Genomic DNA, 144,179 nt, shown 5'->3' with positions numbered 1-144,179 from the left:
GACCGGATTAAACTAGAGAAAGCTACCAGACAGGGTTGTTGTCTTTCGCCGACGCTCTTCGATGTATTCATCGAACCACTGGCTCAACTAATTAGACAGACCAAAGACATCAAAGGGGTGGAGATAAGGGGAACAGAACATAAATTGGGACTGTTCGCAGACGACATGATAGTATATATGAGGCAACCAGACATAAGCTTTCTGACACTGATGGATTTACTGACAGAATATGGATATTACTCAGGGTATAGACTCAACGTGACGAAGACACAGACTTTAGCACTGAACTACACTCCAACGATAGAGATCAAAGAAAAATACAAAATTAAATGGGACATGGACAGGATCAAGTACTTAGGGGTGAACATTACAAGAGGGGTGGAGGGGCTATACGAGGCAAACTATACAAATCATTAAGATGAACATATTACCAAGGTTATTATACCTATTTCAGTCTTTACCTATATTAATATCACAAAAACAATTCAGGCAATGGGATAGACAGATATCAAGATTAATTTGGGGGGGGGAAAGACCAAGGATCAGATATGCGACTCTACAACTACCAAAGGAGAAAGGAGGAATGTCAGTACCCAGTTTAGAAGACTATTACTATGCAGCACAGTTTAGGACAGTAGCATGCTGGTGCAATGTGAATTATGAAGCCAAATGGAAAGATATAGAAACCAAGAGAGAGGGATTCGAAGTGCAGGCACTAATAGGAGATAGGGAGCTGTTCAGAAGACAGGAAAACTGGACCCAATTACCAAATTCACTATAAGCATATGGAACACAATAGTAAAGAAATACAAGCTAGAAAAAGAATCCAAGATACTGAGATGGATAACACGACAACAAATTCAAACCAGGGATAGATGACCATGGGTTCAAAAGATGGGAACGGGGGGGGGTAACAGCAATATGTACAATGATAGAAGGAGGGGAGATGCAGACTCTACAAAAATTTAAAGAAAGATTCGGACTAGAGAATAGAGACCACTTTAGATATTTACAGATTAGAGATTACTATAACAAAGAAATAAAACAAGACAGAGACAAAGAACAGAATGGGGTAATTAGGATAATGGTAAAATCATATGAAGGAAGGAAGGGGAGGGTTATATCAGCACTATATCAGGCAATAATGGACAGTAAGGGAATTACAACCTTGTATGTAAAATAAAAGTGGGAGAAAGAGTTAGAAATAGAGATAGCAGAGGAATGGTATAACACATGTAAGATACAACAATCAACCACAGGATCAAGGATATGGAGGGAGTTTGGGTGGAAAAACATAATTAGATTATTTATAACACTAGAAATACAGGGCAATTACACACCAGCACAGAAACCATGTTGGAGAAAGTGTGGACAAGAAGTAGCGAACCACACACACATATTCTGGGGATGTCAGAAAATAAGAAACTATTGGGAAGAGATAGGAGAGATAATAAATTAAATGGTAGGTTATGAAATACCCCAGACAGGTCTAGTACTATACCTAGGGAACTTGTCACAGAAAGACATTCAGGGAGAAGACAAATATTTGATTAAGATACTATTAGTAGCAGCCAAGAAAGCACTGACTAAGCTGTGGTACAGGGTAGAAGCACCGACGAAGGAACAATGGACAGAGATAATAGAGGGGATACAGGAAATGGAGAGAATCATGCATATGCTGAGGCTGCAAGAGGAGAAATTTGAGTCAAAATGGGAAAAGTGGGAGGAATATAGGAAGAAGAGGAACAACATCACAGGATAAAAAAAGAAAATAAATTGAAATGTAAATAAAAAATGTAAAGATAGAAATGACCAATGAACCCATGTCACACCCTGTCTTTTATTTCAGTTTTCTTTTTGATATTATAATTTTTTCTCTATTGTTTCTGTCTGTTTAATAGTATTGTGAATTGAAAATAAAAAATTAAGTAAACAAATAAAAAATAAAAAAGGCCTAACCAGGGGTTGCAAATTACGCTTGGCTAGAAATCCTACATGCAATGCATCTGTATCTTGTTATTGTAACCTGCTACAATGTTTTCTTTTGCATTGTCCCCGACAAATAAAATATCCTCAGTGCAGTATATTTCACAAAAAATGGGTTACACACCAACATTGATTAGTGAATAAACCAGTGAACCAAACCTTTCAAGCAGTCATGAACATGTATTATTTGTGTACATATCTCAGTTATTTATTTTGCACATTGTCACGTATATATTTTTTATCTACATAATATACTTGCGCTGTAATTAACCCCTTTGTACAGATGCTGAATTTGGGTTATTTCCGCCCGTTTTTGTATTGTTCCATTTATGCTTTATAACTCAGGGAGTGAACATCCCAGAACCATGGGTGATTGCTTAAATTAAAGAGGACTCTTGTACAATTAAAATTGTAGACTTGAATCATCAAGTCAAATGATTCCATGAAAACACACTTTTCTTGAGAAAGAAAAGAGTTGCAAATCTTGTGGATTTATCAAAATCCTATTTGCAAAACGGGTCAATCTTTAAATGTTTTGGTTCACACACTCCTTGTCCACATGCGTACCAAATCGGAGGTTGATTTGTAAAGCTATACTGATGTGTTATACAGCAGTTACTAAATGGTGTACCTTGGTGTCCTTGTGACATATTTATCCAAAATTGCTCAATTTGGCTAAAAGGTACAGCGATATATATTACAGTGACAATCTTTTTTTGTTTGTTCCAACAGATAACCTTGGGGCCAATTATAAACATGTTCAACCCATTACACCAGGGAAATTCAATGGGGATGAATATATAGTGTCCAGAACCACATCCAAACCTCAATACTATTTTGTCCATTGAGTTGGTAATAGATAATTACAATGACATTACACTTGTGTGGCTGGGAGGTAGACAGACTGGTGAAGACTGGCAGTTGGTGGCAGTGAAAGGGGAAAAAACGGTACCAACTTGTGTTAAATGTTGACAAAACTAAATATATACTATTTCTATTCACAAGAGCTAAGAAAATCTATTATAGCAAACTTCAGATTATTACTTTATTCAGTACAGCTATTGAAAGAGACCCACATTATAAATATGTAGGCATCTGGATTGATAATCATGTTGATAATCTGGTTAAAAGGCTGTGGATAGAACTTTCTTTATAGAAATAGAAGCTGCTTTCTCATGTTTAGTAGAAAATGTATTCTCCGTCTTGGGAGTATGACGTAATATATAGACATACTGCTGTTACCACCATTAAACTCTTAGATGTTATAGATCACTCTGCTCTTAATATTATAGAAATAAAGGTGAGATGAAATGAAAACTGAAATAAACAGATATAGGCTAACCAGTATAGGCTAATGTTACAGCTTATGAAAAATTGAACTTCAAGGGCTAATGTTACAGCTTTGTAATGAAAGGGTATGTGCCCTTACCACCTCCTACGACATGAATGAGGGGTTGGACTTTAGGAGGCAAAAAAAAACACAACTGGAAAAACGGGTAGAAACTAATTGTACACACGAGTACAGATATCTTGCAAAATGCAAATGTTCCTCTACGTTTGGGCCTTTCATCCACAGTTAAACAGCATTTTCGAAAATGCATTTTATAGTGAAGTTTTTTTTAAATATCCGTTTCAGTGGATCCGTGTAGCCAAGTTAAACGTATCGTCTAGAACAGGGGTCGGCAACCCACGGTCTGGAGCCGCATGCGGCTCTTCAGCTACTCTGCAGTGGCTTCCTGTAGGTTAGAAAAATAATGATATGGAAATAAATAACGGCTATTTTTTTGTTTATTTAAGTGTTTAATATTTCATCAACTAAAATATAGGTCACACTTTGTCATCTGCAGGTGGCTAATCTCGTTTTGAAGCTCCCAAAGTTAACCATGGATACGTTTAAAAAATTATTTAAGTAGAGGGTTTAATTCAGCATGGAAAGATTAATTTGCTTCCACTACTAATGTGGGCTTGATATGTGCCGAGAAATAAGCGAACAACAAAAAAACGTCACACGCCACAAAAATCAAAAGGATGTATTTAACAAACTAAAAAAAATTCTAAACACAGTTTTACATAATAAACTAAATTGAAAAATCTACTTATGTGAACGAAAATGTCCAGTAGGCCTAACAAAATGCTAAAACAACCAACTTAACGAGTGTCGACACAACACTATTATTATTATTATTATTTTGCAACAAGATAGCCTACATAGAACATAAATAGCCCGTCAGATGATTTTTATCCAGGGATGGGGAATTCCACAAGCGCCTCTCTCTCCTTACATGCAAGCAGCGTCTGATGGTTGAATCGGTCTGATGGCGCACTGCAGTAGATGGAGAAACTATATGAAATATAGAAATACTATAGATGCGTTTGTTAGAGAAAACGAATTTCAATAACATATGCTATTCAATGTGCACTGCCAGTCAGCCGTAATGCAACGGCGATATACACTTAAAATGTTGACAGAGAGAAGATAATCTGCCGATTCAGATACAATTGAACACAAACGGTTCCAAAGAAATGTTATGTTTGTCTGCATATTTTCACACCACCAACAAAGTACTGGGTCCATTGTGTCTTATTCAGATTTTCTGTCACTACATTAGAAAGCCACTTAACAGAATACAATACGATGTGGTTCTTGTATATAGTATAGTGTAGAGATATAAGTATAATGACAGCGTTAAAACTGTATATTGTATAGTAGTGTACATAGGAGATAGGACCCAGTGCCTTCTCAGGAATTTAGCATGTCTATTATATCATGCCCATCTTCATAGGCGGCGGGTATATAAGGCAAGGGTAGGCTAGGCCTACCCAAATCGTTATGCTGGGAATCTTGAAATGTATATATAATATATGTGTGCAGGCTGCTGGCTATTGTGTGTCTTGTGCTGCAGCTAGTGATGGGTCGGTCATGAGCGACTCGTTCATAAGAGCCGAGTCATTGCCGTGAGCGTGAGTCGAATCGCTCACGTCTGGCAATGAGTCGGTTCACGCCCCCCCCCCCCCCCCCCCCGGCATGCACAACAGACACACACAATGAACTCAACGGATATCGTCGATCGGGGGCTCAACTAGAGTCTGACACGTTTCTATGATAAACTGAATGAATAGACAGACATTGACACAGACAACTGAATGAATAGCATACTACTTATTTGGTTGTATAGGAGTCGAGTGGCGCTAATGAGTGTCTTTTGTCAAACAACAGTAGTCTATGAATAGGCGTGTCCCGACACCGACGCCTGCTGCGCCTGCTGTGTGCTGTGAGTCACAGTCGTCAGTCAGTCACACTTATTTAACATGATCAAATAATTATTATAATATTTTTTACTTCACTTTGAAATATTATAGTGAAATATTTTGCAATGTTGTCGCATTTATCTTGTTGAAATCCTCCAACAGGCTCTTTTTTGTAAGTTGACTGGTTTGCACACCAATAATACAGTGCAATAATAGAATAGTAGAATAGATAGTAAAATTATGCAATAGAATGGCCAGAGTAAAATAGTGCTACAGTACAATCAACAGTCAGCGGGGTGTATTAGAAGGCTATGGTGAAGAGGTACGTTTTTAGCTTATTTCTGAAAATATTAAGATATCTAGCTTCCCTAATGTCCATAGGTAGTGTGTTCCATAACTTTGGTGCATAGTTAGCAAAGGCTGCATCCCTGATTTGCATCTAACATTGTAGATGATCGCAATGTTTATCCTTTGTATATAAGGAGGAGGACCTTGAAATCAATTCTAAATGTTACCAATGATTACTGATGTAAACAGGGGGATCCTGATGTAAACAAGACGAAAGTCTTTCTCTGGTCTGCATCCCCTTAACAATTGTATGTATAATTGTATGTAATTGTATAACATCGGCCAAATTTATTTCGCGCTCGCGCTCACGCTTCTTGTTTTGGCTTACGGAACTTCCTCCGGAAGTGTCAATGATCCGTGAGCCGTGAGTCGCTTACGTGAATCGGTTCATTGCGGTGAGCGTGTATCGAATCGCTCACTCACTGAAATGATCCGTTTGGCACATCACTAGCTGCAGCCCGCTGGCCAAGGTGTCAACAACGAAGGTGTCAATCGGCTAGGTGGCAGCGTTTAACATTCCAAGTACAGGCAGTAACCAATCACGGATAGGCTCAGGTTAAATAATGTAGCCAATCACATCATCATCCTGATCCCGCAGGCCGAGTTTCCGCCCGCTTTGTAGCGAACACCAGCGCGCTATTTTGAGTCAAATTTCTAAAAGCTAAATGGATATACAGTATTTTTCCAAGGCATATAAACAAAGTAATTTAGAAGCTGCACCGGGCTGCCCCTGGGCATATCTACGGATCACCGGAGGCTATATTTTTCGTTATTGAACAATCTTATCACACTTTTTACTGTCCGTTCTATCTTATAATTTTTTGCCTATTTTAAACTGAATCAAACCGCACTTTTTTACTCTAGCTAATCTATTCTATTTTATTATTTGTATTGCTGAAGAACTGTGATTTGCCTAACCTTGCTACCTCTCTCTCTTTGTATTTACATTTTTTATTTTTATGCTCGCTTATGCCTGTATTTTTTACTGTTGTTGTATGTCCGTTCTATTTTATAATTTTTAGACTATTTTTAAACTTAATCATTTTAAACTATTTTATTATTTGTATTACTGAATGAAACTGTAAACAGAGAGCCTATTAGGATGATAGATTCTAATGTGAAACACTGATTTACCATACCTTGCTATGCTCGCTCATGCCTGTATTTTTTACTGTTGTGAAGCACTTTGAACTGCAACCTCTGTATGAAAAGTGCTATACAAATAAAGTTTATTATTATTATTATTATTATTATTATTATTATTATTATTATTATTATTATTATTATTATATGTTGCTTTATCTTGGCATATAAGGGCTTGCCCCTGTTCCACTCGACGGGGTCGGTACCGACCCCTTTTGACCTTATTAAATTATAGTCATATTTTTATGAAGATGCAAAATAATTTGTGATTTTAAAATCAACCGTTTTCAAGTATTATTATCACTACTATGTCACAAATACATGTAGAATGTAAAACGTTAGGTTGGCAATAGTTTAGCAATAGGTTAAAAGTGTACTTATATCATTTTAAATTTTCTATTTGCGATCGCCAATTTGACCCGGAACCGGAAATGGAAATGTTGAACCATGGGAATTGAAGCTTTTTTGCGGCCATTTTGTAGAGGATATCGCTAGCTATCTGCCAGCGTTGGAATTTCTCCGATCTACACTTCCTGGCAAGTTCTATGGGGGTTCAAATTCAGTGTTCTGAATGAATTATGTCAATAATTGTTATGATTCGCGATAATAAGCTACAAAAGATAACGTTTTTGACAAACATTGAAACGCAGTCAGTTTCCCCACACTATTGTTACCATGTAGGAAGAATTAGATCTGAAATTTGTTTCAAAATGGTTACACTGTGGGTGAAATAAAATAGTACAGTCGATTACAGTAAATATCAGTATTTATTATGCATGCCTGGTGATACTATATCCAAATTGAACTCGGCCATTTGAAAGATACTATATGTATATATATATATAAATGTGCGAATTGGCTATAATAAGGTAATGTATAAGCATATATTCTATATTCTATAATAATATTTCAAATTGCATTGGTCCGGATGGGAGAATTCAGTACTGTATATACAGAACCTTCAGTTTGATCATCTTGCCTTTATTAATTTCCTTAGATCTTTTGTACACATGATCTCAAGAGGGTACTGAATGAGCTCAGTGGCAGTTTTTTAAGTTTGGTCATTATTATCATGGTTTTATTCACTGTCAAAGATGAAAAGAAAAATCATAATTCATATTTTCCTTTGTTTCATCACAATTTAAGCAAGCCTAGTAATACACAATATATCGGACACTGAGAATACATTCATTGAGGTCCATAGATGTTCCTAGATACCAAGAATATGCAAATATCCCTTGTAGAAGTGGAGCAATATTCCATTTACCTAGGTATACATTTTATGCAGATTTTCACCTGGGGTGGAACAGGTTAAGAGGACATGATGAGAGTCGGAGTGACATATAATATATAGCCTACGGCGGGCGTAATGAATGAACGTAGTAGGCTTATTATTCCATAAGCCTATAGGCTACTGTTCATTCGTAGGCGCACACAAGACTTGTTATGGAATATTAATGCAGTCTATTTCCACCGATTAGCTTTAGTTCTTATTTATTTATCCACTGTCATTTCAGTGTTGGTGTATAGGATATATAGTGTATTTCAATATAAGTTTAATTGATTAATGATATATTCGAAGGAATGCAGGTTTATAGCTATATCAACCCCCTCCAATGTACAGTAAATGACCAAGTATGGTTTTGTCAATATTCCAATGTACAGTTTTGCTTGTACAGTGTAAGTCTATCCCCCACCCATCCCTACCCAACCTCCTCCAACAGTTTCTACGTCAAATGTACTCTCTTTTCTGGACTCTTTTTGTATCACAAACAGTACTGTATTTGCAAATCTGGTATGTCATAAATGTATAGATGTAGCAGTACTGTCTATCTGTGTCATGTGTGTCATATGTTATGATGAATTGAAAATGGGGGACCCTGATGTAAACAAGACGAAATTCTTTCTCTGGTCTGCATCCCCTTATGTAATTGAGCTGTACTGTACCCATTCTGCAATCTGTTAATAAAGTTTTCAATCAATCAATCAAACAAAGGTCTGTCCCATTGTATACCAATCAATGGGATACATTGCATGTTGACCTGCATTCTTTCAAATGTTACGGAGTTCATCAAATTGTGGACACTTTTTAGAGCTACTGTACGTACATTGTTTTCAAAGCATGATGAGATCGAAATGAGGAAAAACGTTCCCTTCATTGCTGTCAGCACCGCTACTTGTGATTCAAGTTGTGAACGGTCTCTCAGCAATGAGGCACATCACATCCGAAACTGGCTAAGAACAACAATGCGCCAGTCTGCTTCACATTGAAAGTGATCAGACAAAGTTAAAGCAGAAAAGATCATTGATGCCAAGACGAAACGTCGCATTTTGCTGCATTAACACATTGAGTGCCAGCAGGGGGCGCACGATTTATCGCTTGAATGCCAGCCTTTTGGGGCAGATTTTCCGATATTTCATGATTTTCTATATTCTATATTATGGCTGTGTGTCTAATACGCCTGTCGCTTATCAATGACTTGCTTGCAGTCAACATGTACGAAACGGATTGTTTTTTTCATCGGTACATTTCCGTATTATACCGTTTTGAAAAACAGACGTTTTTGGAAATGTCTAGGTGTTAATGAAGCCAGCATAGCAATCTGGTTAGATGTGGTGGAGAAGATAAAGGGTAGCATATGAACTTGTAATCCCTGGTGTTAAACGGATTAATGGATGTATAGTCCAAGAGGGGGTTCTGAGGGGGGAGTGGGGGGGAAGGGAAGGGAAGGGGAAGGAAAGAGTGAGGAAGAGCAAGCAAGAGCATATGTATTGTATTTATTATGTGTATGTCTTTTAATCTACATTTATTTTGATTTAAGTACTGGACTGTCATTTTTGTTATTATTATGTCGGTCATTGTCCTGTGATTTATCATAGATCTCTACTATTAATGTATTGTGTGTCTAGTTTTATGTTAAAAAAAGGGAAAAAAAAAAAATGTTAAAAAAAAAAAAAAAAAATCCAGTGTCCTCAAATGACAACTGTTAAAATTATGGGAGATTATGTACAAAATAAATCAGCATTGTTTTTCTGTTAACACATTGGATGCTGATGGCCTTCAGCGCCAGGGCGTTATTCAATGGATAGTTTTAGAATGCCAAACTTGCGAGTCCTAAAACTATATTTTATATTATAGCTATGGATCTAATAACGCCATCGACTGTCAGTGAGTTGCTTCTGGTCAACATGCAAAAAAAACGCACCCCCCCCCCCCCCCCGCCGCCACCAACGGTACACAGCACAGACAGAGTCCACAGACACACAGCTTCGATCGCGGGAGAAATAAATATCAGATCAACGCAATATTGGATATATAGAGTCCTTACCTGGTCTCTGATGTAATGCAAAGAAAATAATCCAATTATTTGATCGCCATGCGTCTACAACATAACTGCGTTTCCGCGTTTCTGATTGGCCAGGTCATTTCTGGTCATGCGACATGTACGCCCAAATGTGGGACCGCAAGTTTCTACACTGGTTAAGCTTAGACGCTCGTTCGAAGTTGGTTAAGGTTAGAGTTTGTCTTGCATGGCGATAGAACGCCTGCCCTGATTCTGACGGTTAAGCTTAGGCACTCTTTCGAAGTTGGTTAAGGTTAGTTTGTCTTAGAGCATGGCGATAGAACAACAGGTAGTTTGCAGGCTGTTAGACCCGGAAATAGGCGCAGAACTTGCTGTCCCACGATTGGCGCACATGTCACATGACCTGGCCAATCCGAGCGCAAAACTCGAACGGGGAAACGCAGTTCCGTCGTAGAAGGCATACACGAGAACGGGCGGGCGGGGTTAGTGTTCCATGCCATCGTTGTAAGCGCCTGCCTCGCCTGAGTATTTAAACCCCGCTCCCACGGCTCAGAAAACACACCAGACCGTTTCAAATAGAGTGCAATAGCTCCGCAAGGCAGTAGAGGGCGGTGTTGACCATCTGCCAGCTCAGACACACCAGGGTGCGTGTATCACTTCCGCAACGGATTTAGTCGGATTTCGGTTTCCGGGTTCGCCTGATTGGCCGCGACGGCCACGTGACACGTGTGGCACGCCCCCGCGGCAGTCAGACCAATATTGTCGCGCCATCTTCTGAGTGCAGACGCGCTGCTGTTTAATCACTTTTCCCACTTCAATGACAGAGCTGCTGTTTAATGCTCACTTTTCCCACTTCAATGACAGAGCTGCTGTTTAATAATATTGTCGCGTTGTGGAAAGCAGGATGAGAGCGTAGATTTCAGTGTGTATCATTTAATCATTTATCATTTAACATTTGACAGGCATACATTGTTGTCATACAGAAGTACAGAATACTTTTATCCAAAATGCTTCTTACTGTTACTGTTAGAGACTGTGCTAGACAAGATAAGTATGAAATAAAATAGTATAGCATGTAAAATAGAAGTAAAAATAGAGGTCACGCTGTTCAGTATAGACATATGTACACTGTTCGATGCAGAATAGAAGTAACTGAGTTACCATACAATATACAATATACTATGCAATGTACTAATATACAATACGCTATAGTGCAAAGCAGCAATGGGATGAGGTACAATTTACAGTAAGGTGTACGAGTTGCAGTGCAAATGCTTCTTACTGTTGCGCTCCAGAGACTTGTTACTGTACCATACAATATACAATATACTATGCAATGTACTAATATAGTGCAAAGCAGAAATGTAAGGTGTACGAGTTGCAGTGCAAATGCCGCAAATGCTTCTTACTGGCGCGCTCCAGAGACTGTTAAGCATTTTGGATAAAAGTATTCTGTACTTCTGTATGACAACAATGTATGCCTTTCAAATGTTAAATGATTAAATGATACACTGAAATCTACGCTCTCTCATCCTGCTTTCCACAACGCGACAATATTATTAAACAGCAGCTCTGTCATTGAAGTGGGAAAAGTGAGCATTAAACAGCAGCTCTGTCATTGAAGTGGGAAAAGTGAGCATTAAACAGCAGCTCTGTCATTGAAGTGGGAAAAGTGATTAAACAGCAGCGCGTCTGCACTCAGAAGATGGCGCGACAATATTGCTCTGACTGATTCGCAGCGGCAATGCTGCCGCGGGGGTGTGCCACGCGTGTCACGTGGCCGTCGCGGCCAATCGGCTGCGCCTCGGGCCTAACGACCACCCCTAGGCATGGTTTATTGGTCACAAATCACGACTACAAGTGGTGTAAAGCTTTTATACAACTGCCAGATTCATCCAACCTTATTTCTATACAATAAACACACATTAATCGAAGATTTATTGAAAAAACCATCCGCCAGAAAAAGTAGTTCCCACAACTACAAAAAAGACAAGTTGCCTCCATGTGGAAGCAGCTTGAAGTGCATCCAACCAAACTAACACATCCAACTGTGTATTATTGGAATGATTGAGAGAAGTTGCCTCATGTGGAAGCAGCTTGAAGTGCATCCAACCAACTAACACATCCAACTGTGTATTATTGGAATGATTGATTGAAAATTTTATTACCAGATGCAGAATGGGTACAATACAGTACAGCTCAATACACACAATTGTTAAGGGAATGCAGACCTACTTTCCATAGAACTTCATTCTTAGATGCTTCTATATAAAGTAGGTAAAACAAATTAAAACGTTTTCTTTGCCCTATAGGAAAAAAACGTTTTCTTCGCCCTATTTTTTTATTTATTTCTTTTAGCCTAAACTTAACCAGTTGGAAACCAGGGGTACAGTAATAAAATTAGCAATCAACCAATCAATCAATTCAATAGACCATGCTCACTTAAAACAGCGCTGCTTCTCTCTCAGTCTGACTCCCCCGCTGTTGCAGACAGGAGTGTTGTGTGTGTGTGTGTGTGTGCGTGTGTGTGTGTCACAGTGTGTGTGTGTGTGTGCGTGCGTGCGTGCCGTGCGTGCGTGTGTGTGTGTGTTTGTGGGTACGCCAGCGTCGGACAGTGTGAGAGAGAACGCTGCAGTCAGTAGAAAGTAGGAAGGAAGAAATTTAAATCAATCAATTAATCAATCAATCAATCAGCGATTTTTCTTTTGTTCTAGATTGACTCAAGACCCATCAATTACATCATCCAACATTGTTTAAAGGACTAACACATTCCCCTTGACAGAATCGCTTCATATTTAGTCGTTATGGTGCTTTCAACATAACCATTTGTTGTCCGCGATCTTGTTTTCTCCCGGAGTGAGCCGGGGAGTGATATGTGATTCGGTTGTGGGCGGGTCCTGAGCCCAGGACCGTGGATTGTTGCCAATAAAGACGTGTAAATGGCCAATCAGAATCGAGAAATTTGCATGCCGTTGTATAAAAGGTAAATAAAACTGAAGCCCCATATATTTAATGCCAGAGGATACCTTCCTAAATCACTAGTAGGTAAAGGTGTAGATTTACAAACATTTGGGATTTTGAGACATCGGCAGCAACACTGAAGTGTCAAACTATTTGAACATTTTACATTTAGAAGTATCTGGCTGAGAATTGTAGTTCATAAAATAGCCCCAGCCGCTCTATTCCAGTCAATCATTATAGCAGCAACTCCACAAGCAACTCAAAATATTTAAATTCCAAATATCTATTTAGAAAACCCTCTCAGGGTATCTTGCCTCTAGGATACCCATACATGTAAGATCTGTAAGGGATACAACAGACAAAGGAATGTCCCATTTCCAACAGCCCTATTTAAGTGTTATAGATATTTTATAGCCATCAACAGTCGGCCTCCACGGATCCTGATTTGACATGTAAAATCGAACACTACAGTAGTTGACTGTGCATGAGTTTGAACTTGTAAATAACCAAAGATGGCTGGAACAGATTCTGGATCAGTTGATACAAATGACTAATGCTGTAAGATTCACACTTAACCATCACACGGTGGAGGAAATGCACCGATTACATAAAGGAAAATGACCTAATAAATAAAACACAAATAGTTGTTCTGCACATTATTCATAAACTCTACTGCAAAACAAGGCAAATGGACAGTGTGTGTCCAGGTCACTTCATGAGATGTCAAAACTATTCTCAAGATCAACAGCAAAATACCACCACCGAGCAATTTGACTGCAGCCTATTCTTCTACTCTATGCAATTCCAAGTTTAACTGGTTATTAACTTATATTAAATTATAAGTTTAACTTTAACTGGTTAATATATTAAGACAAATCAATTACAAGTTTAACTGGTTAACATGTTAAAAGACAAATAAATTCAAACAATGAATTTCAGTGAGCTTTATTCTCAACAAATCATTCACTTCCGATGACATTTTCATGAGTCTATTGTAAGAAGTAGCTCCACCGAAAAATTCCCAATTAAATCGTCAGATTTCAAGGAAAGAAATTATGCAAGGCTATGTTTCACTTAAATTTGGTTTCATTTTTTGTGTGTGGACAAGATCTATCCAACAGAAACATTAATTCAAATTAAGAAAAGAAAATCCAAATTTAAGGGCAGTTTCTTTAACATGTTTCAATACCCAGAGCCTTACTTTTTGGATATCAACATCATGTTTTCCCCATACAAATGCCTTAAGGCCCTATCCCGTTGTATTGGACTGATGCATCAGTTTAAAGGAGCCCTAAGATTCCTTTAAAATCCTCCTTGACAGTCAATGTTGGGACGAGCCAAAAAGTACACAATGTGTTTTGAATGTCAAGGATTCAAATATGCATCAGGGCAGCGAATGCTTTGCCCACCCTGCAAGTGAAAAAAAAAGATCTTAAAAGACTGAGACAATTTACTTGCAAATAAATTAATTCATTGCATTCCAATTAAAGTAGCCCAATCTTGGGCGAGATGCTCTCGTCTCAGTCTTCAAGATAACCCCAAACACCCAGCCACTGGAATTGTATCTTAATCCCCTCAAAAACTAGAACAAAAGCAGCATCCTGAGGGATAGCAGATTTCAGCGCTGAAAACATTGGCTGTGGCTCTTTCTGCCAGTGGCTGAAAAAAAAATAAAAAAACAGACAGCTGCCAAGTGCCTGCAATTATAGACCCCTGTTCACTCATATAATGTAACATTTCTTATTTTGAATGTACCCACCCCCCCCCCCCCCCCCCCAAAATAATAAAGACCAAATGAGAAATGTGATTTGGGGGACTACAATAAACCTGAGAGAACAGGGGTCAGTCCTAACCAATGAGAAATTTTTATGAGGAATGTCTCAAACTAGTCAACCCTTACAAATGAAAAAGAGTGGCATTGAGAGATCGAATTTTTTTGTTAAATGTGCAATATTTCTCACCGATTAGAACAAAGTAAAAAATGAGCATCTCACCATGTTGAAATAAAGGGGATCCTAATTTGCAATAGGCTCCAGCTGACCACCTAAATGGTCAAGAGGATCTCAAAAGCTAAAAACGGACAACATTTTGTTTGCATGATACCACAAACAATTACAAACCAATTCCCCAAAACACCCATCCAACGCAGGGCTACAGAGTAAGCCGTACACTCAGGAGGTCCGAGTTGTACACAGGTAAACTCGTTTTTACAAGCCGTCCTGCAAAATGGCAATTGCCCCGTCACAAAACGCTGCCCTCTTTTCTTGATTGTCCAAATCATATCCATCGCTTCCCAACAGTCGCAATTGCAGGATCAAGAAAAGGGGGCAGGGTTTGAGATGGGGCAATTATATATTTATCATCCTTCATACCCGTTTCCCATCCCTCCCAACATTCCACACCGCTATATACTTTACTGCCATTTGGGCTGATGTAAGTGTAGCAAAAGCAGTGCAGTTGTTATTGCCTGAACCCATATCTCTGTACTTAACGTAAGTGCAGCCCACCCTGCTAAGGTTTTTATTTTGTGCAGCAGCATCTTTTGTAAACTGGCTTATTTGTTTTTTTTTAGTAAAGACAGCTAGTTTGCAATGCACAGAGGCTGAATTCCTGCTACATTTGGGGTCAGATTGTTTCATTTTGATACATTAGGGCCCACATTTTTGAAAGCAAGTAAACAAGCTTTCTCCCAAACATTTGCGAAATAATGTACCTGTGCCAAAAAAAAAAAAAAAAAAAAACGCACACAGATCAACGTAACAGCTATACCTCCCCAGAAATTTACAGAAATTCACTGCGCCAATTAAAGTAACGGCTATACCTCCCCAGAAATTAACAGAAATTCACTCTGCCAATTCAGCTGCACTGCAGCAAGTACTACGTCGTCATCATCATCAGCATACAATATTATTTTCTTTCAACACTTAAACTCACTTTGACTGAAGATCCTGGCAAGTGCCTCGTGAATCAGTACAACAAGCCAAGGCTGGTGACAACAGAAAGAAGTGATCATTGTTCAAATACAGTCTCAACAGAATCTGTCTAGCATGAAAACGTGTCAACACTGGTAACACAAGGACAAGGGAAATAATTTAAACAATCTCAAAATAAGTGCCGGCTTGTATAATTGCACCATTATCAAATTTGGAGGGGCTAAAATATATCCATGAATGAATTCTGCCTCCAAAAACATTTTTCATGCACATGGAAAATTCAAAAAGGTTGTGTAGATTGCGATTAATTCTGAATTATTTTCTAAAACTATAAATAAATTGACGGTCAATGTTGCAGATCACAGATAAACTGGCAGTCGAGGAACAGGTCTCGCCAGTGCCGACCAGATCCAAATGAAAAAGATTCTCGCTTCGTCAACCAGCCTTTTAAACTCGTTTAAAACAATCTTTAAAATGAAGTAAGATATATACAAGGTGTACAGTGGGCCCCCACATTTGCCACACATCTCGCGGATTAAAGTATGGCCAACCATAAGGAAGGTGAAACAACACAGGACAAAAATAGCTTCTTTTTTTTCTCATACTCCACCCAAGCAGGAATCCTCATGACTCTTTGTTGTAGAAAGGCTGCAAAGTTCTTAAATTCTTAGTGTTCTGATACTGAAGACTGAGGAGGAAAGAGTTTGGGTCTTTTAGAAGCCCTTGCTTCTTCACAAGTAAATGGACAGTCTCTTGGCTGTCTTTTTGGGGAGGGGGAGGGGGGGGGGGTAGATCCAGCATCTCCAACGATGAAAAATAAATCCAAGTTTGTCTTCCATGTGCAGTCAAGACTTCTGTGCAGCTAAGCCAGCAAAAGACAATTCAGCCCAGCGGTCTCCCAATTATACTTTTCAAAACAATAAAAGGATGACCCCAAACCTAAACACAGTTATGGATTCACCAAGCGGTTCGGACTTTTGAACTAGTGAAACGGGATTAAATTAGATGGGAGCGTGGTTTTCTGGTACGAAGTGAGCTAGATGGAATACGAGAAAGGGTTATTACTTTTAGAACAAGTTAAGCTGCTTGTTAAGGCACTTGATACAAATCGCTAAAAACGTCCCAAAATAACAAAAGTGGAGAATGAAGGCTATGAAACTGGGGAGGGGAGGGGGGGGGGGGGGTCTTGTTGGTGCTGGCATTTGCAGAAGTCGGTGGATATGAATCGTCATGACGTCCACTTGTACATGTTCTACTTGGTCCCTTTTCTTTCCTCCTCGCCCAGTGCTTTATGTCATCTTCGGGACGCGGCGGCTGCAGCAAAAGAGCCCTGTTAAAGGGACACGAGTTCTTCCAAAATGGATCAGTCAAATACATGTATCCTTGTGGTGGCACCCAATAAAGGAAGACAGAGACGGAAGCAGTTAAAAAGAAGAAAAAAAAAAGAAAAAAAATCCAAGACACGATAGAAGGGGCGGGAGGGGATAGGGTTGTGAAAAAGGATGGGGGGGGTGGATTGATCTAGAGAAAAAAGAGAATAGAGTAAGGCAACAGTTATTGACTATATTCATACTAGGGCTGGGGGGGGGGGGGGGGATCTGAACAGAGTGAAAATGTTCTTACTAAATATATAATATTTCTATTGCAGATGGTAACACATTCAGTTCGGGACATAATTAATAGCCAGTTTTGCAATATATTGTTTATCACAGATATCATGTATTGTGATATTGTTATCGAGGGACAAATATCATGTGACAAGTTACTCCCACCCCTAATTCACAAAGCTTTAACAGGTCCTTCCGTGTGACTATGTGTGACACACAATTTTAAGACAACTGTAAATGATTCTACATGTAATTTCTCTCCCCAAAACTAAATGGTGATGCTTTAAGTATTGACTGTGTACATGCCAAGAGACCATCTCAATACTCACCAGCTCACAGCTTGATGTCTTCCCCGCTCTCGCTGTGGTACTCTGCCACATATAAGCTCTTGTCGATGCTGCCGGGGATAGGCTTGATCTCGGTTCCAAGCTGCTCCTCGATGCCCTTCAGGTTGAAGCGGTCATCGTAGGTGATCAGGTTGATGGCCAGACCCAAATGTCCAAAGCGTCCTGGTATGCAAAATAAATAAACAGACAAAATAAATAAACTAACAAGAGAAAACTACATAAAAACGTTAAATGACATTGTTGTACCAACGAATCTCAACAAGCCGTAGTATTGCAACATTTGAAGGATTGATGGCTACGACAGGAACTTACCGGATCGACCGATGCGATGGAGGTATGTTTCCCCAAGCTTGGGAAAGTCAAAGTTGATCACAACATTCACAGCTTGAATGTCAATACCTCTTGTGAAGAGGTCTGTGGAAAAAAGGAGCACATCACAAGAACAAAAGTCACTGAAGCTGGTGTCTATTCAGATTCTAGACCCAAGTGTTTGTGGCATGCAGAGAGGCCTATGAGAAATGTCTTTCTCTAAAGATGTGGCAACTGTAGGTCTGAACAGCACTAACTCCACTGTTTGACATGTGCATTCCATGCCATTTTTGCCTAGAAAGAGTTAATATATCAGACCATTTTTCAATAGCTTTCCCTTAGATATTTAGTAGTCATTTCAATGCCGATTAATCACTTCTATAGGCTTCCAGTATATCCGAAAATTTACTTAATCTTACGTGATGCCCAAATATCACCACATCTGATAAATGGCATGCTAACCTGCACATCTACACGGTTGACCTTTTAAGTTGCTTCATCATTCAATTAAACATTCTCTCGAGATACTTTGTCCTCGTCTTCTTGTGGCACAATGGAACAACTTTAAAAAAGGTCAACAGTGACACTGCACACAGTGCACGGTGAGCAAAGTACATTTTCTGATGCACTATACAGATGCAACATATGAAAGTGATGAATCTGCACAAAATGGATACCAAATATATACAAAGTAAAAGCATATTGTCCGATATAGGAACTTTTATCAAGGCGAGGTTGACTTAGGCCCCCACATCTTAAACAGTAGAGTTGTCCTTTGAAATGTTGATCGCAATAACATACAAATGATCACCTTCAGCTGGTTTTGTTCGATTGTTTTATATCAATTTATTTTCAATTACATGTCCTGACATTTTGTACCCAGAATTTATAGCATTCACATTTTTTCCAGACTACAATTCATAGTATTATATGACATCTTGGTCGCAAAACAGGTAATTGAAATCAAATAGCAGGGGATCATCATTAAATAACAATCTAGGCAAATGAGCTGCGGCATTGCACGATTGCAAGACAAATCATGTCATTATTAGAATAGTAAATAGGGATGCACCGATCCGATATTGATATCGGATACCGCCCCCGATATCATTAAAATAGCTGGATCGGGTATCGGTAAAAAAAAGAAATAACAATTCAGTACATTTATATCTGTGTTAATTTGTTACATTTAGTTTCACTAAGTTAGGAAAGTAATGTTTTAAGTCAAGCCTGATGTTGCCTTGCACAAACAAATGATCCCAGTCTCTTCCACACAGTGAGGCATACAGTTTATTAATTGAACAATGGGTATTTACATTTAGTCATTTAGCTGACTCTTTTATCCAAAGCAACTTATAAGTTCTCGGATCGGTACTCGGTATCGGCCGATACCCAAAGCCAGGTATCGGGACTGAAAGTTGGATCGGTGCATCCCTCCCTAGTAAAATGTCAATGACCGACCGAGTCCCCATTGTTGAAACACGTACGTGAGACTGTCATGGCTGGGTCCGGCTAAAGCCTGCCTAGTCTTGTTTTCATAAGAAAACACTTGGTCAGATAAAAGCATTCTATTTAGTTGTGGATTTTATTGATGACTACAATTCAATTCAAATGATAAGGGATGTTACCATCCTATTCACCTTGCATTTCGGGGCATGTGCGCATGACCGTCTCCAAAAAGCTTTCGATATGTACATTTTCAATGAAAAATACAGGGCCCCTTGTCTTTTCTTTACAAATCTATTTTCCGTTTTGTGCATATCGATGCCAACAGATGAGGTTTTAGCATCAATCAAGAAATATTTGGCCCTTCTATACTGGTGCCCAGCTCAACTACTTACCAGTGCAGACGAGATTCCGGCATAAGCCATTTCTGAAGTCATGGAACACACGGTTGCGGTGCTCCTGCAGAGAGAATTAACTTTAGACTCCACATTCACCAAAAATAATAAATCAGGCTTCTCCTTAGCATAAGGGTGGCAAAGAACATTTAGCATTTAAACCTGACCTGTCTCATCTTGGCATGAATGTAGAAACATGAGTAGCCCAGCTGGGAGATCTTCTTGGCCAGTAGCTCCACTCTCTGAGAGGAGTTGCAGAAGATTATGGACTGATTGATCTGGAGCTGTGGAAACAGCAGGAGATTATGGGAAATGTTTAATTTCCAGCTGTTTTTTTAATAAAAATAATAAAACAGTGCCTTGTACCTTACAGTACCTTGGCAAAAAATTGGTAAATTGAAAGTGTGTTCAATTTAGTACTTTGTCAGAATTATTTCAATTTTAGATGTTTTTCATTTCACAAATTTAATTTAACCTTTAATTTAAATTTAAATGGCGCCCAGAAAAGTGAAGATTTTTCAACTTGAACTTGAGGACTGCATAATTTTTTTGCAAACCAAAATACTATACTTTATACTTATAGCACATGCATGACCCTGGTCTCTTTTGAAAGATAACATTCTGAAGTGTCTGAAGAATCCGAGCCGATCAGAAATGAGTGATTAGGAGCGATTCTGGTAAACAAAAAGGAAATAAAAGCTCTGCCGGTTTCAGTTATTATTGACTCCAATGCATTCCGCGTTTTTTTCTCTTCCTGTTTTCGCTTGTGACTTTTCACCTAGATCCCTGATTCACTCATCCCCACGTGGGGTATCATTGGAAAGCCACACTCATTGGTTACAAGTTCAACCCTGTCCAATAATTCGCCAAATCCAAGATCGCCAAATGATTGACGGAGCTAGAGCCTCGGGAGTCACGGGTGGTATTAATTTCTTTTTTAAAGATCTACCGTGTACTTTGGCGCACGCCTCACATATCGGCATGTAACTCGAGAACCGCTGAACGGATTTTGTCGCCTGAAAGGGCAATCGAGAGGCAACAGATGGCTTTAATTAGATATATATATATTGTATAAAAAAAATATGCACACCCGAGCCACTAGAGGTCTCCAAAGTGGCGTGTCTCGCCGGTGGGCAAATCGTTCTCAAAACGTCCCAGGGCCAGGGCGGTGCCAGTTAAGAGGTTTTTAACATCTTTAAACATCTGTAAAGGAGGTTGTTCCTGCTGAGTGTTGTTCTGTATGGCAGGGTAGCCTACATGCAACTTTTGATGGCGTTCCTGAATATTTTGACATCTATTTACATCTTTTAACACTTTGAGTGCCACGGACGAGAATTCTCATTATTTCATGCCGACCGTTGAGTGCCACGGACGGGAAATCTCGTTTTTAAAATAGTTTTTTTAGCGATTTCCATTCCTATTTCATCAATCTAGCCTCCCGTTACCACTGGAACTCTGAGCTCCATTGGGAAAATACTGCCCCCTATCGTCTCTCCCTGTGGTACTGCACCCCATTGGATTAGACTGAATGAAAAGCATGGGGGGGGGGGAATCCTGCTTCCTCATTTTACCTCTCAGACAAGTCACCTGAGACGATCGGATTCATTCTGGACCATCAGAACAGTGTGGAATCTGTGTTTCGACCACCCAGCGTTGGATCAATAAACACGATCGATATTTGGAATGGCGATCAGGAATTGGAAGAATCTTTTTGGAGAACAACTGATCTGAGGTAAGGAATCTATTTGACCAGTCTTAGGATAATCAGAGCTTTTTTCACAGAGATATCAACGTGGGCCATATGTGTGTGTGTGTGTGTGTGTGTGTGTGTGTGTGTGTGCGATCAGGAAATAAGAGATTCGATTTTTCAGCCCGGTTCTATAGCGTGCATAAGTACACATATACTATCGATAATCTAGCGTTTATTTGAAAACGATTCATAAATAGGCCGAAAAATGACAACGTGTTTTGTGTATTACAGTAAAGGGCGTTTATCACAGAATCTTCTGAAATCTTCTGGAAGTTTCAAGAAACGAGCATTTTTCAAAATGGTATAAAACGGAAATGAACCGATTAAAAAACAATCCGTTTCGACAATGTTGACTGCAAACAAGTCATTGATAAGCGACGGCAAGATTAGACACATAGCCATAAATTTAAGATGTAGTTTATGCGTTCGCAAATATGAGAGCGCCATCATTGAAGTGGGTGGTGGCACGCAACGAGGTTGAGACGTGGCATCCAAAGTGTTACAGTCACGGTTTTGATTGCTCTTTATACATAGCCGTGTTATGGTTTGTTGCCGCTTCAGTTCTTGTGGTGTTCTACTGCCAACAACAAACCAAGTTCACCCCAGGGAATAATAAAACTATATATATACACACACAATCTCACCCTACATCAAATTCAAAGCCAGGCAACCCCCACAACAAAACCCATCTCTCAATACATCAGTTCTAGAGGACCTATTTTGGGTGAACCAACTAGTGAATTTCATCAAAAGATGCAAATGATGGCATCCCGGACATCTCGTTATATATGCACCACATTTCCTCTCCTCATCGTTGGCCATTACGTTAGTGGAGTTAACGGCCTGTGGCAGAATTGGGTCCAAGTTCTTTACAACAGATCTGCTGCCAAAAGGCATGTTGAAACGATGCAGAAACAATTAAAAACAGACAAGAAACACTTACCCTGGAGAACAAAGTGTTAAGGCAATGCACCTTTTGCCTTTCAGTCACATAGGCGTAATACTGAGTCACCCCCTTCAGGGTAAGCTCCTCCATCAGGTTGATCTCATAGGGCTTATGCAAGTGAGAATTCTGCAAAGTAGATGGTGGCAAGTGTCACATCTTTCATTAATTTTACATCTTTCAGTCAGGATGCGATGACAAATGGAAACATTTTCACTTGGTCCAGGGATCAGTTTATCGCTACCCTTTAGATCAAACCATGCAACTGAAAACTAACAACGTACCATGAACTTCTGCACACTGATTGGGAAGGTTGCAGAGTAAAGCAAGATCTGCCTCTGTTTAGACATGAAGGCCAGTATCTCCTCCATCATTGCCATAAAGTCCTGAGACAGGAGCTTGTCAGCCTGTTGAGCACAAGGAGATGAGGTCAGGAAAATTACAAACTTAGCCTATTGTAGTCGTCCGAATGCAAAACTAGTCCATGTCTAAATGAACCAAACATTTAGCTATGACTGATATACCTCACCTCATCCAAAACGATCATCTGCACTTGATTCACCTTGGCCACCCCCTTCTTGATGAGGTCCAAAATTCTCCCAGGAGTGGCGATTACCACGTGCACTATAAAATGATAGATAAAGCTCAGCATCATCACCCATTAAAAGTATACTTAACCTATTAAGCCCTAGCCCTATTTTCTGAAAATCCACCTAAAAATACATACCTAAGTAAATGGAAGATTGCTCCACTTCTACAAGGTCCATTTGCAAATGAGATTATAAATTATGATTTTTCTTTGCATCTTTGACGGTGAATAACACCATGCTAAAGATTACCAGACATGAAAAACTGCCACTGAGCTCGTTCAGCACATTCTTGAGATCACGTGTACAAAAGATCTAGGCAAATTAATAAAGGGAGGGAAGATGATTAAACAGAAGGTTTTATAGATACAGTACTGAATACTGCCATCCAGACACATGCTATTTGAAATATGATTATAGAATATAGAATATCAGGCCTATAAATGACCTTATTATAGTCAACTTGCACATCTATGGATCGGGCCAAATCTTCTCTTTCCAATGACAAGAGTTCAATTTGGATTTAGTATCACCAGGCGTGCAGCAAGAACCGTGAATGAGATCTACTGTAAGTAGTTATTTCGTTATAATGGAAACTTAACTGCCATTTTGAATCGGTTTGCAACATGGATTTTTGCAAAAACGTTCACAGAAGGTAGACAAACTTAACTGCGCTCCAATCTATGCCAATAACGTTCAGTTTTGTGGTAGATAATCCTGAAATTTTTGAAGTAATTGCTTGCAGGAAGCTGACATGAGGTTTACTTTATTTGTTCAAGGGGGACAGCGTACATTAATAAAACATTTTAAAAACGTAAATGCACCCAATTTTAGCCAAAAGGCTAATTTCCATTGGCAGTCCCGCATGATTTTTCTCCATAGTCTATGTTTGCGAAGACGCTCCGATTGGCTAGCCGTGTACAGCGAAGACCCTCTCCGATTGGTTTAGCGCTAGCTAGCTAACGTTAATCAATAAAGATCCTCACTGCGATTGCCGATGGTTGTGATAACTAACGTTACGTGCTACAGTAGCTCCTATCAGTACTGTAGTCATGCCATTGATGCAAACATTCGTTGGACGAGCTATGCTAGCTCTCATGACTACAGTTCCTTATACGAGCATTAGAAAATGTCCACAATGCTATTCGCAAGAATAGAAAATAAATTGAAAAGCCTAATAATAAGCTATACATAGCCTAAACTGCCGTGCTGAAAGCTAGTAAACACACATCCCCTGTTGCCTAGCCACAACAGAAATGTATTGATGCACACATGCATCTCATTTCTATGCATCTCAAACTAATTAGGCCCTCTGCTATGACAAATGTATAATACAACCATACTTCTTTTTAACTACAGAAGTCTGCTGCATTTGGCTCACAGAGTGACTCCCCCCACTCAGAAGCAACCTAACCTCCGCTTTTTTTAGCAACATATTAAGTACACAAATTAGTCCAAAGATGATAAAAGGATCAACAGGGCAGTCGCAGAGTTCATCTGTATGGACCAAGTTCCAATATATATACAGTTGAGAAAGCTGGGTTCAGAAACCTTGTACAGCAACTGTTTTGAGTGCAAAAAAAGTTCTCCAGCATTTTGAATGCCATTGCTTTTAATTTAATTTATTTATTCTTGTCATTGTTCATTGTCGTGTTTTAAAATAAAGAACAATAATGACATCCGAGAGTGTTTCCCTGATTTTGAGGAAAGGTATAGAAAAGTATCAAAATTCATATTGGTATAGTATCGAAACAAAAATGTTGGTATCGTGACAACCCTACAATTGAGACAATTCAGAATCGTCCACGTCAGCATCGTGATGCATCCAAGAATCACATTTTCAACCAACCCTACTTGTCGTGCAATAAATGCAAATAATAATAATAAATGTGGTTGTTAAAGCTCAATTACAATGTCCATTTGGAGTAATCATGCCTATTCCTAGTCCTTGCATATCCACAAGGTCAAAACATTTATAAATAATCTAATTAAATAGAAAGTCAAGGTAGTTGCAGAGACTAGGGCTACACAGGTAGAGCTGCCGCGGTTACCGCGGTATCGCTGTTACATCACGCCCACCGCAGAGTTAAGCTGAATACCGCATCACAGCTGTTTTTTTTATTTTATTTAAAAACCTAAACCTAAAAGTGCACTTTCTTCAACCTCAAACCTAAATTCCTTAGCAGCCCGTGTTACCAAGTAAACAAATCACGGAACGATAGCCACGTTAGTAGCCAGCATCAGCCAGGTCCCGACGTTAGCTCTCAGAACGTTAGCCACGTTAGTTAGCCAGCATCAGCCAGGTCCCGACATTATCTCTCAGAACGTTAGCCACGTTAGTTAGCCAACATCAGCCAGGTCCCGACGTTAGCTCTCAGAACGTTAGCCACGTTAGTTAGCCAGCATCAGCCTGGTCCCGACGTTAGCTCTCAGAACGTTAGCCACGTTAGTTAGCCAGCATCAGCCAGGTGCCGACGTTAGCTCTCAGAACGTTAGCCATGTTAGTTAGCCCAGCACCAGCCAGGTCCCGACGTTAGCTCTCAGAACGATAGCCACGTTAGTTAGCCCAGCACCAGCCAGGTCCCGACGTTAGCCACCCCACGCTCAGGTTTTATGGTTCTCATTAAGTCGGGCTCGCCCGGTCTTCCCCGGCCCACCCATCCTTTCGGGGGGGATCCAGACACCGGTCGGGACAGAGCCCTGGGAACTACAGGTATTCACTCTTGGTCGACGGGAAGGGGAGAGAGGCGTGCGCCTCAGCTCCTCAACAGACCTGTCCACCGTCTACCTCGAGTGAGCCTCACGTTGTACATTTTTTTATTTTTTTTTGCAGTTACCGCAGCGGTTTGAATAGCTTCGCAAATTTGTGCGGTAAGGAAAAAATCAATACCTCGGCAGCCCTACACAGAGGTCAGGTGAGCCGTTTGCCCACTGTACAGCTAAATCTGGTTTTGGCTCTCTGCACTGCTGAACTCTCAACATTTCCAGCAACCTAGCTCAATTCTTTGGCAATGTTGTAATATTTAAATAGTTTCTCAAGGAACAGGATGTTTTTCCTCTATTTTTGGATGGAACCATTTCAGCAGAAAGAATTTCTGTTGTGATTCATTAACACTTCACAGCGTCATTAGAGGGTGAGGGAAAAAACTGCTCGTCTGTCACTCCAGATCTGTCACCTCACACATGCGTGTCGGCCGTGCATCTGTAGCTTCGAACATTGAACATTAATGATTTCCTTTCGGCTTTGTAGCCCATAACTTGAACGACCGGTAAGGTTTAAAAATCTGTCTATGAAGGGCGGCTACGTGGCATAGTGGGCAAGGCGCTCGCCATGAAATCTGGAGACGCTGGGCTTGCCTGTTCGAGCCCAGCGCTCCACATTTGCTTTCAGTTTAGCTGGTCGTCCGTACAAATACACATTGGCCGTATTAGGGGGTGGGAAACTGATGGGTGGGGATCGGGCGTTGTGGACAGCGACTCCTACAGGTCGGTTGGTGCGCCTGCGCAGTAGAATCAGGAAGTGTCGGGGGCAGCGTGAGCCTCCCACGCGTTACTCCTCGCCACTGAGAGATCGAGCTGCGCAGGTGAAAAGATGCGACTGCTGTTACCTCAAGTACCGGAGGGGACTTGTGCTATGTATGACTTAGTCCACATTGCAGCCGGCTTGTGGGAGGCAAGAAACAGCGTTCGTGACAGGGAGGGTTGAATTGGATGATACGAAATTGGGATGGGAGAAAATATAGAAAATGGAGAAAAAGTGGCAAAAAAAAAAAAAAAAAATCTGTCTATGAAATTGTAGATTTATTTCAGCAATTATAGCATGTATAATTTGACTTTTTATCTCATCTGCTTCACCTTTAGCAGGGTGGATATGGACAATGCAGATTGTATATATTTATAAAAAAAAAAGAAAAAAACCTTGTTGTAATCAATGGCATTACCTGTTTCGTCGAGCCTCATGATGTCATCACGCAGGTTGGTTCCACCTGTGGTTGCCATGACCTTCACCCCGCCCATGTGTTTGCTGACCTGGATACATATTTGGCTCACTTGCAGAGCCAGTTCTCTGGTGGGTACTATGCCCAATGCTGGTAGAATAAATACAGGCATAGAGTCAGAACAATTTGAAAAAGGGAAGGAATTCACACAGAACTTTCTCTGATGGTTAGGGCTGACCTTCAAAGCTTTTTTTGGCAATCGAAGCCGAGCTTCGATTTTAATTCGAAGCTTCGAGAAAAAAAAGAAAAAAGAAAATATTTTTTATCTTATGTTGTGGGACTTGTACAGCACTTTCATAAACGTTGTTGTTTTTAAATGTGCTCTATAAATAAAGTGGGTTGGATTAATTAATTAAGTAGCCCCTTTCGTGACTGAGCCAACAAGGTTTCACTCGGCTGTGTGATTTAATTCAAGGTGGATCGCTGTTGTCGTTTGAACAACTTCAGATTTCATGGGAACTACCAATCCCCCAAATCAAGAATGTTTAAGATGAATGAAGTAAGATTTTGATTATTTGAAATATGGCCTGTGTAGACTAAACTATGCACAGAATTATGTCAGTCTACAAGGTCCGGATTCTACATGGTCCGGCAATGTAGACCTTGTAGACTCCACTACAGACCAATTATCAGTGAATGTTCATGCATTTTTAAGAAGGGCAACTTCCACAAAAAAACAAAGAACTCACCAAAACATCCCAGTAGCACCTTATCTAAATTTTATTTCCTATTTTGTTTATTCATCCCAGTATCTTTCTTTCTTATGTGTGGAATTCTACAAGGCATGTAGGTGTATATGTATTTGAGGATGATATCCTTCAAACAGGCAATAGTGATGATATAATTTGGGCAGTGCTGAGCTGGGTTACTTTCCTCCAGTGTATTTGTCCCCCGGCCCCACCCAATGGCCCCATGCGCGCGCACACACACACACACACACACACATTTACATTTAGTAATTTAGCTGACGCTTTTATCCAAAGCGACTTACAAGTTCTGTACGACAAGACAGCAAGAAGGGTACAACTCTATCAGCTGAGTAACAATGTTTATCAAAGTGTTGCGTGTTACAGTGTAGGTTAGTTTCTTAGGAAAAGTGCATGACAGTAAGGTTAGTCACGGTTAGATTTTTTTTTTTTTTTTTTTTAATCATTTCAGATAATGGTTGAAGAAGTGAGTCTTTAGTCGACGGCGAAAGATTGGACGGGATTCGGCTGTCCTAACTGGGATGGGTAGTTCTCACACACACACACAAATCGAAGTAAAAAAAAAAAATTGAAAAAAGATTTATCTTTTTTTTCTTTTTTCTTTTTTAAAACTTCGATTTTTTTTTAATGTTCAAAGCTTGTGCCATCGAACGAAGCTTCGAAGTATTTAAGACAGCCCTACTGATGGTATGTTATTTTTTATTTTCTGGCCTTCTGCTATAAATGCTTTTTGTTTTTGTTTTTGTTAGTCTTGCTGCTTTGTGTTACCTGTATTGATTTATTCTAATTGTTGTTTGCAGCTTAACCCTTTCTCTGCCACGCTTATAACCATCAATGTTTGATCACTGCCAGCTCTATTTGTCTATGCTATGGAGATGTTCACCTACTTTGCAGGGCTATAACTTTTTTAATTGTATTGCTAAATTGACATTACTATGGCCCATTCAACAACGATTAGCTATTGTTCAGGGTGTAGGAACGTTTTACTTTTTCATTCACACATTCATATAGAAATACTGTCTAGAGTATAAATATGTTTTTATCGTTTTCTGCAGTAATTCCTAGAACGTGAGATAGCCATTTATGCATATATTACATAATCAAATGCAGTTTGCTAGCGATTGACGTCAGATAAAAAATGTCAACTGTACATGATCCTAAACGTCATGCCTAATCATCTGCTGGTGACCGGAGGGGGGGGGGGGGGGTCGTTTATAATGCAATGACCGACGTTAAATGAATCATGTAGTATGGGCGATGTATTGATCATAGCAATTTGTATGGATAATAATAATCAAACACGCTGAAACTCACCGCAGCTTCCTCTTACCGTTGGGTGATCAGAGTGGAGCAAAAAGTTCGCTATTATGGGATGTTGATCTAGATGAACCATTTCCGGGTTGTATAATAATATATACGTCCAAATAACGTTGTTTATTGAGTTACGGCAACCGATCGATTATCCAGTGTGTCAAGATGGAGTCCCGCGAGCGATAGCAAGTGGCGGACGGAATAGGGGTGACACCAAGCACTTCCGGCCCCACTTACCCACTTCCGGTTTGGCGATCGGCCACCAGGTGGCGATATTGAACCGTTGGAGAGTTGAGTGGAGATCCCCAGCACCAGTCAAGCATCCGTCGGTGAAATATGATTACCATGACAGATTTTTGAAATATTGATCTCAAAGACGCTGTAAAACGTCATTGGCAGATTACGCATGGCGAGGAATAACGTCTTAACACGTCATTGGCGATTAAAGGGTTAATCACCTGTAGAGCACTTTGGTAAACATTTGTAGTTTTTAAATGTGCTTTATAGAAAAAATTTCGATTGATTTAATGGGATTTAGTGGAAATAGATGGAATACAAAATACAAAATTTTAAATACAAATCACAAGAGGTCTAATTTTCTGGTTTATAAACGGTTCGCACTACGGTGAAACAAAGCTACAATAAAGCGATTAACATCCTACCTACTCTGTGGCATGTATTAGAAATACTGAGCAGACCCAGTTCACCTCGATTTTGGATCAAGATGGCAAAAGGTCTAAGTGACTTTGAAAGAGGGTTCATTACTGGGGCATGGATGGCAGGAGCTTCAGACACCAAGAAGATTTCTATTCTGATGGGATTAGTCTCTTCCAAAATCACAAAGCCCCCATCCATAGAACACTAACCCATCCACAGGACACAAGGGACCAATGAATGGTTTGATGAGTATGAAATTTATACGAATCATATGCGATTGGCCTTCCCAGTCAGCCGGTTCTCAACCCAATTGTAATGTACACCTATGGGAGGTTTTGGACCAACGTGTTAGGACCACCATCGTCAAAAGATCAAATGAGGGGATATCTTTTGGAAGAATGGTGTTCCATCCCTCCGGTAGAGGAAAGGGAAACTTGGAGAATCTATGCCAGGGTGCATTGCAGTTGTTCTGGTGACTCAGGGTGGCCACTATGACACCATGTTGGGTTTTCCTTGAAGTTTGTCACTTGTCTATGTATTTAACAACCGTAGATCCTAAGAATACGTGAACAATGTTGTATGGCACATTTTTTGCTTCAACTCAATTCTAAATTACCACTGGTAAACGGTCACACCAAAACATCTTTCATCTCACCTTGGATGTAGTCTTTCTTCAGGTCAATGCGTTCAAGTAAGGGAATGAGGTAGGCTCCACTCTTTCCTGTGCCGTTCTTGGCTCGTGCCAAGATATCCCTTCCTGACAGTGCAATGGGAATGCTCTCCTCCTGTGAAGGAAATTCAAAGTGAAGGTTTGTGTTCGAGGCATGAAAACATGACACGACTAGGGATGCACAAATAGTGCAATACCAATGCACCAATACCAATACTGGACTGACACCAGACTAAAACTAAACCCAATACCAATACTGGACAGACACCAGGCTAAAACTAAAACCCAATACTGGACTGATACTAGGGCCGTCAACGAATTCTATATTCAAATGAATAATCTAAAAAAAAATAAAAAATTAAAACAGCCCCGGTGGTCTCCCTCTCGACTTCTCACATGAGTCTGAACACACTGCATGACGGACAGGAGAGACGTGACAGCTATATCATGGGATATCACTGCGCCCTTTACGTGCACCTTACGTTCACACTAATACAACAAATTGTCTATTGGCTCGGCAGCCTGGCATTAGTGTGACATCATGTCCGGAATCAACCAGAAAATAGCTCACGGCTAATAGTTGTTGTCGTCGTCGCCGCAAATGGATAATCACAAGATGCATTCAGTGCTGGATCTAACTAAATGGATTTATGGAAAGTTCAAGACAGGACCACAAAGCTTCTGGAAGGGTAAATAATGGACACGCGACGGCGCTTCCCATTCGTACGGCGATGGTCTACCGGCAGCTGAACCAGTTAGCGTCAAGTCAGCTAAGTTACATGTATCTTTGTATGTAATACTCACATCACTGGGTTACTGCAGATGGCAAAGGAATGACTAATCAATAGGTAGTAGCAAAAATAAATCGTGAACAAGATCAAGACAGGGGCGATCTCCAGTAATGAAAAGTCCAAATTAGACTGTTATGGTCCTTTAATGGTTTTCATTCCTATTTTAATAAAAATATAGGAATTTCGGCTTAACACTTTGAGTGCCACTGCCAGCAGGGGGCGCACAATTTAGCGCTTGAGTGCCAGCGCTGTAGTCAATGGGAGGGCGAGCACATTTGCGAACGCATAAACTATATCTTAAATTATGGCTATGTGTCTAATCAATGACTTGTCGCTTATCAATGACTTGTTTGCAGTCAACATTGTCGAAACGGATTTTTTTTTTTTTTTTTTATCTGTACATTTCCGTTTTATACCATTTTGAAAAACACTTGTTTTTTTAAACTTCCAGGGGGAAAAAATATTCTGCAGGAATCGCTCTTTAGTGGGATACACATAACGGGTTGTCATTTTTCATTTTCAAATAAACGCTAGATTATCGATAGTATATGTATACTTATGCACGCTGAAAAATCGATTATCTTATTTCCTGATCAGCACACACACATATAGATAGGTGAAAAAAACTCTGATTACCCCAAGACTGGTAAAATGTATTACTTACCTCAGATCAGATGTTCTCCAAAAAGATTATTCCAATTCCTGATCGCCATTCCAAATATCGATCACGTTTATTTATCCAACGCTGGGTACTGAAAACACATATTCCATGTTGTTCTGAGGGTGGGATCGTTTATTTTTGGGAAATATATGGAAATCGCTAATAAAAAAATAACTATTAAAAACTAGAGTTTGTCGTTGGCACTCAACGCATGGCACGAAATAACGAGTTTCTCGTGGCTGGCACTCAAAGTGTTAATAAAGCCAATACTGATCAATTAAAATATGCAGTTATTGGCTCAGATTACAATTTGCCGGATCGGGATATCCCTAGGCTATCATATGTGTGAGATTATGATACTTTATTACATGGCGTTTTAACATTCGCCAAAATGCTTGATTGTGATTGGTCAATAGCGCTCGGTTGCCCCCGACAGTGGTCAATTATTTCTCGATAATTCACCGCTATCATGGGCAACGCGCGAATAATGACCGCTGTTAGGGGCAACAGAGCGCTATTGACCAATCACAATCAAGCATTTTGATCGCAGTCACGAAAGCTAAGCATTACCATTATGCACAGCTGCACTACATCAGTGCAATCAAGTCCACACACCTGCCGGCGATGAGAGAGGAGCCACAGAACAACTGCGTCTGCATTTGATCTCGTCTTGTCGATTGTGTAAAATGAATTAGGTATATTGTTAGTAAGTTAGCCATGTAATAAGCGGGATAATGTATAGCTATACTCGGTCATTGTCGCAAAATAATTGACCTTCACTGCGTTTAGAACACCTCGGCTGCGCCTCGGTGTTCCAGAACGCAGTGTCGTCAATTATTTTGCGACAATGACCTCGTAGCTATACATTGCCCTTACCTAGACATGGTGGGCAACGATGTCTTTTCAATCTACCAGTCGATCACAAGGGGACTCTCATCATGAAACGCCCTGGGAGTCTGGGACCAGTATGCACTGCAGGTATCAATCAATCAGATTCAGCCAAGTGCGTAGATTATGGCAAAAAGCACGATCATGATTATTTTGATTGATATCTGGATTATTGGCTCCCTCCTCCCACTCAACAGTAGCTAGTGTAGGCTACCCTCTTATAACAACAAATTATCAGATGGTTAACCTCTTAACACTTTGAGTGCCAACGACGAGAGATCTCGTTTATTTAAATTTTTAGCGATTTCCATTCATATTTCATCAATCTAGCCTCACGTTACCACTGCAAACTCTCTCTGAGCTCCATTGGGAAAATACCGCCCACCATCGTCTCTCCCTGTGGTACTGCACCCCTTTGGATTGCTCCTGCTTCCACATTTTACTTCTCAGGCATGTAACTCGAGCCGATCAGATTCATTGTGGACCATCAGAACTAGAGTTGTTCCGATACCAGTATCGGAAATGCCGCCGATACTGCCTAAAATGCTGGTATCGGTATCGGCGAGTACCCTCTAATGCTGCGCTCCGATACCACGTAATTTATCAACAACACTGCGGTCTGTTGAGTGAGCATTATAAAACAACCGTGTGTTTAACCGACCGTGAATTAAAGTGTCAATGCAGTTTGTCATTTTAACAGCAGATCCTTTCTTAAATGCCATCCTCCCGACAGAGCGGTGTTGACGGGGAGCTCAGATGGGTTCGCTTGGTGGTGTTATTAGCATTGAACAGCTAACCGAAAGCTAGCGTTAAAGGTTTAGCCATAACGTTACCTTGGCTAAAGTTGGGGCTATTCATAATCCAGCAATAATGGCTGCAGACCTGCAAGCAAAGTACAGCAAGTTGGCAAAGGAGTATTCCAACGTAAATCACATTTTCACCAGTAACGTTAGTCTTTCCATCTGCCGGTAGCTCATGCTAGCTAACCTAGCTCACGTTAGCGTCGTCACTGAACCACCTCGCGTACACAATTAATGACATGTTGCAGACAGCCATATCGGTGACAATGTTTAGCTTTTAGTGCCAAATGATAAGAGTCTGAGGCGGAGTCTCAAAAGAGAATGTTGAATATTTATTGTGCAAAAATCACAACAGAGCCTCTACTACTAACTGAACCGGAGCCTTCTGGTAGCAAGTGCAGCAACTAATAATGTCCGTGTGGATCATTGGAGTAGGGTATATCTGCAGTGCTGCAGCCCCACTCATTGATTAATGATACTAATACAAATCTATACAATCACCTGTTGTTGAATAAATACCATTACTTTCTAGTTATTACTAAAAAACAGTATATATAAAACAGTAGCTGTATATAAAAAAAAAATGTAATGTATGCACTGGTATCGGAAAGGAAAAAAATTAGGGGTGCACCGATATGAAAATTGGCCACCGATACCGATACCGATTGTTCAACTAACACAATCGGCCGATACCGATACCGATAATTGTGGCAAAAAATAAGTATTTTTAATTTTTTTTTTAAATTTTTTTTTAAATTTTTTTTTTTTTTTTTTTAATGAAACTACTGTATATTTGTATGTGTGTTTGTATTTGTAGGCCTCTTTACTTACTTAAAAAAGGAAACATCAAGAAATATGTTTATGGTATCACTGATCCCTCTCCCAGTATCGTCTGGCGGCCTGCAGAGGGATACTATTTTCTCAACCAGAGCTTTCAACCAATGCAATGGAACCATTCTGGCGGCCTGCAGCGGGATACTATTCTCTCAACCAGAGCTTTCAACCAATGCAATGGAACCATTTTGATTGACAGTCGATTCGGCCAATTTACGCCACACCGCTAGCACCCACCTCCTGCTTACCACCAAGCGTTTATTCATTTTTCTACTTCGGGGCATGCCGCCATTGATGATCTGCTTGCGAGAATGCGAGTCAAACTCAGAACCACAACAAGCTAATACGTTAGCTGCCCGGCAGTGCCCGCCGACCAGCGCGCTCCACAGGATGGCCAAACGAGACACAATGATTTTACTGCAACAAATGTTATAATAAAACAAAGCCTTTCTATACATTTGTCTGGTTGAAAACTTTATTAACAGATTGCAGAATGTGTAGTTGTGTACGGAATGAGCAACGGAATGTAACCGAGCTATGCACGGCTTGCTTGCTATCTTCGGGTAAATACTATGCTGATGTAATTGAACGTGTAACTAACTATAATAACGTTAATGCCACAAAACGAATGTTTGTGTCATTTTAACAGCAGATACTTTCTTAAATGCCATCCTCCCGACAGAGCGGTGTTGATGGGGAGCTCTGATGGATTCGCTTGGTTGTGTTATTACTATGCATTGAACAGCTAACCGAAAGCTAGGGTTAACTAATGTTAAAGGTTTAGCCATAACGTTACGTTGGCTAAAGTTGGGGCTATTCTTAATCCAGTAATAATGGCTGCAGACCTGCAAGCAAAGTACAGCAAGTTGGCAAAGGAGTATTCCAACGTAAATCACATTTTCACCAGTAACGTTAGTCTTCTGCCTCCCGGCTATGAACGGACTCGGAGTAATGCCTTGCTGCTATGGGTAATAATAATATGCTGATGTTATTGTCCGTGTAACACTAACTATATAACGTTAATGCCACAAAACGAATGCCTTGTTAATCATAAATAGTAACTTTGATGCAGTAGCTTGTGTGTGTGTGGGGGGGACGGCGGGCGTTGTGCAGGTGGGTCGCGAGTGAACTTTTTTTTTTTTTGCCTTTTGACGCTACACAAATGGATGGTTAGTTATCGGCGACTGCTATCGGCACATTTGAGCTTATCGGCCGATAGGCCGATAGCAGTCAACAAGGCACTTATCGGCCGATACCGATACCCGACCGATATATCGGTGCACCCCTAGAAAAAATGGTATCGGAACATCTCTAATCAGAACAGCGTGGAATCGGTGTTTCGACCACCCAGCGTTTGATCAATAAACACGATCGAATTGGAATAATCTTTTTGGAGAACATCTGATCTGAGGTAAGGTATCTATTTTACCAGTCTTAGGATAATCAGAGCTTTTTTCACAGAGATATCAAATTTTTAGCCCGCTTCTATAGCGTGCATAAGTACACATACTATCGATAATCTAGCGTTTATTTGAAAACGATTCATAAATAGGCCGAAAAATGACAGTTGTGTATTCCAGTATATTCCAGTAAAAGGCGATCACAGAATCTTTATATTTTCCTGAAACTTCAAAAAACGAGTTTTTCAAAATGGTATAAAAACGGAAATGAACCGATTAAAAAACAATCAGTTTCGACAATGTTGACTGCAAACAATTCATTGATAAGCGACGGCCATATTATACACAGCCATAAGTTAAGATATAGTTTATGCGTTCGCAAATATGAGAGCTCAATCATTGAAGTGGGCGTTGGCAGGCAACGGGGTTCCGGGGCGCGTGAATATTTTAGGCAACCAACTTGTGTTTAGCGTTTCTCTGATTGGCCACTACGCCCATGTGACCGCGGCAGCGCGAGAGAGCTGCAGCGCGGAAATAGGCTGCAGTACTGGCCAACCCGCGGCAGACATATATAATGTTGAATAAAAGTCCTGCGGTACTAGCCATCAGTCAAGGGAGCACTCGCAAACAGATAACGTTAAACACAGCAGAAGATGGAAAACAGACAGACTAACGGGGAACTGCATCCAACCCTAGTACAACCCTCGAGTCTAAGGCAAGGACACATTTAATTCACAGGTGTATGTTAGTCTATTGGAACTGTATACAGTAGTTAGCTTCTAGTTAGCGTTTTAGCTATATAGCTGCTTGCTAGCTAACGTTAGCCCTGTGTGTGTGTGCTCAAAGCAGCCAGCCCCATGTTAGCTAGGTGTATCTGTTATGATTATAATGTTTCCAAAAACGCACCAGACTATGACGTAAGGTTATATGTTTTATTGCATGCTCAACCAGTGCACAACACACCAACCGAACTGACGATACCACAACACTGACGGTATTTCACAGCCCTGTCGTCCAGCCCACCATGCTGTCTTAAAAGGCACAGTGAACACCGTTGTGATGCCTACCCACCCAGATGCATACACAACATTGACGCGGCTTGACAACCGAGGTTCAAAGTTAACTTGATTGAAAACTTTAACAGATTGCAGAATGGGTACAATACAGTACGGCTCAATAGACAATTGTTAACACATTCTCTGCCACCACTTTGATCATCCTAAACCATTCTCTGCCAGTACTGTAAGTCTATGGAGATGTTCACCTTCTTTGCCGGGCTATAACTTTTTAAATTGTATTGCTAAATTGACATTACTATTAGGGATGCACGATAATTATCGGGCCGATATCAGCAATTATGACGTCATCCCGATAACGTTATTGATAGCTCCGATAATATATAATAAATGTTTTGGTTAAAAGAAATCCGGTGTGGGTGGATTTGGATGAAGGGCGCTTGTTTTTATTATAGCCTCCTCCCGTTTTGCCAGTACTGTGGTAAAACTGATAGCGTGTGGTTTAGGAACAGGGAGTTTTTCACAAATCCAGCGCTCCCTTTCTTGGCTGTGACGTAGTCACGTTACATTCGGAGGCAGACAGTCGATCTGCCAATTACGTCCCACCGCTTGCACCCACCTCTTCTTACCACCAATCAGAAGCTCTCGTTCGTTTATTTACCTCCGGATTGTCAGCCATTACTCTACTCGGAGCTAACGTTAGTTCCCCGCCAGCCACATTGACAAGTACCAGCGCTTATACATTACTGGCAAATGTCTTGTTGCACTTGTGGCAACGAGCGTTGTCAGCATCGACTTTAGTAAAATAGACCCAGACTTTTGAACGTTTCGTTCTGTCCGCCTGGCCATGATGAGAGCAGAGCTGTCTGTACTCGGCGGCAGCAGCAGCACCCGTGTGTGTGTGAGTGAGTGTGTGTGTGTGGGAGGGGAAGAGAGGAGAGAGCACAGCACAGCCCGCTCCTAGCGCAGGCAGAGACACCGAGGCAGGAGAGATATAGACAACGGCCAACAAGATTAGTTTGCGATGTTTAAATTCCTAAAAAAAAAACTCCATAATTTCTCGAGTACCGATAGCAGTACCGATGACGTCGGAGCTTATAAATACTTAAAAAAAAAATTGATAAAATATATATATATATATACACACTTAAAAAAAAATATTATAATACAATAAATATCGGTTATCGGCTTGAGGAGCATAAATTCCGTCGTTTATAATTCCGTGACAGACGTTAAATGATTTATGTAGTATGGGTGATATATAGATCAGAGCAGTTTGTATCGAAAATGATAAAGAAAAACGCTGAAACTCACGGCAGCTTCCTCGTAGCGTTGAGCAATGAGAGTGGAGCAAACAGATCCCAGTTATGTGATGTGGATCGATGCGATCCAGTTCCGGTTTGTATAATACTAATATACGCCCAAATCATGTGGATTATTGAGTTATGGCAAAGATTCATATCCACGGTGTGTGTCTTGAGTCCAGGGACGATAAATGAGTGGCCGGACGGAATAGGGAGACGCACCGGTATCACAAGAGATCCACTTCTGGTTGCAACTCGCCGATCAGCCACCAGGTGGCAGTATTGAAGCGTTGCAGAGTTGTGATGGCTCCCGCAGCATATGACAAGGCTCCGTGAGTGAAATATGAATACCATGACGAAAATATGAAATATGAACTTGAAACACGTCGTATGCCGTTATTGGCAGAATTCGCATGAACTTGAAACCCGTCTCTGGATGCAGACCAGAGAAAGACTTTCGTCTCGTTTACATCAGGGTCCCCCATTTTCAATTCATCATAACATATGACATACACGACATACAGATAGACAGTACTGCTACATCTATACATTTCACATCTATCTATACACTTCACAACATACTTCGGTTTTTTTCTTTCACTGCCCAACCCAGTCCAACCCAGCATCTTTCACTGCCCAGTTCAGCCCAACCCAGTCCAGAATAGATCCCCCTTTCATGTTAATATGTTTTATGCTAATATTGTGAAGAGTAGAGACACTGGGTCTCATTCTCGAACGAAGTTACGACAAAATATTTAGTCTTAGCCAGATTTCGGCCTATTTAAGACATATTAGGGCTGGGAGTGGGAGTCTTCAAATTTTCCTGAGATCTTATTTGAGAGCAGATCTAAGAGTGCTGAGGAGCACACTTAAATATGCTCTCAGCCCACGATCAAATCTCATGATTGATTGACTAATTTAAAATGTTATTATAACTTGACAGACTGTGTTCTCATAGTGATTCCTTCACGTCAACACTACAGGCCTCCTTGGAATTAATTACTTAATCATAATTAAAATAAATATGACAATATTTGTACGATAAGAAATTACGAATTTAATGTCGGAAAAATAAATAATATGGATTCATCTGATCACAGGACAGCTGGATTAACCATATCTGAACCAGCTATTTTGGACAAATAATTACTCAGATATTCAAACACAATTATGCAATTATTGTGAAATGATTGAAAATAATAATAATTTAATGCCTTCTGTGGAATTTGTATTTCTTATTTGTTACACATCTGTTTTAATGATTAATTATATACATTTGAAAGAATACAGGTCAACATGCAATGTATCCCATTGATTGGTATACAATGGGACAGACCTTTGTTTGATTGAAAACTTTATTAACAGATTGCAGAATGGGTACAGTACAGTACAGCTCAATTACATAAGGGGATGCAGACCAGAGAAAGAATTTAGTCTTGTTTACATCAGGGTCCCCCATTTTCAATTCATCATAACATATATGACACACATGACACAGATAGACAGTACTGCTACATCTATATTTATGACATACCAGATTTGCAAATACAGTACTGTTTGCGATACAAAAAGAGTCCAGAAAAGAGAGTACATTTGACGTAGAAACTGTTGGAGGAGGTTGGGTAGGGATGGGTGGGGGATAGACTTACACTGTACTAAGGCTGAGCCCGAACGTTCGAACGTTCGTTCGTTACGTTGACATTCGGACTTTAATTAATAGGTTCGAACGTTCAGTGAAAAAAAAAAAAGCAGGCGCGCGACGTTGAGGCGATGTGAAGCGGCGCGTCCCCCGAGTGCGCTCGGCTCAACCAGTGTGGTCTCTGCCGGGCTGTAGCTGGATACTATTGTCTCAACCAATGCAATAGAACCATTTTGATTGACAGGCGATTCTGCCAATTACGTCACACCGCTTGCACCCGCCTCTGCTGTTACCACCAATCGGCAAGCGTTTTTTTTTTTTTTTTTACTTCCGGCAATACATTTATCTGCTTGCGAGACCGAGAAGCACAACAGAGTGAACAGACTCCGTAGCTCCCCGCCGAGGAAGGATCATTAATGAATAAGAGCCTTTTTCGGCCACGGAGCGCGAGCTTCATGGCGGGAGGTGGTTGCGTTGTAAACAACTCTGGCAGAGGGCGGACAGGCGGCAGGCGTGTTGGGAGCCCGGCGGCACCCCGCCGGTGTCTCTCTGTCGTCCCCCGTTCCGAGGTAGACGGTGGAAGGAGCCGAGGCGCGCGCCTCTCTCCTTCCCGTCGACCAAGAGTGAATACCTGTTATTGAACGTGTAACACTAATGCCACAAAACGAATGCATTTGTTTATCTAGCCCCTTACGTGACTGCGGTGTGCAAGGGCTATTGTTTATCATAAGTAGGAACTTTATGCAGTACTCAGTAGCTTGTTTATTTTCTTCTGAGTGCTTTGTTTAATTACATGTTTACATGAACAGCCACCACTGTAAACAACATGTTTTTTCACCAATAGATTATGCAATGCCGCCCTCCGTAGGATCTATAATACAAAAAAAATAAAAAATTATATATAAAAAAAAAATGTAATACATTTTTTTTTTATTAAAAAATTTACAAAAAACGAACGTTCGAACGTTCGTTCGATAAACCTGGCGAAAGTTCGAACCCTAAAAACAGGGTTCGGGCTCAGCCTTACACTGTACAAGCAAAACTGTACATTGGAATATTGACAAAACGATACTTGGTCATTTACTGTACATTGGAGGGGGTTGATATAGCTATAGACCTGCATTCCTTCGAATATATCATTAATCAATTAAACTTATATTGAAATACACTATATAGCCTATACACCAACACTGAAATGACAGTGGATAAATAAATAAGAACTAAAGCTAATCGGTGGAAATAGACTGCATTAATATTCCATAACAAGTCTTGTGTGCGCCTACGAATGAACAGTAGCCTATAGGCTTATGGAATAATAAGCCATACTGTGTTCATTCATTACGCCCGCCGTAGGCTATATATATTATTATGTCATTCATTCATTCATTCATATACAGTACTGCGCGCGCGTGTGTGTCTGTGTGTGCGCGCGCGCTGCGGCAAGTGTGTACCGCAAGCTGTATATGATGCCAATACATTAATCTAATCTAGTTTTGATGGGCGCAAGCGTGATTACGAAACCTAGCCGCATTTCTCGGAGACGCTCTCCGATTGGCACTGACTGACGCTAGGTTTCGTAATCACGCGGCTCGTAAAGCACTTCCGCCATTCCATTTCACACAGCTGCGTCACTAGTTGCCTTATAAGGAACTATGGAGGCAGTGTTTTGTATGCAAATGAGCTGAACGGGAACGCGCTTTGGAGTTTACGACAGAATGCCATTCTCCAAGCCGATATCAGATCATATAATTTCTGCAACCATTTCAGCCACTTAAGACATATCTCCAGCACGTTCAGGACTCAGAGTGTACTTGTCATAGATTATGTCTCAGTGGTTCCAAGATAAGTCTTCCAGAATATATCTTTGGAAAATTTTCGGGAATGAGACCCACTGTTATTAATGTTTTATGCTAATAAATATTTTAAAGAGTAGAGACAGTGTGATTATTACTATGATTGAAAATCAATTTAGACGAAGACATACAAAGAAGTAATTATCACAATTAGCGATGGTAAAAAAATCTGTTTGGCTGGTAAAAAAAATCAGCTATTCGCCAGTTGGCTGGTAAGCCAAAAAGTTAGTTTCCTCTCGTGGTTACAGAGGTTGGAACACACTGAAATAAGTTTTCATTTTCATCCGAATTATTTAGCAAACAGATGTCTGCAGATCCATCTACTCTATAGTCATTAGCTGAAGACACTGCTGGGGCCATAGCCTGAAGTCTTACCTAGAACTAAGGCTGAGCCCGAACGTTCGAACGTTCGTTCGTTACGCTGGCATTCGGATTTTAATTAATGGGTTTGAACGTTCGCAAAAAAAAAAGGGGGGAGGCGCGCGGGGTCGAGGTGAGGAGGCGCTGTTTAGAATAGAATAGTCTATTGGGTGAGTGCGGCTGGCTTTCGTGTGACATCACGTCCGGGAGCGGGAGAGTCAACCAGGAAATTCAAATGACTGCAGTGCTAATGGTTGTCGAAAATCTATAATAATCACAGATACATTCAGTCAATAGAATACTGGATCTAACAAAATGGATTTATGGATTGGATACACATTTATGGAAATTTCAAGCCCGCCAGACCAGAAAGCTTCAGTTATTCCAATTCATACGGCGATGTTCTACCGGGCCGGGGCCTAACAAAAATAATGGTTGGTTTCAGGTTGCCGACCGACCCTGCCGATTTAGGTGCGACCCAATATATTTTATGAGTTTTAAAAAAAATATATATATTAAAAAAAAAAAAAAAAAAAATCCGATTTTTTTTTTTTTTTTCTTTTTTAAGAATAAAGTTTCATAGAAATCTTAGTCAAACATTTAGTATTATGGATATTAAACATGCTGGCAGAGTACATGCATCCATGTTGTTGTGAACATTTTAATTAAATAAAGAAATTCCCTATCCATAGTCGCCGTGGGAAAGAATAAAATAAAAAAATAAAATAAATTCCCTACCTACCCATGGCCAAACTGACAACCAACCTGAAACCAACTATTATTTTTGTTAGGCCCGGGGACAAAAAGTGAGTGCGTTATTGATATTATGTTTGACTGCTGTCTTTTCCCTTTATTTTCTTCTGAGTGCTTTGTTTAATTACATGTACAACAGCCACCACTGTAAAAAAAAAATTTCACCGATAGACTATGCAATGCCGCCCTCTGTAGGATCTATAATAATACAATTAATTAATAAAAAAAACGAACGTTCGAACACCCGTCCGAAAAACCCTGGCGAATGTTCGAACCCTAAAAACAGGGTTCGGGGACAGCCTTACCTAGAACATGTCCAAAGTCGATAACAATATGACAAAAAAATTGTGTTTTACACATCTTTAGGTAATGGTTGGTATGTTTAAGTGATTTTCCAAAAAGGAGTGAGAGGAGTCAACACTACCTCCGTAACCTCTCCCCCTCCCCCACTAATCTCTTGTCAGTGTCACATACACCATCCCCACCCTACACATACAAACCCTCAACCCCCATAGGAGCAACAACAACAGAGAGACGCACGTTCATTATCTTGCGTACGGTACGATTTTACCGCTTCTCGTCTCAGAAAAACTACTCAAGTAAGATGCCACTCTTCAGAATTTCAATGGTGAATCATTTTTGGCGTCAGTGGTGATTTGTCCGGTCATTGAGAGGCGAAACCGGAGGTGGTCACTATTTTTTTACTGATGCTCGTTGGCTGTTTGGTCTTATAACCAGAGATTGGAAGCACGGTCAAACGGCCATTTTAGCTTTCAACCCACAGCGTGACGCCGACAGGCGGCTGTAAATGTGTTGAGACATGTGGCGGCGCAGGCAATATTGGAGGACCAATCAAAGCCACTTTCCAGAGCTCACGTTACAAAGGTACTTGTCTGCGGCATCCATAGGCACAGATGTTTTTTTTTTTTTTAAGTTCGTGCTTTTTTGGTATGTCTGGATTTGTCATTGAAAAGCATACATCTAAATTGATTTAATTTATGGTAGAAATGGCCAAAAATACCCGTATTCGTTAGGATATTCTGCCAAGTGTTTCCTTATTTTCAGTTTCTGCCAACAATATTAATTTTGGTGCATCCCTAATGGGTAGGTCTAGGTCATCTATAGGACAGGACGCCAAGAGACGGCGACCTACCATTCTACAAATAATTAAGGATATTATTTTGTCATCATATTGAGCATGAACGCAATGGACATTCCATTCTAACCCAAAGCCTACAAATGAGGCTGTCTGTGTGCTCTTGGAGGAGAGGGAAGGTAGCCACCCGTCCGATATAATATGCAAATATTGTTTCCTTTGAGTCAACACAGAGCGCCATTTGTTCTGTAGAATAACAGTAATGGGCTGCATACAGACGAGGCGTCTTGATAACATGGAAAAAAGCTAGAATAACGCAGCCACTCGCCATTTCTGCCAAGCTTACCCCTCTCTCTCCATCTCTCTCTCTGAAGCACTGTGTTGTTCTTTATGCAGGAATTATAACTACTTTAACATAAATTGTTACTAGAGAGTAAAGGGTTGCACAAAATAAGAGGCATCTCTCTCCATCTGTGCCTTTCTGCTCTGCTGTGTGCGTCTCTTGTTGGCTGTTGCGGAACTGCGTGCAGGGACATTTACAAATGGTCTCTTCCTTCAAGTCACAAGGAATATCCGTGGCAAGGCAGTGAGAGATCTCTTGACTTGATCATTTGTAGGCATAAAAGTTTAATTGTAATGCGTGTCAATTTTTTTTTGTATGTCTCGTAGGAGGAGTGTGTGACATGAAAAAACACAACACTCTTCTGTAGAAAGTAATTCTAGCACTCATCCCCCTATTAGACAACACCTGGATCTGACATGTCATGAGACTGTCAAATGTTTTTAATCAATGTTTGGATGGTGTGTATGTCAGGTGTGTTCTATGGCTGTGCTATTATTTTGCCATTATTGCTCTGATGTCCACTGGCTGAGCAGAGGGAAATTTCTCAGCTAGATTTTTGTTTCTGAAACAAGAGAATCAGAATATATACAATATTTTATGTTTCATGACAATGCATGACTTCCTAAATGTCAAATAAACATCTTAATCACTGAGAATCTGTCTTAGTTTCCTTAATCTTTTTTTTTTATCCACTTTTTCAATTTTTTCTCTTATCCCAATTCCGCTGTTCCAATTCTCCCCTCCCCTGTCTTGAACGTTGCTCGCATATGCCCCCCACTGGCCGGTTGTAGGGAGGATAGAAGCCTTGCATCACATGTCCCCTCCGATACATGTCACATCCGATACATGTCACATCTTTTCACCTGCCAGCGTGGACTCTCATTGGCGAAGTGCAACGTGTGAGAGGCTCACACTACCACCTCCATTTCCTGTCTCTGCTGTGCAGGCGTCCCCAACCGACCTGTAGGAGTCGCTGTCCACAACGTCCAGATGACCACCCATCGACTTCCACTAGGGATGGGTACCTTTCACATTTGAACCGATACCGGTACCTGTGAATCGATACCGGTACCCAACGGTACCTTTTTTCGGTACTTTAGTCTCAAGAAATTTTATTTACCTACCTCAGTCGTAAAAAAAAAATCCAAACTTCAAATAACTACAATTGCGACAGTTTTCGGCTTGTCATTGCTCCGACTGCTTTGTTGTTGAATCAAGTAAAATCCTAGGTAAGCATATATTGTGCGTGTGATAGTTGACACGAAAAGAAAAAAAGTTAAAAAATTAAAAATTAAGTTTAAAAAAATAAAAAAATATTTTTTTTCGGTTTCTCACTTGATTCGATACTCGGTAGTACCGACGTGTTTCGGTTCGGTACCTCAAAAGTACCGAATTAGGTACCCATCCCTAACTTCCACCCGCTAACTCTGCCAATTGAGTTAGTATGAGGGCTGGCCCAAGCCGGAGGCAACGCCGACAGCCGGAGTCGAATGTGGTGTCTCTTGCGTTGGTGACGAGCGCAATGTCCGCTGCGCCACTCAAGTTTCCTTAATCTTGAATTTTAAAACTAAGTAGCCACAATTTCATGTGTTGAATATTTAGCATTTGGCTAAAACAATGGGGTCTAATAAATAAGTGGAGTAAGTGGCATCAGTATTTTAACACTTTGGATGCCAACAACGCTATAAGTAGTTAGTTCATGCCGCCAGTTGAGTGCCGCCAACGACATATAGTTTGTTTGTCGTATTTTTATTTATTGGCGATTTGAATTCATATTTCATCAATCGAGCCTTGCAGAGTCTCTGAGCTCAATTGGGAAGATACCGCCCCCTATCGTCTCTCCCTGTGTAACTGCACCCCATTCGTTAAAACTGATGAAGGGGAGGGGGGGGGGGGGGGGGGGGGGGGGGGGGCAGTTTACTCATTTTACTTTTCCGTCAAGCCAACTGAAGAGACCCAAGTTGATCGCCGGCCCGGAAAACGCGTGGAATATATATTTACAGTACTCAACGCTGAATCAATAAAAGCGATCGATATTTGGAATGGCGATCAGGAATTGGAATAATCTTTTTGGATAACATCTGATCTGAGGTAAGGAATCTATTTTACCAGTCTTAGGATAATCAGAGCTTTTTTCACAGATATATCAACGTGTCCCATATGTGTGTGTGTGTGCACAGTACTGCACACTGATCAGGAAATGAGAATAGATATTTCAGCCCGCTTCTATAGCGTGCATAAGTACACATATACTATCGATAATCTAGCGTTTATTTGAAAACCATTCATAAATAGGCCGAAAAATGACAACTTTGTGTATGCCAGAATATTCCAGTAAATGCTGTTCATTAACCCATTCTCTGCCGGAGCTTATATCCATCCTTGTAGCCTCTCTGCCAGCGCTATTTGTCTATGGGGATGTTCACCTTCTTTGCAGGGCTATAACTTTTTAAATTGTATTGCTAAATTGACATTACTATGGCCCATTCAACATCAATTATCTATCGTTCAGGATGTAGGAACGTTTTACTTTTTCATTCACACATTCATACTAAAATACTGTCGTTTTCTGCTGTATTTCATAGAACGTGAGATATAGCCATAAATGCATATATTAGATGATCAAATGCAGTTTGATACCGATCAACGTTATATTAAAAATGTCAACTGTACATGGACCTAAACGTCATGACTGGTCATCTGCGGGTGACCGGGGGGGGGGGGGGGGTTGTTTATAATTCAATGGCCGACGTTAAATGATTCATGTAGTATGGGTGATATTGATCAGAGCAGTTTGTATCGAAAACCGTTGGGCGATCACACTGGAGCAAAAAGATCGCTATTATGGGATGTTGATTGATGCGATCCATTTCCGGTTTGTATATTACTAATACACGTCCAAAACATGTTGATTATTGAGTTATGGCAAAGACTCATATCGACAGTGTCTGTATGGAGTCCTGGGACGCTAAGCGAGTGGCCGGACGAAAATAGGGGACGGACCAAGCACTTCCGGCCACTTCCGGTTTGGCAACTCGTTGATCGGCCACGAGGTGGCGGCAGGCATGCGTTCTTCATGGGACGGGGGTGCACTACGTGCAAGCCCAGATAAGTACTCGCTATTTGCATATCAATAGCGCCGGTCGTCAGGTGTGTTAAATACGTTCTCAGATACATTCACACCTAACTTGTTGTGAATGACATGTGTTACATTCCATTCGTAGAGGCAATTAGGCACCGTCTGTAGTCTGTGCTCAAGCGAGGGAACATTTATGCACATTCGCGGGAGCGCGCGTGCACGTGGCGCCATTAGGTGCGTGCAATCCCAGTTGATTTCAGGAACGCACCACTGGGTGGCGGTATTGAAGCGTTGCAGAGTTGTGATGGCCCAGACAGCATCACCCAAGACTCCGTGAGTGACATATGAATACCATGACGAAAATATGAAATATTTATCTCAAAGACGCATTACGGCGTCATTGGCAGATTACGCATGGCGGAGAATGACGCGTTAACACGTCATCGGCGGAGAAAGGGTTAAGTAGATGAGTATTTTTGGTTGATGAACAACAGATGAAATGGACAGTTGCCGACTCCAATAAGATATGACAGCTAAACATGAGATGCTTAACTTCCTGCTTGCCAATGTTAACCTATTTGAGGTGTCGCCTGCTCTATCGCAAACCAAACTCCATGACGACTCAGTCGACTCGTCTCTGGTCAGTCATGACAACTAAGTGCGTAACATCACATCTTATTTTTACTGGCGCCTCCATGTGACTGAACGTACCTGTATTGGGGATGGTTTTTCCCAGCCCATCTCAAAGATCCCCATGAGAAGCTCCCTCTTTAGGCAGTAATCTTCAAACTCGTTGCCTTTAGTCGAAGTAACATCCTGGAATAACCCATGAATCAAAAAGGAAACAAATTGAGAATCCGTTTCCAACATACATCTTACAAGCTTGATTGAGAAAATTCTACTGATGAAATAGTGTTTTGTTTTTTTTTAGGCTAGGTGGACAGATGTCTAACTAGGATGTAATTTGCGATAAACTGCTACCAATTTGGCTGCAGGAAAAAACCCATTCCTCCCCTTTATTGCTGCCTTGGTGTGTGTGCTTCAACACAATAGCCATTATTTCTATCAGGGCTCTACAGTGCGACCATATTGCTTGCATATGCCCCTAAAAATATGTGTGTGCGAACCTCAAAAATCTATTACGCGCACGGTGTGCGAACTGCTGATGACAGCCTAAGTCGTACTTTTTATTTCTCCGCTGAGAATCGTTAAAAAACTACAAGTCCCACATTGCACTCAAGCCAACGGTCCAATCACAGTAGAGTGAAGTGACTGGTTTCATGGGAAATAAAGCAAATTACCAATCGGAAGCTCTCATTTTGCTTGTTTACTTCCTGAAACTCCACCATTGCGATCAGGGCTCTCGTTTTCCGAGACACTAACTTATTATAGTCTCTCTCTTACCAATAGCAATAGATTTTAGAACACCTAGATTTATCGATAGCAATAGTAATATAACGTTAATGCAACAAAACGAATGCCTTGCTTTGTTAATCATAACGTTGATGCAGTAGCGTATGTCGGTGTGTTGGCTGTAACGGACATGACAATAACATAACGTGTACACATTAAAATTGCGATAATCTATTCTAACATTTTCAAATCGATGCAGTTGAATTTCCCCCTTAGGATCGATGCTTTGTTACACCCCTACACCAAAGTCACTGGCCCACTGTGTATCTGTGTGTATAATAACTTGGCTAGCGTTAACAGCAGAGATGGGCAATAGGGTCCAGCTGCAGTGCCGGACGGCCAGAGTGCAAGCGGTGTGATGCAATAGACCTATCTCAAACCCTGCCCCTTTTCTTGATCCTCCAATCACAGCTGTCGCTTACCAAGGACGTCCGAGGTAAGCGACAGCTGTGATTGGAGGATCAAGAAAAGAGGGCAGGGTTTGAGATAGGTCCATTGGCAGACTCAACGTCAATCAATGGTCTACCTGACACGCAAACTCATAAACAATGTTTCTGTACTGGAGGTGTACAGTATTTCAATAGGCAACCCTGAAAGGATTATTTTTCTAGAAGAGCAACACAGCCAAAACATAAGCATTGTATGCATAAAAGGGGCAAAAGCTAAAGTTAAGTGACTGAACCTTTTGTAGCAGTACAGGGCTCTACGCTAACCTTTTTCACTAGGGGCACAGGTGCTCCTAAATGAAACAATTTAGGAGCACACAAAGAAATTTAGGAGCACCCAAAAATATTTAGGAGCACAGTGAAAATATGTCAAGTAACGGAGTTTTTTTTATATTTGTACCGTGCGTGCATGTGCAAACGGGAACGGGACACATCTGTGCAATAGCACATACCACCAAAGTCACTGGCCCACTGTGTGCGTATCACCTGCGTGTGCAAACGGAAATGGGACACAGACATTTGAACTATTAATTAAGTGATTAATGCCTACTATGGCAAAGTTGTAGCCAACAACTAGGCCTAATAAGAAAGGCAGTGACATTGAACAAAAGGAGACACTGGCTTTACAACCAGGGCCATCAGTAGAGGGGGGAGCTAGTGTTGCTCTTTTAGAAAAATAATCCTTTCAGGGTTGCCTATTGAAATACTGTATACCTCCAGTACAGTAGTTTGCGTGTCAGGTAGACCATTGATTGACAGTCGATTCTGCCAATTACGACGTCACACCGTTGCACTCTGGCCGTCCGGCGCTGCAGCTGGACCCTATTGCCACACCGCTTGCACTCTGGCCGTCCGGCGCTACAGCTGGACCCATTGCCCACCTCTGCGGTTGATAACGCTAGCCAAGTTAGCTGTACACACATACAGTGGGCCAGTTGTAGGGGTGTAACAATGCATCGCAATGCATCGATCCTACTTTGCAATATTTACAAAACATGACATTGTTTTCTAACTCTAGCCATGGGGAAATGTTTAGCCAATTCACGTTAAATTTGTATGTCTTCCCTCCGGCTCCAGTGGGTGTAGCTTCGCTAGCTACAGTGGCTACATTGGGTGTAGCTTCGTTAGCTACAGTGGGTACACATTGGCCATGCTGGCTAGCGTCAGTATCTTGGTTAACGTTAACCATCACCTCTAACATGAGCTGCCTCGCCTGACTTCTCATTCTCCGGTATCTTTCGCGCAAAATAAAAATGAATTACATGGCTGTAAGTATTGTCTGACTCAGACAGACGCTGATCATTACTTTTAGTTTCCAGTCGCGTGACCACAGGAACTCTACTGTGATTGGAACATTTATGCGGCTGTGAACTGTGGGACTTGTAGTTTCTTAACGATTCTCGCAGCGGAGAAAAAAAAGGACGAATGAGGAGGCTGTACTCTGCACTCGCCGGCCCCACTCGCACACCGTGCGAGTACTTGATTTTGCATGTTCGCACGCACATATTTTTAGGGGCATATGCGAGCAATATGGTCGCACTGTAGAGCCCTGCAGTAGTTTGATTTGATAGGGACAGCACATGTTAATGAACATAAAGTACAAAATACTAAATGTAAACATGCAGGGTTGTAGCAAGACCTAATTTACACACATGCACGCACAGTACAAATATACATTTATTTTTGAAAAAAAAAAAAAAAAAATTCACTGTGCTCCTAAATATTTCTGGGTGCTCCTAAATTTTCTCATTTAGGAGCACATGTGCTCCTTGGGAAAAAGGTTAGCATAGAGCCCTGTCTATGCAATTAGTCAAGCACTAGGCAAATCACACCAAAACTATCCAGAAGGATAGATAGCACTCTGGGTAAGGGGGGAAATAAGACTTCCTCAGATTTTTTAAATACATCCTATTAGGTGGATTGATTCCTCATTTAGCTAGGACATACTATGCACTTACCGAAGTCTTCATCCTCATGTCCTTTGGGGGAAGTTTCAAATTTTTCTTCCAGTCATCTCCAGGCCTATGCAGGACAAATCATGATCAACAATAGAGCTCTGTGGTGTCAACTCTCTGGGTCATTCACAACAATTGCACTATGCAACATCAGAAACCCACAGTTCATAAAGCAGTTGTACACAGTACACTATATATAATTCACATTGACCACTGGTTATTAGGGTTTCTTTCAATCCAACTAAAATCATTTTAAAAACACAATTTCGTGGTTTCAACAAGCACAAAAAATGTCTGCTTTGCAATCTTGGGAAAGCTGTGGGCTTCAGTGTTAAAATTATTGTGATACTTATTTTAGTCAGATGCTAAGGCCATAAAGAAAATACTGTAACTTGGGGAGTGTCAGCCAAAATGCTACACGATCAAATTATTTCTCTTCAACAGACAAAGGTAAAACAGTCATATTTGGTGTAGATGATGCATAGAAAATGGAAGCACAGTGTTCAACCTCTTTGATTCTGGATAAAGAACTTACTTGATGACAGTGTTAGCTGTGGGAGCTGGCTGGGAGCTACCATTGTTGATGGTGCTGGAGCCTTTCATCTGGCTTGGTTGCTGTTGTTGGGGGCCTCCTCCACCTGGTCCTCCAGTGGGCTTTACTGAACCTCTAAGTTGTCCATTCTGGTTGGACAAGCCCAGAATCATTGGGATCTCTGTTCTGGCGGTACTCATATCTACTCAGTTTTCAATTTCAATAGCTCTGTGTGACTTATCCAGTGTCTGGAAAAGCGAGTCCACTCCTCCGAGACAACGTGAGCCTTGAGGATTGTCCTTCCTTCGTCGATAATTGTCCAATGGCAATGTTTTCAAATAATTGTCTTTATAGGTTCCTCAATAAAACTGTTCTTTGTGAAACATCTCATGAAGTTTTGAGATACAAATTATGTTTTTTCCCCCCTTTGCAAGCTAAAGAAAGGGGCTGAGCTACATGTATTCCTTTAGCAACCGTGGGCTTAGCATTCAGCTCACTTCGATAACGTTGGCTGAGCTTAGCTGGCTACCAAGTACTGGCCAATTGTTTAGCAAGCCATGTTGTTTAGTAGTAGAGCAGGCTCGTCCTTTCTCTCAGGTTGTGCCAAACCTGAAAGACATGGGAAATTGTGTTAGAACAGAAGCCTCTATTTTTCCTGTACCTCAGATCACCTGTCCAAGTTGTCAAATGACAAAAGCAAATATGTGATGTAATGATCTGTATATGTTTTGTTGTCTAAATAAATACCTACCTACCCACTGACTAAAGCTTATGTCCAGCGACTAGGGACTATGAGGGCCTTATTTATATTTGTTGGCAGAACATGTAACGTTAGCCTAATGTGGTACTTTAACCAGTTGACATTTCCCTGTATAGTTGGTTGGCTAGCCAACTAAAACCAACATTGTCAGAGAAGCTAACTAAACAAACAACGTCAGAAGCCAGAAGTGAAGTGTTATCTATAGCGACGTCGCTCGAAACGACATTCATTTGGCCCCTCTTCAGAAACTCAAAACGCACTGCTAACTTAGCAAAACGTCACCAAACTAGGCCCGACCTAACGTTATAGTCAAGTTAGCTTACGAATGCGATTTTTTGTTCATGTCTCGTTTAACTGATTGATGTAAAGTAACGCCAGCCTACTTGAGTTGTCCATTTACAACAAGACAATTGGTCCGAGGCTGCATTCGCAGGCTAAGATAATATTAGCAGCACTAGCGCAGCTAACAGGTTAGCAACGCAACCCGCAGCAAATATAACAACGTCAACAGCCAGCTGGCTGGCTAACCCACGTTAATGTCGACACGACAATCCAACTGATATGGTCTTGACCGAATGAGTTATTATCTATGCTATCCATTTAATAACTTACTTGTGCGCGTTATCAACAATTCCGTTAAAAAATATTATTGACGTTAACGTCAGCTAGCTAACCGCTAGTTACTGTGTTAGCTCGCTCGCTAAAACTCGACACCATCCGCTAAATCGACATTGCAGTGTTTTCCTGTTTAACGTTCTCCTGCGACTACGGCTAGCTTGCTAGTTAACGCTAACTAATCAGAAAAAAGCAGCCTGTAACGTTAGATATGAAACAAGAGCATTTACCTCGAATGGCTGAACGAATTGTTTCAATGTATGACGTTTGTACTGTGGGAGCAATATTTTCGCTGACTACGAAGGGCTCTGTCGGACTAAACCGAACGCTCAAGATGGCTTCCACTCATATTTGAACCCTCCCACGTCGAGCTAAACACAGTTAATCAGCTGCTTTCACAATTCAAGGAATTAACTATTTTTTTTTTAATCTTTTTTTAACTCCAATGTTTCAGTCAAGTCAGCGAAGGGGGAAACAAAATACGTATAAATGAAGTTGTCACTTTGAATAATTGAAAACATTTATAGGTGAATAGGTGACACTTATGATGAATTGAAAATGGGGGGACCCTGATGTAAACAAGACGAAAGTCTTTCCCTGGTCTGCATCCCCTTAACAGTTGTATGTATTGAGCTGTACTGTACCCATTCTGCAATATATTAATACAGTTTTCAATCAATCAATATTTATGCTTTCTCATACCTTCAGTTAATATGTCAACGTTCCCTATTTTGGTGGGATATGTAGACTAGGCGTGTACCTTTTGGCCAATCAATATTCCCTTTGTAATGCCAAGATGCTGTCATATCACCATGCTCACACCTGTTCCTGAATAATTCTGTCCCTGAAATCAAATAGACTATTTCATATTTGTCCTGGGCTCCTAGTTTTAGAGCAGGGTCTAGGGCTAGGCTAAGTCTGATCTTTGGCAGGCATTTCCCCCAAAAAACTCAAAAGTAGCCTGATTATAAATAGCAAATCATAACCAAAAAGTGTTGTTAAACAATGTTCTCTGATGAAGGCCAGTAGGCTGCAATGCATGGGTCCCATATTTATTATCCTTATCCTTGCTGTGGGTGAGCCTTGTCTCGTCAACTGGCAGTCAGCTGGTTGGTGAGATGAGTGGCTCCCAATTGCCAGAGTTAATGACCAGACATTGACCACACCTGGGTCACCAAGTGTGTTCCATTGGCTCAGGGAAAGGCTTTTTGGTTTGTTTCAGTTGAGTTATTGTCATGGCCAAGGAAAGACTGGTATTTTGAGTTCCACCGTTTGTAAATTTGTTTGTGTTGTGTTTAATAAAATACCACATTTGGTCATTTAAGCCTTTTCCTGCCCCTCTTGAATCCTGTCACACTTGCCAATTTTAGAATAAGACCTTTTATATACTCAAAGAGTGCCTTGGACCTTTCTTCTTTGGATCTCAATTCCTTTGGACTCGTTATTCTGTGTTTAATCAGGGAAATATCCAATCGTTGACTTCCTATGTGAATGTGATATGCAGGGGTGTAAAAAGTACCCAGAAATTATACTTAAGTGAAAGTATGGGTACTGTCTCAAAATCGGACTCAAGTAAAAGTCAGAGTATCTGGCTAAAAACACACTTGAGTAAAAGTAAAAAAGTCCTACTTTTAAATGTAGCCTACTTAAGTACTAAAAAGTAAACGTAGTTTTTTTTAAAGGGATAGACCAGGGTCAAACTCATTCCATCGTGGGCCAAGTTTTCATTTTAACTATACATTGCACCAGGTGAGTTAGTTGAAGAGGTGAGCCAATTAGTGAAATCATCAGCTGGTGTTTAGGCAAGGCTGGAATGAAACCAAGCAGACACTGTGTTCTGTGATAGACAATGCTGAAATGAAAGAACAGAGGACACTTTTTTTGCATTACAATTATTAATTGCACTTCTCCAGGTAAACTAACATGGACGGCATTCACATCACAGCATGAATAATATCACAATATTAAAGACAGAATACTGTAGTATCCTGAATAATATGACAATATTAAAAACAGAATGGTGTATCCTGAATAATATCACAATATTTGCACAGCATACTGGATTATCCTGAGTAATATCACAATATTAAAAGCAGAATACTGGAGTACCCTGAATAATATCACAATATTAAAGACAGAATACTGGAGTATACCCTGAATAATATCACAATATTAACCACAGCATAATGCGGATCTGACTGTCTATTATTCTGATAGCAGGTGTTTAATCAAAGATCCCCGCTTTCTAGTGCTGCACAAGGACCAATCAGCATAGGTATGGGCGGGTTCATTTTCCATTGATGGGGATTTGATTGGCTGTTTACCTGCGGTCGCAGGATTAATAACGTTAACGTTAGTTTGGCCAGATAAACAATTCAAATATACTAATTAAAATGGTTGGACCTGTGAGATTTGTACAGTACTTTGTAGGTCTGCATTTTAAATGTAAGGAGTAAAAAGTATGTTTTTCTTCTCTGAAATGTAATGGAGTAAAAGTACAAAGTATACAAACCTAATAATACTTGAGTAAAAAAAAATATGGATGACCTGGCAACAGAGGCAGAGCAAGCAGCAAGAGAGGGGAATATGAGAGAACTGTACAACATCACCAAGAAGCTGGCAGGAAAGTACAGCAAACCAGAACGACCTGTGAAGGACAAAGAGGGAAGACCGATAACAACGGGAGAGGAGCAACAAAAGAACAGATGGATGGAGTATTTTGAAGAACTTCTAAACCGGCCAGCACCACAGAACCCACCAGACATCGCACAGGCTGACACAGACCTACCCATAGCCTGCAACGCACCAACCAGGGAAGAAATTAGGAAGGCTATCAAGCAGCTGAGGAACGGAAAGGCTGCAGGACCAGACAACATCCCTGCGGAGGCACTGAAGTCAGATATAGAAACCACGGTGAAGATGCTCCACCCACTCTTCATGAAGATATGGGAGGAAGAAGACGTGCCAGGAGATTGGAAAGAGGGCTATCTCATCAAGATCCCAAAGAAAGGCGACCTTAGCAATTGCGCAAATTACAGAGGGATCACACTGCTTTCAGTGCCAGGGAAAGTTTTTAACAGAGTAATCTTGAACAGGATGAAGGACCTCATCGATGGACAACTCCGCGATGAGCAAGCTGGTTTCCGCAAGGACCGATCCTGCACAGACCAAATTGCAGTGCTGCGCATCATCGTGGAGCAGTCGATAGAGTGGAACTCGCCCCTGTACATACATTTTGTGGACTATGAGAAAGCCTTTGACAGCCTAGACAGAGAGACCCTCTGGAAGCTTCTCCGACATTACGGGGTGCCAACCAAGATTGTTTCCATCATCAGGAACTCCTATGAGGGACTGACATGCAAGGTGGTCCACGGAGGGCAGCTCACAGAGGCATTCCAAATGAAGACCGGGGTCAGACAAGGTTGTCTGCTCTCGCCCTTCCTCTTCCTGCTGGCCATTGACTGGATAATGAAGACCTCCACAGCACAGAGAAGGTACGGGATTCAGTGGACACCTTGGACGCAACTTGACGACTTGGACTATGCTGACGATTTGGCACTACTGTCGCACACCCAACAACAGATGCAGGAGAAGACCAACAACGTGGCATCCACTTCCGCGCAAGTGGGACTCAACATCCACAAAGGCAAGACTAAGATCCTCAAGACCAATGCAGCAAACAACACCAACACAATCATGCTGGATGGCGAGGCTTTGGAAGAAGTTGAAGCCTTTACCTACCTTGGCAGTGTTATTGACAAGCAGGGCGGCACAGATGCTGACATTAGAGCACGAATAAGGAAAGCACGTACAGCATTCGTGCAATTACGGAACATCTGGAGCTCAAAAGAACTGACTTCCAACACCAAAGTCAGATTCTTTAACACCAACGTCAAGGCAGTCCTATTATATGGAGCAGAGACGTGGAGAACTACAGCTGCAACCATCAGGAAAGTGCAGGTCTTCATTAACAGCTGCCTGCGGAAGATCATCAACATCCGATGGCCAGACACCATCAGCAACTGCGAACTCTGGCAGAGAACAAACCAGCTGCCAGCAGAAGAAGAAATTAAGAAACGCAGATGGCGCTGGATAGGCCACACCCTGCGAAAGCCCGCAAGTACCATCACCAGACAAGCCCTAACATGGAACCCGCAGGGCAAGCGGAAAAGGGGCCGCCCGAGAAACACCTGGCGCAGAGACCTGGAGGCAGACACCAAGACCATGAAGATGACCTGGAACCAACTGGAGAGAACAGCTCAAGACAGAGATGCTTGGAGATCACTTGTTGACGGCCTATGCCCCAGAAGGGGTAGCAGGCGTAAGTAAGTAAGTAAGTAAAATACAAATCCCCCAAAACAGTACTTAAGTATTGTAACAAAGTACAATTACTCAAGTACTTTACACCCCTGGTGATACCCTATTCTATGAGCACCTGTCCATTCATCACCAAGGACCCACTGCAGTGCTCCATTTCTGTTGTATGTTGCACTATCAAAAGGTAGGCCAACTACTTCAGATTACCTACAGTGGAAATATTGGGCATCTTTTCTTATGACAGGTTCAACTAAAGCACTGATAATTTGTTCATCTGTAGTTCATATGTTCGGGGGCGACAGAGGCTCGGGAGGTAGAGCGTCTGGTAATCCGGAGGTTCCCAATTCGATTCCCGCTCCTCCCGGGCAGCGCGTCGAAGTGTCCTTGATTGAGCAAGACACTTAACCCCTAATTGCTCTTGATGAGCAGGTTGGCACTGTGCATGGTTGCCTCAGCCGTCGGTGTCTGAATGTGTGAGTGAATGGGTAAATTGTGAGGAACTAATTGTAAAGCGCTTTGGATAAAAGCACTATATAAATAAATAAACGCAACCCCCTCCAATGTACAATAAATGTCCTATTAAACCCAATAATACACAAGACCCTCTTCTTGGGACCAAGTAAGGTTTCGTCGATAATCCAATGTACAGTTTCCCCCCCACCCCACCCTACCTACCCACCTTCAATCAATCAATCAATCAATCAATCAATCAGTTGACCAAGATTTTGTTCGTTGATTAGTTGATTTTTATGGTGGTGTAAATGTATAAATGTATTTATGTACCATGTAAAGCATAAAGCAGCACCTGCAGAACAAAGTCACAAAGGCAGCATGAAATTACACACTGTGACTATATAATCAGTGCATTCGAGGACAATGGTGCATATTGTGATGTTATAGATCGTATAGCTTTACACTCTGCTCTATTGGAACTATCCCTTTAATCCATTCTAATAATGAAAAGACTTTCACATGCACACACCCACTTGCCTGGCGGCCCTGGCCACACCCACATCCGCTCCTATATAAGCGGGGTCATGGCCACACAATCACCTCCTTCCCTACTTTCATCACAGAGAAGTTTTGTGTATACACCACTTTAGTTTAGTGCTAAAAGTAGTTAGTTAGTAAAGGAGCTGCGTTGACATTGTATCTTTGTTTTTTCTCTCTCACTATTTTTCGAGAAGATAAATCGATAATGTCGTCACCACCGGAGAGTCTAGAAGATGAAAATCATTCTGACCTCCACCAGCGCTTCGCATTGGGGCGTGCGTCGCTGAGCAATCCCCGCCGGCATTGTCTCCGGCTCTGCAGCTGGATACTATGTGTAGACACATGACTGTGTCTGTGAACAGATATCACAATCAATACAGACATTCAACAGGACTTTCTGATATGTTCCCTTGGCAGGACGAACACTAGGGGGTGCTGCGGGATAGTCAGACTGGTGGTCAGAAGAACGACGTCCAGTGTACAGGTGGAAGACACGAAGAAGCAAGGAACATGCTCTCTCTGCGCTGACCGTGGACGAGAGCAGGTGTGCGATAGCGAGCTCCCGCGAGCATCCAGCTAACAGCTAATAAAGTGGCCCAGTGACTAAGTGTAACGTTGTGTATAGTGTATAGTGTATTGTGTAAAGTGTATAGTATTGAGACGTCGCGCCGGCGAAGAGAACGGTCAACCGACCAACGTGAGAGGACGACGGAGACTCTGCAAATTAGAAGTCTAGGTTGTGAGCTCAGGTAGCCGCACCGGCTAATAGGTAACACAGTCATCGTGAGTTAGCCTGTTAGCTCAGCTCGTCGCGCGCCCCAAGCTAACCGTGAAAGCTAACCGCTTCAACCCAAGGCTTCTACTGGACGCTTCCAGCAGACCAGCAGACCACCTACTGACTACCCGCATCATCCGGTCTACAGAGACCCCTTTTATCGCCGGAGAAGCACCGACTTCATGATACATGCGTACTAAAGCCAGCCACGGCTAGACTGTTTAACGTGAACTTGACATTGTTAGTAGGCGCAGTGGCAGCGAACTTTGCTAGGCACGCGTGTTCATTAAAGGGACAACCCATGCTTTCTCCTGTTCTCTGGAATACAGCCTTTTATTTGCTCAGGCTCTCAAGGGAGTGAAAGGGCCATTGTGTTTGCGGCCACAACGGCCCCAAGCTACGACCGGGCGCTCCAACGGGGTTTTCTTTATTCTTTTCTTTCTTCTTTTATTTTAGTAGTAACTTTAATGTGCCGGCTTAGTACAGAGGTGGGCCCATGCAGGTTGTATGTACACGTTCCAGGTTACCCGCGGGGTTGAACCATGGTTGGTACTAGCGTTTGAGGTATATGTTCCAAGTTACCCACGGGTTGAACCGGGGTGGGTATTAGTATCCTGCATTGTGCTAACGCAGCACCTCCTTAAAGGGAACGTGCCCCATTTAATTAACAGTGTGAAGTATTGTGATAACATGTGTATGTAAATATCCCTTGGAAGATTACAGTAAATGAGACTGTGATAATTGGATCCACTGCGTGTGTGTGAATTAATAACGTATCCCTGTCTAACCTCTTTGCTAACCCTGTATCCCACTAGGCAGGGTAGGTACTCATTTCAGGTCTCCCCACAGAGAAAAGTATGGTACTGCTTTGGGGAGAATTACACCAACCACTACTTCCACCGGGTGTGAGGGGGTGTGGAGCGTACTAGGGGAGCGTGGGTGATTAGGGGTTACTGAGTATTGCCCTTAAGAGGCGGGAAGGACCAGTACACCAGTCCTAGGTCAGTAAATTCTAAGGCCCTATATGTCACCTTTGCTAACCTTAAGCCTAGTACCTCAACACTGCAGTCGGGGACCCGGCTGGACTTAGCTCTGCCGGGTGCCTACTATCCGGTGCCAGTAGAATAGCACCCTCACCAAGTAGGGATAATCCACCCTTCTACATATGCCTCGGGAGGCGGTCGGCTGTGTGAGAGCTGACAGTCTCCCTGGGCGGGTGATGTTTTTGCGACGCGAGCCTCAGGTGTGTCAGATGTGAGGGGACAACTGTGCAGCTTGCGTAAGGTCGGCTCCAGGCTAGAATCCCTTCATTGCCCCTCATAGCGGCGTGGAGGGGGTTCTAGTTTGATGCCCCACGATAACACAGTGCTCCTCCTCAGTGAAGTCGTAGCTTTGTTTTCCTGGGGCCGTGATTCCGAGTCTGCGGTTCAATTCCCCGGGTCTCTGAAAAACGGATACCCTCTGCCACCGCGCTGGCCCCGTTTTTCAATATGAAAACACCCGGCATGAAGGATGCGAGCTTGGTGTTTCATTATGAGAATATCTCCGAGCTCAAGTCGGCTGCAGCCCGCGTACAACGGGGCTTACTGCCGATGACACTGTGTCTGGTAAACACCGTTCTGTGAGAGGGACGTGTGTTGCCTTTTTCCCTTTTTTATTTTGGATAAAAAGAGGAAGAGACAGCGGCTGTCAGAAGTGTTGGCCTGTATCGCTATTTCTCACGTTATACAGCTTCAGTAGTAGCCGCTTAGCTTGCTACTGCGTTAGCTGGTGGCTATCGATAGCCGGTAGAAGCTAACAGCTGTTAGGCTAAGTCGTTAGCTGGCGGCTACGCTCGGCTAGAAACGTTAGCTTGATGCTATCAGTTAGCCTGGAGTTAGCTGTTAGCTTGTGCTACAACCATTGGCGCTAGCCGTGAGGAGGTAGCGGGCCCTGGCACTCTGACTACAGCATCATCTCTGGCAGAAGATGTCATCGGGCCTGCGCCATGACCGGCCGCAGGAGGGGGGCGTCGCGCCGGAGCGAGGCTCCAGCCGTCGCCGCTTCTGGCCCCGCCAGCGAGAGGCCTCGTCAACGTGGTAGACCAACCTGTGTTTGCGGCCATTTCGTCCTGCGTACGAGGTGCAGGTAAGGTGTCCGTAGGACATTGCCCCACTCTTCCTTCCTCCCCCTCCCGAATGTTTTTGGTTAATAACGATGTCTTTGTTTAACAAAACATACAGTATCAGGGCGGCAAGGCGCTCACCACTAATGCAGGAGATGCTGGGTTCGAGCCCAGCTCTCGGCGTTGCTTCCGGCTTGGCTGGTCGTTCATACTAATACAATTGGCAGTATTAGGGGGTCGGAAAGCCGGTGGGTGGGGATCGGACAGCGACTCCTACAGGTCGGTTGGTGTGCCTGTACAGCAGAATCAGGAAGTATCGGGGGAAGCGTGAGCCTCCCACGCATTACTCCTCGCTACTGAGAGATCGCGCTGTACAGGTGAAAAGATGCGACGGCTGCCTCCTCGTGTACCGGAGGGGACACGTGATGCAAGGCTTCGTCCACATTGCAACCGACCAGTGGGAGGCATGGTCTAGCAACGTTCGAGACAGGAGAGGGAAGAATTGGATAATACGAAATTGGGATGGGAGAAAAATAGAAAATGGGGAGAAAAAGTAGATAAAAAAAAAACATACAGTTTGCATTTGGAGATACGACGTGTGCTGTGTGAAAATTGTCTTGGTCGCTATTTTGTATAGCTTAGGTTCTAGCATTTGGCCAAGGCTTATGTCTTTCTCTCTACCTTAAAACAGCGTTATTTTTTACGTGAGTAAAATGAACTGGGTTTTTTTGTTGTATGATGAGAAGTATGATGTGTGTGTGTTCATGTAACGTTTAGACAACGTGGTTGAGTCCACAGCTGGAGCTGGGTTGGGTGTTAGCCTACAGAAGTTTTACATATATAGCTCTTGTACCAAGGCCTTTGGCCCCTCTCTTTGGTCTGTGTTTTTTCTTTACTTTAGGGTAAAGGTGTAAAGATTCAGGTGGCAAGTTTTGCACATGAGCCTGAGCCGTGTATAAAGCCAGTTTTTTGCACAAACAAGGTTATCGTCTGTGGCTGGCGTGCAGAATGTGAAGCTATTACCCTAACAGGTATATGCGCTTTCATGTAGCGCGCTACAACTGGTGTCATGGCTCTGCTTTGTTGTTGCATCGTATCAGGGGTGAGGGGTCATAAGGGGTGGACTAATAAGGTTAGGGAATTTGGTTGTGGAGCAGTCAAGGGGGGGGGGGGGGCCCACCGTCGAGCATCAGAGGCAGCCTACGTATGGCTGTGGCGCCAGATGAGTCACAACAGCAGGTGCGGATGGGGTGGAGGGGGGTGGGTGGGGGGGTGGGGGTAGGGGGGGGCCTCATCAATCTTATCGCTTCCAGCTAGTACAGACCGTCCCCTCTTTCCCAGAATCACACATCGCCGGCGAGTCAACTCCTCCGCGTTGACCCTGGCCTCGGTCCGTTCCACAGCAGAAAGGATAAGGAGGGTGTGGGAAGGGGGAGGGGGGGGGGGGGGGGGTGATAACAGATGCAGCTCGAGGCAGATATGCCGCATATAGTTAAAATCAGGTCAATTTTGTCTAATCATCGTCACCATCGTCGTATCCCCTATTACGGTACGGTGGCATTCTTATTTTCACGTCCCTGATTTCCGACGTGATGTCCAGTATGGCCTGTGACCGCGAAAGTTCCTCCGCATGGTTAGAAGCAAGTCTCTCAAGAATTGTCTTCAAGCATGACTGTTCGTCTACATGATAGAGTTCGCCTCTTTCCAACATGGTCTTGGAGCTCAATTGTTCATCACCGCGCAGGGTACTTAGATCAGCGATCTTCTTAAACAGTTCCATAAGGTTTTCCTTGATCCCGGCCAGATCCCTGGCCAGGGAAATCAACTTCTTCCGAATTAGCTTCAGACAGTACCAGATCCAGCAGCTGACGGTGCCCAGGCCGAGCAGCATGATAATTAGAAGATATACGTCCTCAACGTCGTTTATCTCCAGTGGGAAAAAGCATATTGCGAGCCAGGTCCCGTAAGAATTTATGGTGTATCCCGCCTGATAGCTCCCAAGAGGGCATAATGGGTCATCCGCATTCTGCTTCCTTGTAGAGAATATGCGATCAATCGCTGTAAAAGCCCAGCTTATTAGATCCATATTACGGTCAAAAGTCGAGTTGAGTTGAGGATTCTGCTGTAAAAAGAAAGAAGAAAAAGGCCAAAACGTCTGAGCGTTCTCCAGCGAGTGCAGATCTAGGCTCCGGTGAAAAACGAGCTGTAAGGGCTGGTACGGACGTCTCCAAGCGGATAAGAGAGAGGCCTTGAGGTGTTTTCTCTGGAGGAGGGAGAGGAGATAAAAATGCGACTGCTCCTGGGAAGAGAGGAAGGGGGGAGATGACGGAGTAGATCAAGACATTGGCGGAGGGGTCTCACGCCCATGAGGTGGGCCACCAGGAGCAGTGCGTTCGCGTACTGACCATCCTGGTGGCGCCCTCTGTGATATTTTGGATCGACACGAGTACCTACCCCCCTCTTAGGACTGGGGATGGCGGTGTGACTAGGACACAGGACTGGTTCTGGTTGCACCGGACCAGGTCAGTTTAACCCGTTGCCCGCCGGGGCACAGGTCTTGGTCCCCCGAAGGACTTTGTGCTTTTCCGGGGGGAAAATGCCGGGTCGGACCGGGCGTCACAGGGATTGATGTCGTGGATGTGTGTGTCATATGTATGCCACCACGAGTTGCCCTTAACAGTGACGTGCTTGGTCCATACTGTGTTGTACCTTGCGCTATGTTAGGGGGCTTGGTCCTTCTCCATTTGTTTCACCCCTCCCTCCCTGCTAGGACGGGGATGGGAGGGGGCTGTCGGGGAGGTCGTTGTCAACTCCTCTAGGCATCCCTGTGTAGGTCCCGGTCCGCCGGGCCCAGGTCCGAACTCGTTCTCGTCGACCTGTTGGCCTGGGTTAACCCTTTGAAAACTGAAACACTTGTGCTGCTTGTATAGCCTGTGTATACACGCAGTTATGTTTCTGAGTTTTCTTTGTGGGTTAAGGCAACTACCGCCTCCTGTTAAACTAAACATAGGGGGGTGGTTGGTTCCCCGGTGTGTTGGTAGCAGAGCCGACTCTCGGGTTGAGGCCGGGCCTGACCCCGTCTGCCAGAGAGTATGCCCCCGCATCTTTCATGACGTCTGCCAATTGTGTCAGCCTCTTCTTTGAACCTCGAACCCGCTGGAATTGGCGGGGTCGGGTTTGTGGAGGTTGTGACATGGTGCACAGCATACCGAACACCCCTTCCGCCGGGATACTGTTCTTGCAGTAGACCAGGGGTGCCCAACCTTTTTTGAACCAAGATCTACTTTTTAATTTGCCACCTAGCCGAGAGCTACCAGCCCAAATTTGTCCTACTCTCGGCTAAGATAAGATAAGATATTCCTTTATTGATCCCCTTGGGGAAATTCAGGCATAATATCAGCATGGGGGAAGGGGGGGGTACAGGTAGTAAAAACAACACAAGCAAACAGTGTAAACAAATGTCAATATAATTTACTATCTAACTAACTGACAAATATATTCACAGTGTCATAAGGTGCATAAGGCTAGTATTAGTAGTAATAGTATTACCCATTCAATATGCACATGACAGAAAATATTATATGCCATATAATATTTTCTGTCATGTGCATATTGAATGGGTAATACTATTACTACTAATACTAGCCTTATGCACCTTATGACACTGTGAATACTGTGAATATATTTTTCAGTATTTTTCGACTGGTTGGGCACGACTGCAGTAGACCCTTAAGCGTCTGTCTAGTCCGCAGTGCTCCAGGCACAGGTCGAGTTCTGCTCTTGGGGCCTGTTGCCTGGATTGAGGGATCAACCTCCTTGGAGGGTTATCTCCCCGGCACGCCGACTGGCCCCACAGTGTTGTGGGGGGGTAGCCTCTTGAGGAGAGTGCTTCAGAGCGGCGTGCCAAAGGGGGGAAGGGCCTTCACTTGATTTGGGCCCTGTCCGATACACTGGCGCTTACATACAAAGCTCTAAATGGACAGGGACCTAGCTACATCACCAACACTCTAATAAATTACAGGCCAGCAAGAACGCTGCGATCATCAACTGCTGGACTACTAGAGGCTCCCAGAAACAGTCAAAAAAGGATTGGTAATGCAGCCTTTATCAACTATGCCCCAAAACGATGGAATAAACGACCCCAAAACATCAGAGAAGCCAACACACTAGATATCTTCAAAAGACAGCTTAAAACCTACTTCTTTGCTCAGGCATTTAAATGAAAATTCCTATCAAATTCATGTGTCGGTTCTATGCTAATTTTATCTCGCTACCTCCTCCCTCCTCTCTGCCGACAAAAGTCACATCTCCACTCCCTAGACCGTCGAGGTCGTTCCTATCGCCAGCCCTCACTGCCTTCCTGTAACTGGTCTAGACGTGTCGATTCTACCTTCTTCAACAGACTTGACTCCCTACTCAAACTACAATATGGATCAACTAGTAAGCTGGTCATTTGCAGCGATTGATCGTATTTTTTCTTCAAGGAAGCAGAGAGCAGCTGATCCGCTGTGTCCAGTTGGGACATTTCAAGCAGGCTTTGCGATTGACAGCTGGAATAAATAGGGATCAATCTGCCTTCACTCTCTTGAGATTGAAGATGTGGAGGATTTGTACATCCTCACATTCATGTTGACCGGCATGGGAGCGATCGCTATCAGGATCTGGTTCTGTACAAGATTAATTCGGAAACACGATAACCGTATGGAGATAGCTATGGACAGACTGGAAGCCTTCCACATGGAACTTGTAAAGAGACTCGCTGCCCATCAATCCGACACTGCCCGATGCCCCCCCCCCCCCCCACTCTCAAGTGTACTGGAGCCTATGGAACTCACAAGGTCACGTCGGGGAGTCGAGACATAGCGTTCCTCCTACGCAACACCACCTACCACATCCAGACTTGGCTCGTTGCACTCGCCCCCACCCCCCCACCCCCAGCCCCTCCAGTCGCAGTCCCATCCCCCACCCCCCTCTCCTCTGCGTTGGCGCTGCTGATAACAAATGCGCATGTTGATGAATTTATGACTGTGTGCCATTATTATTACAAAATGTAATAATTGTGAAAGCCCCTTGAATATTGAATATTACTATAATGAAGAGCACTGCTCTGTTGTAATCCAAAATTGAACTATTTTATCACTGTTCTATGTTAAATACCCTGTTGTATGTCTGTTCCATTTTATAATTCTTAGACTATTTTTAAACCGAATAATTTTATTACTGAATGAAACTGTAAACAGAGAACCTATTGGGATACTAGGTCCTAATGTGAAACACTGTGATTTACCTTACCTTGCTCATGCTCGCTTATGCCTATATTTTTACTGTTGTGACGCACTTTGAACTGCAACTTCTGTATGAGTACTATACAAACAAATAAAGTATTAGGAGTGACTTTGGTAAACTGTGTACAAAAGAAAACGCAGTTTTCTCATAGACTTCAATTAATTCTGCGTTTTTTCTCTTCCTGTTTTCGCTCATGACTTATCATCTAGATCAGGGGTTCCCAAACTTTTCAGGCCGGGACCCAGAAAATAAGGCGTCAGAGAGCCGCGGCCCAATGCATATCGTCAGGCTTTTTTTTTTTTTTTTGCCTGCATGGTGACAGATTTTTTAAGCCAAATATCACTTCAATCCTATTAAGTTAGTTCAAGTTAGTTATTCATTTATATGTGCTATTTATGAGAGGGCTAACTTGTTGCAAAATAATAATGATAATAATAATAGCCTCATTAAAATACTATTGTTGCTTCGGTTGTTTTCAGCGTTTTATGTGCATAATCTGTTATTTAGTTTGAAATGTTCGTTGAAATAAGTAGATTTTTCGTTTTTGTTTATTTATTAAGTTAATATAAAACCATAGTCACATTTTAGAATACAATAGAATAGAATTTTAGAATGATGATGTGCAAAATATATCAGCATTGTTTTTTGGCGAAGTGCCCCTTTAAGTTCATTCAACAACTTGGAACCATACATTTGTTGTAGCCTATCTTATAGGACCTAGTCATCTTTTGATCAGAAATGTAGCCTATACTGCATTAAAATAACAGTCCTAATAATGTCCTACCTACTGTATGCCTACTGTAGCAGGAAATTGACTATTCAGTGTTTCCTGTTAATTTGAATGAATACATGTCCACAGGGAATATAAATCTATGGGGATTTATTTTCCTATTCAAATTTGTATGATAAAGTGCCATTAGAAATAAAGTGAGCATGAGAATTTGACTGAATCATTTCAATAAACTTAAACTTTTTTATTCCTCAGGATAAGATGTAAATATAGTGAAGTGAATGTTTCCCAATATGCCCCTTTCCCGTTAGTCTACATACGCCCCTCTTGTCATGCATGCTTACGTTACGCACAGGTCATATGAATGTACTGCCAGGTTGGGGGTACGTCATTAACACTTTGAATGCCCAGCAGGGGGCGCACATTTAGTGCTTGAATGCCCACATCTACTTCAATGTTAGCATTAATATCGCCTAATCTATGTTTTAAATTATGTGTCTAATCTGCCCGTCCCATTATCAATGACCTATTTCCAGTCAACATTGTCAAAGCAGATTGTTTTTTATCGGTTAATTTCCGTTTCATAGCATTTAGAAAACCCCTCGTTTTCACGAAATAAAAAAGAGGATTCCATGATAATCGCCCCGTACTGTAATATTCTAGAACGTTGTCATTTGTCGGCCTATTTATGAATCGTTTTCAAATAAACGCTAGATTATCGATAGTATATGTGTACGTCGCTCTTAGAGTCAAACAGCCATATCACAAAAAAAAGAAAAAGCTTATATCTCCGTGAAAACGGGTCTGATTATCCTAATACTGGTCAAATAGATTCCTTACCTGAGATCAGATGGTATCCAAATGGATTATTCCAATTCCTGATCGCCATTCCGAAAATCGATCCTTTTATTGATAATAATAATAATTATAATTTTATAATTTAGGACCTGCTCAGAGGTCATTAATCGGCATGCATGCGATGCATGTATGCGATTCGTCTCTGCGATTAACCCATCCCGTTGTCCTTCCCCCCCAAGGGCAGCCGGGAGCAGACAGGCGCAACGTGAGCCGCGCCAGGGGACCAATCCAAGTGCTCCTGTCCGTCTTCGTCAAGGACGCCACAGCGTTAGCGATCTTGTTGTTGTGCATGTTTTTCCATTGGGTTTATCTTATCGGGGGGGAAACCCTCGCGAGCACGGGGAGAACATGCAAACTCCACACAGAAAGGCCTGGGAGATACCCCACCTGGGTATACTGGCATCATGGAAACCTGGTCCCCAAGCGGGAATCGAACCCTGGACGTTCTTACCACCGCGTATACTGTACAACACATAATTCCCGCTGCTCTGAGGGTCCAGAATGAAGCTGATCGACTCCGGTCACATGCGTGAGAAGTAAAATGTGGAGTCCGGGTCTTTTTTCTCATGCCTTTTCATTGAGTCCAATCCAAAAGGGTGAATTACCATCTGGGAGACGATAGGGGGCGCTTTTTTCACATCTGAGCGCCTGGAGTGGCTGATTTACCAACGGTAGTCTCGGTTGATGAAATATGAATTCAGATCGCTAATAAAAAAAAAAAAAAAATTCTCGTTATGGGCATTCAACCCGGGGGGGGGGGCATCCAAAGTGTTAAAGCCATGGGTTCAACGCTATATCTCCATCTCCGTGATTATTGTATTATGTAGTTGTGTAATTAGACAACATACACGACAAATTGGCGACAAGATTAAAAGTACCTATGTTTTTTCACTCATGAAACCACCGAAGGAGGCCACCGGTCACGAAGGAGAGGAGATTTCCGAGAGGAAGACCCGAACTTCACTTGCATTGTAAAGTGTGGACGGCATGCTAGCTGGCTACGGACCACACGTGAGAAGAATAAGGTTCATGTGAGTCGAGTGGAAAAGTGCACAAAGCTAGTTTGACGGAAATAATCTTGGACTGAATGAAATCTTTTGTCGTTGATTGGCACTTTGGCTGCATTTGATAGCAGTATTGAAGACTGGACATGTTATATTGAAAGAGTGGAGCTTTATTGCCAGGCGAATCTAATCGGCGATGAACAAAAAGCTGTCGTTCTGTTGAGTGTGATGGGCGCAAAGACTTACGGACTGCTGCACAATTTGCTAGCACCTGTGAAGCCCGCAGAGAAGACATTCAAAGAAATTCAGGATACTCTTCAAGACCACTTGAGCCCCAAACCATTAGTAATTGCCGAGAGATTCAAGTGTCACAGGCGAAATCAGGACAAAGGGGAAAGCATATCTGAATATGTTGCAGAGCTACGCAGATTGTCAGAACACTGTGATTTCAGACTAGGCCTAAATGATGCGTTGAGGGACAGACTAGTTTGTGGTATGCATAATGAAGTTACACAGAAGAAACTACTGTCAGAGAAAGACCTTGATTATAAAAAGGCGCTCAACATAGCAATATCTATGGAAACTGCAGCAAGGGGAGCATCAGAAATACAACAAAAAGTGATAGAGTGTGAAACCAATCAAATGTCACTGAAACCAGGAAAGCAATGTTATCGTTGTGGTAAGACATCACACGATCCAGATGAATCTTGGTTCAAAGACAAAGAGTGTATCCACAGATAGCTCTTAAAACTACAAAGGTGTTGCTGAAGACTTACACCGGAGAAGGTGTGGCTCCAAACGGGAAAATGCGGGTCACAGTGAAATACAAAGACAAAACTAAGGAGCTGGACTGGACATGTATGTTATACCGAATGGGGGTCCTCCGCTTTTTGGCCGTGAGTGGCTCAGAAAAATTAAACTGGACTGGCATGCTGTTAAATCATTGTGTATGTCAGCAGGAGATGAGAAGAGCGCCACGTCTGGGAGACTGTCAAAGATACTCGCAGAGGCACATGAAGTGTTCGGAAAGGAACTGGGAACACTAAAAGGTATGAAGGCAAAGATTGAGATCGAGGAGAATGCAAGCCCGAAATTTCACAAAGCCCGGCCCGTGCCTTATGCAATCCGCCCGCAGTAGAAGCGGAGTTGAAAAGCTTGGAACAGACAGGAGTGCTGTCCAAGGTGGAGTGGAGTGAATGGGCAACACCTATAGTCCCAGTAATGAAGAAAAACACAGACACAAAGCCAGGAAGTAAAGTGCGCATTTGTGGGGACTTTAAAGTGACTGTAAATGCAGTGCTCCACACCATACAGTATCCTCTGCCTCATATAGAGGACATCTTCGCCTCCATGTGATTGATTGATTGAATTGATTGATTGAAAAGTTTATTAACAGATTGCAGAATGGGTACAGTACAGTACAGCTCAATACATACAATTGTTAAGGGGATGCAGACCAGAGAAAGACTTTCGTCTTGTTTACATCAGGGTCCCCCATTTTCAATTCATCATAACATATATGACATACATGACATACAGATAGACAGTACTGCTACATCTATACATTTATGACATATCAGATTTGCAAATACAGTACTGTTTGTGATACAAAAAGTGTCCAGAAAAAGAGTGTATATAATATACATTTGACGTAGAAACTGTACATTGGAGGAGGTTGGGTGGGTGGGGTGGGGTTGGTGGGTGGGGGCTGTACATTGGAGGGGGGGGGGGACACTGTACTCTGTACATTGGAATACTGACAAAGCCATACTTGGTAATTTACTGTACAACTGGGTTAAGACATTTGTATGGGCCAGTTTCGAATTGCAGTCTCCCGTAGGTGTTCTTTGAGAGTGTTTTTGAAAGTGGGTAGTGATTCACATTCCTTTACAGCTTTGGGTAGGGCGTTCCACATTGATGTGGCATAATTGCGAAACGTGTTTAGTCCCTTGTTTGAGCCGAATCTGGGTTTAACATGATTTGTGGAGCTCCCTCTGGTGTTGTGATCGTGGTATTCACTGACCTTTGGGAAGTATTTTGACATGTACATGGGTACCTTGGTCGCGTAGTGTATCTTGTAGACCAGGCCCATTGCAAGTTGCTGTACTCTGTCGTCTACTCTAAGCCATCCTAGGTTGTCAAAGTGGGCCGGGGTGAGGTGGGTTCTAGGAGTCAGGTCAAGCAGTAGTCTGACTAGCTTGTTTTGAGATGTTTGTAATTTGTTTTTTAGTGCCTTTGAGGTGCTTTGGTACCATGAGGTGCAAGCATAGTCGTAGTACCCTTGAATGAGTGCTCCTGCCAGAGTCTTCAGGGTATTCTTGTTTACCAGAGAGGAGATCCGGTACAAGAATCGAGTTCGTTGGTTGACTTTTTTTATTACATTGGATGCCATTTTGTCACAGGAAAGATTAGCCTCTAGGATGGAACCTAGGTAGGTAATTTCATCTTTCCTTGTGACAATATTGTCACCCACTGTAACCGAGAAGCCGTCGGTCTTGCTGAGTTTGTCATTTGAACCGAAGAGTATGGACTCTGTTTTGCCCATGTGTAATGATAGTTTGTTGTCGGCGAGCCATATGCAGATTTTGCCTAGTTCCGAGCTGAGGGCTTTTTCAACCTGTAACTTGTTCTTGGCAGAGACCAGCAGGGCTGAGTCGTCCGCAAACAGGAACAAGTTGCAGTCACAAGCTGACGACATGTTATTTGCATAAATTAGGAATAGTAGCAGTCCTAGTATGCTTCCTTGTGGAACACCACAGCTCACTGTGAGGGCGGGGGATAGGGTACCGTTTACCTCCACCATCTGTTCTCTCCCCTCCAGGTAGGATTGTATCCAGCTCACTGATAAACTATCAAAACCTATTGCTTTTAGCTTGTCAATCAGAATGGTGTGATTGACAGTGTCGAAGGCCTTTTGTAGGTCCAGCATGACCATGCCGCAGTATTTGCCCGCGTCCACCTCTTGTTTGATGTGGTCGTTCAAATAGAGAAGGCATGTGTCAGTGGAGTGGGATGTTCTGAAGCCAGATTGGAATTCGTAGATTAGATTTTTTGCCACGAGGTACTTTTCGATCTGTTCGTATACTATTTTTTCCATGACTTTCGAGATGGATGTAAGGATAGAAACAGGGCGGTAGTTGCCTGGGTCTAGTTTGCTGCCCTTTTTGTGCAGGGGTGTTACTCTCGCAATTTTGAAGTCCTTGGGGACGTGTCCCTGTTTTATGGAGAGGTTTATTATGTGTGTGATGACTGGGGTGATGGCGGCTGCTGAGTCTCTGAGGAATTTGGAGGGGATGTTGTCATGGCCAGTGGCCTTGTTCGGTTGGAGGGCGCTCAGTTTTTTGAGTACCTCATCTGCAGTTACCATTTCCAGTTTGAAGTCGTCTTTGTGGACGCCTAGGTTCTTGTAGTATGCTACTATGTGTTCTACCCCATACTGCCCTGTCAGGAGGGGAACGTTTCACAAAAATGTACCTGGCTCAAGCTTACCTTCAGATGGAGGTTGAAGACTCATCAAAGCCGTATCTGACTATCAACACACACAAAGGCCTTTACCAATACAACCGCCTTGTGTTTGGTATAGCTTCAGCCCCAGCTATCTGGACAGGACAATGGACCAAGTACTACAAGGAGTCCCAGGTACACAGTGTTACCTTGACGACATTCTTATCACCGGCAAGGATGATCAGGAGCATCTATCAAATCTGGAACAGGTGCTCACAAGGCTGCGGGAATATGGACTTCGAGCTAACCAACCAAAATGTGAGTTTTTCAAAAAGGAAATATCCTACTGCGGACACGTGATCAACAAGAACGGCCTACACAAATCTCAGGACAAGATTGAAGCTGTGCTTAAAGCACCACCACCAGAGAATGTGTCTCAGCTCCGTTCTTACCTTGGACTTGTAAACTACTACCACAAGTTTTTACCCAATCTATCAACTGTGCTGCCCTCTGAACACGCTGATTCAGGCAGGAACATACTGGAAGTGGACTGACATCTGCAAGAAGGCTTTTCAGGAGTCTAAGAGTCTCATCACGTCAGAACAGGTGCTCGCTCACTTCAATCCGTCTTTACCCATTAAGTTAGCATGTGATGCCTCACCTTACGGCATTAGAGCAGTGTTGTCACATACATTTCCAGATGGCTCAGAGAAGCCAATAGCCTTCGCCTCAAGATCATTGACTATATCATTGACACTATCATTGACTTATATGTGGTGGCCAGGAATCGATAAGCAAATCGAGGACATGGCAAAGAGCTGCCCCGGATGTCAGAAGATGCAGAATTCACCACCACAGGCTGCTCTACATCCATGGGAATGGCCATCATCACCGTGGCAACGAGTACACCTTGATTTTTCGCAGAACCATTCAAAGACTCAATGTTCTTGATCGCTGTAGATGCGCATTCAAAATGGCCGGAAGTGATAAAAATGAAGTCAACTACATCTGAGAAGACCATTTCTGTGCTGAGGACTGTGTTCGCCAGGAATGGTTTAGCACAACAGATATGCACAGATAATGGACGCCAGTTTGTTTCGGATGAATTCCAGACGTTTGTAAAGAGAAATGGAATCAAGCACTTCACATCTGCACCATACCATCCAGCCACGAATGGCTTAGCAGAAAGATTTGTGCAGACATTCAAAAAAGCAATCAAAGCGATGGATAATGAAGATCTACCGATCCAGCACAAAATCGACTAATTCCTCTTTGCATATCGCAATGCCACACACGCCACTACCAACCAGACGCCAGCGATGCTGTTTCTCAAAAGAAACCTGAGATCTCACATGGACCTTCTCAAACCAGATGTGCGACGTGACGTGGAGGATAAACAGTTCAAACATTTTAACGACAAAGAAACAAGCTTCAAAGTAGGACAGTATTCTGCATCGAACATTGTACATATGTCTAAACTGAACACTGTGACCTCTTTTTTTTTATTACTTCTAATTTTACTATGTTTTTATTTCATACTTATCTTGTCTTGCACAGTCTCTGGAGCGCAACAGTAAGAAGCATTTTGTACAAAAGTATTCTGTACTTCTGTATGACAACTATTAAAGAAACTTGAAACTTGAACATGGTCGTGTAGTGTATCTTGTAGACCAGGCCCATTGCAAGTTGCTGTACTCTGTCGTCTACTCTAAGCCATGTATGGAGTTAGTACAGGGACTACTTAACGACGTTAGTCTACATACGCCCCTCTTGTCATGCATGCTTACGTTACGCACAGGTCATATGAATGTACTACCAGGTTGGGGGTACGTCATTAAAGCCATGGGTTCAACGCTATCTCCATCTCCGTGATTTTTGTATTATGTAGTTGTGTAATTAGACAACATACACGACAATATAGAATACAAATAGTACTTATTCTGTAACCACATTTATAAAATATTCATTAAAAGACCATGGAACAGGAGAGCTTCTTGAAACTAATAATTGTAACAAAAAGAAGGTGCTCTTTGGTGTCGGCCGGGTATGGATATGGATTTGGATTTCGGAATGCGAAAAAACCAAGGCACTGGACTAATAGTGAAAAAAGATAAAATGCTATTACTGTATGTCATTGGCAAGTTAACACAGAACATGGTTAAAATGAACTCCAACACATATTGGCGTACAGCCTTCTTCAGGAAGTTCTGTGTATAATAACTTGCCAATGAAATAGGCCTTTTATGCTTTAGTTTCTTCTCATTCCTTCAATAAAATATTCATTGCTCTATATTTATGGTTTACCCATCCACAATGACTGCTGTGAAAAGGGCCTATAACTTAAGCATAACAATTCTACCTCTTTATATAGGATTACCCTGAGGGTTCATCCAGTGGGTATGGCAATTCCTCAGATGATCCGTCGTCAGAGAGTGAATTCATGAATTCACCTGTGAGGATGGCGCGACCGGCCTGCAGATGTTCCACACAGCGTTCTAGCCTCTAGTCTACAGCCTGGTGTTTCTCCTCGGCCTGGCGGGGAACGGCCTGCTCATGAAGCGCAGAGGCCCACTACGCATTATTGAGATTTATCTGCTGCATCTCACTCTGGCTGACCTCATGCTCCTATTCACCTTTCCTTTCACAGTGACGCAGACTGTCAGTGGGTGGGTGGTTGGGGGTTTCCTCTGCAAGCTAGTGAGTATGTTTAACTGTCTTAACTTGCTGTGTGGGAGTCTGCTCCTGGCCTGCATTGGGTTTGACCGCTACTTGGCCGTTGTTCACGCTATTCCAGCATGCAAGGTCGGCATCCCAGAACAGTGCACCTGACCTGTATATCACTATGGCTGGTCTGTTTGGTCTTGGTCTCTGTGACCGAGCATCCCTCACACCCATCCAATCGCGTCTGCTTCTTTAGCCGCTATGGCATCCACGCAAACAACTGGGTTTAGGCCAATCGCTTCTTAAATCACGTGTTTTGCTTTGTCTTGCCTCTGGCTGGCATGACCTACTGGGGGTCATCCCTATGTTCCCCGGGTTCTATGTTCCACGGAAAAAAAAGAAAAGGGGCTCTAAGTTCCCCGGTCTCGCCCGCTCCCGAAAAGAAAAGGGTTCTATGTTCCCGGTCCCGCAGACCGCTCGTAAGTCTATATAATTGGTATATTCTGTTATTTAATTGTTATTGTTTACTTTTCACACTAACGTTGTGCTATTTTAATTCTTATTTAATTGTTAGACTATTTAATTGTTAATTAATACAAAATTATTGTTATTTGTTTTTTATTATTTAGATCTAATTAGTTCTAATTGTCCTTATTAATATTGTGTTCCATTTTAAGGCAATAAACAGTTTTTATTTTTATTGTCTATCTGTGTTATTTCTATCTACTGTAATTCGATGACTGCTCAAAGTCTAATGCCTATAACACCAGTAGTAGTATGTACAAATATTCAATAAATACGCATATTTGGCTGTTTGGATGATGAAATAGAAGATATAATTAAGAACACATTCATTAAGAACACTGCACTCGCTATCGGCCCTCGCCTCTCTCTCGCTCTCTGCCTCAGCACCACAAAGCGCCTTTCAAATCAATCACGTTAGTTACTAGAAAGACGCTTGGTATTTCTATTTAGTAGGCAAGTATTATTTCCACATTTATGACAATGATTGTAGGTTAGACTACAGTTTGTTATGAATGTATTTTTTTTTGTGGGGAAAGTTTTTATCACTTTCAGTGCTGGCCATTAACATGGTAAAGCATGGTTAAATGCCAGCGCCCACTTCAATGATAGCGTTGTGAACGCATAATCTCTGTCTTAAATTATGGCTAGGAGTCTAATCTGCCTGTCGCTTATCAATGACTTGTTTGCAGTCAACATTGTCGAAACGGATTGTTTTTAATCGGTTCATTTCCGTTTGATAGCATTTTGAAAAGCCCTCGTTTTCAAGTAAAATATAAAGATTCCGTGATAAAAGGCATTTACTGGAATATTCTGGCATACACAAACACGTTTATGAATCGTTTTCAAATAAACGCTAGATTATCGATAGTATGTCAAGTCAAGTCAAGTCAGTTTTATTTGTATAGCACATTTCCAGGCAGCGGCAGCTGACACCAAAGTGCTTCACAAGCAAGTTGATAAAAACAAAATAGTGTGAGGCAAGGTATAAGATTAAAAGAAAGAAAAAAAAACATAGCAAAGCAATGAAAGCAACAAAAACAAAACAATATGGTGCAAGATATAGGATTAAAAACATAATAAAGCAATGAAAGTAATAAAAACTGGTAGGACACAGTAAAACAAAGAGGATAAAAGGGCCAGGGGTCTAGTGGTGGTTAAGTAGGGGGGAAGGCCAAGGAGAACAGGTAGGTTTTCAAGAGTGATTTAAAAGCCTGTACGGTCTGGGCAGTCCGTACGCTGAGGGGGAGGCTGTTCCACAGTCTAGGCGCTGCGGTGGAGAAAGCTCTGTCTCCCCTAGTCTTGAGCCTGGTTCTGGGTACCACCAATAGCATCTGGTCAGCTGATCTGAGGGATCGTGGCGGTGCAGGAGCTCGGACAGATAGGAGGGAGCCGTGCCATTTAATGATTTAAAAACATTTAGTGCTAATTTAAAATCGATCCTGAAGCTAACAGGCAGCCAGTGGAGCGAGGCCAAAACTGGGCTGATGTGTTTGTGTTTTCTTGTTTTGGTGAGGAGGCGCGCGGCTGCGTTTTGCACCAGTTGTAGGCGGCGGAGGAGGGACTTGTCGATGCCCGTGTACAGAGCATTGCAGTAGTCGAGGCGGTTGGTGACAAAGGCATGTATCACCGTCTCTAGGTTACTTTGGGAGAGGTATGCCTTTGTCTTCGCCAGGAGTCTAAGGTGGTAAAAGCTGTTTTTAACTACGGCGCTGACCTGTCTATCGAATTTAAAATTGCTGTCGAAGATGACCCCGAGGTTCCTGACAGAGGTGGAGAGGTTTGGGCCCAGGGGACCAAGTGCGTCAATGAGGGGGGGCGGGGGGGCACTATTAAAAACAATGACCTCGGTTTTCCCTTCGTTCAATGTCAGGGAGTTTTCGGACATCCAGCACTTGATTTCTGCCAGGCAGTCAAGCAGTGGTTCTATTGACGTCTTCCCTTGGGTGGGCTTTAAGGGGAGGTAAACCTGCATGTCATCGGCGAAGCAGTGGAATGAGATATTGTGTTTTGCCAAGATCTGGCCTAGGGGGAGTATGTATAGGAGGAAGAGAGTGGGACCCAATATCGAGCCTTGGGGCACCCCGCAGGTGAGGGGGGCCACAGAGGAAGTGAGATCACAGAGTTGGACAGAGAAGGTCCTATTACTCAGGTAGGACCGGAACCAGTCTAAGACGGGGCCCCTAAGGCCTACGTAATGCTCGAGGCGAGCTATAAGGATGTGGTGGTCTACCGTGTCAAAGGCGGCTGAGAGGTCAAGGAGTAATAGTAGGGATGAGTTTGTGTACTTATGCACGCTATAGAGGCGGGCTGAAATATCGATTCTCTCATTTCCTGATCGCGCACAGCACACACAGACACGCATAGGGCAAACGCTTATATCTGTGAAAATAGCTCCGATTATCCTAAGACTGGTAAAATAAATTCCTTACCTGAGATCAGATGTTATCCAAAAAGATTATTCCAATTCCTGATCGCCATTCCAAATATCGATCACGCTTATTGATTAGTGTTGGGTACTGTAAATACATAATCCACACATTTTCCGGGCCGGCGAGCACAATGGATTCTTCAGTTGGCTTGAGGGAAAAGTAAAATGAGGAAACTGGCCACCCCCCCCTTCATCAGGGTAAAGTAATGGGGTGCAGTTACACAGGGAGATATGATGGGGCGGTATCTTCCCAATTGAGCTCAGAGAGTCTGCAACACTAGCGTGAGGCTCGATTGATGAAATCTGAATTCAAATCGCCAATAATAAAAAAAAACGCTATATATCGTCGGGGGCACTCAAAGGTCGGCATGAACTAACGACAAAACACGTCCGTGGCACTCAAAGTGTTAAGGTGCGGGACCACCGCATCCCGCGGTGATGACACACACACAAACCCGTGGTGAGAAAATGTCATACCGCGACAGGCAGCCCTACAATCTACACCCTCACACAACTCGCTTTTTCGGGAGTAGCGGGGAACATAGAATCCTTTTTATATCGAGCGGGGAACATAGAACCCGTGGAATATAGACATGCTCCCACCTACTGCTACACTGCGGTGGTCATCAGAGCCTGAAGAAACGGGGTGCCATTCGATTGGCTTTGCTCAGTCACTGTTGTCTTTTGCCTCTGTTGGCTGCCCTATAACGTCACCATGCTAGTGAAGACCATGGTTTAGATGGGTGTGATCTCTTCTGAAAGCTGTAGAGGCCATGCTGGATTACAGCAAGCCCTGGCGGTGACTGAGAGCCTTGGGTTCTCACACTGCTGCCTGTGTGATTCCACGCTGAGCTCCTGCGATTGTTTTCAGAATGGGGCTGTGGGCACGTCGTTAAGACAGTCTTTCAGAGCTGAAAGCTAGGCTCGGCCGTCCACTTCTGAGGGGGTGACATCCAGTAGCATAGTCATCTGATACAATGTGTCAGGATGCAAAATACTCAAAGTGTAAAGACGTAGAGAGGGCCTCATTCATAAAATATATAACAAACTAATTTCCACTTACACTTAGATTACGAGTCCTTGGAAACGGAATCCATGCATATTTGTGTTCCAACTCAACTAAATTGTGGCAGTTACCAATTTCAAGCAATATTGATGAGGCTCATTGAGATAATTTGTGCAGTGTAGGCCTATTGGGTGCAATCTTTTTTTAAATGGTTTGCTTTTAACCAATATCTGTTTTGACTTGCTTTCCACAGACTGTTGCTGTCATGTTTGATATTGAAATTAAGTTTTCACATTTGACAGCAGCCTTCCATCAGTGTGTTTTTAAAACCTTCCCAACAAAATCAAGAGCCATCACACAATAATTGACACAAACACCATATTATAGATAGATCAGTATTATTCCTTTTTTTTTCTTTCTTTTTTTGGACTTCTATTAAAACACAGTTATACAGAACAATTGCAAACAATCACAAATTGCATCTTATATACAGCAACTATATATATTATATATTTTCCTTTGCACAACAGTTTGGTAGTTGGAGAAAAAAAATCAATGATATTAAAACAAATAGAAATTTGAGGCACTCCTCTCCCCACACCGACCTCTCCCACAACAAATACACACATCTGTGAAATATACATATTTTACACTATTTTAGAAAATGGCTTCAGGTTTCTTATTGAACCATGTGACGGTGCTTTTTAATATGTTTTTCTTCCATCAGTTGTACCCCAAAATGTGAAGGTTATAACAGATATCTTTTTCTTTCCTTAACATGTTCATCTTTTTAAACAACTGCAGGAATAACATTAATGAAAACATTTGTACATAATGAGAAAGCAACCTATTAGAAATAGGGTTTTTACAGTTTCGGGAACAAGATCAAAAGGGCATATTTGCCATCCCTCCCGGGCCGTAGCCCATGGGACTGTCCAGAGACATCCCCCGCTGTCTGAGAGACTGGGGGCCCATCATACCAGACTGTGGATGCGGGGGGCCCATCATGGGACCCTGGGGGGACATGAGTGGCCCCTGCGGGCCAAAGGGATCCCCCGGGATGGGCATGCCTCGCTGCTTGGCCTGCATCATCATAAGGTTTTGCTGTGCCATCAGATTGTGTGGGTGCTGCTGTGGGGACATCATGGCTGGGTGAGACGAGTGGTGGAGAAGGCTGTTGGCCATCATGGCTTGCTGCTGCTGCTGGTGGTGGTGCTGGAGTTGCTGCTGGGGCACCATGCCTGTCCTGCCCATCATGTGTCCAGGGGGGCACATGGGGCCCATGCCCCCACCCGCAACCATGCCTCTCGAGACCCCTTGAGGCATGCCTAAGCTTTGGCGCATTCCACCGTGCGTGGCGTGCGGGGGCAGCTGCTGTTCTGCCATCATGTTCTGTAAGTTGGCAATGTGGGGGTTTGACGAGGGGGCGCCGCTGTGCGGAGGTCCGGAAGAAGAGAGCTGCTTGAGGAGCTGTTGAGGGGTGGGCTGGTGGGACTGCTGCCCCTGGTGTGGGTTCTGCTGTGGCTCGCTCTTGGGGAAATACTGCAGGGTGCTACTGGGCTTATCAGAAGGCATGATGCGGGAAAGATCAAACTCAGGGATCCCCGTGTGAGAGTTATTTCGCATAACTTCACTCAGGACATGCCCTTCCCCCATGGGCATAGAGTAGTCCGAGGGGTGGGGGGGACGTTGGTGGGACATTCCCTTGTTGAGCAGATGCAACTGCTGAGATGACAAAACATCCTGGTTAGACTGGGAGAACTGCTGTGGCATTCCTCCCACAGGGGAGTGCATAGGTCCGTGGGACTGGGGCCGCATGCGGGGGAAAACGGCCATCTGGTTCTGAGACATGGGTGACACATCGCAGGGACCCAGTCCATCAGGTGGTCCTCCTCCCATCATGGCAGCATTCATGCCAGACATGGCCATCGGGTTCGGGGAAGACATCATCGGTCCTGAGGCGTCGTGGGACAACTGTTGCTGCCCTTGAAGCACCAGTCCCATGGGACTCTGAGGGCCACTGTGGGGGCCCATGGAGCTCTGGGAGACAAGGATCTGGGAGTTCTGGTGGTTCCCCATGAGTCCTGATGGGTGACAAGAGGTCAAGAGTACATCAGTACATACACGTAAAATATAAATTAGAGGCAGTCATATTTTCCAAAAGCACAGGTGAAATGTTTTCCCCCCCCCCTGTACCTCCAATGTTGACACCAGAAAGGAGGGGGCGATCTGGAAGCATCTCATCATCGGAGGTGGCGATGGTCTTGATTGCATCGTGGTAGAGAGGAGTGGAGCTGGGCATGGCGTACTTGGACATCTGAGACATGATGAGGGACAGAGGATTCTGGGATGGAGGGGCGTCTGGGGATGAAGTGAACGGCATGCTGGGATTCATAGAGCCTGGCTGACTGATTGGAGTGGAGTTAGAGCTCCTGGGGGGCAGTGATGGGCCTACGAGGAACAACACCACACTTGATTAGCCTGAATTCTCTACAATATGAGGACCGATTGAATTTATTTGACACTTCACCACTAAAATATGGGCAGCTCCACCAGAACAGTCCCACAAAACAGTGCAACAGTCGCATACAGATACACACATGGAAATAAAAAGTAAACTGTACCTGTATCAGTGGAGCTGCTTCCTCCATTGCCGACTCCCTTCCCACCGTTTGGTCCACCTGGACTTGGAAGAGCAGTTTTAGGGGACGCCCAGCCCGGGGACCCCCCGGCCATGTTGGGCGACTTGAGTCGTCCGGGAGAGCCAGAGGGAGAGCGCAGTCCGAGGGCGGAAGACCCCATCACCTGGGGGGACTTCATGGAAGAAGAAGGAGTTCCGGCACCGGAGGCAGGGGGGTGAGGTGGATGAGGCCCCGCGGAGATCTGAGAGGGGGACTTGAGTCCCGGGGCGGAGGGGGAAGGGAGGAGGGGTGAAGGTGCCTGGCTGAGGGATGGAGACTTGATCTGATGGGGAGGAGGCATGGCAGGTGAGACCATGGGGTTAACGTTGAGCGACAGGTCCGAGGGGTGGCGAGGACCGAGGTCCGCCCCCCTGAGCCCTCCACCCATGGGCATGTGACTGAGCCGCGATGTTATGCCCATCTGATTAGGACCCTGCTGGTCAAACATCTCAGGACCAGGCTGCTGGAGATAAGGCCCCTCATGCCCCCCTGGGAAGGGACCTTGACTGGGAAACTGGAGGGGACCATCAGGCCCTGGGATCATTCCCTTATTTCCTCCCCTTCCATTCTGTGCAGCCCGGATTCGCATAATATCCTCGGGGGTCAACATGTCCCCTAAAGGACCCCCACCACCAGGCCCCCCACGCAGCTTCTGCATCAGCATCATCTGCTGCTGTTGTTGAGCGCTCATCTGAGGGTTCATGTTCATACCGAGGTTGCCCCCCATAGGAGAGTCCACTAAGTCTCTCATCTGGGGACCTGGACCCCCGCCGGGAGAGCCCATCATCTCACGTGAGCCGGGGAAGTCCATCGGTTCGCCCCGAGAGGGCGGACCCCGACCCATCCCCATGTTAGAAAAGCCCGGGCCCCCAGGATTATCCATCATTCTTGGGCCCATGCCGCCCTGTTGCTGCTGTTTAGCCAACCGCTCCATCTCCAGCCGTTGGAGCCCCTGCAGCTGGCGCTTCTCCATTAGGCGAAACATCTCCTCACGGGTCAGGAGGCGATCTGGGTCACCCTGCAGGTGCTGAGGAGGTCCACCAGGCCCACCAGGGTAGCAGCCCTGAAATGGACCCCCACCACCCATGCCGGTGGGCATATCATCTATCCACACCATCCCTGGCCTTGGAGGCCTCTGGGGCCCTAGACCCTCCATTGATATAACGCCCACGGGACTACCAGGGAACCCCCCGCCACCAGGTGGCCCCCTCTGCATCTGCCCCAGGAACCTTGGGCCCCGAGGCCCCTCTTGGTGCATGTCCATCATACGTGGGTTCCCTCCCATCCCTCCTCCCATCATGGGTCCCGGCCCCCACTGCGGATCTCCGGGCTTGCTGTGGTATGGAGGAGGAGGCCCCCGCATCATCATGGGACCCCCGTGCATGCCCATCTCAGACATCATCCTGAAGTGCTGGGGGTGCCCGTGCGGCTGAATGTCCTGCTGGCGTCTCTTCTCCTGGTAGTACTCTTCCTGAAGCTTCCTCCAGGCCACCTGCTCTGGGGTCAGCCCGTCATGCCCGAGTAAGGGCACCATGTCCAGCCCTGGGGAGAGGTGGTGATGGGGGTGAGGTGGCATGCCGTGGTGAGAGCCCATTTGAGGGTTGTCCATGCCGGCTCCACCAAGATTCTGCGTTTGGGAAATGATGGACTGCAGGGGTTCCTCGTACTTCTTCATCCCCCCCATAGGAGGCATGGCTGAGGCTAAAATACCACCACTATTGCAGTTGCCAGCATTATTATTACCATTGTCACCGTCCTCGAGAGTACCGCTGCCGTCAGTGTTATTATTGTTGTTTAGGTTGGAGGGGTTATTGTTAGGATTGGGTTCTCCGGGGCCTCCGCCGGCTCCGCTGCGCAGCAGGAGTCTCTCGATGTCTCTCAGTGTCTGCAGGGAGCGCTCCCGGTGTTCCAGCTGCTCTTTGGAAAGGCCGTCCGTGTTCCCCGGGCCCCCCCTCTGTCCCAGGTCACCCTGCAGATGTGCCGACAGGATCGAGGGACTCCCCGAGGGAGACATACCGGCACTAGGGTGAGGCATCCCCCCCGGTCCGTCGCTGCCTCCGGGGGCCGGGCCCGCCGGTGTGCCCACGCTCCCTCCCCCCAGCTTTTGGGTAATGACGCTGTTGTTATTGCTGGGTCTAGTCTGGGAGGATTCCCCATCAGAGTGTCCTGACGACGGTGTTCCTGCAGGCTGCAGATGGCCTCCTGCGGAGGACGGCCTCGGTGTCCCGCTCTGGGATTTCGGCGTGCCCATGGGTGGAGTGCTGCTGGAGCTCATCTTGTCCGACAGACTGGGCAGCTTCCCTGGTGCGAGGCCCTGCAACACACATGAAGGGATAACTCAATCTCTGAATAATAAAAAGAAAAAAAAACTTCTTACTGTCTATACTACCATGTACTATGCTACCAAGTACTATGCCTATACATACTACTGTTATGCTACTATGCCTATACTACTGTTATGCTACCATGTCTATACTACTATGCACTCAGAGTGAAGCACTCAAAAGTTCGGCACTGCTAGACGAACAATACCACTTACTCTTAGCCTCCAGCGGTGTACCCCTCCTGCTGACTTGTTGCACACAATTTGTAGGTCGCTTTGGATAAAAGCGTCAGCTAAAGCTAAGTAAACGTGAATATTCACTATACTTGAGGAAAACACCTAATACTGACAATTATACTGTATCGAAGTTCCTCATCACCATGTTGTCAAAACAAGTGTCAGAATAGAAACGGGAACCAGAAGTATTTTAGAGACTAAAATAGATATACAAATTCAACTTCCTACACGCCTTTGCACCTGCTGTGAAAAACACATTTTCTCGGCTGCGGTCAAATACAAACATGTGTAATTTGCTGGCGAGAAGAAGGACATCTGACCTGCTCCAACTTGCTGCGTGGAACGTTGTGCTGGTGAAACAGAAGAATGGAGTCCGTCTGGCCGTGCATCACCGCCTCGGCAGCGCTGTGGGACAGAACGCCACGCCGGAGCGCAAAGTAAGTATTACAATTTCAAAGCTACCATTCATCCTTTTGACAAATGTCAATGATTCTAAAACAATGCAAATAAATAAAAGATTGGTCAATGCAACAAGCAATGTTGGTTTGTGGCAGCCCACCACAATGTCATAAAAAGCCCACCGCAAATATATCTCCCACTCCCACAATAACATTATTTTAGCCTCTTGTGTTGTACATGTTCAGTCTTTACTACCGCTGCTGCTGACTATGCGATTCTTACCCAACCCCACCTGCCGCCACCGTAAATAACCTGGCGCCACCGTAAATAACCTGCCGCCACCGCAAATAACCAGAGAACCGGTGGAAAACACTGCAATCTTTATGTTTGCTCCAGATATTCCAGCTACTACACGACCTAGCTTTAAATCATCGGGGGCCCCTTGAGCTTTGAGACACCCTGCTGGAGGAATTCAGGTCAGCAAAGTCACGGCCTTCTTTCAAACAACTTAATAGGCAGGCCTGTTTGTCTCCCTCTTGTTTTTCTACCACTTTATTCTTAGTCTTGTATTTTGTGCTAATTTTCTAATTCCTATTTGTATTGGTCAGTTGTGTATATTTGTTTGTTTCATTAAGTACTTTAAAATAACACGTATTATAAGTGTATTTGTTATTATTTAAGTTTATTATTAGTAGTAGTAGTGGATGGTATTACCAATATTATTATTATGTTTGATGGGGGGGGGTCCTCACCTGTTGGCTAGGCTGGTTGTGAAAACATACACCACCTGCTGGGAGGCCTGTGGTGGCTCTGACCTCAGTCCCGGTCCTACCCCGCGTCCCAGAGCGGGACCCCCGGGCTCAGAGATGGGCCCTGTGGAGGAGCGCCCAGAGAGAGGCTGGATGGGACCGGCCAGCACTCGCTCCCCTGAGAGAGAGAACATTAGCACTATGACATAGGTGTGTAAACAGAACGTGCGCTGCCGTCACGTGACTCACCCTCATTAAGATCAACAAGACCTGGCTGCATTGAGATGATTTTTTGTAAGTGACCAAATTATAGAAGATTTCTTTTCATTTCAGTTGTTGAGATTGTAAAATCAATTGATAAAACATAATATCAATGCCTTCTCGTTGTATTTATAATCTCTTTTTTATAAAAATTGTTTTAAACAGTTGCAAGAGCGTAAAATTCCATTCCATTTTGACCAGCGAACCCTCCTCCACTAGACCTTCTGTTTACATAGTAACGTCATGGTAAAATAGGTCAACTGGTCTTCACTTGCAGAATGTGAAGTGAGGTTCAACACCGGTTGAGCCTTTCAGTTCTACTAAGCCAACACTAGAGGGAGCTAGAACACATGAAGTAAATTCCTTTCTAAAAAAACAAAAAAAAGGAAAAAAAGGGAGGGCAGTGGGCACAGTCATCCTAGCAGACCATCTCCCTGTTGATGTGAATGATATGTTACAGCTGAAAACATAGCCTGTGATGAAAGACAAAGCGTGAATCAGTCTTTTCTAGAGAGAAAAAGAGAAGTGGAACACAGGTCAGGAGGGTTCACAATATAGTTCATATCAACACAGGGGTGGTCTCTGTAAACGGCTACAATGACAGCATTGTGTCTCGTTTAGCTGCGACCAAAAGGACCGAGGGGCGACGCCTCAGGTGGTATCGTCCCCGTGCAGGTGAAACTCACGGTGGGTCGCGGTGTGCGGCTTGTCCTCCTCCTCCTCCGTGTCGGGTCCGGAGCACCACTCATCCCCGCTGTACGGCTGTTTCTTCTCCAGAACGCAGCGCCGCTTGCTGCGCATAACACCCTCTGAGGGACAAAGGGAAGACAAAACACACACAAACATACACACATATACAAACACGCACAAACACACACACATATACAAACACACACACATATACAAACACACATACAGACGTCAAGGCTTTGTTGGACCTGCAGACCGCCGCGCGGGCTCCGTGCGTCTCTGAGAATTCAGCTTGCTGAAGAACTAAACCACTAATACTGATATCAGATAACCTTGAACAATGGACGGTATATGTTGGACAGAGGAGGAGAGACTGCTGTAGCCACAGAAAAGGGCCTTGCCTAGGAGTATCACAGTCGTTTCCTTTAGGTACGCTGTAAGATGGCCGTTGTAGAATTTCTGATCACGTTGTCATGACAATCGGCATTGCTTTGGACAGCGGATGGGATTCGGAAACGTTCTAAACGTTCGACAGTCGCTGGAACGATGTCGCGGTCTTGTGCGCCGGACCGACTGTCTGCGATTGTCATGGCGTCAAACATTCCACGGCAGCCATTTCATGGTGTACCGGGTAGATGACTGCTCGTGAATGTTGATTTGAGTGGCAATTGACCCATGTTCACACAGCGGCCCTTTTACTGTTATGTCATGCTCAGGTTGGGTTCCTTTCCACCCCGTTCCCCAACCCGAGCATGACATAAGAGCAAAATGGCCGACGTGGGCATAATATGGTCCACGTGTGGCCACTGTATCATGTCACTTCCCGTACACAGACAATCTGAAAGCAGAGGAGACACAGAGCTGACCTTTGGTTTCTCTGCATCCTCTTTTGTCTCCCGACAGCAGACACGGGTCTGTGTGTTAACAGGCGAGTCAACAACATGGTAGTCCTAGCTGCTAGCCTGCTCGTTCAGACTCTTATCACAGGGGCCTCTCCAGGTGGGTGTCGGTGCAGTGGTTTGAAGCCAGGAGGGGGATGACTTGCATTTCATTTGTATGCGTTTTTTTTGTTTGTTTTCTACTGGCAGCAATTAGATCACAGGGAGAGAGTGAGTGAGAGGGTGAGTGAGATAGAGAGAAGGGGGGGGGGGGGGGGGGGGGGGGGAGAGAGCCAGAGATTTCCCTTCAAAAGGACCCGCCCTAGCATTCATTCTCCCCGTCTTTCAGCCTTGGTTACTCTTTGTGCCGTAACCACGCCTCTCCCTCTCAGCATGTCAAGTAACTGGCGTGTCTGTTTATGTGCACGTGTGTGTGTCTGTGTGTGAGGAGTGGGTTCAAGCGATGTTACAGGAAGCCCCACATGACTCAGTTTCACTAAATCATATTACTGCATGCCTATCAATATCCCCCACCCCTGCAGGCAGGCAGGTAAACACACAAACGCTTCAAACACACGAGGGCAAACAAATGCAAATCAGACCAGCTGTGTGTTGTACTAAAAAAGACGTGTATTGCGACAACTCCTGGATTAAGAGAGCACACCTACACAGATAGGATCAAAAGCACAAACGCTCTCGCAGAACAACCAAGTCGGTACAAGGCAGTCCTTCCGCCCACTCTCTCATGACGCCTTGCCTGCCAGGTTGACTATAATAGCCTCCCTGGGCCTACTAAGCCAAGAATCCTCCTCTCAATCTCAACATTACAGAAACCCCCGGACGCTTTTTTCTTTCTCTCCCTCCAAAGCCACGTCACTGGAGACAGACACGCTCTCAAGTGTGGCACAAGTGTCTCAGAAAAAGCCTGGGGGAAGTTCTGACACTTTCAACAGAAAGGTCAGGTCAGGGCATTTCAGCTCTTCTGTCCATCCGTCCTTAGGTTTACTTCCTGCTGGAGGTGGCGAGTGCTGCACACGTAATCTGGTGCTTCTGGTAAAGATCGGACAGATAGGGAGGCAGAGGAAGTATAGTTCTGCATACTTAGAAAAGGCATACAGTCTTGTGCATCCTTGGCAAGTGTGTGTGTGCGTGTGTGTGTGTGTGTGTGTGTGTGTGTGTGTGTGTGTGTGTGCGCGCACACACACGTGTCTTACCTCCTTTGGCATCTGGCTCCTGGGCTGAAGTAATGGCATCTCTCGGTTCACCAGAATCAATGGAGACGCTCCTCTCCCGCTTGGACTTGGTTTTCAGCATCCCGCCGACGCCGCTCACAGATTGGCCGACGGCCTTCAGCCCAGGGTTGCTGGGAGAGATCTGATTGGTTTTGACCCCATGGTTCCCCGACCCCACGCCCTTTGGACCCAGGTTACCGGCAGCTCCCTGCTGCTGCTGCTGCTGCTGATGATGATGATTTACATTGGGTATTTGGGATCGGCCGTCGCTGGTCACTTGTTTGCCATGATTGGTCAGTTTATTGTCAGGGTGCATTTGATTGGCTGGTGATCACGGTGGTGGTGTGGTACAGAGGACAGCTGTGCGTGTCTGTACGTGGAGATCACACTGCTTACAGGCAACACTGATGGAGAGGGAAACAAAACACCAATCCGTAAATCATTCAAACTAGTAATCATAGTTAAACCATTTAGGCCATAAGAGGTCATTTTAGGCCCATTCAAAGCATTTCCCTAAAAGAAAAAGTCCAAACCCGGAACTGCTACAAATATAATAACTGCAGAAAGTGTTCTATTCAAGCGGTTGGTCTACGCCGCTGTATGAGGGGTCAGTAACTCACTACTGGTCATAGCTCACATGGCGTGGACGGACGCACACTGGCGCCACAATGTAAGTTGCGTCTGTAACTTGTGTGCCCGGATTTCTATCCAAAAAAAACACAAACAAAGCCAGTAGTGAAGTGGAGAGTGTGTGTGCATTGTTGCTCCAGCTCTGAAAACAGGCCTCTTTGAAAGCAAAAAAATAATCAGCCTTGTTCACTCACCTCATCTCACCTAGACACACAACTGAAACGGGGCCGTTGTTGCTGCTGCTGCTCCACAGCACTCCTCACTGACCACACGCTGACCTGGGAGAAGCAGAGAGAGAGAGAGAGAGAGGAGCAGTCAGCACAGGAAGACTAGCTAGTAGCAACCTTCACTGTCAAACCTCTAACATAATATACGTGTGTGTGTGTGTACTGTGTAGTCGACATCACCTTCATGAGCAGAGACGGAAAAGGGAAGAGAGAGACTAGGAGAAAGATAAAAGAGAGCAAGGCCAAAGGGAAGCTTTTTTTTTATGTGACTGTCCCTTTAAGGGGAAAGAGAGCAAAGAGTGAGGTTTGGCAGAAGGGGGGGGGGGGGGGGGGCCTTGCAACTCAGAAAGTAGCTCTCCAGTGTTCTAAGTCCCTCCCACTCCTGAGCAGTTTGCAAACCACAAAAACTCCACCACACATTCCACAACACTATCTCTAGCAATACCTCTCTTTCTCTCTCTCTCTCTCTCCCTCAGCCTGACTCTCTCTCAGCTTCACACATCACGAATAGGGCCTAGTCCAAACACTGATAAACGTATAAAACAAACTCATTGCCATCTTAGTCATACCATCAAACTAATTATTAGTCAGAAGTAACTTGTGCGTTTGTGGACTCTTAAATCTCTTCAAAAAGGGTGAGCCAAGGAGTCCAGGAGGAGGAGGAACCAGCGCTCCATACGTCTGCCGCCTGGTTCTGGTGTTACCAACGGCGTCAGGGGTGGGGGGGTGAACCCTGCCACTGACCGGTATTCCGTCTCTACCATGGTACCGTGGAGGGATGGGTCCCGACACCGGGGCACGCCAAACTACAGGATCCTCATCCTGGGTTCAAGTGCATGACTGCAAGCCGATGCCCTCCGAAACACAGCCACCTGCCTGTGTCCATATTTGGCTCAGATTTTAACCTTTGCAACTTGGGTGTGCCGTGTGTCACTGCGCGCGTGTGTGTGGAAGATCTTTATGCACAGATTTCGTTGTTGTCCATTCTACATAGGCTTGTATTAAAGAGGCATTCGGTACATTTCTTCAGCCTTTACAGGTCTCGACAAGACACTCCCACACCTGGTGCTCATGGAGAAGGCTAAACACAGACGCTCAGACTAACTGTGAAACTGAAAAAGGGTTTAAACGGTGGTCAGCCAAAGCAGTCAGCTATAGAGATCTAACCTTGATATTTTGGCCAACATTGTGCAGATCCCCTGAAAACATTTTCACCGGTTTTCATTTTGACCTCAGATGTAAAATCGCCCAACGCAGTCGAGTCGGTTCAGACGTCTCGTTATGGAGCCATCTGTGCCACTCGCTCACCTCAGCAGGTAATGGTGAACACACAGTGCCGTAATTAGTCATTAACTAATGCCGACCAGGCCCAGGTCAACACTGAAAAGGTGCCTTGTTCACCAAGCGAGGACTTCCATCAGTCATTAACTCAAACCAGGGGACAGAGTCAGACCGTCTCTCTCTGTTGACAACGTGTGACTCACTTGGTTTGTTCGACACTAGGTGGAGACGGCGGTCTAATCACACGGTGAGCCGCTGACCCGCGGGGTGAAGGCAGGGAGGCGGCTGCAGACACCAGGCCTATCTATAGCCAATACTAAGCCCATCAACGGTGAATGAATGCTAGGGTCGGTGTACAGTGGGTAGTGTGATATCAGATAGGGAAGAGACGAGAGCGGCAGCCTTGTATTTTGACAACGTCAAGAGGGAAGAAAGGACCGAAGACATTTTGTCTGCAGTCGGGCCGTTCAAAAAGGTGTGGAATTTTTCAACCCATGGTGAAAAAAGCAACACAATATTGTTTTTGCTAATACTATACTGCAGTGTACAGTACACCGGGATTGGTGGTGGCACTCACAGGACTGACTCATGTAATAATCATATTATAAATGTAATATGATGTTGAATCTTCATAAAGAAAAAGAAAAAGTATATTGCTTGTTGTGATGTAAAATGTCAGTCTATTCTCATGAGTGGTGACTTTTGGTAGGATTTAAACGTAACTCCGCCCCCAATCCTGACGGTATTACCCCCCCCCCCCCCCCTCCCAATCCTGACAGTAACCCCACCCCCAATCCTGACACTAACCTCAACACCATAAGGTTAATGTTACTGTAAGTCACAGAGCAGCATGACAGAAATGGACAGAATCTCAAGCCCTGCCCTCTTTTCTTGATCCTCCAATCACAACTAGGGACGGTACAGAATCAGGTAATTTTAAGGGTACCGTAATACCGACCGAATCACGTCTGTACTACCGATTCATGTGAGATCCGCCGGTGCCACATTTCGGTACTGTTAAAAAAAAAGAAAAAAAACACACGAAACGAAACCTATGAAGTGTGCCGCACGTTCACATGCACAATACATGCTTACCTAGGATTTGACTTGATTCAACAACAAAGCAGTCGGGGCAATGGCAAGCCGAAAACGGTCGCTAGTGTGTTGTTACACTTTACAAAGCTAGATGCAGACAACGCTTGCTGCAATATTATATATATATATTAACAAATTGTTCTAAATAAATAATGATAAATTATTTGAAGTTTGGATATTTTAAATTTTTTTAACTGAGGTAGGTAGATACAAATGTTTGCGACTAAAGTACTGAAAAAAGGTACCGTTGGGTACCGGTATCGGTTCAAATCTGAAAGGTACCCAACCCTAATCACAACTGTTGCTTCCCTATGTCAATTGGTGCACAACTTCTTGTTGCATATGGCAATCAGTTCATGAGAATACGTTGGAAATTTCAAAATAAATTAACAAAAAATTATAAAATGGTTTAAATAAAGAGTGGCCATGATGCGACTCCTATTACCATGCTATCATTGCAATTATTCCTATCTTTAGTACAATGTATAGGTCTATAGTGACTGCTAAGCTACAAACATTGTTGGGCTAAACCTTTAACCCCTTCACTACTGCACTACCTTTCACTGCGACAATACAGAAGGTTTCACTGCCACACGACAAAGGGTTAACCCTTTCACTACCACAATACAGAAGGTTAACCCTTTACTATCACACTACAGACAGTCTGCAGTGTGATAGTAAAGGGTTAACCTTCTGTAGTGTGGTAGTGAAAGGGTTAAGCATGCTACTGCATAATGGGGAATGTTGCTAAACTCCCTGTTGTTCAGGATCAGGTAAATGAACAACAATAACAATGGCATAAGGATTCTAAAGATGTGTCTGTCACACAAATTAAATTGTGGTGAATCCATAACCGCTTCAATTTTGTATTTGATTTACCTTTTAAAAATTTGCATTTTAGTAGCAGTCACTAAGGGTGAAACGGTTCACAAAAATCCCAGTTTGATTCATATGTTCATGGTTTTCGGTTTGGTACAGTTCAGAAATTCCATTGCCAATTCAAATATTTGGTAAAAAATTTTTCAAATAAAAGCATAAAGGAACACAGGTGTATAATATCAATTATTTGTTAATTCAAGGTGGCTCTCATAAGGCGTGTCTTTAGAACTTTAATTTTTTCACTCAGGTGTAATGAAAGAGTTGTGGGCAGTCTAGTACCTCTGCTCTGGAGGTCCATCCCCCTGTGTCCACTCCTAGTAGTGTATAGTGGACTCTGTGTCCACTCCTAGTAGTGCATAGTGGACTCTGTGTCCACTCCTAGTAGTGTATAGTGGACATGTTGGATAATTCTTTGACAATTCTGCTTCGTGTCTGTTCATGTTTGGAAAATTACCTTGTTGCTGCAGTGACTATGAAAGGAAATATTAACATCGTGGCTAGACAGTGTGCACTGAAATTACAACTACCCACGACTGCATTGGGCTGCATTGTTTGATTTAGCTATTAATAACATTAAGGCTTTGATTATGATTTCACCCTGTCGATATCTAAATGCAGAGGTTGTTTTGTGTAACGCTAAATACTTGGGGAGCTCTTGCCTTCCTGGATCTGCTAGTAGTAATGGACTATTATGCAGATTTAAAAGACAAAAGCACTCCATACACCCAGGAGTGATGCATTAGGGTACAGCAAAGGGTTCCATAATACCCAAGTAAACTGAACAGTATCTAGGTGCCCCAAACCATGGTGGTCGAACCAATTTATTTTTCTACATTCCATCCCTAGTAATAAAAGTAGAGAACATCCGCAGCTCCTTCTCCCAACCCCCACCCATTCCAAATGCTGAATCGAGAACCTCATCCTTCACTCTGTCATCTTTCTCTCTCATTACAGACGCCGAGACCCTGACACTGGTAACGTCGAACCGTCCGACTACATGCCAGCTGGACCAGCTACCCTCCCCGCTCCTCCATACCATAGCACCAGACATTCTCCCATTCCTAACTGCAACCATCAACTCCTCCCTCAACTCTGGGGTGGTCCCCACCTCCCTAAAACAAGCCAGTCACACTGCTCATAAAAAAACCAACCATGAACCCCACCGTCATAGACAACTATCGTTCTGTCTCTCTCTCCTTCCTTTCTAAATCCCTTGAACGTGCTATATCCAACAAACTCACTGATTATCTCTTACAGAATGACCTCCTAGACCCTAATCAGTCAGGCTTCAGGACTGGTCACTCCACAGAGACAGCCATCATTGCGGTCACAGAGGCTCTTCACTTAGCAAAAGCGAAAGGCCTCTCTGTCCCGATTCTCCTAGACCTGTCTGCAGCCTTCGACAGTCAACCATCAGATCCTCTTCGCGTCCCTCGCAGGAATGGGAGTGGGTGGCTGGCTCTGCACTGACATGGCTGACATCTATACCTCCATGACCGCTCCTACCAAGTGTCATGGAGAGGGTCCCTATCGGCCCCCTGCCCTCTGAAGACGGGTGTCCCACTTCAAACTGAACCTAAGCAAAACAGAATTGCTTCACCTGCCGGCCAAATCCTCCCCCTGACCTTTCCATCACAGTGGAGAATGTAGCTGTGGCTACGTCCCCGACCGCCAAGAACCTTGGTGTCGTCCTTGACGACCAGTTTAACTTCTCCGCTCACATCGCAGCGACAACCAGAACCTGCAGATTCCTCCTGAGCAACGCCACCCAACCCCTCGTCCAATCAACAGTCATCATCTCCCGCCTCGACTACTGCAATGCACTGCCTGCTGGCCTTCCGACCACTGCCACCAAGCCTCTTTAACTCATTCAGAACGCAGCCTGATCTCAAACCTACCGAAGTCAGCCCATGTCACTCCACTTCTTAGAGACCTGCACTGGCTCCCCATTGCCGCACAAATCCGATTCAGGGCCCTCGACCTGGCATATCATGCGGCGAAGGGAATGGCTCCCGCCTACCTCCAGTCAATGGTTTCTAACTACACACCCTCTCTGGCCGCCTTAAGGCCTCTGCATGCTACAGAAACTTCAGAGCAACTGCAACACAACATCGGCGCGATTTCAGCGCGGTTGTTTTAGAGGGTCTTGTAGACTGTGTTGCTTGGACGTTGCGTACATGTCCCCAGAATCTAATCTGAACAACCGTTGCGTTGATATTGCGTAGCAGTGATTGGTTGGTTAGCGAATGGGGGCGGGGCTGTCATAGAATAATATTAGTCCTGCAGAGAATAATATCCTCCATTGTTGAAGCCAGCGTTGACGCTAAATAATTAGCGTCACATAGCTCGCCTTTTTCTGAAAACCCAAGCACATATTGTTCCATAGCATACGCCTTCAGTTGATCATGACAAATCCTCTCTTACCTTGACGATTAAAAAGCCTCCATAATTTAGTAAATAAAGCTGTAGCCAGCCAGCTAGCATTGGGTCTATTCAAAATGCTATCCACATTAGCTACATAGCTAACCAAGTAAATACAATGGTATCCGTCCTGAGGTAACGTTAAATACAACGTTTGCTAGTCGAAATGACTGGACACACACAGGGACAAGTTAAACATCAATCAATTAATTTATTCCAATAGGTAGTTTGAGCTGCCTGTGAGCCGAGGTCCTCTCCATTGGAAACTAATGATGTTACGGTAACGTTAGCTCGAAAAGCACAGAAAGTTAAGCTGCTAGCAACAGACACTATAACACTTCCGGTCGGGGGTTTTCAAAATAAAAGAGCGACGTCTAAAATCACCAGAAATACGTTTATTTTGTACATTATCTAGCCGAAACCCGACCAATCTTCCTCCATCGACACACTTCTTCAATCAATATCTGAAATTACTAAAAAACAAAAAGAATATTAACCTTCTTACAGTCATGCACTCTTCCTAATATACTAACATACACTAACACTATAGCACTCAAGTCTCAACACTTTGATGAACATCGTTACTCAGGTGATAGAGTTGTACCCTTTCTACCGACTTGTCGTGCAAAACTTGTAAGTCACTTAACTTTGGATAAAAGTGTCAGCTAAATGACAAAATGTAAATGTAATAACTGGGGAGTCAGACAGATAAAACTACAGCTCCCCTGATTACTATTATTTAGGCTCTGCTCTCAAGATGCTCTCAGCACAACTCTATGCCAGCATGCAACAGATTTGTCTGGGAGCACAAATAATAATCCCCACCCCCATGGGTGCATTCAGAACAGAACACAAGAGACACATCCTCTGATGATGTGATAGTCAATATTGCAAGACATAATAAACCAGCATAGCATAGAGGTCCATACATATTTGGACATTGACACAATTTAGACTCTGTACACCACCACAATGAACTTGAAATGAAACAATTAAAATGTGCTTTAAGTGCAGACTTTCAGCTTCGATTTGAGGGTATTTACATTCAAATCCTGTGAACAGTGTAGGAATTACAACCGTTTCTACATGTGCGCCACCCCTTTTTAAGGGACCAAAATTGATTGGACAAACTAACAATAATAATTAAATAAATTAATTTGTCACTTTTAATCCTTTGCAGTCAATGAGTGCCAATGCCTGAAGTCTGGAACACATGGACATCACTAGACGCTGTGCTTCGTCTTGTGGCATTTTCCCTTCAGTTTTGTCTTCAGCAAGTGAATGCTCAATTGGATTCAGGTCAGGGGATTGACTTGTCCATTGCATAACATTCCACTTCTTTGGTTGCTTTCGCAGTATGCTTCGGGTCATTGTCCATCTGCACTGTGAAGCGCTGTCCAATGAGTTCTGAAGCATTTGGCTTAAAATGAGCAGATAATATTGCGCAAAACACTTGACAGCAGTCTCATCATCAATAAGTGATTGTTGACTTTGACACAGATACGCCTACCTCAAGTTTCAAGTTGTTTATTAATTGTCATAGTAAAATACAGAACACTCATGAAATGCTTTTTTCTGTATAAGCCCCTGGGAGTGTTCTAGACAAAAATAGATAAAAAGTATAAAATAGAAAAAGTCAAAAGTACATAAAGTAAAGTGTTCAGTCAATATACATACAATATACAATACAGAGTAAAAAGAGTAACAGTGAGGTACAATGCAGAAATGGGATGAGGTACAAACTTAGGGTAAGGTGCAATGAGGTATGGATTGTAGTGCAAACCCATCTCCACTTGTGTGTACGGCTGAACGGGCCACTATTTAATTTTTGCATCTACTTTTTCTCCCATTTTCAATTTTTTCTCCCATCCCAATTTCGTATTGTCTAATTCTACCCTCCCCTGTCTCGAACACTGTTAGGCCATGCCTTCCACAGGCCGGCTGCAATGTGGACGAAGCCTTGCATCACGTGTCCCCTCCGGTACACGAGGAGGCCGCCGTCGCATCTTTTCACATGCACAGGGCGATCTCTCAGCGGCGAGGGTCTGCGTGGGAGGGACACGCCGCCCTTGTTGCTTCCTGATTCTGCTGCGCAGGCGCACCAACCGACCTGTAGGAGTCGCTGTCCGATCACCACCCACCAGCTTCCCACCCCTAACACTGCCAATTGTGTTAGTATGAACGACCAGCCAAGCTGGTAGCATTGCCGAGAGCTGGGCTCGAACAGAGCATCTCCTGCATTAGTGGCGAGCGCCTTGCCCACTGCGCCACTTAGCCGCCCATAACGGGCCACTCTCTGTAGTCTGCAGCGGTCTTGTGCGGTGCTATTCACAAACCAGGAGGTGATGTTACCAGTCAGGATGCTCTCTATTGTGCACAAGTAGAAGTTCTTGAGGATCGTCTGACTCACTTTGAACTTCCTTAAGGAAGTAGAGGTGTTGCCGTGCCTTCTTCACTACATCGTCAATGTGTGTGGTCCATGTCAAGTCCTCGGATATGTGGACTCCGAGGTACTTAAAACTAGGGGATGTCCCGATCCGATCACGTGCTCGGGGCCGATCACGTGATTTTCCGAAGATCGGGATCGGCAAAAAAAATTCTATTTTTTTTAATAAATTTTTTCAACAAACATGACCATGTTCACATCTTAAACTCATACTGAGGCCTTAGTTTTGGTTTTAAATTGCATATCATCATTCATTTATTTATTGTCACACAGAGCAGAAGAATTTTGCCAAAACAAACCAATAATATCCAGCTGCAGAACGGCAGACCAGCCAAACTCTCAGACCCAAATACATTTTTTTTTATCCCAATTTCTCACATTACATTCACCCTGAATGTTGACGTTATCCAGGTGAAAAGTTAACTTCATTCAAGCGAGGCATTGCAATCCTTGACATAAATCATTTGATGTATAATTAAATCAAAGGAAATGCGTTTGGGTCTGAGAGTGTGGCTGGTCTGCCGTTCTGCAGCTGGATACTATTGGTTTGTTTTGGCAAAATTCTTCTGCTCTGTGTGACAATAAATAAATGGATGATATGCAATTTAAAACCAAAACTAAGTCCTCAGTATGAGTTTAAGACGTGAACATGGTCATGTTTGTTGAATAAAAAAATCGGATCGGGAATGATCGGTAGATACTCAAAATCACATTATCGGGATTGGATCGGGAGCAAAAAAACGTGATCGGGACATCCCTACTTAAAACTGTTCACTCTCTTGACCGGTGCCCCGTAGATGCTGAGGGGGCTGTAGTCCCTGGCCCCCAATCTCCTAAAGTCCACAATCATCCCTTTAGTTTTGCTAACGTTCAGGGAGAGGCTGTTCTCCTGACACCACCGCGCCAGATCCTCTACCTCTTCCAGGTAGGCCCTCTCGTCGTTTGCAGAGATCAGGCCCACCACTACTGTGTCGTCAGCAAACTTGATGATTGTTGTTCCGCTGTGCCACACAGTCATGTGTGTACAGCGAGTAGAGGAGGGGGCTCAGAACACAGCCCTGGGGGGGCCCCTGTGTTGAGAGTGATGGATGAAGAGGTGCAGTTGCCTGCTCTCACCACCTGGGGTCTTCCCGTCAGGAAGTCCAAGACCCACTGGCAGAGGTCATAGTTCAAGCCTAGGTCCCTGAGCTTGGCTACGAGTTTGGAGGAGACTATGGTATTGAATACTGAGCTGTAGTCGATGAATAGCATTCTCACATAGTTCCCCTGCCTCAAATTGCAGGGGGTCCAGGTTGTTGGGGAGGGAGGAACAGATGTAGCCCTTCACTAGCTTTTCAAAGCACTACCTCTTGGGAGTGTTCTTGATCTGGCCAACTGTTGTGAATGGGTTTTTCTTCACCAGGGAAATTATTCTTCTGTCATCCACCACAGTTGTTTTTCGTGGTCTTCTTGGTATTTTGGTGTTGCTGAGCTCACCAGTGCGCTCTCTTTTTAAGAATGTACCAAACAGTTGATTTGGCGACACCAACACCAAATGTTTTTGCCATCTCCGATGGGTTTGGTTTGATTTTTCAGCCTAATGATGGCTTGCTTCACTGATCTTCACAGCTCTTTGGATCTCATATTGAGAGTTGACAGGAACAGATTCCAAATGCAAATACCACACTTGAAATTAACTCTAGACCGTGTATCTGCTCCTTGTAAATTAAATAATGAGGGAATAACACACACTTGGCCATGGAACAGCTGAGCAGCCAATGGTCCAATTACTTTTGGTCCCTTAAAAAGGGGGAGGCACATATATAAACTGTTGTAATGCCTACACTGTTCACCTGAAAAATAAAGCTGAAAGACTGCACTTAAAGCACATCTTGATCGTTTAATTTAAAATCCATTGTGATGGTGTACAGAGCCAAAATTATGGCAATTGTGTTAATACCAGACTATTTATGGGTCACCTGACAGTATATAGAGCAGAGAGGCATATAATGGAATAGATTGATGCAAGTGGTGGAGTGTTATCAACACAGTAGCACAGCAGAGTGCAGTGGAGTAGAGGGTGTAACAAATAGGGTAGAGCAGGGTAGAGCAGGGTGTAGCAGAGTGCAGCAGAATGCAGGGTGCAGCATGCACTGATGAGTGAGAGGCAGAATAGCTTAAATTTACCACCTTGTTACGAATTTTTGCCATATTTATTATAATAATAATAAATGACATAGAATTTTTCTAAATACTCAAAGACACTTTACATAGCAGAATAAACCCAAGAAAAAACAGATTAATAAAGACAAAAGAATGAAATTAAAGTCAATTAGGTAATAAATACATGAGGAGAAGAGAGAGGAAGGGAGAGGAGGGAGGAGTGAGGAGAGGAAGGGAGGGGAGAGGAGGTTAGCTGGGGAAGGTGAGTCTGGGTGGGTTTTGAGGGTATATAGAATACGATAGAATATTTGATGCGTGCATCTCTGATCAGCTGATAGGTGCGCATAACTACAGTGTCCTGCATGAATGAATGTTAAAGCTCCATTGAATGATCGAAGCTTCTTCCCACGTGCAAAGTTTCAATGCGGTGGGTAAATGAGAGCTATGGGTCAGGTTTTCTGAAAGTGACTCATGGCCAAATGTCCTTGTCTGAGAAGAACTGTTTTTCAAAATGAACGTTCTTATTTCCATAAGCTATTTCTTATGCTGATGCAATAAACAAAAAGAAAATGTAACATTCACAGCTTGCATTTGGCATCGCTTAACATGGCAGCGATTGAAGCATGGAAGCGTTCAGGTCAGCCCTACTCTGACCAGTCTCCTTCATTAGTGGGGATTCTCCAAGCTAATCTTACTATTATCGAGTTGAATTAGGACTGGGCGATACGGCCTCTAAAGGATATTGCGTTATTTTTTTGCTATATCAGGATACATATCGCGATGTTTTTACATTTCCTCTAAAACACTTAAAAATGCTTGATTTAACCCTTTGATGTATACAGTCATGCCAATATGATGATTATAATAGTCCCTGCAACATATGTTTGCATTAAATCATGAAGATGCTTTAAAAAATAATTAAATTAAAATTACAAAAGATTTACTAAGAGTAGTCTACCGACACTAATACGTTAGTTAGCTTAGCGGCTAATGTTAGCCAGTTGGTCGTGTCAATTCAATTGCTTGTCATTGAAGGTCCGCACAGGTCTGTGTCTATAATGAAGAGAGGAAAGTGCTTAGCTAAAGCAAGTCTCATCTCAGCCGCGGCGGCTTAGAAACTGACGTGACAACATATACTTGATGTTCACAATATAGTAATTTACTACATCTCATGTAGAACAAGCCGCGATACATTGAGTACAGGGTTTCCGTTAGAATTTTTTTTTGCAGGTCCGAGTGTCCGGTAGATTTCAATCTACCGGACAAATGGGATAAATTCCGGTCAGAGTTTATTGAGCTTAAAAACAATTGATAGGCCTATATAAAGAATGACATCATCAAGGCATTTATAATATTTTAACTTAAAACTAGACTACTTTTGCGTATATACAGTCATTAATATATTCCAAATAAAATAAGTCCCGAGACTGCGTGCTGCTGCCGACTTGAGGTGTCGGTGGGCAGTCTGCCCGACCTTAATAAACAGCAGTCTGTTATAATCACATTTTTATGAGCTAACGAATTCCGTTATATTGGACATTTGTATTAATTATATCAAGCGAAGAACTGAGAAATTTGGCAGAGAGACGGCAACATTATCGTGGGTTTGCGCCGTGATGTATATCTCCACCTCCCAACGACTTGGTGCTGCTGCTCATAATGTCCGGTGAAAATAATTCCCTCTAAGCACAATTTGATTATTTGAATTGTATTAAAATAGGCTAAAATTAAATAGCCTATGCGATGAACGAAACAATCATTACATTTGTCGTTGCTTCACCAAGCAGCCGGTCAATGACATCCTGTGTCAGCGAGCTGGCAGCTGATATATTTACGTGAAGCATGGAGCAGGAGCAGACAGAGCAGAGCAGCGGTGTCAGCAGCGCCCCCACCCAACAGCTGAATTGCCAATGGCTGAATTGGAGTACTGCACCCTGCCAAGCCATGCTTCACGTAAATATATCAGCTGCCAGCTCGCTGACACAGGATGTCATTGACCGGCTGCTTGGTGAAGCAACGACAAATGTAATGATTGTTTCGTTCATCGCATAGGCTATTTAATTTTAGCCTATTTTAATACAATTCAAATAATCTAATTGTGTTTAGAGGGAATTATTTTCACCGGACATTATGACCGGAGAGATTAGATATGTCGGACTTCACCAGATTTTGCCGGTCAAATACCGGTAATTACCGGCTAACGGAAACGCTGATTGAGTATACTCGATATATCGCCCAGCCCTAAGTTGAATGAGAAAATTTGCTTTGCAATTTAGCACAGAAAGAAATGTATTAGAAAGTAGGGATGCCCCGATCGATCGGCCACCAATCGTTATCGGCCGATAATCAGTATAAATATGCCATCGGTGATCGGTGATAATGCTTTATTTTCGCCGATGGTCAAAACCGATAGAAAAACATGATCCAATTCTTAGCGGAGATCTCACTGCTGACTTCTCTCTCAGATACACAGAGCTGTATCACAGGCGTACGGCCCCTCCTCCTCCCCAGCCCCTCCCGCACTCGTGTAAACAAGAGCCTCGCAGTCTTCTATAGTCTGGTACATGCGACGTGAGCTAACGTTGGCTACCTACCGAACCAACGTTACTGTTTAAACTAAATGACCCAGTGACTACATGAGGCATTGTCTAACGGTATCTAGCTGGCTAGCTACTGATAGCTGCTGATATCAACAAATGCTCCAGCAATAGTCGAGTGCATGATAAGTTACCTCCGTTGACTCGGTAGCTCACGTTAGCTCACATTAGCTCTAAACTAAATAGTTCACTGAGGCGTTGTCTTAACGTTATCTAGCCGGCTAGCAGTAGCTACAAATAGCTCCTGATATCAATGTCTTATAACATTGATTCGATGCGTATTCGAGCTGAGGGCTTGTTGAATGTGATTTATACAAATAGGGTCCAGCTGCAGCGCCGGAGAATCCTGGCCGTAGCTGGAGGCTAATCGAGTACACACAGACAGTGGAGCTGTTTGCAGATAGCGAGCATTTTGACTTGTTGCGTGGTGGTGATGTCTCACAGATAATACAAGTACAAGTCTAATTATATAATATATATATTTTATATAAAAAATTATCATTTAAAAAAAAAATTTAAATAAAAAACGATCGGTATCGGATCGGTATCGGCCGATATGGCTCAAGACGATCGGTGATCGGTATCGGTGGCAAAAAACGTGATCGGGGCATCCCTATTAGAAAGGTGTGCTGAGTAGAGAGCAAATCTCCACCAGGCAGCACGCCGAACACAGACAAACACACTGACCGACAGACAGTGACTGCTCTCCAATCATAGTTATTAGCATACTAACGCTAGGCAGCAGGGTTCGAAATTAACAGGGGCTTGGGGCATAATGCCCTTGAAAATGGACAAAATGCCCTCGAAAATCAGTTAAGGGGGGCACTTAATGCCCCCGACAGTTTACTAATTATATATATATTTATCCGGTAATGGAGCGTCTGTATCGTACGGTTCAGATGACGCGCAAATAAAAAAAATCATTTGGCGGAGCCGGTGTTCTGCACTGGCTGCAGGCAGCAGCAGCAGCACTGTAGCCAGCCAGAGCCAGGTGCTAGTCAGTTTGTGTAAAAATGGCACGCACAATATAAATCAATCTTCATTACGACTTTAAAAACATAGCCATTAACATTACATAGGCCTACACACATCTTGCCATAGCAGTTCGTAAAACACAACGCACGTTTTAACTATGGTAGCCCGACGCAGCCCGCAAGCTAATACTGTACAGTCAATGAAATGTCACCGTAGCTACTGTAGCAGAGGAGGAAATGGGAGTCTGAGAGGCGGGGTGTTTAAAGACAATGATAGGCGTTTATTCAACATCCAAGAAGGCTAACATACAACTGTGTTTTATTAACTCCAACCGGGACTATTGCCGCTTTCCCACTGCATGCCATCACCTCCTAACGTTACCGGAGCTGATAATAACATTGCTGAAGGTGCGTGACACTAAAATGTCCGTGGGGACCCGGCGCCAACCCATAGATAGTTCCAACTCACCGAATTGCGTAATCCACCACAGATGCACTCAATATTTAAATAATGTTAGTCTAAATAAATGTAGACAGAAACATAATAATTTCAAGCAGAAAACGAATCTTTCCATTAAGAACTGACAATCAGGGAATTTAAACATGGTTGACATTGTTTTTGTGTGTTTATATTAATTAAAGAAAGGAAAGTCTAGTGCTGGCTGAGCATATTGTTTGTTTGCACTAAGTTAATACTTTGACAAATGTAGCCTATATTTTTCAGTCGGTTCGGTCTTTGTGTGCCAAACATTATTTAAGGCTGTAAACACTGTAAACCTTTTATTTTTAATAAATGAGAAGCATGTTTAGATTTGAGTGTTAAATTTTTTTTAATAAAGATTAACGTATATCGAACTGAAAACCGTGACCCCAAAATCGTGATACGAACCAAACCGTCCATTTTGTGAACCGTCCCACCCCTACCGTTTATCATAAAAATTCAGTGCCCCCGAAATACAAAAAAAAGCCCCCGAAAATCAATTAAGGGGGGCAAAAAAAGCCCTTGAATTTTTTTTTTAATTTCTAACCCTGCTAGGCAGTAATAGCAAGCATAGTAAGGGTGATAGCAAGCATGTTAGGAAGCACAGGAAGGGTTATAAGAATTTTAATAATGCGAGGGCGGCTGGGTGGCGCAGCGGTCTAAACGCTCGTCACCAACACGTGAGACACCGGTATCGAATCCGGCTGTCAGCGTTGCCTCCGGCTTGGGCCGGCCGTCATACTGACTCAATTGGCAGAGTCAGCGGGAGGTGAGTCGATGGGTGATAATCTGGTTGTTGTAAACAGCGACTCCTACAGGTCGGTTAATTGCCAAACCCAAGATAAGTCGGGTTAACTCGCCATGCGTTGGCTGCCAGACCAGAGATATATCGGGTTTTGGTTGTTTATTCTTTTATTCGATATTTTTATTCATTATCCAGAGACCTTGGTGTTACCATAGGGAATGAGTCGTTTATCAATGACTTGTTTGCAGTCAACATTGTCGAGACATATATATATATATATATATATTTTTTAATAATAGCTTCATTTCCGTTTTATAGCATTTTGAAAAGCCCTCGTTTTTCAGGAAAATATATAGATTCCGTGATAAACGCCCTTTACTATAATATTCTGGCATACACAAAAAACTTCATTTTTCGGCCTATTTATGAATCATTTTCAAATAAACGCTCGATTATCGATAGTATATGTGTACTTATGCCAGGGTTAGAAAAAATTGTTGCCAGCCTCAGTGTCCGGTAGATTTCAATCTACCGGTCAAATGAGAGAAATTCCGGTCAGAGTTTATTGAGCTTAAAAACAATTGATAGGCAAAAGAATGACATCATCAAGGCATGTAGATTTATAATATTTTTACTTAAAACTAGGCTACTTTTGCGTATAGTCATTATATTCCAAATAAGATAAGTCCCGAGACTCCGTGCTGCTGCCGACTTTAAATCAAATAGGTGTCTGTGGGCAGTCGCCCGACATTAATAAACAGCAGTCCGTTATAATCACATTTTTATGAGCTAACGAATTCCGTTATATTGGACATTTGTATTAATTATATCAAGCGAAGAACTGAGAAATTTGGCAGAGAGACGGCAACATTATCGTGGGTTTGCGTGACGACTCTCTCTCTCTCCACCTCCCAATGACTTATTTGCGAGAGTATGTCGATGCAGAGCAGCAGATTCAGCTGTTTTCTGGCTCTATCTGGGGACCGCTCAGCAGCGCCCCCCACCCAACAGCTGAATTGCCAATGGCTGAATTGGAGTACTGCACTGTGCCGCTGCTGCTCCGGCTCTGCAGCTGCACATGCACTCGCAAACCCAGCACTAAGCTCTCGCTGACAACGTCGTTGTCATTATTAGAAGCAACGATGAAACAAATGTAATGATTGTTTCGTTCATCGCATAGGCTATTTAATTTTAGCCTATTTTAATACAATTCAAATAATCAAATTGTGCTTGGAGGGAATTAGTTTCACCGGACATTAAGACCGGAGAGATTAAATATGTCGGACTTCAACAGATTTTGCCGGTCAAACGGAAACGCTGACTTATAGAATAGAATAGATCTTTATTGTCATTGTTACAGTTGTCACAACGAGATTTAACATACAGCTCATTATAGTAATATTCCACAATTATTACATTGATAGTAATAATGGCACACAGTCATAAATTCACCAACATGCGCATTTGTTATACATGCAGGACTCTTTGAGACAGACGTATGCGTATTACCGCTGCCATATTTGGCGCGGAGCACTCGGGGGGGGGGGGGGGGGGGGGGGGGGCTGGGGGTTGACGAGACAGCCTTGGCTCCCCCTCCAGCACGCATACGAGTTAGCTGCCATCATGAGGCGCTGGTCCATACACGTAGGAGGGGGGGTTATGCACGCTATAGAAGCGATCTGAAAAATATATTCTCTCATTTCCTGATCAGTGCCACACACACACACACACATGGGGCACACGCTGATATATAGGTCAAAACAGATCCGATTACCCCAAGACTGGTAAAATAAATTGCTTACCTCAGATCAGATGTTATCCAAAAAGATTATTCCAATTAATTTGATTAAGCAAAGATCCTAATTCAAATGTTTCATGAGTCATTATTTAAATTTGCTATGGGATCATCATGTTATGTTAAGGCAGAGGGACTGGACAACAGGGTGACATTCACAGGTGTGCAGACTTGAGCATGTGAGGTAAAACATGCACTGGAGCAGGGCTGTACGTTAACTTTTTTTGCACATAGCACTGGTGCTACAGAGGTTGATCGTTTTGTAGCACAGGCCAAAATCTTGTAGCACAAGTATAAAATGTGTTATTTGTAACAGTCACAAATGTGCCTATTGTATTTGTGTTATTTAGTTGCAGTGCCATGTTTGGCTGTCATTTTCATGCTGACAAGTTGACGTCACACAGCCAGACACGTTACGTGTAAGGAATTATGGGATTTGGTGTTGGGTGTATGGACTCTACTAGGGGTGGGAATCACCAGTTTCATCACGATACGATATAGATTCTTTGGACAACAATACGATATTTGCTGATATATGCCACGATATGATACGATGCAGGTGCCTGCAATCGATATGAGACGATATCATAACATAAGCCCATTTAACACAATCCGTAACATTTAGATCAACTCAAAAAAGGCAACGGAAATATCATTTGACATTTTTGACCTCTTCCAGACTTTTAAAGGAAAAACAATCTATTGTTTTTAATACACATAGACCTCCTGTTCACTGTAAAGTGCCACGTTTTGATATATTGAGCTTTAAACTTTAAGTTAAATGTTTTGGAACTCACAACACGCAACCGTTTTATGTTGCATGATCATGAATACATTTATTTTGTATTGTATTTTTTATGTTTAAATATCAACATTATCTGTCCACCCTCAGTACATTTACTATCAATATAATATACTCGTCTGACTTCATGTGATCTTTCCAAACGCACACACACACAGAGAAGGGAGAATGTCTGCCCCCTCCTCCTCACTCTGCCCGTCTGCTGTTCTCTCTATATGGCTCTGAACAGCTTGTTGTTAGCTTATGCTAACGTAACGTTCATTTCGGACTTTAACACGACGTGGTCATAAAGGAATGGCGAGGATTGCAAAGCATGTTATATGCATTTGACCCGTTGCCGAATAAAACAGCAGGGATTTGTTTTGGGTCGCGAAAACACTATCCACTAGCTCTGTTTCAATGTCCGCATTCCAAACGCTACTGCTGCTGAGACGAGTCCTGCTGTGTTGTGAGCTGAGCCAAGCGGATATGAGTCACTGTACATTGAGCTCGCAACTCGCGGGGATATTGTTCGCTAGGGATTATGGGATTTGGTGTTTGATATATGGAGTCTTACGCAGAAGGGACATTGTATTTAATCGCACAAGACTACAAGTACCAAGTGGATAGCGTGGCGCCGCCCATTCAATTTACCGCGTCACTTTTTTTTTCCTTTTTTCCGCCAGGCACGGGCCATCGCACCAGTGCTACTGAAGTCAATCCTTTCATCGCACAGACTGACGTCAGTGTCGCACGTGCAACATATATGTCGCACTAGGGCTGGGCGATAAAACGATAACGATAACTATCGCGATAAATTATTTCCTCGAAATAAACATGAAACGTGGTCGCAAAGTTTCGATATATCGATTTTCCAAGCTTGGCTCCGTTCAGCCTCGGCTCAGCACACTCACTCACAACAACCAGCGTTACGTGATGACGTGCTTACGCACAACAGCTAACAACCAATCAGTGAAGGAGATGGCCGAGACCCGGAAGGAGGTAGGACTCACTCAACAACAAGGCTTGCTAGGCTAATTAGCTTGCACGGCGGCGTTTTATATATTTACGTGCCGAGTATGTGTGTGTTTTGAATTCTGAGGCCACGTTTATGGTAGTGTGGGATATACAGTGGACGTCGTTTCAATATATTGTGGCGGAAGAGAGTATTTTAGTGTCATATTTAGCACATTGTCATGGAATCCACCGCTTAGAACCAACAGGCTGGCTAGGATAACTAGCTTGCACGGCACTGTTTTATATATTTACGTGCCGAGTATGTGTGTGTTTTGAATTCTGAGGCCACGTTTATGGTAGTGTGGGATATACAGTGGATGTCGTTTCAATATATTGTGGCGGAAGAGAGTATTTTAGTGTCATATTTATTGTCATGAGATACTCCGCTTGTCGGCTAACGTGCGCAGACTGATGACGACATCAACTCGACTTGAGACATTCGCAGCAGCATAAGAAGTTAATTAAACTTGACGGACATTATATCGACGATAATTATCGATATCGAATTATATGAAAATAATTTTATAATTTTATCGCGATAACGTTTTTGGTCATATCGCCCAGCCCTATGTCGCACTGTACAGCCCTGCACTGGAGCCCGGAAAAGGAGCCGCGCCCACAGGAAGCAGAAATGGAGGGTGTGACAGAAATAATCGTTAGTTGCAGCCCTAGTTGTGGTGGGTTATGCCGTGGACCAAATGGACATTGGATGTACCAGATGGCGATCAAACAATTGGAATATTATCTTTGGAATACTCCCGGTCACAGGTAATTTTAGCTTGATCGTGCAATGCTTTTATACAGATCGGGCTGATAAGCGTTTTTAGTGTTCAATACGAATGCAGTCACTGGCAATCAAATAATAAGAAACGACCCCCCCCCCCCCCCTTTCATGCATTCATAATGGAACATAATACCTATTATATAGATTTGAGAATAGTAGCATGTCCAGGCAAGAAACGACAACGCTTATAGTAGGATTCACGTATGAGGCTATAACACAGCCTTTCGGGAATGACCCCAGACCACTCTAAAACCATACTTATATTCACCATGGTATAACACGGGAACGTATGGATGAAAAAATGTATTCTTTTTCACATACTGAACGATAGATAGTTGATGTCAAATGGGCCATAGTATTGTATCCATAGCTATAATATAGAATACAGTTATAGCTCTACAAACAAGATGACACATTCCTATCTTTTAAAGCGTGGCATTGCTACGACGGGCCCCATCTAATAGCTGGTGCTGAATGAGTTAATGCATAGGTATATCAACAACAATAGGTTTACTATGGCATTTCCATGTTGTAAACGGAGGCCAGAGATCTGATTCCCAGAGGCTCTGAGAAGCAAACCTGTGTAATATTGCCCTCTTCTGTTTAAGGTGTAACATCATACTGAATCTACTGTTTTTCAATAGACAATAATGGAAATGTAATTCAAATAAAATACTTGTCGTTGACCGATTTGCAAACTATTCCAGAATTCAGGTCCATGGCCTGCTACCAGCCTATGTGCAACGTTCATCCACCTCAGCCTTTTAGTTGGCAAGATATGCTGTGTGCACGCACACACGCACAACCAATCGCATAATGAACATGATGCTATTTTACTTGCTCTAGGTCTCGACAATCAATTCAAACATTGAGCTAGAAATTAATGCCACCCCACAACCTACATGATGCTACCACACCTTATTCGAGTTATGTAAAGCATAGCCACACCACAGGCTGAAAACAAATTGATTGGGGATGGGGATGTAAGCTGTACTGAAGCCTGAGGTCAAACAGACCTAAACTTGGCATTATCTAATATTGCATATTTTGTTTTAAGTAACGGCAGTAGATTCTATATTATTCTAGTATGGCAAGTCTGAGCAGAGTTGTGAAGTTACACATGAATTGATTTGGTGCCACATTTTTTTTTCAGCTTCTCTCTTCTTGGCTATGCCCTAGAGCAGTGTTTCTCAACTGGTGGGTTGCGACCCAAAAGTGGGTCGCGAGACCATTTTGAGTGTGTCGCGAATGTGTGTGTGAAAAAAAGAAAACAAACGCTTTTTTTTATTTTATTTTAATATATATATATTTTTTAACTACCTATCTTTGTGAAAGTGGCTTCTCAGCTCTGGTCCAGCTGAAGACAAAGCAGAGGAACAGATTGAACATTGAGCATGACCTCAGAGTTGCTTTGTCTACCATCACCCCAGACTTTGAGACTCTTGTCAGGAGCAAACAACATCTCCAGTTATCCCATTCGTTCCCTGGGATGTTAAGCTAAGAAGTCTGCTAAGAAGGATATATTATTTATTATTATTTTATTTCATTGTGTTTTTAGCCCTAGTTGCACTTTTGTTGCAACCCCAGTTATCCCATTAGTTCCCCCAAACTTACTGTAGAGAAGTCTGCTAAGAAGCATATTATTTATTATTATTATTTTTTTATTTCATTGGGTTTTTAGCCCTAGCTGCACTTTTGTTGCAACCCCAGTTATCCCATTAGTTCCCCCAAACTTAGGTTTGTTATGTTAAGCTAAGAAGTCTGCTAAGAAACATATTTATTATTATTTTATTTCATTGGGGTTTTAGCCCTAGCTGCACTTTTGTTGCAACCCGTTATCCCATTAGTTCCCCCAAACTTAGGATTGTTATATATTAAGTTAAGAAATCTGCTAAGAAGCATTTATTATTTAATTTCATTGGGTTTTTAGCCCTAGTTGCACTTTTGTTGCAATTTTTTGTGTTTATTTCATGTTTTTTAACAGTGCATGAAAGATTGTGTATTACTGCAAAAAAAAAAAAAAAAAATGAAATAAATCATAGTGGTTAAAAAAATTGGGTCGCGACGTAATGACTATGGAAAATGTTGGATCCCGAGGCTAGACCAGTTGAGAACCACTGCCCTAAAGGACACAGCAAAAAATATTAAAGATGACTTTGAGCCAAAGTTCCACTGCAGTTCTCTTTCAGACTCATTATTTGTTGAAAAATTTAAGAAACAAGAAGAATAGTCGATTAATTCAAAATGCTTTTTATTTTAACTTGTATGTATTCAATATCTATTCAAATCTACATGAATGATTTAAGTTGCACGTATATATGGGAATGATACCCCTTCTCTTTCCCCCACTGGCCCCTCACACCCTCTCAAGAGGCCGGTGGTGATAAGTAACTAACATTAGTGAAATAGGATAACTTTAGAGATGTGCAGGACAGTCTTCCATTTGAGTTGAAAAGCTAGCAGTAGCCGTCTGCCTGATATCAAGACACAAGATCTGGAAACGTGTGATTTAGTAGATTACATCGTTGGAATATGTTCTATTTACAATGGGCACTTTGCTGAACTGACCAGGATAAGGATTACTAGGCCTACTTCTGTTGCACCTCCCGTTACATTGTTAAATGACACTCTTACAAACCATTAATGTTTGTGCATATTCCCGGGGTAAGGAGGATCCTAAAGTGTGCGATTTCATTTCATGAATTGATGGATAATTTACATGGCTAGATTATTTGAAAGTGAAAACGCCAAATTGGTAACTAAGCAAAGTAATGTTAACAGAATGGTTTCTTTTCTTGCCAGTCTTGCTTTATATAATCGAGACAAGATAACTTTTGTAGGGAGAATAAACTGTAAACGGGTCAGATGAGGACTATGCTAGGTATGACTTGAATGCAACTTGTCAGCCTTGCTGTAAAATCAGCTGTTCCAATGTTTAACGTTACCCTGGGATCGCAAAGGTTCAACTTTAGCCCACATTTCTAACCATATCACCAGAATAATGCCTTGAAGGTTTTTTCAAGGAGTGGATAATTACTTTTTTATTGAATTTAAAGTCCGTTGTGCAGACTGCTGCATATCTGTAACATTAAGTACAGCAGTTACAAAAGTCTGTGTCTTTGGCCTAATGTTAACAGTTGTTAAGATTATTATCAGGAGTCAATCACACGCACAAAGGTATTTTCAGCTAAAGTGACCCTCAAATGATGGCCATTGGCCCACAGTTGTGCTAGGCTTGCACCTACAGCTGCCATCAAAACAGAGACAGCATGCTTTCGGCAGAGCAGCAGTTAATCAGTCTGCAGTCTAATGCATTAATAATGCCATACTAGAACCAAGAACCTTATCATGCTCATAATTAATTTACGAATAAAGCTTGTCTTGTACAAAGTTAACTTTAATTTAAACATAAATGATCTCACACAATGACATTACCATGACTGTGTAATCTACATGCAAAACGGTGATGTACGCCCACATGTGACCGGTGGAGGCTGTGTAGCCATGGGCCACTATCAAAGCAGAGTTCAGCCGATAGTTCGTAAAAAACGGCGCAGATTAATCGGCCGACCTCTAGTAAAATGTTTCATATTATTTGTTCAGTATATATATATAGGCTAATGAAAAAGCTTTAAAAGCTAAATGTTTTAGGCTTGCTATATTTTAAGTCATCACAATTTATAAAATACAACAAAAACAACAGATTGTATGGGGTATTAGTCCATGCCATGCCGGTACACACTGTAAAACAATCGATGTGTGAAAGGTATTGTGTTCACCTATTCCTGTGTCAGCAGCAGCAGCATTGCACAATGTTCTCTTCTCATTTGACATGTTCACACATTTTCTGGGAAACAAATCCAATCTATTGGCAGTCGGACCTTGTCCGCAACAAATGAGGTGCAATAGGAAATAATTCAATGAGTTTGAAATGTATGGCACATGGTGGTCGCTTACAGAGTCGACTGTAGCTTAGGCTACACACACAAAATACAAGGCAGCCTACACTGCTTTTGACATTGTTGGAAAGAAGGAACACTGTTCTCCATTAATTAGGCCTAATGATTCTGATCAACCTGCCGATTAATGGTTAAAATTTATTTGCCAAAAGGATATTTCACCTCTGACGGTGGAATTGCTGACATTTTCGGTAGATTGCTTTTAATAAAACTACTTAGTATTCTACAAACCATGGACTCCATACATCCTTCATGGGGCAAAGCAGAGTAACAACAGCGTAGGTCAGAATCTAGGAGCACGTGTGTATGTGTATATAGAGAAAGAGAGCGAGAGAGAGAGAGAGCGAGAGAGAGCTCCTGTTCAGTCCCATTGGGTCACACAGTACTCTGTATTTTTAGAGAGCAAGGTGGTATTTATAGGCCATGAGTCCTCTGGGAAGGCAGGAGCAGAAGTGAGAGGGAAAACGCAGAGCCAAGTCCAGAGGGGACACGGGGGGCCACACAGAGCCGCTTTGTGGACGGAGACCGGTGAGCGCCGAGGCCAAAGTGTTTAATTGCAATGATGAATGAAGCATAATGTGAATGACGCAGTAGCGGTACACACACAAACACAGAGATGCACAGTTGGGACATTATGACACCGGCTGACTTCACAAACTGCATTTGTGCATTGGCGCCACTTGGAAATGTGGATTGGGACTACCGGGCAAGGGGGAGGGGGGGTTGGTAAGGCCAGGCAAGGCCATGAAACAAGTCTACTCAGACTAGGGCTGTCACGACTCACGATTTGTCGCCCTAGTCGACGATTACATTTAGTCGACTTGCATATTCATGATCGACTCATCTTATTGTTAATTGTATATGTGCCTTTTGCGGTCGAAATGGCAGACGTTCAAAGTCATAACATGCGCAACGTGTAATCTAACTAATGTGCAGTTAATCACGTTCAAAATATAAATAACTTCTTAAACCACTATTCGTGATTCTGCCTAGAGCCAGGACTCGACAGTCACAGTGCACGTTTCGCTCGCATTTGATAACTTCATGTTTCACTCCAGCTGGAAGGGAGGGGCAGAGTCTGATACCCCCACATTACATTTTAGAAGCTATGGCAGCTCTTCAGCCGCGCTGTTTCTATGTAAACTTTGCGAACAACGGGTCCAATTTATATCCTCGCCATTCCTGTATGCCCATCGCGGTTAAAAACTTTAATTGACGTTAGCTGCTAACTAAGCTAAGCTAGCTCACAGGCACAGGAGAAATCGGTTTCATGGAGTTCTAATAGTGAGGAAAGGGGGGGCTCCCCCTTTCTCTCTGTATGTTCAATGGTGATGTTCAATGAAGTAGCCAAAAGTTACACTATGAAAACAAACTTTTTTTTGTATCCACTTTCTCCTTATTTTCTCCCATCCCAATTTCGTATTGCCAATTCTCCCCTCCCCTGTCTTGAATGTTGCTAGACTATGCCTCCCACTGGTCGGTTGTAGTGAGGATAGAAGCCTTGCATCACGTGTCCCCTCCGGTACACGAGGAGGCAGCCTGTCGCATCTTTTCACCAGACAGCGCGGACTCTGTGGCGAGGAGTAACGCGTGGGAGGCTCACGCTGCCCCCGATACTTCCTGTCTCTGCTGTGCAGGCGTCACCCAACCGACCTGTCGGAGTCGCTGTCCACAACGTCCAATCCCCACCCATCGACTTCCACCCTCTGTCAATTGATAGTATGACGACTGGCCCAAGCCGCAGGCAATGCTGACACCGGGATTCGAGACCGGAGTCTCTTGCATTGGTGACGAGCGCAATCTCTGCTACGCCACCCATCTATGAAAACTAACTTGATAGTTGATGATAATAAATATTTCACTTCATTAGCAAGCTATTCTCCTTCTTGTGTGTGTGTGTGTGTGTATACATTTACTATAGGCTACTCTTTTTGACATGGATTAGGCTACGGTAATTAGCTTTAACAATCCTGATTCTTGAGCCTATTTTATTCAAAAGGAAGATATTAATTTAAATATGTATATAGCCTACCGTAAATCCTCTAATAGAGGAGGGACTCCCAATAAAGGAGGGGCCTCTTATAATGGGGGGGTTGATGCATTTAGACAAACACAGGCCAGTCTCTAATAAGGTCGCAAAAAAAAGTATATTTTTTATTTTTCGTGCCGTGATATAGAATGAGATAAACTCTTGCCAATGGAAATCAAGTGCTGCCTCCCGCTACACTGACTACCATACATTAACATTTCCCTCTGGTTAGCTTTAGCGCTAGCCGCTAGCTAACGTTGTCATAATATCTAGATCTGTGGCGTCAGCTGGGTGACGTTGACTTTGTTTGCAAACGTTAACGTTCGCTATCTATATGGCATTGGCAGACGAGGCTGGCGTTGTCCAGTTGACACATTACAGACCATGATGCTATGATAACGTTAGTAGCTAAAGCTACTGCATGTAAACAACTCTGAGGAAGTCGAGAAGGTACCACACGCTAAACCGTCCCCGGACCCCACAACCTACCGGTAGTATACAGTTCCAACTGTACTCAACTGCACTCAATATTTAAATACCAATGCTAGTCTAAATAAATGTAGACAGACAATGTACGTATTAAATTTTTTAAATAATAATAATAATAATGCAATAAAAGTCTGAAAATTAAGGGATTATGTCCATGAGTGTCATTTTTAGAAATTAAGGCCTGCCTCTTATATAAGCCTCTCTCTAATAAAGGCCTGGTGCTCTTTGCAGCTGAGGTAAATAGAAGACCCGTCTTATATTTGAGGATTTACGGTATATATAAAAAATACATTTTAATCGTATCAGCTTAGGGCTGGGCGATATGGCCTCTAAATGATATCGTGATATTTTTTGGCCATATCACAATATATATCGCGATATTTTGACATGTCCTCTAAAGCACTTAAAAATGCTTGATTTAACCCTTTGATGCATACAGTCACGCCAATATGATGATTATAATAAGTCCCTGCAACATATGTTTATTATTAAACCATGAAGATGCTTTAAAAAATAATTTAATGAAAATGTACTAAGAGTAGTCTACTGACACACTAATAAAACAATTTATTTACATCTAAGACCATTTATATAAAAACTCTTGGGTGCCTAAGACTTTTGCACAGTACTGTGTTTTCTATCCACTTTAGCCAAACATACATATATATATATATATATATACACTGAGAAAATAATAATCACACACAAAGGGATAATGGCTTATAGCAGACTTAATGATTTTAGAATATTTCAGATAATGAAATTAAATGTTTATATCATCAACTATCCAGTTAGTATTTATACTGTAACGTTTGGCTACTTTAAATCATTGAATGTAGAGAGAGAGAGCAAGAGAGAGAGAGCGAGAGCGAGATAACGCACGAGAGAGCCAGCCCCCCCCCCCCTCGGGTTTTGTTCTAGGTTTGCGTTTTGATCGTCTAAGCTGCCGTAGGTGATGATGTCAAACTCGAATGTAAACAGGAATGAATGAATGAATGAATGAATGAATGAATGAATGAATGAAAACTTTATTTAACAGATTGCAGAATGGGTACAATACAGTACGGCTCAATACATACAATTGTTAAGGGGATGCAGACCTGAGAAAGACGTTTGTCTTGTTTCCATCAGGGTCCCCCATTTTCAATTCATATAGACATATATGACATACATGACATACAGATAGTCAGTACTGCTACATCTATACATTTATGACATACCAGATTTGCAAATACAGTACTGTTTGTGATACAGAAGGAGTCAAGAAAAGGGAGTATATACATTTGACGTAGAAACTGTACATTGGAGGAGGTTGGGTGGGGGGGGTTGGGTACATTGGGATATTGACAACCATACTGGGTAATTTACATTGGAGGTGGTTGGGGGGGGGGGGGGGGGCACACTGTATAAACAAGTAACACTGTACATTGAGGGGGGGGGGGGGGAGGAGACACTGTACAAACAAACACAATTGTACATTGAACTATTGACAAAACCATACTAGGTAAATGACTGTACATTGGAGGGGGTTGGGTTAGGATATTTACAGGGGCCAGTGTTGAATTGCAGTCTCCCGTAGGTGTCCCTTGAGAGAGGTTTTGAAAGTGGGTAGTGATCCACATTCCTTTACAGCTTTGGGTAGGGCGTTCCACATTGATGTGGCATAATTGCGAAACGTGTTTAGTCCCTTATTTGAGCCGAATCTGGGTTTAACATGATTTGTGGAGCTCCCTCTGGTGTTGTGATCGTGGTATTCACTGACCTTTGGGAAGTATTTTGACATGTACATGGGTACCTTTAGCCATGGAAGGAAGAGTTTAACACACGGAGATGGAAACTGGATGATAAAGAAACGAATAACCAATAAATATGAAGTTATGTTTAAACTTCTGTTGTCAAGCGTTATCAATATAACCCACCCCCTTTCCTCACGAATGGAACTAGTGTCGTGGAGTCCGCTTTGAGCGTTTTCCAGGGTTAGCAGCTAACGCTAGTTAGCTTAGCATAGTCCTCATGGATAACTTGGTTAGCAGCTAACGTTAGCCCATTGCTCGTGTCAATTAAATTGCATGTCATTAAAGGTCCGAGCTGGTCTGTCTAATGAAATTACAATTGCATGTAATTTAAGGTCCGCGCTGGTCATGTGTCTATAATGAAATGAGGACAGCTCTGCGCAAAAGCAAGTCTTATCTCAGCCGCAAGGTGACAACATATACTTGATGTTCACGATATAGTAATTTACTACATCTCATGTAGAACAAGCCGCGATACATCGAGTATACTCGATATATCGCACAGCCCTATATCAGCTGTGCTGGGCCAAGCACTACCATAGCATGGAGTGGAGAGATAACAACACAATACATATAATAATTCATGGAAATATACTAAAAGGCTATTTATGGCAGATCTTTTAAATTTTTTTTAATCTAAATCTAAATCTAAAGCTAAAAAGGGTGTAGATACTCATTAAACATTTTGAAATATTCAATTGCAAATATAATCAATTGTTGATTTTTCTGGTAAATGATGGTTTAGAATAGATTAATCGATAACAAAATAATCGTTAGTGACAGCCGCCCTAACTCAGACTAACTTGATTGATATAAAGAAACCCTCAAACCCATGTGAAATTACACGTCATGATTTCGTTTTTACTATCGATTAGCGAACATGAGATAGTTGATCAAACAAGCTATCTAGCTGGCTGCCTCATTGCAAACTAGGGCCGTCTTAAATATTTCGAAGCTTCGTTCGATGGGCATGGGATTCGAATATGAAAATTAAATTAGATTATAAAAAAAATATATATATATATATGATTATTATTATTTTCTTTTAGCAAAATCAACTGCCTCTCTTTGTTAATTACAACAAGCAATGCTGTTTGTTATTTGAATGAACATTTTATTAACAGATTGCAGAATGGGTACAATACAGTATGGTTCAATACACACAATTCTTAAGGGTATGCAGACCAGAGAAAGACTTTCGTCTTGTTTACATCAGGGTCCCCCATTTTCAATTCATAATGAATTGTAAGTAAGGGTGCAACTTGGTCCGTGAATCCATTCTTTGTGGATCTAGCCCTAGGTCTTGTGGCATGTTTTAGTTGAAACATCCCCATTTCATGTAAATTCAGTTGAATTGCAACTCTGCAATGTGCATTCAATATGCAGTGCACTCCTCCATCACATCCAGAAACCACAGACTATAAAATGAGAAGGATCACTGTGGTAGATTTGATGGGAAAATCTGTAACACTAAAGATGGCGGCAACAACAAAGAATTGCTGCAAAATAAACATAAATTAGTTGTTTAAATAATAATAATAAATACATATAATATTTAACCTTTATTTTACCAGGTAGTCACTTAAGATCAATGATATAAAAAAAGGTTATACTAATAAAAATATCTATATTTATCGATAATTTGGTCCCAATTTAATTTATAGATTCTTCCAAATGGCATATCGCCTCAGCCTTACATAATAATGTTGAATAATACCATTACATCATTTGTTTTTGGCAAGCCATAATGGTTTAGCAATAATGCACATACTGTACTAAATTTGCCACTGTTCAGGCCTAATCACATTGCCTCAGCATGAGACACACTGTATGTCAAGATACCCGTGAGGACCTTCACTATCCAAGCCACCATCATCTAAACATAGGCTGTGTCCTAGAAATGTTTGCTGGCCCTCAAAGCCACAGATATTACACTTAAAGGACACCGTACATGATGATTTGAAATGTGTTCCTTTCTGATATCCTACTGATGGTATCAATATAAACAAATTAGAAATATATAATCCAATTAAAAATATACATTCACCACGTAAAATACTGTATGTGAAATTATCTTATTCATAATCTAATCGTATTAAATTATGAGTCAGTATCCATCTGTCAAGTTAGTACAAAAGCCTGTACTGGAATTAACCTTTAAATTAAGTGCTTATTCCACATAATTGTACATGGTGGAGAGTGGTCTACATGGTCCAGAGTGCCCCTTTAACAGACAAGCTTCTAATCCAAAATATTGTAATTTTGCCTCTGGTTGATTTAGCAGTTTTTCCATACTTACCCCCCTAAATATATGGATCTTGAGGATATATGCTGAGGATTTCTGTTTGTGTAAATTATTTGACTATATCAATGTCAAGACAGAGTGCACTTTCACAGTGGGGAAATGTACATATATGGGGAAATTTGCCAGGACAAACTTAAAAGTGGCGTGAGAGTGACAGTTTGACCTTATTTTGTTACCTTAGAATGTGGATATTTTGGGAATCGTCACGGCAACCTACATATCATTGCCCAGAATCTGCTGTGATGGCAAAGGCCATTGGAATACATTATGGTAACTTTTGATGATTAATCAATCATTTATAGAATATTATTTATAGTGGTTTATGTAGGCTAATTGTTAGGGTTGTAATGGTTTGGAATTTCACAATCACAGTAATTGATTTACAGGTGTTATAGCAGGTTGCTGTAAAAGTGCAGTAGAATGAGTCGTACTGTACAATTATATGAGGTATGCTATCACAGTATCACTCCATAGGCATGTTATATAGCTCAAGAGAAGCATTCAATTACAGATTAAGTTGTTTTGCTTATTGAATCTAGCTACAAGGAAAGTTGCATGGCAAATTAAGTTCAGTGGATTTTAAGCAGTTACAGGAAAATCGCAAAAGGGAATCATAGGCTAATATCAGACTGCTCATCACCAGTTCTGTCTCAAAGTCATTTGTCAGCACTACGACTCAAAAGTAAACACAAACCATAATTTATTAGCTGCGTCCAGCAGCTCTATAGATCAGTTGGTCGGAACTCAAACTAGAAAGAAACAGACTAAGAAATGACGTAAACTCCATGATCAAAACTGCTAAAAAAAATTTCATCAATGACAAAACCGAGGAAAACAAAAATAAACCACGTGAACTTTGGAAATTACTCAACAATCAACTAGGCTGCAGTAAAAAACTCAAAACCAGGTTCTCAAACATAAACATAAAGACGGACAACACGCTCATCACAGACAAGCTGGATGTAGCCAATTACTTAAACACTTTCTTCACAAACATAGCCACAACACTGGTAAACAAACTACCCTCCCACTCAGGGCAGTATGGGGTAGAACACATAGTAGCATACTACAAGAACCTAGGCGTCCACAAAGACGACTTCAAACTGGAAATAGTAACTACAGATGAGGTACTCAAAAAACTGAGCGCCCTCCAACCAAACAAGGCCACTGGCCATGACAACATCCCCTCCAAATTCCTCAGAGAATCAGCAGCAGCCATCACCCCAGTCATCACACACATAATAAACCTCTCCATAAAACAGGGACACGTCCCCAAGGACTTCAAAATTGCGAGAGTAACACCCCTGCACAAAAAGGGCAGCAAATTAGACCCGGGTAACTACCGCCCTGTTTCTATCCTTACATCCATCTCGAAAGTCATGGAAAAAATAGTATACGAACAGATCGAAAAGTACCTCGCGGAAAAAAATCTAATCTACGAATTCCAATCTGGCTTCAGAACATCCCACTCCACTGACACATGCCTTCTCTACTTGAACGACCACATCAAACAAGAGGTGGACGCGGGCAAATACTGCGGCATGGTCATGCTGGACCTACAAAAGGCCATCGACACTGTCAATCACACCATTCTGATTGACAAGCTAAAAGCAATTGGTTTTGATAGTTTATCAGTGAGCTGGATACAATCCTACCTGGAGGGGAGGGAACAGATGGTGGAAGTAAACGGTACCCTATCCCCCCCCCTCACAGTGAGCTGTGGTGTTCCACAAGGAAGCATACTAGGACCGCTACTATTCCTAATTTATGCAAATGACATGTCGTCAGCTTGTGACTGCAACTTGTTCCTGTTTGCGGACGACTCAGCCCTGCTGGTCTCTGACAAGAACAAGTTACAGGTTGAAAAAGCCCTCAGCTCGGAACTAGGCAAAATCTGCATATGGCTCGCCGACAACAAACTATCATTACACATGGGCAAAACAGAGTCCATTCTCTTCGGTTCAAATAACAAACTCAGCAAGACCGACGGCTTCTCGGTTACAGTGGGTGACAATATTATCGCAAGGAAAGATGAAATTACCTACCTGGGTTCCATCCTAGAGGCTAATCTTTCCTGTGACAAAATGGCATCCAATGTAATAAAAAAAAGTCAACAAACGAACGCGATTCTTGTACCGGATCTCCTCTCTGGTAAACAAGAATACCCTGAAGACTCTAGCAGGAGCACTCATTCAAGGGTACTACGACTATGCTTGCACCTCATGGTACCAAAGCACCTCAAAGGCACTAAAAAACAAATTACAAACATCTCAAAACAAGCTAGTCAGACTACTACTTGACCTGACTCCTAGAACCCACCTCACCCCTGCCCACTTTGACAACCTAGGATGGCTTAGAGTAGACGACAGAGTACAGCAACTTGCAATGGGCCTGGTCTACAAGATACACTACGCGACCAAGGTACCCATGTACATGTCAAAATACTTCCCAAAGGTCAGTGAATACCACGATCACAACACCAGAGGGAGCTCCACAAATCATGTAAAACCCAGATTCGGCTCAAACAAGGGACTAAACACGTTTCGCAATTATGCCACATCAATGTGGAACGCCCTACCTAAAGCTGTAAAGGAATGTGAATCACTACCCACCTTCAAAAACACTCTCAAAAAACACCTACGTGAGACTGCAATTCGAAACTGGCCCCTACAAATGTCCTAACCTAGTTGTACAGTAAATTACCAAGTAAGGCTTTGTCAATATTCCAATGTACAGTGTAAAATGTGTGTGTGTCCCCTTCCCAACCCCCCCCCCCCCCCCCACCTCCAATGTACAGCCCTCACCCAACCCACCCAACCCCACCCCACCCAACCAACCTCTTCCAATGTACAGTTTCTATGCCAAATGTATATACACTCCTTTTCTGGACACTTTTGTATCACAAACAGTACTGTATTTGCAAATCTGATATGTCATAAATGTATAGATGTAGCAGTACTGTCTATCTGTATGTCATGTATGTCATATATGTTATGATGAATTGAAAATGGGGGACCCTGATGTAAACAAGACGAAAGTCTTTCTCTGGTCTGCATCCCCTTAACAATTGTATGTATTGAGCTGTACTGTACTGTACCCATTCTGCAATCTGTTAATAAACTTTTCAATCAATCAATCAATCGGTTGGTTGATCCACAGAAAATGTATTGAAGAGTAAAGGCCTCTACATGCTACAGCAACTGCGAAGCAACTGCAACACAACATCGACAACGCAACAGTGTTGCAATGCAGACACTCTGCCTTTATGCTTCTGCTATATCGACGTGCAGCCTATGCAACATTGTACGCCGGAGGCGTGTAGCCTTTTTACAACGCGTACGTGTTTCCGGGTTCCCGTTTTGCGCTCCGATTGGCCGCTGACCTACGCTTGTACGCCCCCCTCGCTATGAGCGTAGCAGGAGGACGGATGCTGAAATCGAACAGCTGTTAGCGCGATAGCCGCCGTTCTCGAAACCTAACAATGCCCGATCTAAACTGGTTCTCTCCTCTTTGTATACCTTTGTCCTCACAAGTATTCTGCCAGGGAACTTATAGACACGACAATAGTAATAAGTAATAACATTCTGCAATGTTAAATAACGTTTATCCATTCAACTAGCGGTACTAGGTAGCTAGCCTAGCCGCAATGCTATGGTCGATCACATTCATGTTAGCATGTAAGCTAACAACAACGTTAGTGCAGCTAAAGGGGCTATCGTATCAACATCAGCGTCCGTCCTGCTCAAACACCTTATCACTACTACTATTGTCGTGTCCAAAGTATTCTGCCAGGGAACTTATGGACACGACAATAGTAGTAGTTATAAGGTGTTTGAGCAGGACGGACGCTGATGGCGTGTTAAGAATGTTATTACTTATTACTATTGTCGTGTCCATTAGTTCCCTGGCAGAATCCACAACCACGTTACCATATTTGTAATAATGGAAATCATTGTGTCGTTGTACATAGTGTATACAACGTGAGTAGCTAACGTGGCTCAGCTTAGCGCGATAGCCGCCGCCGTTCTCAAAACCTAACAATGCCCGATCTAAAATGGTTCTCTCCTCTTTGTATACCTTTGTTCTCACAAGTATTCTGCCAGGGAACTTATATTGTTTTTGAGATCAATATAAAAAAAATTCGCCATGGCATTCATAATTCATATACCTGCAGCTGGACCTTAGATGTGACTGCAACGACGGCTCAATACCGCCGCCTGGTGGATGGTCGGGCGAGTTACACTCGCCAACAGGATGTGCCATCAGTGCATCGATGAAACTCATCCGGCAGTCACATCTCGTTACGGGACTCCCGACAGACACTATGTATGTAATGGATCGCTTTCTAAACGTAATAATCAATATGATTTTGGCGTTTATTGCGACATACAAACCGGAAATGGACCTAGGCGATCGGCGTCGTATAATTGGGATCTTTCACCACCAGTCTCATTGGCCCACGGTAAGAGGAATATAACGTTATTTTCAACCCGATTGTGCGTTTCCTTTTCCTTGTTTGCAAACCATCTGATCAATATATCCACCCAACCTACATAAAGCATTTACTGATGATCGGGGAATTATAAACGCCCCCCCCCCCCCCCCCCCCCTTTCCTCCACGCATGATGAGGCATAATGTATACCGATCATATACATTTGAGTTTTTTGGTGTAGCGTGTATGGGGGGGAAACGGCAATCGATAATCTATATAATGCGTTTGGGCCTATAACTAGCGTTTTTGGAATTACAGCGGAAAAGATTAAAAACATACTTATATTCTAGAAGGTATTAACACAACAATGTATGAATGAAAAAGTATAACGTTCCCACATCCTGAACGATAGATAATCGATGTTGAATGGGCCATAGTAATGTCAATATAGCAATACAATTTTAAAAGTTATAGCCCTGCAAAGAAGGTAAACATCTCCATAGGCTTACAGCGCTGGCAGAGGGGCATGAGATGGGCAATACCCACGGCGGGCAATGTGTTAACACTTCCTGCGCCAAAAACGTCGTACAACGGGTTTCAAGTTCACGCGAATTCTGCCAGATCACGGCGTACAACGTTATTTTGATCATATTTCATATTTTCACCATGGTATTCATATTTCCCTCATGGAGGCTAGTCTGATGCTGTGGGACTCGGCACAACTCTGCAACGCTTCAATACTGCCACCTGGTGGATGATCGGCGAGTTGCAAAACCGGAAATGCCGGTTGGATATCGGTGCGTCTCCTAAATACGTCCGGCCACTCGCTTATCGTTGCGGGACTCAAGACACGTCCATGTATAGCGATCGCTGCCATAACTCAATAATCGACATGATTTGGGCTGTTATTATTATTATACAAACCGGAAATGGATCGCCTCGATCCCCATCAAATAACTGGGATCCTTTTACTCCAGTGTCATCGCCCAACGGTAAGAGGAGGCTGCCGTGACTTTCAGCGTTTGTTTATTATTATCCATGCAAACTGCTCTGATCTATATATCACCCATACTACATGAAGCATTTAACGACGATCACGGAATTATAAACGACCCCCCCCCCCGTTCACCTGCGCATGATCAGTCATAACGTTTAGGACCATGTACAGTTGAAATTTGTAATATAGCGTGGATCGGATCAAGCGGCATTTGATAATCTATATATGCATTTATGCCTATATCTCACGTTCTAGGAATTACTGCAGAAAACGATAAAAACATTTATATTCTAGACGGTATTTTTGTATGAATGAAAAAGTAAAACGTTCCTACATCCTGAACGATAGATAATCGATAGGGGTGCACCGATGTATCGGTCGGGTATCGGTATCGGCCGATAAGTGCCTTGTTGACTGCAATCGGCCTATAAGCTCGAATGTGCCGATGGCAGTAGCCGATAAGTTCAGTCGCGTCCTGCACAACGCCGTCCCCAGTCCCCCACACACACACAAGCTACTGCATCAAAGTTACTACTAAATATTCAACATTCTCTTTTGAAACTCTGCTTCAGACTCTTATCATTTGGCACTAAAAGCTAAACATTGTCACCGATATGGCTGTCCGCAACATGTCATTAATTGTGTACGCGAGGTGGTCGCTCAGTGACAACGCTAACGTGAGCTAGGTTAGCTAGCATGAGCTACCGGTGGATGGAAAGACTAACGTTACTGGTGAAAATGTGATTTACGTTGGAATACTCCTTTGCCAACTTGCTGTACTTTGCTTGCAGGTCTGCAGCCATTATTGCTGGATTATGAATAGCCCCAACTTTAGCCAAGGTAACGTTATGGCTAAACCTTTAACGTTAGTTAACGCTAGCTTTCGGTTAGCTGTTCAATGCTAATAACACAACCAAGCGAACCCATCACAGCTCCCCGTCAACACCCCTCTCTCGGGAAGATGGCATTTAAGAAAGTATCTGCTGTTAAAATGACACAAACGGGGGAGGAAATTAGGCCACTTTACTCGCCAAATGAGAGTATTTTTTACGTTTGGCGAGTGATTCATGAAGACCACTCGCCAGTCTGGCGAGTATACAAAAAAAACATTCTGCAATCACTGCACTGGCAAACGGTGCGCGTCTTCTGAGTGCTCGCTTTAGTTGACAGTGCCATGAGAGCACTGCACAAGACCACCCGCGGACATATAATGTTTAATAAACGTTCGCGCAGTACTGGCCAACCCGCGGACATATAATGATAAAAGTCCTGCGTTACTAGGCTAGCCATCAGGAGCACTCTCAAACGGATAACGTTAAACACAGCAGAAGATGGAAAACAGACAGACCAACGGGGAACTGCATCCAACCCTAGTACAACCCTTGAGTATAAGTTACTAAGGACACATTTAAATCACAGAGGTGTAATGTTAGTCTACTGGAACTGTATACAGTGGTTAGCTTCTAGTTAGCGTTTTAGCGATAGCTGCTTGCTAGCTAACGTTATCCCTGTGTGCTCAAAGCAGCCAGCTAGGTGTATCTGTTATGACTATAATGTTTCCAAAAAAGCACCGGACTACGACGTAAGGTTAGACATTTTATTTCATGCTCAAAAGCCCCTGGCTTGCACATCGCAGTCACGAAAGGGGCTAGCTCAACCAGTGCACTGTGCACAACAGCACACTAACCCAACTGACGTTACCACAACACTTGACGGTACTTCACAGCACTGTCGTAAGACCACCGTGCTGTCTTAAAGGCACAGTGTGCCTACCCAGATGCATACACAACATTGACGAGGCTTGACAACCGAGGTTCAAAGTTAACTTGATTGAAAACTTTATTAACAGATTGCAGAATGGGTACAATACAGTACGGCTCAATACACACAATTGTTAAGGGGATGCAGACCAGAGAAAGACTTTCGTCTTGTTTACATCAGGGTCCCCCATTTTCAATTCATCATAACATATGACATGCAGATAGACTACTGCTACATCTATACATTTCACATCTATCTATACACTTCACAACATACTTCAGTGTTTTTCTTTCACTGCCCAACCCAGTCCAACCCAGCATCTTTCACTGCCCAGTTCAGCCCAACCCAGTCCAGAATAGATACCTCTTTCATGTTAATATGTTTTATGCTAATATTGTGAAGAGTAGAGATTAATGTTTTATGCTAATAAATATTTTAAAGAGTAGAGACACGGTGTGATTATTTTACTATGATTGAAAATCAATTTAGACGAAGACATACAAAGAAGTAATTATCACAATTAGCGATTTTTTTTGTCTGGTAAAAAATCTGTTTGGCTGGTAAAAAAAATCAGATACTCGCCAGTTGGGGGGGGAGAAAAGTCCCACATCTGGTGGTGTGATTCAAGCCTCAGATGCTGCCTGGTGTAACGTTTCTGATTCTTTAAGTGGAAAGGAGAGTCACATGTGTTAGTCACAGTGAGAGCGTCCGGATTCAGACTGTAATGATATTGTGTGTGTGTGTGTGTGTGTGTGTGTGTGTGTGTGTGTGTGTGTGTGTGTGTGTGTGTGTGTGTGTGTGTGTGTGTGTGTGTGTGTGTGTGTGTGTGTGTGTGTGTGTGTGTGTGTGTGTGTGTGTGTGTGTGTGTGTGTGTGTGTGTGCGCGTGCGTGTGTGTGTGAGGTGGGGGCGGGGGGTGTCTTGTTGTCATCTACCCCAGTGGTTTCCAAGTGGGGTCCCAAATGAGGTTTAAATTGTGGTTGGCACCTTGTTAGTTTCCTCCCCTGGACACAAACATTCGTTTTGTGGCATTAACGTTATATAGTTAGTGTTACACGTTCAATAACATAAGCATAGTATTTACCCGAACTACTAGCTCAGTTCCTTCCGTTGCTCATAGAGCCCTGAGAGTTGTACCCAATCCATTCTGCAATCTGTTAATAAAGTTTCAATCAGACAAATGTATAGAAAGGCTTTGTTTAATTATAACATTTGTTGCAGTAAAATCATTATGCATCGTTTGGTCATCCTGTGGAGCGCTGGTCGGCGGGCAGCTAACGTATTAGCTACGGTAAGCTTGTTGTGGTAACTGTGATTCTCATTCTCGCAAGCAGATCAATGGCGGCATGCCCGGAAGTAGAAAATGAATAAACGCTTGCCGATTGGTGGTAAGAACAGCAGGAGGTGGGTGCTAGCGGTGTGACGTAATTGGCCGAATCGACTGTCAATCAAAATTGTTCTATTGCATTGGTTGAGAGCTCTGGTTGAGACAATAGTATCCAGCTGCAGGCCGCCAGACCATACTGGGAGGCGTCTCTACAATTCGTAGCCGCATTTCTGCAGACCCCTCTCTGATTGGTTGAGGCCATTTCTGCAGACCCCTCTCTGATTGGCCGAGCGCGCGCATGCGCATGAGCCGCGACAAGCTCCTCTAGCCAGGAGTCGAAACTCCGTTAAGCTCCAGAGAGAGAGGCTGAAAACCCACAGTTGTTGCCCGACGGATGGGAGCCGATTCCCGGATCCGAGTTTTCTGATGAATAGCCCCAAAACATGGAGGTCGCGAACGCAATTTATACGCATGGAAGTATTGATTACGCCATAACGAATCATTAATTGGTTTGTCATTAACCAATAATAAACTTTCTGAATATGATTTGGGAGGGTTATAATAGAAGAAAGACAGTGTAAACAATCTAAAGTTATGTGAATAAACCGCAAAATAATAACTCATTCCTTGGTCAATAGAAGTCTCTCTGATACTTTCTGAATATGATTTGGGAGGGTTATAATAGAAGAAAGACAGTGTAAACAATATAACGTTATGTGAATAAACCGCGAAATAACTGCGAAATAACAACGTTATGTTATATAATGTTACAATGTACAGTTTCTAACAGCTGGCTGTGTTGTGAAATGTGCATAACGTTATGAATAAACCGCGAAGTCACGCGAAATAAATAACGTTATACGCGAATCTGGTAGTACATTTCTGCTTATCTTCTTGATATGATAACATTACATCCGCCTTTTACGGCGTGACGAGCTAAACCAATCAGAGAGGGGCTTCGCTCAACCAATCAGAGAGGGGTCTGCAGAAATGGAGCTCAACCAATCAGAGAGGGGTCTGCAGAAATGCGGCTACGAATTGTAGAGACGCTACTGGGAGAGGGATAGTGCTACATGGCATGGTGGAATTAATACCATAAACATATTTCTTGATGTTTCCTTTTTTTTAAGTAAGTAAAGAGGCCTACAAATACAAACACACATACAAATATACAGTAGTTTCATTAAAAAAATTATAATAATTACCAAAAAAATATATATAAATCAGTGGCGAATTCTCATGGCCTTCAAGGTATTCAGAGAAGGCCCTGTGAGCCTCAGAAAAAAGAAAATATGAATTTTAAAAATTACTTTTTTTATTTTTATTTTTTTATTTTTTTTAATCAAATGTATTAAGAACTGACAATCAGGGAATTTAAACATTGTTGACATTGTTTTTTGTGCGTTTATTTTAAAGAAAGGAAAGTCTAGTGCTGGTTGAGCATATGCATACTTTATGTTGATGGTCTTTGTCTATAATGTGGCCACAAAAATAGAAAGGTTTAATTATTTTGGTTGCACTAAGTTAATACTTTGACAAATGTAGCCTATATTTTTCAGTCAGTTCGTTCTTTGTGTGCCAAACATTATTTAAGGCAAACCGCTGTAAACTTTATTTTTTTTTTAAATAAATGGGAAGCATGTTTGAGTGTTACATAAAAAAAAATATATATATATCGAACCGAACCGAAAACTGAGCGCAAAAACCGTGATACGAACCAAACCCGTGTATTTTGTGAACCGTTCCACCCCTACAGCTAACGTTATGAAGAGTAAATGATGCCAGCTAATGTTATGAAGAGTAACGCATGATGCCAGCTAATGTTATGAAAAGTAACACATGATGCCAGCTAACGTTATGTACGAAGAGTAACACATGATGCCAGCTAACGTTATGTACGAAGAGTAACACATGATGCCAGCTAACGTTATGTACGATGAATAACGCAAGATGCCAGCTAACATTATGTACGAAGAGTAACACATAATGCCAGCAGTGAACTTTACCTGAACTACCACCAGTTACCTTCCAACACTCTTATTATTACCCATATCTTGATGTGACTTTATTGATACTCAGTAGTAGTCATATATTTTGTAATTTTTGGACATATCTGTACTACATTTTATTTATTTATTGAGCAGTTGAACATAATTTTTGTTTAGAAATCTCTGAGGGGGTGTGTAGCTGTTGCATTTTCTTCATTTTGTCCATGCTGGCAGGTCCGTCACACATCAAACACGCTCTGTTTTCTTAAGCTTCAAGTCTATTTCTTCCTGCATACAAATGTAAACACTCATCATCAGGCATATGTGTGTAGGTTTCATAAATGGTATAGAGCACAGAAAGTAGGCTATGGTTGTAGTCTAAATTATAGCTGTATGGTTGCCAATACCAGACCTTGCTTTCCAGTTAAATTTCACACTTTTTCTTGTGCAGCTTTAAACTGAGAAAGAATCGACACAAACGGAGGTATCACTTGCAGACAGGTTGCCGTCCCAAATAAATTACAACTAAATGTGCAACAGTCTCTGAACGTCACTGAGGAGGACCAACAGAGACCGAAGAATAAAAGGTCCAAATTCAAATCTAGACTTCTTGAGTCATTTCCAAGAATCACCTGACAATGTGACCATTGACCTCAGGATAACGCTACAAAAAAGGGAGCAAAACTAACCTGCCAGGCCATAGCCTGTCGCGACAACACCCACTATCCGTGGTGATTGATCCCAGTTCAAGTGAGATATTTTTGTCTAGCTTTTAGATTAGTTGTATTACCAGATTTACCACCTCAGCCTGGTGGGAGTTTGCAGAGGGATCAGTAACTCAACACTCACAACAACCTTTATGAGCAAGAAGGCTACATTTGAATCCTAAGCAGTAGCCCAGAGAAACTCCACTATTAGAATCCATGTCAAAGCTATTGCAATACTTTATCTATCTATTTTTTTATATATAAAAACAACGAGGTGAGCCTCCAGAGATGAATAGGTGAAAGGGAAGGCCTGTTCATTCATGACTGACCACACTCTTGCTAGTTAGCCTATCTGTCCCTCGCTATTTATTGTCCCTGCCATACCAATCTGTACCCCCCCCCCTCCCTCTCCTTTAATCACACCCCCTCGTTCCTCTCTTCCAACATGCCGTTTGTTTTCCTACAGCGTGCTGTCGCGGGAGTGGCATCATTTGTCTGCAAGCACAACACAAGGTTACTGCAGGTCAACACCCGTACAGTAGTAGACAGCGGGAGCCAAAGAAACTGGCACCTGGGCCGCTTGTTAGCGCCGGTCGACCTGTCGTGAGGCCGCTACCGCGGGGTGTTCTCGATCCCAAACCCTTTGGGAGAAGTAAGGCCCGCAAAGCCCTTTTTCATCTGTGTGTTATTTGCATAGTCGTCTGCTCGGTGCTCTGTGCCGCAGCAGCAGCCTCTCGCACTGAATAATCTCAGGAAGTCTGCTCGCAATATGTGTGTGTGTGTGGGGGGGGGGGGGGGGGGGGGAGCAGTGCATTGTGGGACAGTGCACAGGTGTCAGCCAAGAAATCAACTCATAAGGGGGTTGGGGCAGGTTGCTGTGGCAACAAAACATGACATGGGGCTGAGTAAATATAGGCTAACCAGTAGGGGATGTAGAGACAGGCGCTTAGAATAAATAGGCTACAGTATAGGGACCATTTGTACTGATCTAGAACCTCCCAACGATCACCCATATAGTCTAACAATTTACACCAAACAATGAGAAAAAGACTCGATTCTGAATGTAAGGGGGGGGGGGGGGGGGGGGCATGGAAAAACTGTGAAGTCAAGAGTCAGAGGAAAAGGAAAATCCTGTGGACTAGAACTAAGACAGCTAGCCAAAACAGTCAAACTGTTACCATTCAAAAGAGGAATATGTCACCAATACGATTATTATAGGCTAATGACTGCTGCAGAGTCAACAGGAACATGCCTGATCATGCAAGGTGTGCGGTAGTTGGCTGTTGCCTATCATAGCATGCTTGAGTAGCAAGACTGGATGAGTGCCATCATCGCTGGGTGTGTGGCAGCTAGGTGACTTGAGGAGGATCCGTCGGACACCCGTGGTGACGAAAGGGACACAGAGTGGCCTCAACAGACTGGAAATGATGTGTGAAGAAGACTGCAGTCACCTACTATCTGGTTTGTGCCTCCACTCAGCGACAGGGAAGTACTGGGCTCATTTTGTACAGAGGGTCAAGGGTTGTATCCTTTCCAACACATTCTGGGAAGTGGGCCAACTAGAGCAAGGAAAAAGACCAACTAGCAGCCACAGTACAGACAGAAGGGAGACAGTTTGACACAGAAGGAGTTGGAAAAGCGAGACTGATGGACAGAGGCCATTCTGTGTGAAGCTGAACACACACCTTCAGTCTGCCGGAGACAGGGAAATCAGAGAGAGTCTTGTCTTCATCGGCTGTGGTCTTTGGCTCTTTTCAGTAGGGCTGTCCCCTCTTAGTCGATCAATCAGTCCGTTTGGTCTTGGACTTCTGCACCACTGGATGTGGGAAACACAATTTTACAGATTTGTCTATTAATTCAACTCGCCTAATCGATTAGTCGAAAAGATCCACGACTATTAGTCGACTGAGAATTTCTGTATAGAGGACGGGACCTACTTTTCAACAACTCCACTAACTCCTTACAGCCTACAAGATTTGTTATGAGTCCAAGTCTGTCACTGACAACAATGTAGGGACGTAATTATACACTCTGTTCATAATGTGCATTGATAGACTATACATGGTCCATGATACATCATAGCCATGATGTCAGGTCTGGTAAGATTAGCAAAACCTCAAGGTAGATTTTAAATTGGACCGTTCCAGTTTTAATCATTGAAACTAAAGGAAAGGTCTGTCCGTTCTACTGTACACTTCTCTGCCAAGCAGTTCTGCATCTGCACCCAGTCTGTTCCAGGCTTAAAGGACATTAAGTAGTTGTATGAAATACTTGCCTGTAGTGTAACGGATGCAAAGCTATTACAGTAACTTACTTACCAAGTCCCATGGTCAGAGTTCTGGATGGTTAACCGAGCCAACCGGAAGGCAAACGGTTCTTGAAACCAAAAAGGTTTGAATCCACACCACAACATGCAGGTAAAAAGATTACCTATTTCTAAAGCAAAACCATCGTCCTCCAGCTTTCACTTGTGCTGAAGCCGTTTCACAGGTAACACGGAGGACTGCAGTTTTGTGTTGGAAATGGGAAGCCCTTTCCCCGCATGTTGTGGTATGGATTCAAACTTTTTCGTGATCCCATATTATCTGCCATTTGCTGCCTGTCTAAAGCTTCCCGGTTTAGCTAAAGATCCAGGCCAGAACTCCGACCACAGGACTCGATAAGTAAGCTAATAGCTTTGCTTAAACTACACTACTGGCGAGTATTTCATACAACTTATGCCAAGTTCAGACTACACCATTATAGCCCTAATTTGCGCTCACTGACAGCTTTTTGGAGATTGAGGAAAAAAATCGCCAGATCAGAGGCAGCTTGGCGCGTACACATGTGACGCCAGACAGATATCTAGCATGTTACATATCAGGACCCTGTCAGGGACAGGCAATAGGCTATAGCCAATGAGAGTGCAAGATGTGAGAGACGGAGAGAGAGAGAGAGGCCGACCATTCTGCTGTGGTTGAGTTACATTGACTTTGAACAGTGCAGGACTGCAAACAGAAGGAAGAAACTCTGTCTTGAAAAGCTGTCAATTTAAAAGCAGTCTTGTCTGAATCAGAACAAGAAAATTATTCAATTTGTGAATTCCTGACCAAAACAAATACCTCCATGACCAAAACCTGTCACTTCAGTTCTCGCATGCGTTTTCATGACCAAATGTAGTTTGGAGACCAGACAGACTGGTCTGGTCTGGGATTCCTCCTGGTGAAAGATCTTGTGTGTTAAACCCCCTGTCACTGATCAGTCATGTAGTCTGAAACCACGACAACATCAAGCAACGCTAGCAATTCTTTTGGCCGGCCAACGTGGGCAACAAGATTCTAATTTACCGCCCCAAATGTACAATTTTAACAGCCATATCAGGTAATACATTGTGCGGTCATAAAGAAATGCCTGAAATCATAGTAGGGAAGTAATCATAAGTATCGGTCATAGGAGGAATAACGATGAAATGGAGATACATAGTGAATAAATGTGTTCTCTTCCGTTTATTGGCAAAATACTCCTTGGCTTCGGACAATCTCACATTAATACTGCTAACGTTACGTTACCCAACGTTAACACAATTAGCAAGCATAGCAGTGTAGTTTGTCCTGTGTACGTTATACTTGTTGCCTTGCAGAAAGATCGGTTTGTTTTCCGTTTTTTATTTTATAGCTGGCACTGCCTCCGCGTTTTCGGCATGTTCCTCTTCATCGTTAACGTTACATTGTTAACACAGTGGGGGGATTTTGTATAAATGGACCGCAACAGAGGGCTTTGTGATAGCTGTTGAACTTTTAAAATTGAGAATGTGTTTTGCGTGTCGCCAGAAGGTGATTCCCTAGAAAATGCACTTGGCCTCTCTTCGCAGGACAGGGCAGTAGTCTACTATGCATTCAGTTAGCCAACACAATTAACGCATATTCATTCACCACCAGTTATGTAATATACGTTGTTGCCGTTTTTCTTTTTTAACCAGCCATGATGACCGCTGAGATTTATATTTGCCGGCCAATTTAAATAATAGGTTAGTGACGGTTTTTAAAGTTGTGTAGTGTGTAGGCTGCTTTAATGTCCAAAACTACAAACTGTATCTTAAGTTTGCTTGAAACAGTCCAAATAAGAAGTTAAATTGTTGTTTTTAATTGGTTTAGGTTAGTTTTGTTGCCAATTGAACCTAGTTTTGAAACAAAGCCATGTGATCACACAGGTCAGCCATTTATTTGATTTTTTTTTTATCCCAACAAACTAATGCAATTTTTGTGTCTCTTTCCGTAACAAAGGAAGAAGCGCTCCAGGGTCTGATTCAACTGCACTAAATAAACAAGACAGATGTGAAAGCGCCCTAAAACTAAATGTAGCCTACTTAAAATTGCACTATATCTAGTTTTGGGAGAGATAATTGTTTACATTTGGAGAACCTGCTACTATAATGTAATTCTTTGAATTAGAGTCTCTCTTTCTATCATACATTTTGAGGGTATTAAACATTTTGCACTGTAAATCAAAAAGAAGCCTAGCAGATGCTTTTTTGAATAGCAAATATATTTTGTAAAGGTTTCTCGCCCTGCAATTGTAAATTATTTTTATGTATATTTTCATATACCATAGAATCTTTCCACAACTCCAGAGTTGAAAACATATCCCCCCAAAATTACACACTGCACCTTTAAATGTCAAAGTTAAAAGTACACATTTTGTATGCAGTTCCTGTATTCCAGTTCCTTATAGGTGTTAAATCCTTGATGCATTAACCTCTGTGGTTATATTAAAAGGCACTGGAGGACCACTTGTGCCAACTCTGATTGCTTTATTTGAAAGATGGCTGGCTCCAACATCGAAAGGGCATCATTCTCGCAAATGACTCATGTTTTGCATGCAAAACCTTCTTCCTTCAAAGTAATAAGTAACTGCAAGTTACAAACGTTTTTTTTCTCTCCCATTGATTGGGATTAGCATACAGGCATGTGGTTTGAATACTGGCCTAAACAGCAGTACCCGCCCCGGGAACAGAAATACTCAAGTACCTAAATAAAAAATGTAGCCTATTCTCAAGTACTTGAGTAAATGCACTTACTTTCCACCCACCAGCATGAGTGCCTCCGTATACTATTCTGCCTTGTGGAAACGTTCTCAATATCACATTATTCTTTCATAGCTCACCTTAGCTGTGCTCCTTGTAACTCACCCCAATGCTCTCAGATCACCTAACCAGATAAGAAACACTTTGTCAGCAGATCACAAAATCTGCCTCTGCTTGTACTGGAGTAGTCTGTCTGCGTGAGCACGCAGCAGCTGCCATGTGCTTATTCATTCAAATCAATCCTGAACAACAAATAGCCTTCTTTTCACAGTCGTTGTGACCTCAAGGGATAAGATCATACAGAGTTAACCTACGCATTGGGATAAATCAGGACTACCTAATTATTACCAGTTTATAGACTTTATTAATCTATCACTTCCTAGGTTTAAATGACACAGGCTGTAGACAGGTTAAAAATCAAACACTGAATGAATGGCTCCGTTCTTGCATTGCACACAATTATTGCATTGCAATGTGTATGTACAGAATGTGGCAGAAGGCATGCATGCGAGGCTGACAGGTAGGTTGTTCAATGTCCTCATTAAACAGCACAAATCAAAAGGGGCCTCTGATGCAGTGAACTACAGTAAGAGATCTGCAAGATGTTCCACTTGCACTCAGCAGCAACATAACCTTACAGTGGGCTGTAGCCCTCGAAGACAATTCGGATCAAGTTGCAAACTCTGTTAAGTGCTAAATATAGCTCACTGGGACATCACACACACGCTCCCGTACACATAAACGCACACTCTCACTCATACATACACACCTGGCCAATTTAGTGATGGAAGGTTGTATTACCACTAGCTACCAGAGAATAGACCAAATTACAGTGTATCACACCATGTTCAACAGGCTTGATTAGCAAGCTAGGGCTGGGCGGTATACCGAATATGAAGGTACACTTACTATACCGTCATCCACAATAAATATAATATTATACATATTGCATATTTTTATGTTGTAAAAAAAAGTCCTTGGGGCAATATGAAAATAGATTAAAGTGAAAGAGAAGATACCATTTTGAATGAAACAGCAAACTGATCATTATATTCCAACATAATGCCATAAAAAAAATGCATATCACATTGTAATTTGCAATGGAAAAACTAAACGCCATCAAAACAAAGAAAATATATCATATCATGTTGGCCATGACGACCAGCCCAAGCAAGAATACATCGTCATGGATGGTGGGTTGTCAAAATGACATAATTGAGACAATCATCTAAACCCCTCCCTTACACCACCTTCACTCACTCACACACAAACTATTAAGGCCCAAGGGTGACACAATCAGAACTGTGGACACCAAGCCACTTAAGTAAATATCGTTACATTTAAAACATATCCTACTACTGAAATCCTGTATTGTGCTAGTAAGGTAACATCTCTTGTAGTAGCGACACACTAGGTAGGCTATGCTAACAACTTGGTGTAACATATTGCAAACAGCAGTCCAACAACAGCCTGAGTATGCTGCGTCTGTAGCTAAAAAGCATTTCCAAAATGAGTCATTTCTAACGTTAGCTGCCAGATGCTAATCTATCCGAGATAGTGTGTGTAATGTCTGATGGTAAAACAGCACTGACTGCAGCTCTCTTCAGTCTATTGATGTGACAGGTAGGTAGGCAGCCTGTCATCAAGTTAAGGTTCAGCTGCTTTAGATGAAGAAGGAGAAAAAAAACATTCAATGCAGCTCCCACTGTGAGACTTGTCACGTTCAGCTAGCTGGTGGCAAGCTAGTAGTAGTCATCTAGTAATAACATCTGGCTGGGGAAATCTGGCAATAAGCAGACTAACTAGTTAACGTTAGTCGGCATAAAGTTGAACAAACATGCCATTCACATAAGCGAATTAAGAGTCACATGGCCTGGTGTCAAGCTCAACGCATGAGTGGAGAGAGGCTCCCTGTGCTAACTCGAGCTAACTTAGCATGATGCTAATTCATGTTAGCTAGGTCGCTCGCCTGTAAGCTGACGTTGCCGTAGCACCACATCTGTGCCAATGCTAGCTAACGGGATATGGAACTTTGTTATTGGCTTCGCTAGCGACCCGAACACTTCAAAGAAAAGAAAGTTCAGAGTTAATAATAAACACAAACAAGCTCTACAAACACACGACTGGCGTGCTTCAACGGTGACATTGTTTTTTTTTTTGGAAAGCTGTGTCTCTACTCTACCCCATTTCGCTGCTGCTCGTCTTGAGATCAGAAGAGGCCGATGTCAGGAGGACTGACGGCCAGTCGACATTCCCCCAAAGTGGCCGCCGCCGCCACCGCTTGCTCTCAGCCGCGTACCACACACTGCGCAAGATGGTCCCGGTTTTTTAATCAACAAGGAGCTGCTGGTGCAATTTTCACGATGGTCGATAGTGTGATAAATAGAACGATGTCTCGTCTCCAGGTCGAAGTTTTCTGCTCAAAGCGGAGGACGCGTCACCTTGCAGACAGCGGTTCATGACTCCCACTATTCAAGATGCAGAAGGGCAGGACGTTGCGTTTCACTACGAGTCCATATAGCAGATCACTCCCAGCCACTGACAATTATTATTGGTGTGGCCACACAGGCATCCGTATGTCATTGTAATGATGATCATCAGATTCTTCTTTGACTGAAATAGTCTTATCTTTTTTTGATTTTTTTTTATAGATTTTTAATGTTACAATATTGATGTCTATATTGACATTGTGTTTGGTACATAATGATGATGATGATGATAATGATGATAGCCAAAAATAATGACTAGTGGTAAGTTGAGTCATTTGGGTTCAGCAGTGCAGTATTTTTTTTATTAAATGTTTTTTTTGTTTATGTTTACAGCATCAGTCAATCAACCAGACAGTAGTCTGCTTTTGCTTTTTGCTTTTTTTTGAGCGACCAAATCACTTTACTATCATACTATATTTGAATGGTCAGTACGTAGCAGCATCCTGAAGTGAGCCCATCTCCATTTCAAAATCCATCGGTGAAAGAAAGGGAAGTGAATCTACAATGGACCCTCACCCCTCAACCCCCCCCCCCCCCCCCCCTGGTTTGTCGTGTCTGTGTGTGTAGACTCAAAGGAAGTCTATTCAGTTGTTGTTGCACAGTCTGTCTCCTCGCTAATTTTTCAGGTGAGGACTCCCTCTTGTGGTACGTGGTGCAGAAATAGTAGATACCCTCAAGTGAACCTTACAGGCACCATCCATTGCGAACAGGCAGCATTAGGCCATGTGAAGGGTCTAGAGATAATAGGGTTTCTTTCCACAGGATCCCATAAAGGAATGTGCTGTAATGTGGGCAAGGAGAGTGTTTTCAAACACAATTGTTGATGTGCCCTAAATTCATTTTATGCAAGAACCTATTACCTATATTGTGAGAAATATGTTGAGGCGCAATAGGGGGGTGGGGATTCTGTGTGTCAAGTGCCAAGAGGAACAGCCAGGGGGAGGGGCTTGTGTGAGTGAGAGCACTTGGGGAAAAGGAGGATTGTGTTTGATCAAGAACAGAGTGAATGCAGTAGGGGAAATAATACATTAGATAAGTGGGTAGAGGAGGCTTATCATCACATTGTCTTAGATCATCTGAGTAGAGCCCCGGACTCATGATTGGAAGATCACCGGTTCGAGCCCCGGTCAAGGCAGTTGTCGGAAAGTGGTGTTGTTGTCCAGAAGGGGGCACTCTGTCCTCTGGACTAGTTAGTAACAATGCCCCTGTTACAGTGATAAGGACACCGTATAGCTGCGAGTGCCGTCCTTCAGATGAGATGCTAAACCGAGGTCCTGACTGAATCTCGGTCATTAAAGAACCCAGGACGCCTATCGCAAAGAGTAGGGGGTTCCCCGACATTCCTTGCCAAATTCCCAATCAGGTCTCTGACATCAAGGCCACCTAATCATCCCTTCCTCTTAATTGGCTGATATCAATCCCTGTCTCCTGAGCCGTTCAGCCATTGTGTAGTGTGATGTGTGCCTGGTGCCAGTGTATGGCAGCCATTGGCCTGCATAGCCCAAGGTTGGGTGCTACCAGTGGTGGTGAAGGAGGCAATTTCCACCCTACATTGTGGGGAGCGCTTTGAGTGTCTAGAAAAGCGCTATATACATGTAATGAATTATTATTAATTATTATCTGAAGAGGAGGAGTTGACTTGCCGTACATTTGTACCAAACAATACATGATTAATCAAAAGAGAACATTTACCAGGTTAAGTTCCGGGCAGCAGTACTTTCGGCTTGGTCAGACGTCCTTACGAACAATGGGTTGGGTCAGTCCTTGTCAACTCTTAATTTTGTCTGAAATTTCAGAGTTCACCACCAGGAAGTTGCACTGGTGTAGCCGGGCTCGTATTGCCATCTCTGCGTTGTGTTAAACTTTGATGCCAGAGTGAGTTTCGAACCCAGGTCGGCCGCACTGCGGGCGACATCACAGACCACTATACCAAGAGGTGAATTGGTAACGTGTGCATGCCTTTTAAGGGTGGATGAGTTTACTTGCAGTACCGCTACGTGCCACAGTCACTTCACAACACTTGAATTCCATCGTGACTGTGGATATACTCACAGACCTCCGTTACACTCACCCCATCCAGGGCATCCGGGTCTTACGGCACCACTGTAGCCAGGCTCGTATTGCCATCTCTGCGTTGTGTGTTAAACTTTGATGCCCAGAGTGAGTTTCGAACCCGGGTCGGCCGCACCGTGGGTGACATCACAGACCACTGTCTGCATGCCTTTTAACTCTGCGCCATACCCGAGATTTCTCGGGTTTCAAATCCAACCATTCAGCGCCAACCCCGAGATTTCTCGGGTTTAGATCCTTTGATCTTTTTTCGATTTCCCCATTCTAAACACTTGCACAGACCTGCCTGTGTCTCCCTGGCACCGCTGCCTACGTTAAAATTGCAACGACGATCGAATCCCGCCAGGTGGCAGTATCACCTACCTTTTTAACTGGGTCTCTAAGGTCTCTCTCTCTCTCTGTGCATCTGGCTGCAGGAACCCCTCCCCCTCAAAGTGAATCATGACACAGCAATCTGTCAGAGATTTGATCGCCTGAAACCTATTGTTTCCCGTATGATAGCCATGCCCAATACACACGAGTAATTGCGATTGCGATGGGATTACTGGTATTATTCATTTTGGAGTACCTTCTGACTAAGGTAAGGTCTATTCTAGGTATATTTTACCGAACCTAAAACATGCTTTTGTATTGATCACAGCATCGTATTTTACAGAACCTAAAACATGCTTTTGATAACAATGCAGCTTCGTAAAACGACCCCCCCCCCTTGATGATTTTGTGAAGAAACATCTATATGGTATATACCTTTGATTTGGAAATAATATAGCTTTCAGGCGAGCAACCCGAACGATTTGCACATATGCATATAACACGTCATATCTTGCGATCTAGAAAAAATACTGGATTATTTTGAAAAGGTGCGATGTTTAGCGTGGAATAGCACACAAACTAAAGTATGTAGAAATTAACTGGTTTGTCAGTGTTGGACTATAAACAGTGCCTGTCAGGGGCGGCTGGGTGGCGTAGCGGAGATTGCACTTGTCACCAATGCAAGAGACTCCGGTATCGAATCCCAGTCTCAGCATTGCCTTCGGCTTGGGCCGGCCGTCGTACTGGCTCATTTGGCAGAGTCAGCGGGTGGAAGTCGATGGGTGGGGATTGGATGTTGTGGACAGCGACCCCTACAGGTCGGTTGGGAGACGCCTGCACAGCAGAGACAGGAAGTGGCGAGGGTAGTGTGAGCCTCCCATGTGTTACACCTCACCAATGAGAGTCCGCGCTGGCAGGCGAAAAGATGTGACAGGCTGCCTCCTTGTGTGCCGGAGGGAACACGTGATGCAAGGCTTCTATCCTCTCTACAACCGACCTGTGGGGGGCATAGTTGGATACACGAAATTGGGATGTGAGAAAAATAGAAAACAAGGAGAAAAAAAACAGTGCCTGTCAAATGAGCCATACTATTGTCTCCATAGCTATAATACAGAACACACAATGGGTCCGCAAACATCGTGAAAATTGTCAATAACGCTGGCGCCATTGAGTAAAGATGGGAAAACAGCATGGCAGTCAATGAGTTAAGGGTGGATGTGTTTTTTTTTGATTTTTTGTTTTTATTACGGATCCCCATTAGCTGGTGCCATGGCAACCAGCTAATCTTCCTGGGGTCCACACAAAAAAACATACAAAACAATTATTGCAAAACAGAATTATTAAAAGCCAGTACTCAACATACAATACACAATAAAACTAACAATTAAGATGGCTAAAATTACATGCAAGCAAAGAAACAGAAAACAAAAAACAAAACAACACAAAATACAAAATACAGTGTTGAATACAATTTAAGATTGTTTTTAAAATTTAGTATTTTTTAGAATTGCTTTTAGAATGCTCATCAATGTTACTAATTATTAAAAGCCAGTACTCAACATACAATACACAATGAAACTAACAATTAAGATGGCTAAAACTACATGCAAGCAAAGAAACAGAAAACAAAAAACAAAACAAATTACAAAATACAGTGTTGAATACAATTTAAGATTGTTTTTAAAATTGAATATTTTTAAGAATTGCTTTTAGAATGCTCATCAGTGTTACTAAAACATCAATTTCACCATACCTTTAAAAAGAAAAGAAAACACAAAGTAATCAGAAGAAGTTTTGGATAACATGGCTGCAGCTACACTCATGCATGACATATATTAATCTCCTTCCGGATTATGGCTCCTTTGAGTCTCTTTTTGAAACTGTCCTTGTTTTCCGTCCGTATAATATGTAATGGGATCCTATTCCAGTATGTTATGGCTCTATACATTGCAGTTTTCTTTAGAGCGTTGGTTCTAGGCAGAGGTAGGGTGAAGCGACTACTTGAAGCATGTCTGGTATTATGGTCATGTCTATCATTGGTGGATAAAAGCATAGAATACAATTGAGTGGGTTTACCCAAGGTACAAATGTTCTTTAAAAACCTAATCAAACTGCATGCTAGTCTCTCCTCCACCCTCATCCACGACAGTCTAGCATGCATTCCCTCCACACTATTCCTTATAGAGCAGTGAAGAGTGAGTCGGGCAGCTCTATAACTTCCACAGTCACTTCACAACACTTGAAGTCCATTGTGACTGTGGATATACTCACGGACCTCCGTTACACTGGAATGGCAGACCAAATGGTATATTCCACTGGTAAACTTGGGGCAAGTTCCATGATACTTGAGTATAACTGACGTTTCAATGACGCCTCACCATTTGTGGTGCAAACATTTATTTATTGTGAACATGGAGTATCATGAGACATCGTCAGAAATATGATGTCGCAGACCTGTACTGTTGCTTTGGTCAGTGGTATTCGTCATTGCACTTTTTCCTAGAACTACTTTATTAAGTCACAACCAACGTCATAGATAACTACCGCCCTCTTTTCTCTCTAAATCACACAGAACGGCCTCCTAGACCCAAACCTCTCCTCTGTCCTGATTCTCCTGGACCTGTCAACAGTCTTTGACACAGTCAACCATTAGATCCTCCTCACATCGCTTGCAGGAATGGGAGTTGTAGGTTCTGCATGGTTGTCATCCTACCTCAATGACTGCTCCTACCAAGTATCATGGAGAGGCACCCTATTGGCCCCCACCCCCTACAGACAGGTGTCCCCCAGGGCTCAGTCCCTGAATCCCTCCGCTTCTCTCTCTACACTGCAGGAATGCAAACCCTTCGCTCTGCCTCTTCTGGCCGCCATTCAGGCTCCTGGGGGGTCATCAAAGCGAAGCAGGCTATTCTCTGTCCTTGCTCCATGATGGTGGAATGAACTTCATACCACAGTCAGGACAGCCGAAACCCTCCCAATTTTGTGCCGTTGACTATAAATACACTTCTTCAATCAATATCTGAAAAGAAAACTATTACTATTATGTACTTTGCTACTATGTCTACACTATTATCTACTATGCTTATACTACTGCCTACTATGCTAATATGTCTTGTCGTCAGGGCCGCCTCAGGGGGTGTGCAAGCAGTGCGGTCGCATAGGGCCTCGCGGGAAGGGGGGCCTCGCACAAAAAAATATATATATATTTTTATTTATAATTATATAATAATAATAATAATTTTTAATTTTTTTGCAAGGCCCCCCTTCCCGCGAGGCCCTTCTTCATCACAGACCTAAAATCTAGTTTTGCTTATATGCTTATATATTTCACATTAGACACTTTTGTAGAATGTGTCTGACTTGTTCCTGGCTCTGCGGCTCTGCAGACTGCAGA

The 144,179-nt window shown here is 42.9% G+C and overlaps 3 protein-coding genes across 4 annotated transcripts; 1 reads left to right on the top strand and 2 right to left on the bottom strand.

The window, feature by feature from the left end:
• Positions 1-13,921: 13,921 nt before the first annotated feature.
• ddx6 (DEAD (Asp-Glu-Ala-Asp) box helicase 6) lies at positions 13,922-53,525 on the bottom strand. Its single transcript, XM_084329836.1, has 14 exons — positions 53,421-53,525; positions 51,819-52,424; positions 51,287-51,350; positions 48,181-48,285; positions 30,638-30,767; positions 27,251-27,397; positions 23,252-23,346; positions 23,007-23,129; positions 22,723-22,851; positions 20,197-20,313; positions 20,030-20,093; positions 18,192-18,293; positions 17,862-18,041; positions 13,922-17,446 (listed from the first exon to the last, which is right to left on the bottom strand). Exons 2-13 carry the CDS (start codon positions 52,013-52,015, stop codon positions 17,866-17,868), a joined length of 1,449 nt encoding a protein of 482 aa, XP_084185962.1. The 5' UTR covers positions 52,016-52,424; positions 53,421-53,525; the 3' UTR covers positions 13,922-17,446; positions 17,862-17,865.
• Positions 53,526-72,725: 19,200 nt separating this feature from the next.
• On the top strand, positions 72,726-79,054 carry cxcr5 (chemokine (C-X-C motif) receptor 5; the record flags this gene model as incomplete). Its single annotated transcript, XM_084310325.1, is given in 6 exon segments — positions 72,726-72,896; positions 75,201-75,492; positions 75,495-75,554; positions 78,907-78,940; positions 78,942-78,984; positions 78,986-79,054. Coding segments are annotated over 6 exon segments (669 nt in total).
• A 586-nt stretch (positions 79,055-79,640) lies between these two features.
• bcl9l (bcl9 like) lies at positions 79,641-138,367 on the bottom strand. Of its 2 annotated transcripts, XM_084326615.1 has the most exons (10): positions 138,097-138,367; positions 132,538-132,668; positions 89,596-89,679; positions 88,754-89,175; positions 86,658-86,780; positions 85,714-85,888; positions 84,883-84,967; positions 81,946-84,316; positions 81,518-81,772; positions 79,641-81,405 (listed from the first exon to the last, which is right to left on the bottom strand). In XM_084326615.1, the coding sequence occupies exons 4-10, from the start codon at positions 89,085-89,087 to the stop codon at positions 80,207-80,209; spliced, it is 4,542 nt and encodes a 1,513-aa protein (XP_084182741.1). In that variant the 5' UTR covers positions 89,088-89,175; positions 89,596-89,679; positions 132,538-132,668; positions 138,097-138,367; the 3' UTR covers positions 79,641-80,206. The 2 variants fall into 2 exon arrangements, with proteins under 2 accessions (XP_084182741.1, XP_084182742.1); XM_084326616.1 differs by lacking the exon at positions 132,538-132,668.
• Positions 138,368-144,179: the final 5,812 nt, after the last annotated feature.

Source organism: Notolepis coatsorum, assembly GCF_963971535.1.
Source record: "Notolepis coatsorum genome assembly, chromosome: 1".
Classification (NCBI taxonomy): Eukaryota; Metazoa; Chordata; class Actinopteri; order Aulopiformes; family Paralepididae; genus Notolepis; species Notolepis coatsorum.
The sequence above is the reverse complement of the archived record's forward strand: the minus strand, read 5'-3'. Positions and strand labels throughout refer to the sequence as shown.

Coding starts and splice junctions, on each gene's coding strand:
- ddx6 (XM_084329836.1), bottom strand. CDS start 52,015: ATGAGTACCGCCAGAACAGAGATCCCAATGATTCTGGGCTTGTCCAAC. Junction 48,286..51,286: donor ACATGAGGATGAAGACTTCG/GTAAGTGCATAG, acceptor GGGTTATTCCAG/GATGTTACTTCGACTAAAGG. Junction 20,314..22,722: donor TTAACACTTTGTTCTCCAGG/GTAAGTGTTTCT, acceptor CTGTTTCCACAG/CTCCAGATCAATCAGTCCAT.
- bcl9l (XM_084326615.1), bottom strand. CDS start 89,087: ATGCACCCTGACAATAAACTGACCAATCATGGCAAACAAGTGACCAGC. Junction 86,781..88,753: donor GGAGCCAGATGCCAAAGGAG/GTAAGACACGTG, acceptor TTTGTCCCTCAG/AGGGTGTTATGCGCAGCAAG. Junction 85,889..86,657: donor GCCGCACACCGCGACCCACC/GTGAGTTTCACC, acceptor TCTCTCTCTCAG/GGGAGCGAGTGCTGGCCGGT.